Below are 125,095 nucleotides of genomic sequence, written 5' to 3'. Positions count from 1 at the left end.
TGCTTCACCCTGCGGTGACTTCGCTCGTTGGCAGAGCACAGGCTCCGGGGCCTGCAGGCCTTTCGTCGTTGTGGCATGTGGGCTCCAGAGCCCAGCTCAGTAGTTGCTGCGCATGGGCTTATCTGCCTCATGGCATGTGGGATCTTCCAAGACCAGGGATTGAGCCCAAGTCGCCTGCATTGGCAGGTGGATTCTTAACCACTGGACCACCGGGGAAGCCCACCTGGAGAGTTGTAAGCAGGGAAGTAACATTGGTTTGGGTACCAGAAACGTGGAAAAGCTAAAAATGTGCATACTGTCATGCCAATGGATTAATTCACATTGGAGGCAAGATGTTCCTTCCTCACTAGTGATGGGACTCCTGTCCTTCTCCCATGACAACTAGGGATGGACTGGGCTTGAATGTGAGCTCAGGGCACAGTGAGATGGAGAGTCTTAGGGAAACATTTTCCTTGGCCCCACTACTGGCAGATTTTAATGTATAATATATGCTTTTGTACTAACAGCTCTGAGGGTTTCCCATGTGCCAGACATTGTACTAAGCACTGCGTAGTCACTGTCTCAGTTGAGGTGACATTTTTATCATTCTGATAACACAGATGAGGAAACTGATGCTCAGGTGGATGGAGTTATTATTAGGTCAAAGCCCGAAGCAAACAAACACCCAAGTCCATAGAAAATGGAACTATGATTGTCTAGACAATTGAGGGTTAAATATATGAGTAAATCCTTACAAGGGGACAATTTGTATTCATTATACGAGGAAGGTTACAATTAACAATGAGTTACAATGATATGTTACTATAAATTTTCTATTTATCTTAGATTACTATAAATGCAAAAAGAAAAGAAAAAGCAGGTTACCAAAAAAGTAAGTGGAATTCAATTTTAATTTTAAAAATATATGAATCATGGAAGGAGAGTCAATAAGAGTGGTTCTGTGGTTAGACTGGGGTGGGTGGAGACAGAGGCAAGAGGAAATGATGAGTGATTTTTTTCCTTCTTAATTGGATTTGCTGGTTTTCCTACCATTATTGTCTGAATTTTGCATCCCCACAAAATTCATATGTTGAAGCCCTAAGCCCCAGTGTGCCCGTATTTGGAGGTGGGGTGTTTATGGAAATAATCAAGATACCTAATAGGACTGGTGTCTTTTAAGAGGAAGAAACACCAGATCTCTCTCTCTCTCCTCTTTCGAGCACCACGGAAAGGCCATCTGGGGACACAGTGAGGAAGACCTTCGACAAGCCACAAGAGAGATCTCCCCAGAAACCAACCCTGGCAGGACTTTGATCTTGGACTTTCAGCTCCCAGAACTGTGAGAAAGTACATTTCTGTTTTTTAAGCCACCAATTTGTGATGCTTTGTTAAGGCAGTCAGAGCAGATTAATACACCTACAACAGAAATGCATAATTTAAATATTTCCAAAAGAATTCAAAGTTGATTTTTTAAAAAAGATACTGCTGGATTTCCCTTTACTCGTGGAAGCAAAGCTGGTTTTGGTTCCCACACTTACAGGCTTCAAAGAGGGAGGAATAAGCATGGTCTGTGTCTGACTCTTTGCAACCCTATGGACTGTAGCCTGCCAGGCTCCTCTGTCCATGTGATTTTTCTGGCAAAAATACTGGAGTGAGTTGGCATTTCACACTCCAGAGGATCCTGCCCACCCAGGGACTGAACCCAGGGATCAAACCCGCGTCTCCTGCATTGGCAGTCGGAGTCTGTACCACTGAGCCATCTGGAAGCCGCTCTGTGTCCTGTAGCCAGACCCTTTACAGAAATCCCACAAGAAGAGCACTAATGTCCACACTTGACAGAGGGGGAAACAGGCTCAGCAAATATGAAATGCCTGATCTCACATTACTATCTAGGGACCAGCCGAGCTCATGCTGGGCTCCAGGTCTACCTGATCCCCAGATACACCTGAGTTCTCCTCTCCTCCTACCACTGTCTGCATGGAGCAGGTGCTGAAATGGTCACAGACATGGGTGGGGTGGAGGTAGCCGACATCCTTCGGCCAGTAAGCAAAGCATCAGTCAGGAGATTTTCCTTCCAAGTTCTCGGCAGGATGAATGGTTCTCCTGAAAGTTATTAATAGACGTCACCTGAAGGAATTCACTGGGAAAAATCCTAACGGCAAATGCATCCAATGGCTACATTTATTACATCAGGAGACGCTGACTCGGGAAGCTACAGGGATCAGAGAAATGCTATAAATGCTGTAAATATGAGGTTAACCAGGTATGAACCCACAGGGCGGGGTGGAGGCTGTGGCAAGTCATAGACCACAAGTCCCACCCTATGGGGCCAGATGCTTCCTATACTTGCTTTACGGGAATGCAAACCCAGTTGCCAGTTATTCTGGGTTTTCAAGAACTTGGAAATTCAGAGGTTTGTGGGAAAATTGTTCAATTAAAAGTTTTTTTGTAGATTAAAAAAAAGCCACAGGGCAAGCATAACAAAACGACTTGTGAGTCAGAGGCAAACTCTCTTACAGTTAGTTTGAAGCCTCTATTTTTGATACTTTAATTTTTGCCACAATCCTGGAGGCAGTGTATTAGTTAATGTAGCATCACTGCTGCTGCTGCTAAGTCGCTTCGGCCGTGTCCGACTCTGTGCGACCCCATAGACGGTAGCCCACTAGGGCTCCTCTGTCTCTGGGATTCTCCAGGCAAGAACACTGGAGTGGGTTGCCATTTCCTTCTCCAGTGCATGAAAGTGAAAAGCGAAAGTGAAGTTGCTCAGTCGCGCCTGACTCTTCGTGACCCCGTGGACTGCAGCCCACCAGGATCCTCCATCCATGGGCTTTTCCAGGCAAGAGTGCTGGAGTGGGGGGCCACTGCCTTCTCCAGTGTGGCACTAGCCAATGTAACAGCTAAACTGCCAAGTCATAGTGACTTTACGCAGTTGAAGTTTATTTTTCACTCATATTGGTCCAGTTAACAGCAGGTGAGGAGAGAGGCAGGGCGTGCAGTCAATCTGCCTTGTGGCTTCAAAGATCACCCAGGCATTGACATCCAGTGGGCACTGATCACTGACGGGTAGATAGTGAAGAGAGAACACTGAAGACCAGATGAGCGCTCCTTACTCTGCCCACCTTCTGTTGGACAGAACGCTGTGGCCACCTCGCTTGAACACAGACCAGAGCTGGGTATGTAAGTCCCTGGCCTGTGGCAGCCACTTTCCAACAACTCTAGGCTGCAGACTCATCCACAGATCTTATCTATCCCTGCCTCAGGCAGTTATCATCTCTGGTTTATCAGTGGAGATCCAAATCTCAGAGAGGCAAATTGACCCACGAGAAGTCACATAGCCAGGAGCACTGTCTTTCTGACCCCAACCGAGGGATCATTTTTCTATTTTCAGTTCAGTTCAGTTCAGTTCAGTTGCTCAGTCGTGTCCAGCTGTTTGTGACCCCATGAATTGCAGCATGCCAGGCCTCCCTGTCCATCACCAACTCCCGGAATTCACACAAACTCACGTCCATCGAGTCAGTGATACCATCCAGCCATCTCATCCTTGGTCGTCCCCTTCTCCTCCTGCCCCCAATCCCTCCCAGCATCAGAGTCTTTTCCAATGAGTCAACTCTTCACATGAGGTGGCCAAAGTACTGGAGTTTCAGCTTTAGCATCATTCCTTCCAAAGAAATCCCAGGGTTGATCTCCTTCAGAATGGACTGGTTGGATCTCCTTGCAGTCCAAGGGACTCTCAAGAGTCTTCTCCAACACCACAATTCAAAAGCATCAATTCTTTGGCGTTCAGGCTTCACAGTCCAACTCTCACATCCATACATGACCACTGGAAAAACCATAGCCTTGACTAGATGGACCTTAGTCGGCAAAGTAATGTCTCTGCTTTTGAATATACTATCTAGGTTGGTCATAACTTTCCTTCCAAGGAGTAAGTGTCTTAATTTCATGGCTGCAATCACCATCTGCAGTGATTTTGGAGCCCAAAAAATAAAGTCTGACATTGTTTCCACTGTTTCCCCATCTATTTCCCATGAAATGATGGGACCAGATGCCCTGATCTTCGTTTTCTGAATGTTGAGCTTTAAGCCAACTTTTTCACTCTCCTCTTTCACTTTCATCAAGAGGCTTTTTAGTTCCTCTTCACTTTCTGCCATAAGGGTGGTGTCATCTGCATATCTGAGGTTATTGATATTTCTCCCAGCAATCTTGATTCCAGCTTGTGCTTCTTTCAGCCCATGATGTACTCTGCATATAAGTCAAATAAGCAGGGTGACAATATACAGCCTTGACGTACTCCTTTTCCTATTTAGAACCAGTCTATTGTTCCATGTCCAGTTCTAACTGTTGCTTCCTGACCTGCATACAGGTTTCTCAAGAGGCAGGTCAGGTGGTCTGGTATTCCCATCTCTTTCAGAATTTTCCACAGTTTATTGTGATCCACATAGTCAAAGGCTTTGGTATAGTCAATAAAGCAGAAATAGATGTTTTTCTGGAACTCTCTTGCTTTTTCTATCTTAACCATTCCCAAACTTGCCATCTTGTGAGCATATACAGATTGTTAATGTACAGATTCCTAGCCCTCATCCCAGACCCTGAACTGAATGTTTCAGGGGAGAATGTGGTAACCTGTACTTTCACTGATAATCCCAGGATGCACCCTGGAATTACCTGCGGAACTTTGTGAAATGCTAATCTCTGGGTTCTAAGCCCTAGAAATTCTCATTCAGTTGGTCCAGAGGGAGGGTCCCTGGCATGGGCCTGTTGTCAAGCTCTCAGGTGACTGTGATGTGCAGCCAAGACTCAGATACACTGCCTCTGGTCCCCAATCTAATGGGGCTGGGGGAGATCTACAAACTAAAGCAGCAAGAGAGAGGAAGGAAGGAAGGGAAAAAATGAGGGAGGCAGAAAGGGAGGGATATCAGGTGATTCTCAGTCTTCAGAATCAGCATTAAAACAACAACAACAACAACAACAACAACAACTTCTGGCCGCACCGCATGTGAGATCTTAGTTCCCCAAACAGGGGATCGGACCCATGCCCTGAGGTGGAAACATGGAGTCTTAACCACTGGACCACCAGGGAAGTCCCAGAATCACCATTTTTTAAAAAACTCTTCAAATGATTCTAACATGCAATCCATGTTGAGACCTACTGAATAAATGGACCAGAAGATTCTGATTCAGTAGGTTTGGGGTGAGCCAAACTTTCTGTATTTTTAAAGTGGAGACTGTGATTCCACTGCCCTAGGGCTTTGCTACTCAAAGTCCGAGCTGAAGTATCAGTGCATCACTGGGAACTTGTAAGCAGACTCTCAGGCCCTATCCTCGACCTGCTAAATTGAAACCCGCAATTCAACAAGACCCCGAGGAGATGAGCACATACATGAACGGGAGAGGCACTGCTCTCAGGCTCATGAGCTTTTTCCCGGGAGGACAGCAGTTTAGTCCTTCAATCAGGGCCGGTCCAGCGTCTCTCCCATCTCCACTCACCACCTTTTGAGGCTGCAGAACCTTTTCTAGTGTCACCAGCATAGTCTATCCTCAAAAGGTAGACTATTCTCGAAGGTCTGGGCCTTGCTGTCCCCATACCGTGGGCATCTGTTCATGGATACTTTGTTAGAAGGTCTGGATATGCACACTGGTTGATGACTTAAGAGGGGGCTTGCAGATCCCTCCTGCCAGGGCAAGACGTCACAGATATGAGACATTGACTTGAGGACCAGATTGTGGTTGCTTCACAGGAAGATCTCTTTATGGACTCCCCTGGTCGTCCAGGGGCTAAGAGTCCATATTTCCAATGCAGGAAGCCTGAAGTTCAATCCCTGGTCAGGGAACTAGACCCCACCTGCCGAAACTAACAGTTCATATGCCACGGCTAAAGATCCTGAGTGCTGAAACTAAGACCTGGTGCATATAAATTAATTAAATAAATATTTCTTAGAAAGAGGAAGATGATCTCTTTAGATATGCAGGTTGGAGAATGCAGACTTGTTTTGTGAGGTTCTGGGGCCAATCAGAGGAAGTCATAGGGACCGAGGTTAGAATTCAATAGAAGGAAAAGTTTCAAACGAGCAAGAAGGGACTGAGTCAGGCAGAGAGAGCTTCTTTTTCCTGGAAGTTGAATGGCCTTCATTCAGAGGCATCTGGATGCAACTTCTGGATTGGATGTGAGCTTGGGGGAGACCCCTGCTTGAGGCTGAAACATATAGTGCCCCGGAAGGCAGGGAGGCTCGGTCAGGAAGTGAGAGGACTAAGATAATTCAGTGTTCCACTGTGCCCGTCAATCATGAAGGCCGTTTGGCTAAATACAAACTATTGTTGGTGCATGAAATAATTTCCCTGTGGGTCTCCACTGGTTTGAAAGCTCAGTGAGGACAGTGGCTGGGCTGCTGGTGGGGCCCACGGCACCTGACATAGAGTCTGGCATACGAGAGCATCTGCCCAGTAAATGTTTGTTGATGTAAATGTAAATGGCTGAAAGTGAAAAGTGAAAATGTTAAAATGGCTGAAAATAAGATTCAATCTTTTCTGTCTGCGAATGGTAATTTATGTGCACTCCTTTTGTGTCCTTTTAAGCATTTTTTGTCAGGTGTTCAGATTGAGTTTTTCTTGTTTTCTCATTAAGTTCTAATTTTTTTTTTCATCTAGCCTCTTTCTACATGGTATTCACTGTAATGGTAAAACAACTGAAATATCCTAAATGGCCCATGAGAGGGAGTTTGCTAAATCATTGATGGGGGGCAGGGATTGGGGAGGGAACTTCCTTATTGGTCCCAGGGTTAAAACTCCACACTGCTAATGCAGGAGGATCTTGGGATTGATCCCTGGTCAGAGAACTAGATCCCATATACTGAAAGTAAATATCTGGCATGCTACAAAGAAGACTGAAGATCTCACATGCTACAACTAAGACCCAGCACAGCTAAATAAATAAATATTAAAAGATATATATTCCTGAACTCTCTTCCCCCAAAGGCTATTCACCAATACACATTAGAAACTTCCTAGCTGGAAGGATCCCAACAAGATGTCAACAGCATGGTCTCTGGATGTATGGTAGTATGTTCTCTAGGAATTCTGTATATGCTAGTTTTTGGTTGGCTCTATCTTCTGACTTTCTCTCTTCTGAGCATCTATTACTTTTGAGTAGGAAAAAATAGCCAACAGGAGCTGGACCTGTTCTAAACTTGTTTTTCAACCTCTTATTTATTTTTGCCAGCTTTATCTAATTGACTGTATATTGTCACCTTGCTTATTTAACTTATATGCAGAGTACATCGTGAGCAATGCTGAACTGGATGAAGCACAAGCTGAAATCAAGATTGCCAGGAGAAAGATCAATAACCTCAGACATGCAGATGACACCACCCTTATGGCAGGAGGCAAACAAGAACTAAAGAACCTCTTGATGAAAGTAAAAAAGGAGACCGAAAAAGTTGGCTTAAAGCTCAACATTCAGAAAATGAAGATCAGGGCATCTGGTCCCATCACTTCATGCAAATAGATGGGGAAACAGTGGAAACAGTGACAGACTTTATTTTTTGGACTCCAAAATCACTGCAGATGGTACTACAGCCATGAAATTAAAAGATGCTTGCTCCTTGGGAGAAAAGCTATGACCAACCTAGACAGCATATTAAAAAGCAGAGACATTACTTTGCCAACAAAAGTCCGTCTAGTCAAAGCTATGGTTTTTCCAGTGTCATGTATGGATGTGAGAGTTGGACTGTGAAGAAGGCTGAGCACCGAAGAACTGATGCTTTTGAACTGTGGTGTTGGAGAAGACTCTTGAGAGTCCCTTAGACTGCAAGGAGATCCAACCAGTCCTAAGGGAAATCAGTCCTGAATATTCATTGGAAGCTGAAACTCCAATACTTTGGCCACTTGGTGCGCAGAACTGACTCATTTGAAAAGACCCTGATGCTGGGAAAGATTGAAGGCAGGGGGAAGCCTGGCATGGTGCAGTATATGGGGTCCCAAAGAGTCTGACACGACTGAGTGACTGAACTGAACTGATCTAATTGACAATGTTTTTATTTGTGAAAATTGCACATTGGAAAAAATAAAAAAGTTAACGTTACCAATAACCAATGAGCAAGGAAGCTGATAGCCAAAGAAGTAAAGGGCTTTCTGTGTCCCAGAGAAACAGCCGGTCAGGGGCAGAATGTAGGCCCTGCCTTGCTGATGGGCACCCTTTCCCTCACCGTGCTCCTTTCCCTGTCCTCTGGGAGCCTCTGACAGCACTCTCTCTCCTCTTGTCTTCCTCCTTCTCTCTTTCATTAAGTCACAATTCAGGGGTGCTTCAGACATCCATCATCCATGGCTTCACAGGCTGGCCATTCTGCTGTGTAGGGTCTGTGTGGATTCCAGAGGCCAGACAGTCATTAGCCCAGGCAGCCTCTTTCGCCTGCCCTTTGCTGTGCTGTGCTTAGTTGCTCAGTCGTGTCCGACTCTTTGTGACCCCATGGACTGTAGCCTGCCAGGCTCCTCTGTCCATGGGGATTCTCTAGGCGAGAATACTGTAATGGGTTGCCATGCTTTCCTCCAGGGGATCTTCCCAACCCAGGGACTGAACCGAGGTCCCCCACATAGCAGGCAAATTCTTTACCATCTGAGCCACTAGGGAAGCCCAAGAATACTTGGAATAAGTTGCCTATCCCTTATCTGGGGCATCTCCCCAACCCAGAAATTCAACCAGGTTTCCTGCATTGCAGGCAGACTCTTCACCAGCCGAGCTACTGGGGAAGCCCTCATCTGCCCTTACTTCCTGTAAAACCACAGCAGGCTGCAGAGCAAATGCACCGAACTGCTGACGGAAGTCCTGCCCACCCATCCAGCCCCAGGACAGGAGCTGTCTGCCCACTTCATAAAGCTTTTTAAAAATGTGTTTATTTCGGCCACTGTGCACAGCATGCAGGATCTCAGTTCCCAGACGAGGGATGGAACTGGAGTCCCTGCCTGGGAAGCCAGATTCTTAACCACTGGACCACCTGTCTGCCCATGTTGAAAGTCTGCTTTTGGGAGATCTGCGAAGGCTGATGGCAGGCCTATGTATTTCTGCCATCTGGGACGTTACCTGGGAGGATCCAGGTAATACTGATAAGTCCTCCACAGGCCTTTCCTCTAGGCTGGCTGTGACTTGCTCTGAGCCAAGTAAAAGGAGTGGGCCTCTTCTGTAAGTGTCCTTGGCATTTTGGGTTGGGCTTGGGTTGGGCTTGGGATGGGGCTCTAGCCCTTTTTTTATTTGGATAAGGCCCAGTGGAGGTCAAAGCTAGTCAAAGCTATGATTTTTCCAGTAGTCATGTATGGATGTGAGAGTAGGACCGTAAGGAGATCAAATCATTCAATCCTAAAGGAGATCAACCCTGAATATTCATTGGAAGGACTGATACTGAAGCAGAAGGTCCAATACCTGATGTGAAGAGCTAACTTACTGGAAAAGACCCTGATGCTGGGAAAGATTGAAGGCAAAAGGAAAAGGGGGTGACAGAGGATGAGATGGTTAGATAGCATCACTGATTCAATGGACATGAGTTTGAGCAAGTCCATGCCAAGTCTATGCCCCAACCAGTAACGCTGAAGAAGCTGAAGTTGAACGGTTTTATGAAGACCTACAAGACCTTTTAGAACTAACACCCCAAAAAGATGTCCTTTTCATTATAGGGGACTGGAATGCAAAAGTAGGAAGTCAAGAAACACTTGGAGTAACAGGAAAATTTGGCCTTGGAATGCGGAATGAAGCAGGGCAAAGACTAATAGAGTTTTGCCAAGAAAATGCACTGGTCATAGCAAACACCCTCTTACAACAACACAAGAGAAGACTCTACACATGGACATCACCAGATGGTCAACAGTAAAATCAGATTGATTATATTCTATGCAGCCAAAGATGGAGAAGCTCTATACAGTCAACAAAAACAAGACCGGGAGCTGACTGTGGCTCAGATCATGAACTCCTTATTGCCAAATTCAGACTTAAATTGAAGAAAGTAGGGAAAACCGCTAGACCATTCAGGTATGACCTAAATCAAATCCCTTATGATTATACAGTGGAAATGAGAAATAGATTTAAGGGACTAGATTTGATGGACAGAGTGCCTGATGAACTATGGACAGAGGTTCATCACATTGTACAAGAGACAGGGATCAAGACCATCCCCATGGAAAAGAAATGCAAAAAAGCAAAATGGCTGTCTGAGGAGGCCTTACAAATAGCTGTGGAAATAAGGGAAGCGAAAAGCAAAGGAGAAAAGGAAGGATATACCCATTTGAATACAGAGTTCCAAAGAATAGCAAGGAGAGATAAGAAAGCCTTCCTCAGAGATCAGTGCAAAGAAATAGAGGAAAAGAACAGAATGGGAAAGACTAGAGATCTCTTCAAGAAAATTAGAGATACCAAGGGAATATTTCATGCAAAGATGAGCTCTATAAGGGACAGAAATGGACCTAACAGAAGCAGAAGATATTAAGAAGAGGTGGCAAGAATACACAGAAGAACTGTACAAAAAAGATCTTCATGACCCAGATAATCACGATGGTGTGATCACTCGCCTAAAGCCAGACATCCTGGAATGTGAAGTCAAGTGGGCCTTAGAAAGCATCACTATGAACAAAGCTAGTGGAGGTGATGGAATTCCAGTTGAGCTATTTCAAATCATCAAAGATGATGCTGTGAAAGTATTGCACTCAATATGCCAGCAACTTGGGAAAACTCAGCAGTGGCCACAGGACTGGAAAAGGTCAGTTTTCATTCCAATCCCAAAGAAAGGCAATGACAAAGAATGCTCAAACTACCGCACAATTGCACTCATCTCACACGCTAGTAAAGTAATGCTCAAAATTCTCCAAGCCAGGCTTCAGCAATACGTGAACCATGAACTCCCTGGTGTTCAAGCTGGTTTTAGAAAAGGCAGAGGAACCAGAGATCAAATTGCCAACATCTGCTGGATCATGGAAAAAGCAAGAGAGTTCCAGAAAAACATCTATTTCTGCTTCATTGACTATGCCAAAGCCTTTGACTGTGTGGATCACAATAAACTGTGGAAAATTCTGAAAGAGATGGGAATACCAGACCACCTAACCTGCCTCTTGAGAAATCTGTATGTAGGTCAGGAAGCAACAGTTAGACCTGGACATGGAACAACAGACTGGCTCCAAATAGGAAAAGGAGTACATCAAAGCTATATATTGTCACCCTGCTTATTTAACTTATACGCAGAGTACATCATGAGAAATGCTGGACTGGAAGAAGCACAAGCTGGAATCAAGATTGCTGGGAGAAATATCAATAACCTCAGATATGCAGATGACACCACCCTTATGGCAGAAAGTGAAGAGGAGCTAAAAAGCCTCTTGATGAAAGTGAAAGAGGAGAGTGAAAAAGTTGGCTTAAAGCTCAACATTCAGAAAATGAAGATCAGGGCATCTGGTCCCATCACTTCATGGGAAATAGATGGGGAAACAGTGGAAACAGAGTCAGACTATTTTTTTGGGCTCCAAAATCACTGCAGATGGTGATTGCAGCCATGAAATTAAAAGACACTTACTCCTTGGAAGGGAAGTTATGACCAACCTAGATAGTGTATTCAAAAGCAGAGACATTACTTTGCTGACTAAGGTCCATCTAGTCAAGGCTATGGTTTTTCCTGTGGTCATGTATGGATGTGAGAGTTGGACTGTGAAGAAGGCTGAGTGCCGAAGAATTGATGCTTCTGAACTGTGGTGTTGGAGAAGACTCTTGAGAGTCCCTTGGACTGCAAGGAGATCCAACCAGTCCATTCTGAAGGAGATCAACCCTGGGATTTCTTTGGAAGGAAAGATGCTAAAGCTGAAACTCCAGTACTCTGGCCACCTCGTGTGAAGAGTTGACTCATTGGAAAAGACTCTGATGCTGGGAGGGATTGGGGGCAGGAGGAGAAGGCGACGACAGAGGATGAAATGGCTGGATGGCATCATGGATTCGATGGACGTGAGTCTGAGTGAACTCCGGGAGATCGTGTGAACAGGGAGGCCTGGCATGTTGCGATTCATGGGGTCGCAAAGAGTCGGACACGACTGAGCGACTGAACTGAACTGAACTGAACTGGGAGTTAGTGAAGGACAGGGAAGCCTAGTGTGCTGCAGCCCATGGGATCACAAATAGTCAGATATTACCTAGCAACTGGAAAACAACGACAGTGGAGGGGACGTGAGAGTGTCCCTGCTGCACCAGAGCCCATGCCAGCAGCCCCAGGCTCTGCAGAAGCCCAGTAAAGGCTGACCATGCTGCCTGGGAGATACATGGGTGAGTGGATCTCAGGTTTCACAGCTGAGAAAGGAGCCTGAGGATTTTCCTGGCTTCTGGGCAGACGAGTGCATGGCAGGTGTTCCGGGGGCCCTAAGGTCAGCCTGGGATACATTTTGTCCTGGAGCCCTGGTCTGTAGTGAGGCATGTCTCTGGGCTAAAATTGATTCTCGGAGGCAGCTCCTGGGCTTGGGTGTCTGGTGGGAGAAGGTGCTTTGGAAGAGCAATCAAGAAATTCTGAAGGCAGAGGATGGGGGACTTGAACCTGAAATACTGGCAGCTTTTCTGTTCTGAGCATCTATCACTTTTGAATAAGAAAAACTAACCAATAGGCACTGGACCTGTTCTAAACTCGATTTTCAATTTCTCATTTGTTTTAGCCAGCCTTATCTAATTGACCATGTTTTTATTTGAGAAAATTGTACCCATGGGAAAATGGACCAGGCAGGAAGCAAGTTAACACAGACATACAAACCCTATCTAGGGTTTGTGGGACACCTCAGTTAATTTATTAACGTTATAAAAGGTAATGTATGCGGAAGCACCTTGGGCAGGAAACCATCTCCCACCAACTCAGAGAAACGTGTTAAATAAAAGTGACCTTATAAAAGGAAGGGCAGCCACAACAGCCAGACTTAAACACACTCATCTCACTGATGGAGAGGGTGTAGGGAGGTGGGCCTGAGTGTGTAAATGGGCGATAACCTTTCATTCAGGCAACTTATCAGTGTGTTACTGGGGACTTTAACAGTTCATACCTTCTCACGCAAGTGTTCCAGGTATAAAATTCTAAACAAATAGTCATTCTTACATACTTACCCACACACACACACATTTTTATGTGCATGCATGGGTGTGTGCCAAGTTTCTTCAGTCGTGACCAACTCTGCGCAACCCCGTGGACTGTAGCCCACTGGGCTCCTCCGTCCATAGGATTCTCTAGGCAAGAATACTGGAGTGGGTTGCCATGCCCTCATCCAGGGGATCTTCCCAACCCAGGGACTGAACCCATGACTCTTATGTCTCCTGCAGTGCCATCTGGGAAGCTCTTTGATGTCTGTGTGTGTTTGTTAGTAGCTCAGTCGTATCTGACTCTGCAACTGCATGGACCGTAGCCCACCAGGCTCCTCCATCCAAGGAATTCTCCAGGCAAGAATACTGGAGAGGGCTGCCATTTCCTTTTCTAGGGGATCTTCCCAAACCAGGGATTGAACCCAGGTCTCCTGCATTGCAGGCAGACTCTTTACCATCTGAGTTACCAGGGAAGCCCCCTTTTATGTGTATATGCACACAAACAAAGGTTTTTCAGCTCAAAGTTCTTCTCATTTTTATTGTTGTTTTTATCGAAGTATAATATACATTAAAAAATGCACATGTCCTAAGAGCACAGTTTGATGAATTTTCACAACTAGGAGGACCCATGGACCCAGCACCCAGATCGAGCAACTGTATGTTATGAGCATCCCAGACGGCCCCTCTACTCCACTCTTCCAATCACTTCTGCCCCCCACCCCCACCATGTAACCTTGACCCTGACTTTATTTTTCTGACTTTTAAGAGCATTGATTAGTTCTATTTTTTTTGCATTTTATATAAACGGAATATAAATAGTATGTGCTCTTTTTCAGAGTTCTTTGTTATGAAAACTCACACACATACAACTCACACACACAACTGTCCAAAAAATAAAGCAATGGTTAACTACAGAAGAAATTATATTTAAGTAATGGACTAGAATTCAGTCATTAAAATTACGTTTTGGGGGATTATTTTGTGCCTTGGAAGATGCTTCCAATAGTTAACAGGAAAAAAAAAGCAGAATATAAAACTGTATATAAGTTTATTGGCAATTAAAATATATATACTACTACTAATAATAATAACACCAGCTGACATTTGTTGGACACTCCCCAGGAACCAGGCAGTGTCCTATTACATCACTCACTCTGTTCTCTCCAAGCCCTCTGAGGTGGAGCTGCTATCATTTGCCCCATTTTTCAGAGCAGTAAATGGAGGTACCAGGCTTGGCAGCATGCCAAGGCCACACAGAGGGGTGGATGTGGTGAAGTCAGACTTCTAACAGGGCCAGCCTGGCTCTTAGGCACGTCACAACGCTACAACAAATGCAGATGGGGGTCATCCCTGGGTGCCGGCACTGGGGGAGAAAGTCTGCCGACAGCCACAGAGCCTCCCAGAGCTTCTCTCCTCAGAACCCGAATCCTGTGCAGAGGGGCACGGGGAGAGGGTGTCGCAAATGCGTGGCATCTGATGACCGTGCCCCAGAGAGGCTGCCTGCAAATTCCTGGCACCTGGGAAAGGCTCTGTCCCCAGCCTGATGAGGTCTGGCCGATTCAGCGTTTTCTTCTGTTGAGTGAGCTGACCACCTTGCAGTCAATTCCTTTTCCACTCAAGCAAATCAGAGTGGATGCCTCTATGCTCTGACACAGGTTCATCGGGGGGGGGGGGGGGGGCGGTGAAGGGGAGGTAAGAAGCGTGGTGTGGGGAGGCCCCGGCACGGCAGAAGGGTGGAAGAGGAGCCTGGGGAGGAGACAGAACAGGAGAAGCAGAGAGGATGGCCCTGGGTGCAGGGACCGCGGAAGCAGGGAGGGGAGCGAGTTAAGGAGGCCACGTCCAGTGCCGGATGGTGCACAGAACAACGTTGAGAACTGCGAAAGGGGCCGCTGGATTCAGCAGCAAGGAAGCCTCTCCTGCCCTTGGCCACAAGCACTTCAGTGCGGATGGAAGTCTGGTTGAAGAATGAGAATCAAAGAGGAAGAGACATTGACTGTAGTTCTAAAGGAGAGATAAGGACAGGTGTTTAAGGGAAATCCAGGTAGAAAGGGGCTTCGTGGGTTTGGATTTTGTGTTTTGTTTTTTTTTTTAATATGGGAGAAGACACATGGTGTGTTTACACGTACAAAAAAAATACTGTGAGTTTCCCGAGAAGGTACGAGAGGCTGGCACCACAGTGACACTATGCTGTGGGCTGGTCTCGGAGGGAAGACCCTCTGAGGGGGAGGAAGGGGAAGAGAATGGCTGCAGAGACAGGCAAAGACGAAAGGATGAAGGACAAGATCTCCAGCAGCGTCTGAGGACACACCAAAACAAAAGGTGCACTTGTTTTTGTGTGAAACCTTTCCCTTTTCCCTCAAGCAGAGTAAGATGCTCATGAATTATAGGTAAATGTCAACACTTGAGAGGGCAGACTGGGTTAGAGCACAGGCAGGGCAAGGAAAGAATTCTCAGGAGTCAAGGCTGAGCCAGGAAACCTTGACGCAGCAGCTCAAATGTATCAACAGAGGAAGCTGAAGACTCTTTATCGAGACACAGCTTCACTCAAATTAAAAAAAAAAAAAAACAAACCTGCCATTGTGAGGTTGGTAGCTAAGTATGACAGCCTCGAGGCTTTAGCTCAACAGCTTCAGAGCAGGACTTTTTAAATCTGCTGCTCTTGTTTTGCGTAGGTAAGACAGGGACAGGATTAAAAATTCAGAACACAAGGTCCAAGCAAAGAAGTCTGGCTGCCCCCACAGCCCCCTTCTCTGACCTGCTTCTCTTGCTGTCCTGCACGTATTTTCACTCTTCATTCAGACATGAGTAGCACAAATAAATATTCTTAGCTTGCATCTTTTTCCCTTCCTTCCTCCCTCTTTCTCCATTTCTTTTTTTCCTTTCCTTCCTTCCTTTCCCTTTTTCTTTTTACTGCCTGTATCTCGGAGGGCTCTCCTAAGTCCACAGAGAGCTTCCCATTTCCAGCTACCTACACTCCTGCACGCGGCTGCACCACAGTTTGGGTGTCTAGTCTGTACAGATGGACACCTGGGTTGTTTCCATACTTTTGCTCTTACAACCAATGTAACCTTCACACAAGTCATCACATGGACGTACAGATGTCATCTGCAGGGTGGGGTTGCTAAACTTGTCACTTTAAACCTGTCATCGTGCAATCCCTCCAGCAATATCTGAGAGAGCCTTTGCTTACTGCCCCTGTGGCCTACCTCCAACCCCACCCGATGTGCAGTCAAACTTTGGGACTGCTGCCAACCAGAGGTTAAAACTGGTGTCTCTGTGCACTTTTAATAAGCATTCATCTTTCGCAAATTAAAACTGAGCATCTTTTGATTTTTGTCATTTGAATTTCTTTTTCTGTGACCTATCTGTTTTCATCCTTGGCTCCTTTTCTCTGTTTTGCTGCTGCAGAAGTTCTTAACCAGGGGTCTTTTTCAGAGGGTCTTGTGACTCAGATAAGGTTAAGAACTAAGGGATAAAAAGAACAGTCACCCTAATCCAATACATATCTTGTGTTAAACATAAGAGGATTTTTTTAAGTCTTAAAAACAATTATTGAAATTTAATACATATACAGAAAATATAAACTGAACACACTCCTATAATCGATATGAGATCAAGAAACAGAATTACCAGCACACCAGGAAATAAGTAATCTTTCTCAATAAATAATCCCTCTGGTCCTCACCATTTATAGACTCTTTTTTTCTGTAGTTTCATTGCTTGATTCTATTTCTTGACTATAATACCTTCCTGATGTCATCATTCAGTTTCCATGACAAAGCTGAATGAAATTTGAGCAAGAAGGCAAGTGATTCACAACTCTCAGTCTTCAACAGCTTTGAAAACCCACCCTTCAGTTCAGTTCAGTTGCTCAGTCGTGTCCGACTCTTTGCGACCCCATGAATTGCAGCACGCCAGGCCTCCCTGTTCTCACCATCTCCCAGAGTTCACTCAGACTCACGTCCATTGAATCCGTGATGCCATCCAGCCATCTCATCCTCTGTTGTCCCCTTCTCCTCCTTCCCCCAATCCCTCCCAGCATCAGAGTCTTTTCCAATGAGTCAACTCTTCACATGAGGTGGCCAAAGTACTGGAGTTTCAGCTTTAGCATCATTCCTTCCAAAGAAATCCCAGGGTTGATCTCCTTCAGAATGGACTGGTTGGATCTCCTTGCAGTCTAAGGGATTCTCAAGAGTCTTCTCTGTAAAATCTCTGTAAAAATGTTTTACCACAATTTGACAGAAGGGATGATCTTAGGGCTCCCCCTGCTGGTGACCAGTTCAGTTCAGTTCAGTTCAGTCGCTCAGTCGTGTCCGACTGTTCGTGACCCCATGAATCACAGCATGCCAGGCCTCCCTGTCCATCACCAACTCCCAGAGTTCACCCAAACTCATGTGCGTTGAGTCGGTGATGCCATCCAGCCATCTCATCCTCTGTCGTCCCCTTCTCCTTCTGCCTCAGTCCCTCCCAGCATCAGGGTCTTTTCCAATGAGTCAGCTCTTCGCATGAGATGACCAAAGTATTGGAGTTTCAGCTTCAGCACCAGTCCTTCCAGTGAACACCCAGGACCGGTCTCCTTTAGGATGGACTGGTTGGATCTCCTTGCAGTCCAAGGGACTCTCAAGAGTCTTCTCCAACACCACAGTTCAAAAGTATCGATTCTTCGGCGCTCAGCTTTCTTCACAGTCCAACTCTCATATCCATACATGACCACTGGAAAAACCATAGCTTTGACTAGACGGACCTTTGTTGACAAAGTAATATCTTGGCTTTTCAATATGCTATCTCGGTTGGTCATAACTTTCCTTCCAAGGAGTAAGCATCTTTTAATTCCACGGCTGCAATCACCATCTGCAGTGATTTTGGAGGCCCCAAAAATAAAGTTTGACACTGTTTCCACTGTTTCCCCATCTATTTCCCATGAAGTGATGGGACCAGATTCCATGATCTTCGTTTTCTGAATGTTGAGCTTTAAGCCAACTTTTTCACTCTCCTCTTTCACTTTCATCAAGAGGCTTTTTAGCTCCTCTTCACTTTCTGCCATAAAGGTGGTGTCATCTGCATATCTGAGGTTATTAATATTTCTCCCGGCAATCTTGATTCCAGCTTGTGCTTCTTTCAGCCCATGATGTACTCTGCATATAAGTTAAATAAGCAGGGTGACAATATACAGCCTTGATGTACTCCTTTTCCTATTTGGAACCAGTCTGTTGTTCCATGTCCACTTCTAACTGTTGCTTCCTGACCTGCATATAGGTTTCTCAAGAGGCAGGTCAGGTGGTCTGGTATTCCCATCTCTTTCAGAATTTTCCACAGTTTATTGTGATCCACACAGTCAAAGGCTTTGGCATAGTCAATAAAGCAGAAATAGATGTTTTTCTGGAACTCTCATGCTTTTTCAAAGATCCAGCTGGTGACCAGTAGTTACCAGGAAAACCTTCCCATCTTCTCTCCAGGCTCTTGAGGATGGAGTTTGGGACTCAAGTCACTGTAGACTTACTGTGAACCAGTGCACAGAGGTGTCAAGTACAAATTGCCACTTACCTCTACAAGGATTAAATCGTCTGCTGTTGCTCCTGCTGATTTTCAACACTCCCTGAAAGGAGTTCAGGATGGAGAGCAGAAATGAGGCACTCTTCTCTAGGAAAAACTGGCACAACAGGTCTTCAGATAGTTGGACACTTTGAGGAGCCCACTTTATGAGCCCAATTCCTGTATCTCTTCAAATCTAGAATAGTACTAAAATCCTTCATGGTGACAACTACTCCTCATGATTAGCAGAATTTCTGCAAAAAGTATGTGCTCGATTGCACGTATACCAAAATCACATACATACTAACCTTCCCCTTGCCTCTTTGAGCCCTTTCTCAGAGCTGTCTGAAATGCTGTCTCCTGGGCTGCAGTCCTCATTTTGCTCCAAATAAAACCTAACTCACAGCTCTCCTGTTGTGCATTTTCTAAGTCAGCAGAGGGATGCAGTGAGGTCACTTAGCAAGGCAACCAGAAGTCCCCTTTCCCTTCCCATTCCCTCAGTCAACATCTGAGGAAGGCAACTATCAACTAATGGACCATAACAGCTTTGGGGGCTAAGAATAGAATGACAGGAAAGCGCAGTTAATCTTTGCTTCCCCACCTCTTGCTTCAGCTCAGTTCAGTTCAGTCACTCAGTTGTGTCCGACTCTTTGTGACCCCATGAACTGCAGCACGCCAGGCCTGCTTGTCCATCAACAACTCCTGGAGTCCACCCAAACCCATGTCCATTGAGTCGATGATGCCATCCAACCATCTCATCCTCTGTTGCCCCCTTCTCCTCCTGTCCTCAATCTTTCCCAGCATCAGGGTCTTTTTCAATGAGTCAGCTCTTTGCATCAGGTGGCCAAAGTTATTGGAGTTTCAGCTTCAACATGAACACCCAGGACTGATCTCCCTTAGGATGGACTGGTTGGATCTCCTTGCAGTCCAAGGGACTCTCAAGAGTCTTCTCCAACACCACAGTTCAAAAGCATCGATTCTTCAGCGCTCAGCTTCCTTTACAGTTCAACTCTCACATCCATACATGACCACAGGAAAAACCATAGCCTGGACTAGATGGACCTTAGTCGGCAAAGTAATGTCTCTGCTTTTTAATATGCTATCTAGGTTGCTTATAACTTTCCTTCCAAGGAGTAAGCGTCTTCTAATTTCATGGCTGCAGTCACCATCTGCAGTGATTTTGGAGCCCCCCAAAATAAAGTCTGACACTGCTTCCACTGTTTCCCTATCTCTCTGCTATGAAGTGATGGTACCAGATGCCATGATCTTCGTTTTCTGAATGTTGAGCTTTAAGCCAGCTTTTCCACTCGCCTCTTCCACTTTCATCAAGAGGCTCTTTAGTTCTTCTTCACTTTCTGCCATAAGAGTGGTGTCATCTGCATATCTGAGGTTATTGATATTTCTCCCAGCAATCTTGATTCCAGCTTGTGCTTCCTCCAGCCCAGCATTTCTCAAGATGTACTCTACATATAAGTTAAATTAGCAGGGTGACCTCTTGCTTATTCTTCCCCAAACAAGGGACTGTTGTGAAGGGCCCTGCTGACTAATATTAACTTGTCAAAGGAGCCAACAGCCCCAGTTACAGGTCTCAAAAGGCAGCAGGCAAATAATTATTTACTGAGCAAGATCATGGATTGATCAATTGGCAGGCTCTCACTCAGCAGATTCTGTAGCATACTCTGTGCCAGGTACCCTGGTCACATGAGGCAATCCCACCGATGATGGGGAAGCGTGAGGGCCAGGGGAGGAGCACTGGGTATAGGGACATTTAACCCACGCGCCTGCAGGGGAAATAGACACTGTGTGTGGGGGGCGGGGGGTGGGGAATGGGGGAAAGCTGGAGGAGGAACTATGCTTCTTGGTCTCTGGAAGCTTAGAATCTAGTTAGAGACACAAGAAATGTATGAATAAAAGGCTAAAAAACACTAACTTGAGGTGGTGCCTGGAGTTGAGAAATGTCACTTGGGACTCCAGGCACCTCATTTTGGAGCCCTGGAGATGGAGAGGGGCCCTGGGCTGACAAAGCTGAGAGGGGGTAGACAGAAGAGCTGGAAGCCCTTCAGTTGCTGTGAAGAACCAAAAAAAAAAAAAAAAGTCTAGGAAGTCAACAGGCCACTAAGTGGGATCTCAGGGAGGAAAGAGCTGGGAGGGTCATCACCACCTGGGATGTCCTTAGGGTTGTGGGTCCAAGAATTCTGCCATGTCAGGGGCCCCAGAGCTGAACAAATTCAAGGACATGGACTCAACGAATATTGGCTGGTGACCTAGAGATCTGATGCCAGTTTATTCACGTACAAAGGAAAGATACCTCCCCCACAACTGGAATGCTTACTGCTTGCCTCCCAGGGTTCCCCCTACCTTTTTTAAAAAAAATATTTGGCTATGAATGGCAACCCACTCCAGTGTTCTTGCCTGGAGAATCCCATGGACAAGGGAGCCTGGTGGGCTGCCGTCCACGGGTCATAAGAGTAGGACACGACTTGGCGTCTAAACCAGCACCACCATGAAGTCTTAGCCACTGAAACTCCAAGTAACCCCCTGCGCCACTTGTTTCTTTCCTCCTGATAGCTCCCACCTCTCCAGTGGGGGGTGGGGGAGTGGGCTTGCCCTCCCTATGGCTCCATGGCCACCTGCGTGCTGACTCCGTAATCTCTTTCCAGTCCAAATCTCTCACTTGAACTCCATACCCGTTTCTCTTTCTGTTCCTTGGACACCTCCATGTGGCTGCCCCTAAAATCTCTCAAGGTCAATGTGTCTAAACTGAGCTCATCATTTAGAAGTATTCTATCACAGGAAGGCACAGAGCATGTGAGAGCAGACTCTAGCCTGAGCGCCTCCGTTCAAATTCCAAATCCACCACTCACCAGCTATGTGACCTCAGGCACACAAGTTACATAGCTTCTTTTGGCTTCAGTTTCCTCATCTGGAAAATGAAGATAAGGATAATCACATGGGACCATTGTGAGCAATTAAAATGAGTCTTCTGACACATAGGAAAAGCTAAAAAAGCATTAGCTTTTATTGTGATCTTCCACTTAATTGTGGTTCTTCATCTGTCCTCTGTCAACTGGATTCGACAGTGACATTAGAAACAGGCAACAGGAACTTTCCAGGCAGTACAGTGGTTAAGACATCACACTTCCAATGCAGAGATGAGGGGATGTGGACTTGATCCCTGGTCACGGAACTAAGATCCCATATTCTATGCTGTGTGGTGTGTCCAAAAAAAAAGAAAAAAAAGATAGAGAGAAATAGGCAACAATACCCATTCAGTCGCTCAAACTAGAAAGCAAATTATTGTTGACGTCCTCTCCCTGCCCCTACTATTCACACGAAACTTCTGATTTTTTGAAAATCAAAAGCTTTGATTTTAAAATTAAAAAAAATTTATTTTAAATCAAAAGTTATCTTCCTATATAAAGTATTTCTGCAGTATAATTTGGTGGAGTTAAGTCTCCTCTATTCAATCACTTTCCTGGAGAAGGAAATGGCAACCCACTCTATATACATGCCAGGATAATCCCATGGACAGAGGAGCCTGGTTGGCTACAGTCCATGTGGTTGCCAAGAGTTGGACACACTGAGCAACTGAGCACACACGTATGCATTCAATCACTTATAAGATTCATGTAACAAGGAAATAAACACTGCTGAAGGAATTTTACAGCTACCTTAGCTTTCTGATGGGCTTGCCTAGTGGCTCAAACAGTGAAGAATCTGCCCACAATGCAGGAGACATGGGTTCAATCCCTGGGTTGAGAAGATGCCCTGGAGAAGGAAATGGCTACCCAGCCCAGTACTCTTGCCTGAAGAATCCCATGGACAGAGGAGCCAGGCACGATGCACAGTCCACGGGGTTGCAGAGTTGGACACGACTGAGTGAATAACTTTCATTTCATAGATTCTGGTGAGACGGCATTACTATGTGCGTTAATACCAAGTCAATTTCCTGAACAGAAAGTCTCCACGTAAGTTCAGGGCCTTCTCTATGGCTAGAAAGATCCTGTGTTGCTGATGTAAGCAGCACACTGGGATTCTGGTTCCCTCAGGTCACGTGGCTTGTGGCTTCTCCCTCATTCTAGGTCAGGAGGTACCAGTGAGTCAGGGCTGTATCTAATGATGTGAAGTTTCAGGAGACATCAATGAGGTATGAGTTAACAGACTTTATTTCCTAGAGGCTCTCATCTTTTGAATACTCCCCAAGAAGTGAGCTACGTTCTCAGAAGGCATCCAACTTTATGCTGGAGACATGCTTACCTAAAACAAAGCATTTAAAACCATTTTTGTCTTAGTATTTTAATACCATGTGGGTATAAATAAGGTAAAATGAAGAATTCATCAAAACTGTATGGAGCACCTACTAACCTCCAGGATCTGTCTTAGGCTTTGGGAATTCAACTCATCTAGATACAGTCCTTGCCCTCAAGAATGTGTGGTTTTATCTGAAGCAGTATTTTCAAATAGCTTAAGAACACATCTTTGGTCATGATGAAATTCACTTGGGAAATTCACTGAGGGAAAAAAATGCATCGTATTTTCCTGTTTCTTTTTTTAAAAATAATTTTGGCCACGTGAGGCAACTAGAGGGATTACAGTTTCCTGACCAAGGACTAAACCCTAGCCATAGCAGTAAAAGTGCCAAATCCCAACCACTAGACCACCAGGGGGAGAAGGCAATGGCACCCACTCCAGTACTCTGGAATCCCATGGACGGAGGAGCCTGGTGGGCTGCCGTCTATGGGGTCGCATAGAGTCGGACACGACTGAAATGACTTAGCAGCAGCAGCAGCAGACCACCAGGGATACTTTCCTGTTTCTTAATCTTTTCTAAGAGATGTTGAGAGATGGGCAGCAGTGGATGGCCAGGCTTCTGAGACTGTTTCAATCCTTATTTTGTCACTTTCTAGCACTGTATGACACAGGAAAATGGGCGACAGAACAAGTTATCTGAGTCCCAGTTATCCTCTCTGTAAAATGTGCAAAAACCACAGGAATATTAAATGTGCAAACATGTGCATGGCTGTTGCATAGTGGAGGACAACCATTATTAGCATTATTAGGCTTGATGTTGGAAGTTCGCAATTAACACGTTTTTTTCATCCGTTGTCAGTTACTGAGCCTCTCCTACTAACAAGGAGATTTAGAATCTTTTACCCAGCGCCCATGGCATGCTTTAACAACCATGTCCAGTGACCTGTACATGGGTCAGGCCTTCCAAGATCTAGCTGTAGGTAGGTTAAATATACATTTTCAGCAGCCTATCTAGCTAGGTGATTATAGCTAACGTACTGGGGAGTGGGAGGGTCCTGTTTTGGTTCCGGTGACAACTTCACATAAAGGCTGGGCCAGGACCAACTTTAGCCCATTCTATTGAGGAAAGCCATCTTTTCCCATATAGCCCTGATAGCTGACCTGAGGGCTGCAGACGGGAGCTTGGGTGCGGTGAGTGAGGAGAGAGGTACTGCGAACTCCGCAGAACCACTCCTCTTGTTGGAGGGAGTGGCAGCTGAAGGGAAGCCCACTCCTTCTCAGCCTGTCATGAGTCATACAAACAGACAAGATACCTAAAAATCACCTACTTAGGTGACCTGCTCAAACCTTTTCGCAAAATTTAGTATGCATGTGCGTCTCCCTGTCGAGATGGTCTACAGTTCTCCCCAGATTCTCAATTCCCATGCCTGGGAAAAAAAAAACAAAAAACGAGATTCGCTGAAATAGTCCGAATGGAGAAACTGAGGCCCGGAGACGAAAAAGCGAGTTGCCTCAAGTCAAACAACAGGGATATACTAAAGGCATTTCAGTTCCGACTCCGGTGTCACGTTCACGGTTCTGACCGTGTTGAATACCTCCTTGATTTCTCTGCAGCCCTGGAAGATCCTTGGGAGGGGAGGGCTCTCGTCGGAGCTCTGGAGATGTCGCAGCAAGTCCAATTCGGGCGTCGAGGGGGCTCTCGCCAATCGCTCAGACGGGGTCCACTGCCGTGAAGATTCCCCCATCATGGCCTCACCCCGAGGAATCCCGCAGCCTCGTCAATTCCAGGTACGGCACCAAACACCAGGAGACCCGCAGAAGTGGAGGCGGCTGGCTGGTGAAGCACGCCCACTCACTCACCTGACCAAGAAGAAGCGCGCAAGCCCCAAAATCCCATCCCCAGCGAACCCTTCGCGGAGGGAGGAGCCAGTGAAGAGAATAACAGGAAATGACGCCAGGCGCACGTGTTTCGCGAGGGGCTGGCGCCAGGCTTTTGAGACGCGCGGCTACGGCCTCGCGCCTGCGCAGCCGCTGCCCTCCCGCGTCGCCAAGTCCCCAAGATGGGAGGAGAATGAGAAGGGGGCGGGGCGCGTGCCTGGGTGACGCAGGCGCAGTGCGACTTCGGAGACGCTGGTCGTCCCTCCGCGGGTTTGGATCCGGGTCAGTCAGGCGCTGTGATCGGGGAGAGCCGTTCTAAACTGACCGAACTGGCTTACCGGAGCGCCCCTGCTGCGAGGAGGTGAGTACCCTGACGTGATGCGGACGCGCCGCGTCACCGCGTCTGGGCCTCCTGGCCCGGCCTGGCCACCGGCGGCTTCCTTTGGCCCTCCCGCCTCACGTCGAGCCGCGTCGCCCGCCGGCGCTGGCCGCCTGCGCCTTTCCGCGCCCCCTCGGCCACTGCGGCCTGGCCCTGCCAGAGGCTCTTTTCTCTCGCCCCTTCCCGCCTCCGCGGCCCCCGCGCCGTGCCTCCGCCCTCTCCCTCCGGTCCACAGCTTCCCCTTTTCGCCCTCCTCGGCCGCCCTTTGCCCCTTCCCGCCCTTTCCCGCTGGTTCTCGAGCCCCAGTCTCGTTGGCTGCCTCTTCGGCTCTGTTCCCGCCTCCTTCTGGATCCCTCACTCCTTTGGCCCGACGCAGGCCTCTCATCCTGGCCGGGGGAGTATTCTTAAGGGGAAACTTTGCAGCGGGAGAGCTCGGGCGGGTTCGGGCGCCGGACACATCCCCACTTCCCGAACCCCCCCCAGGCCCTGACCTTTCCCCACCCCATCGTGTTTAATCACGACCGACCCAGTTTCTGGGTGAAAAGAATTGACATTGTGCTGTATCTGGCACCGAGGGTGTAGAAGTTGAGTGGGTAGAGAGACGTGAACGTGTTTTGTCTCCGGGACCGATTGTTGCAACTTCGTCTTGTTTGCGTCTTCCAGAGTTGCTGGACAGGATTTTCTTTTCCCGGACTCCATGCTTCCTGCTGGGCTGGGAAATTTTCTAAAAGCTTTATTTAACATTGTGATGACACGCTTACGCGCGGATCCTTTATTGATCGTTCTCAGGTCTTTTCAGGGTCCGGGAAATTTGGACCTAGGCTTGTGGTTGTTAAGTGGGCTTGGTTAAAATTGCAAGATAAAAATAATATTGGGAGACTTACTCTTCGTTTAAAGTCAGAGAAAAGTCAGGAATTTGCCCTTTTGATGGAGGACCTTAGAAGAATTTTGTGGTTTTGTTTTGTTTTTTGAAAGGTTAGGGGAAACTCCAAATCCCCGTGTGATTTGACTTAAAGTATCTTTAAAAGTTTGACCTTTGCGAGGATTGTTCAATTTCAAGAAGATAGTGCAGTAAGAATCGGCAAGAACGTCTCCCACAAACTTAATGAAGATAAATCAAGTGTAAGATCCCCGGAGTTGGTTGTGCAGCTCTTGATTTGAGTGAATGGGAAGAGGGAGGAGCATGGTAAAGCCTTTTAAAGTTACAAACACGCTACTATTTAGCTGTTAAGGTCATACCTGAGATTTCACCTTTGCTCTGGGTTAATTTAACTGAGGGAAAAGATGAGTAATCAAAATGCTCGAAGTCTGAAAATAGTTTAGATGGAACTTTATTCCTAGAGTTTTAGTTGGTAGCCAGTCTTATTCTGGTCTGTTTTGGTTTGTAAATGATGGATCTTTTGGTGTGTCAGTAAGAATGTTAGTGGAGTTTGTATTAACATCTGGAGGTCATTTACAGTATATTAAATTAGCCCTGTATAATGAAAAGTTCTATATCTGAGTGCGAAACATTTTAGCACAGTGTTAGGGCAGGAATGGGGTTCATAGACTGGGTTCACACTTATATGCCTAAGCATCCAGACTAGTGCTAAAAGCACATTGTAGGGATTCTGTCAATATTTGTGTAAGGAATGGATTTCTGCCTGTAGAATTCACCAATGCATATGTAGATGTGATGTGTGCTGATTTCTAGAGAGGCCCGAAGAGAGATTGTGTGGGGTCCAGAGGAGTGGGGAGACTGGCTCAGATGATGTTCCTCTGTGAGGGCCAGCGTTTGACTGGTCATTAAGTAATTGAGGAAAACTAATAAAAACTTTATTTTAGTTCTGCCAGCAGGAGGAATTTGTTTACAGCCTATGGATAGCACCGTTTTAGATGCTGTGGAGCTTCAAAAATAAGAGAATATCTGATCTTTGGTCACCCCTCTCCCCAGGTATAAATATACATATATATAGGATGTTATTGTGTATCTGGGAGAGGATCCTCCTGTAAATCTAGAACTGAATTAGTAGCTGGTGAAATACGGAATTGATACCATTTCTTCACAGTGACGTACTCGTTAAATAAACCAGCAAAATATATGTGGGGAGTGTATTTCAATATTTTGTTGTAAGAAGTTGAGGTGAAAACTGGATAAATTCTTTTGAGACTGTTTTCAGTGTTCTCAGAGAAGTCTGCCTAAAATACCTTCTACACATAAATAAAACTATTGATTCCTTGCTTCCTAATTCTGTCTCTGGTACTGTGTAGTTACATTATCAAACATATTATGACACTCTGACCTTTAGAATATTAGAGGTCTCACAATAACATAAAACCCACCCCTGAGAAATGAGCAGATATAGAATCAAAGAGGCTCCAAGGATCCAGGCACTGTTCACTGGGAGAGTGCCCAAGGCGAGGTGGGGGTGGGGGGTGGGGTAGCGGAGTAGAAATAGAGAAGGTGAAGTGAATGCTTTAAAAATTCCTCATTTTATTATTTTTTTGTTTTACTTTTTTCTTTCTGATTTCCAGTAATATGTTTATAGAAACTTTTTTCATTCTGGATTTGGTATCAGGAAATTTTTTACCCTAAAAGTAAAAAAAATGGAGTGATTAGAGTCACTGAATTGATTAACTTCTCTATTGTATCTCTTGTTGTTTTGGTTGGTCTGCCCCCCCCCTTTTGGTTTAAATATAAAAATCAGGGTGGGGGAAATGGAGAACTTTGGTTAATCAAGCTAGTTGATTAGGTAGAGATCATTTAAAGGTGTATCTGTAGAACAATTTCAGTTTTTTCCTTTACTTCCTATCTCTTTAGCTACATTTAAGATTTTGAGTTACAAATATAGTTCATCTATCTTTGTGAGAAAGTATTAGAAGCTAAAGAAAGCAAAGGTGTCAACCTTATAGATAGTGTGTGGAGTAGTCAGTATCATTGAAACATGTTCGTAATCCTGCCTTGACAGTGGTAACAGCATGATATCTATCTGTGTGATTATTAATACAAGTATAAATATTGATATCTGCGTCAGGATTGCTTTAGAGAAACACTGTTGTGTCATGTAGTTATTCTTATCTGAAATATTTAGCATTAGATGAGACAAATACTCAACAGCGGGTTTTTTTGTTGTTTAAAAATTTTTGCTGAAGTATATATAGTTGATTTACAATATTAGTTTCAAGTACACAGGAAAGTGAATGTTTGCATATACATATATACACTTTTTAAGAGTAGCGTTTTAAAGATCAGAGTCTTGGAGGCTAAGCTTTTCCCTTTTATTTCCAATGCAATGATCATCTTTTCTGTAGGTTTCTAGACTTCTACAACTGGAGGGATTTCCCTTCCTGTCAAAAAGTATACTGAAACACAGATTTTAGGTAATGTGATCTAATTTCCAAAACTGAAACAGGATGTTGGGATCAAGTATTTGGACGGTTTAAATACCATCATAATAAACACATGTTTTCTGTGTAATTTCATTTGTCTCCTCTTAAGAAATAATACCTGCGGTTTCCTAATCATTGAAACTTCCTTTTAGAAATAGAAATTTGCACTTTATCCCACTAAGAAGCAATGGTAGGATCAGGAATACAGATTTTAACCTGTTTTCACTTTGCTCATTTAATTTTTCTTTTCTTTTTTTTAGTATTAACCGGAACATCCATAGTAGTGTAAAAAGTTTCACAATGAAATCGGAAGCCAAGGATGGAGAGGAGGAGAGTCTACAAACTGCTTTCAAGAAACTAAGAGTGGATGCATCAGGGTAATTAAATATGAAGTATATTATTGGGGAATTGTTTACTAGATTTAAATAGACATTTCCTCAAGGGAGCTCTTTCTGTTCTAAAGTTTCTTTTTATTTGTAGGAAGTATAAGTGTTAATAGTGTGATATTTTACCAAATTCTGTATAACATTGTTATAAAAGAAACTCTTCTGTTAAATTTTGAGAAGTAGCTGCTCATTTGTATTCCAAGGTTGGGAATTAACTTTGGTAGAGTACCGCTTTCCCTGTCCCCTGCCTCTTTTTAATCACACATTAGCAGTCAGTGTCCCATCAGAGAGTTCCTCCTACACCTCTAGGGAATCACAGTATTTTTCACTGAAAGTGAGTTGGTTCAATAGGAATCTCTGCAGACATTGTCAATTTCATGGGCTCTGATCACTGAGCCTATCACTATGGAAACCTCTATTCATTAGGGTTCTGTCACTGAGATCAATAGTCTTGGACCCTTTGGCCAAACTAATTAGAGCACCTGCAGACCAGCTGCTGTCTGAATGTTAATATTTCACCCTTTGCAAAATGTTCTATGCAGGACTCTTTTCATCCCCATTCTTTGCCTCAGGCCAGAAGATAATCTTAAATTTTAATGGATATAACAATATTTCATTTCATGAACGGAAACCCAACACTCAGCAAGGAGCAATAATGACTGTTAAAATTTATTACTCATTTTACTGTGCCCTCAATACTGACTGAAGTACTCTGTACATATCATCTAATCCTCACTACCAACTTAGAATATAGACAGTAGAGAGTATACTATATAGTTTACAGAGGAGCTACAGATGAATTGTCTTGTAAAAGGTCACATTGGTAAGATGTGGTAGAGCCAGAATCTGAACCCAGATAATTTTTCTCCAGAACTTCTGCTCTTAACCATTCCTTTTTATGGTACCTTGAAGACAACATGAAGAAACACATTTAGTACCTGGCACATAGTAAAATTAAATAGATGTTAGTTGTTACAGCTGTCTGCCTATTGCTAATACTGTTTTTGGCCTACCAAATGAGAAAATTTATACTCATAGATTTGCACAGTAGCTGTTACAGGTGCTGACATTGTTTCCATGATACAGCAAATAAGTATCTTCTAGTGATTCTGCCAATATGGTCATCTTGCCATTAGAATTGATTAGTACTTGCTATTTTGGGAAGCAGAAACAAAGCAGAGAAACACATAGTTCCAGACTCTAGTCATAGTGTAATTTTCTGTGATTTCTGGTATAGACATGCAATTTTTAAATCAGGAAAATACTTACAAATGCACAGGTATATGTAAATCCCTTAGTGTATAAATTTACTTAACTCTTGATACACAGACTTCTTTCCTGGTATTTTTGTTGGAACTTAAAATTAAGCTATTTCTGTGCCCCTAAAAATTACTTGGAACATAAAATCTTTCAAGATACTCTGTACAGTTTATGGTCCGATATTATGTATTTGTAGCTTGCAATCTACTGTGTGTAAAATTGTAAAGAGAAGGAGCAGTGGAGAACATTTCAGAAAACCAAGTAAGAGTACAAGGAGTGAGTCATTACTGTGACTAAGCAGAATAAGACTTGTATAGTGTATCATACAATTCTAGTTGGTGGTTTCGAATCGTTGCTGATTTACAAATGGAGCATGTGAGGTAGTGACTCATAAACTAACCAAGCCTTGCCAAGGAATTTAGCATGATCCTGTTGAACGGGTTTTGGTTCCTAATGGTATTTGTTTTATCAGGACAGACTATATATTTAATTGCAAAACAATATAGTTCTTTTTTTCAGACTATATATGTATATAGCATAATACATGCTTATTTATAAATCATAAAATGGATAAAAAAGTAAAAATCACAACTTACCATTACCACTGTTAGTATCTAAATCATCTGTAATATCACTGTTTTTACACAGTTGAAATCATAATATATGTACAGGTATTCATCCATGCTGTTTTCCCTTAATATTATAAGCATTCTCCTATGTCATTAAAAGTTCTTTGTACACTTAATTTTTAATAAATTCCTAATATCCCATTGTGTACCGAACAACACTAATTTTATATAGTATGGTATTTTCTGTTATTCGACATTTAGTTATTGCCAGCTTTTAAGTTATATTTCAGTGAGTGAGCATCTTGTCACTTAGTAGACTGTCTCTTTCTATAGGTTAGTACAGTGCTACAGCGTGTATAGTAGGAGCCCTGTGTAAGTGTGTGTGTATATTGAAAAGGTCCAGAAGAATTTGATGTTAAATGTTAATGTTGGTCTCTGGATTGTGAAATTAGAGTTGATTCTTTTCTCTTTTAAATTTTTTCATCTTCTTTACTGAGAACCCACATTACTTGTGTAGTTTTAAACTGCAGAGATTTAACTGAGTAATATTTCAGGTTTATTGGTTGTAAAAATCAGAATATTTTTGTGTAAGTTGTATACTATTTGAAAAAGGATTCATTTAGCTTGAGTCTCCCAAAGTTAGATTTTGTCTCCTGAAGTTCATCCTCCTGCACTTGGTTTCCACAGTTCTGGTTTGCCCACATAAAACAAGTGCTCAGTGCCATTAGCACTCTCCCTGGACATAAGGCCTGATCTGCCCCAGATAAACAGTCTATTTATATCCCACTGCTGGTTATACTTAAGAATCATTCTTTAGCTTACGATTCTGGAACTGTGAGCTCTTAGGGATCCTCCAAATTTGGTTTTGGAGGACAGTTTACAGTAAAAGCTCAGCAATTCTTGAGAAAAGCAAACTGAAAAGGCAATAAAGGTATTAACACAAGTTGCATTTGGGTTGGTGAGAGCAGTGTGTTCTTGCATGGTTTTCTAAGCAGTAAACTCTGTTCTTGTCTTCAGGTCCATAGCCTCTCTGTCTGTTGGAGAAGGCACAAGTGTCAGAGCGTCAGTCAGAGCAGCAGCAGAGGATACCAAACCTAAGACCGCATGTGCATCTAAAGACAGTTGGCATGGGTAAGAACTTCTCACTGCAGGTGGTTTTTATCCCAACACCTCAACGTATTACTGGATTTTCTTTCCTGAGAATTCAAAAGAGAATGTCTTATGATACAGAGCCCAAGATGCACCAGTGAAAGAAGAGCCTTTCTTCTTGTTGTGAATTTGCTGAGACTTGCTGTCTGGCCTGGTTCGTTGTCAGTTTTTATGAATGTTCTATGTGTGTTTGAGAAGAATGGCTCTCCTCTAATCATTCTTAGGTTTTATAAATGTCCCTTAAAGTAAGCTTTTAAATGTCTTATTTATAGGATCTTTTTTCAAATAATTTTGTTGTTAGCTTGGGCTATTAATAATTGAGGGGTTTGTTGAAGTCTCCCCCAGTAGAGTACATTTGTTTATTTTCTCTGTAAGTTCTATATTTTTGCTTTATCGTTTTGAAGCTGTTTTGTTTATAGTCTAGGTTCATGCCAGTTTAGAATGTTTTCTTCCTGTTAAATTGAGACTTTTGCTGTATTTAGTGACCTTCTTAATCCCCCATAATGGCTTTGTCATAAAGTCTGTTTTGTCTGGAATTAATAAAACTAATACAGTTGTCTTTTAGTATTTGCCTAGTGTATCTTTTTCTATTATATTTTCAACCATTTTGTGTTTCACAATTTTTGGTGTGTCTGATATAAATATGTATGGCTTATTTCATTTTACTCAGTCAGTCTTTTTTTTAAACTTACATTTATTTTGATTATTGATATATTTGGATTTGTTCTGCTCTTTTATGCTGTTTGTCCTGCTTTTTCTTTTTTATTTCTTTCATTCCCACCTTGTCTTTCCTCCCCATTTAAAAAATTGTTTGGAATATGTTTGTTTTTCTCCATACAAGTTTTCCTTTCATTGGTTTGGAAATTCCATACCTTGTTTCTCTTCGCCTTCCTCCTCAGAACTGGTTTGCTCCAGTCTCCTTCCACGATGTGGTGGCCCATCCTTCAGTTCTGTCACTTATTTTTTGTCTCACCAGTTCAGTTTTATTGACCCTACTTCATTTTATTTAAATTAGAGAGTGTGTGTTTAGATTCATCTCATGTATACTTTCTTTACTCTCACCATTGTAGCATCAGAGCTTCCATATAGGGTCACTCTCTTCCTAAAGAAGTCTGTTATTTGGTTTAAAAGCGGGGGGCGGTGTGGGGAGGCTCTCTGTTAGTTGTCCATATAGAATGTTTCTCTGAAAATGTCTTTATTTCATCCTTTTTCTTGAAAGGTATACCTGATTTAGTATACCTGAAATCATGGTCCTCGTTAACAGTTATTTTCTCTTAGCGCTTGAAGGTATTGTCTTCTGGCTTCCATGTTGTTGAAAAGCCTCCTTTCAGACTTAATTTTTCTTCTTTCGGCAATAATCCATCTAGTCTCTAGCTGCTTTTAAGATGTTCCTGTTGTTTTTGGTATTCTCCAATTAGTTGTCCTGCTCGTTTGCTGGTTTGTAGATTCTCTGCATCAATTCAGAAAATTGCTCGGCCATTATCTCTTTGAAATTTGCTTGGCAATTTTGAACCTTTTTCTCTTTGCACAATTCTTATTAAAGAGTTTTTATAAAAATTACATACTGTGCCTGATAATTCCCACTATCTGAAAACTTGAGAGTGTCTAAATCTATTTTTCAGCTGTTTCCAGTGATAGAAATGAATTCTAAATCTATCATTCTGTTGAACGAGTGACTATTTATAGCATTAGCACCCCCTGCGGTGATACTGAAACTGCCTTGTTTAGAGCATGGAGCCCAGCATTGAGGTTTTTCTAAGTTGTCTGTGCAGGGTGCTTCCCCAAACCACTGGTCAGAAGTTCCTAAGCCAACAGTTGGGACAGGGCAGACAGGTCTACTGCACCAAATGTTTGGTCTGAGAAACATGACTTAAAACTACCTTTAACCTCTCCTGTAGTAAGGGGGTGTTGGAGTTTTTGAGATGCACAGACTCAGGCAGCTTGACAGTGGAGGTGGGCACACGTCTTTGGGGAGAACTTATTTCCACTCATTCACCAGAGAAGTGGCAATTTCCCAACCATTTTAAAAGATCTCTTTAGAAGAACTCTGTATCCCAACATCCTCTTGTGTGTTTTTTCCTCTTAGGTCTACAAGGAAATCTTCACGAGGAGCAGTGAGAACCCAACGTCGCCGCCGTTCCAAGTCTCCTGTCCTTCATCCTCCAAAGTTCATACATTGCAGTACAATAGCTTCTTCCAGCAGCCAGCTCAAGCACAAAAGCCAGACTGACTCCCCTGATGGCAGCAGTGGGCTGGGAATTTCAACCCCTAAAGAGTTCAATGCAGGAGAATGCTCATCTTCTCTCGATACTAATCACACAGGGGCGGTTGCTGAGCCTTTGAGAACTTCGGTTCCAAGGCTCCCATCAGAGAGTAAGGAGGAAGATTCCTCTGATGCTCCCCAAGTCTCCCAAGCAAGTCTCCAGGCCAGTGATCTCTCTGACTTTCAATCGGTCTCCAAGCTAAACCTGGGCAAGCCATGTGCATGCATAGGCAAGGAGTGCCAGTGTAAGAGGTGGCATGACATGGAGGTATATTCCTTTTCAGGCCTGCAGAATGTCCCTCCCTTGGCCCCAGAACGAAGATCCACACTTGAGGACTACTCTCAGTCGCTTCACACGAGAACTCTGTCTGGCTCTCCCCGTTCCTGTTCTGAGCAGGCTCGCGTCTACGTGGATGACGTGACCATTGAGGACCTGTCGGGCTACATGGAGTATTACTTGTATATCCCCAAGAAAATGTCCCACATGGCAGAAATGATGTACACCTGAGAGCAAGAAGCTCCTTACTATGCTTTAACCAATGAAGGGTTGTCAGAGAGTTAGTTAACAGCAGACCTTGCAGCTACTTTGTGTGAGAAGACATCTCCTCCTGCTCACTGTGCTTGCAATAAAAACTTTTCTTGGCATCTCAGTCAGTTAATGTTCGTTCTTTAAACTTAACTTTCTGAGTTCTTACATACCCACCAAGGTGAGCAGATCATTTAGAAATGTCCCTGGGGGATGAACAAATGGTCATTGCTTGACTGGTAGCAGAGGGTTTATGGTGAAAGCCTTTGAAAAAACAGTGCGTTTTTCAGATGTGTGTTAAGATTTGGGTGCCAAGGAAGATGAAATGTGGTTTTTTAACTGGACCGAACGTTTGTCATGCTGTAGTTGCCAGCCCAGCGGTATTGGAAGTTGCATGACAGGTTTAAGCCATCTCTGATTTACGTAAGATTTATGGTGTCTTTAAAGGTTTCCTATGTTATTGTTAAGCCAGCGATCTAAGGTTTAGATTCAATATAAATAAACTGGCTGGCCTGCCCTATATTGTTTGAGAGAATCATTAACCATCACCAAGCAAACCCCTGCTGGTGCTCTTCGCCCTGAGACACGTCACATAAGGTTTCTTACGTGAGAAGCAGCTTGGAGTGGGCTGCTTTGTTGCGGGAAAGGGGTGTGATGTTGGACACTGCTGTGTATCTGCTCCATCTCTGGCATTCTGGTATATATGGCATGTTCAGTCACTTGCAGTATAGATCTCATACCTCAGTTTCAAATGTTCTGAATGGATAATATCTCTACTGCCCTCCCACCCCAGCAGGCCCCAAAGATAATTTTATCCATGCTGTGTCCTGTAATAAAGGCCAACCAGGCCACAGCTCCCTCCAAAGTGTTGTACAAAAGTCTGTCCACAGTTTCCACTGGAGGAAGAACTCTCTCTTTTCCAGGTGGTTCCAAAGTGAATTTGACATGCTGCCATGTAAGGCAAGAACACTGGTTTGCTGTTCTCTAATTGAATATATCCAATGAATATACTCTAGTATTCATTGGAAGGACTGATGCTGAAGCTGAAACTCCAATACTTTGGCTACCTGATAACAACTGACTCATTGGAAAAGACTCTGATGCTGGGAAAGATCAAAGGCAGGAGGAGAGAAGGGGACAATAGAGGATGACATGGTTGGATGGCATCACCAACTCGGTGGACATAGTTTGAGCAAGCCCCAGGAGTTGGTGATGGGACAGGGAAGCCTGGCGTGCTGCAGTCCATGGGGTCGCAAACAGTTGGACACGATTGAGCGACTAAACTGAACTGAACCTGGGCCACTAGCGCTTACGGTTATGAAGGCACCTATGGCCCCTCCCCCACCCACTCCCCAACTTACACAGTGTTTTGCTTTTCCTTTTTTACTAGAAAGAAGAGCAAATTGAGCTGAACATGTTACTTGAATTAAAATAATTTCTAAGTCTGTTAAGTCTTTTAAGGTTTTAGTTTGCTTTTCAAAGCAGCAGTCCAATTATTAACTCAATTCTGTATATTAACAGAACAGTCACAGGAGAAGGGTAAGTGATGCCCGCTTTTTACTCAAGAGTTGTTAAGAGGAGCATCAGAACTGAAAAGGACCAAGTTCCAATGGCTGAGTAACCTGTTGGAGAAATCCACACTTAGACAAAAGCTTGGGAACTCCGGATTTGCAGGAATGAGTTGTAAGATTTACATCTTAGTCAGAATCTTCCTTTAAACCTGAATCTTGGAAGCCCAAGATCACGCCACCAAACCCAGTTGGGCCAGCTTTAATATGTGTCCCTAATTGGAACAGTCGACCATTTGTGAGTCCAACTTGTGGGACCAATGTTTGTCAGATGCATCCTGGAAAACAGATTCAAATTGTGGTTTGAGGGATTTTTACTCTGATGTTTTGAAAAGTAGCATCCTGACGTGTAACTTCATTGAACATTCATTCAACAAATCTTCACTAAGTGCTGTTAACACAGTCATGCTCTACCAGGTGCTGGGAATAGGGCATCATCATATCCTTGGAGAAAATGCTATGGAGAGAGGAGGATTAGGAGACAGCAAGGGCTAGGGCAGGGGGAGGAGTTGCTGCTTCATTTGTGGTAGAGAAGTGTCTGTGAGGAGGTGGCATTTGAGCTGAGACCTGAAGATAACGAGAGTGAGCCATGTGGATATTTGGGGGAAGAGCATTCCTGGCAGCATTCCTTGAAGCAGGCGAGGTCACAGAAGCATGGGTCACGGGCAGATCATGGAGACCCTCCTGGGCCGTTTTAAAGGCATTGGTTTGTGAGGAGACAGGGAGCCTTTGAGGGGGTCTGGAGGACAGGAGAGACATCAGACTTGTCTTTTATAAAGAGCACTGGCTGCTCTGTAGACTAAGAGGGGAGCTAGGAAAAGGAAAGGAAGGAGGCAGGCAGGAGGCTACTGCAGTGAATCAGACAGTGGTTTCAAGTGGCTCAGACCCTTAGCAGTGCAGCAGAGAAGACCTATTCTAGAATTATCTTGAAGGTCGAGCTAAAGGGATTTGCTGATGGATATAAGGTGTGATGGATATAAGGATATGGGCTTCTCGGGGGTGCTCGTGGTAAAGAGTGAGTGAGTGAAAGTCGCTCAGTCATGTCCGACTCTTTACGACCCCCTAGTCTGTAGCCCGCCAGGCTCCTCTGTCCATGGGGGTTCTCCAGGCAAGAATACTGGAGTGGGTTGCCATTGCCTTCTCCAGGGGATCTTCCTAACCCAGAATCTAACTCAGGTCTCCCGCACTGCAGGCGGATCCTTTACCATCTGAGCCACCAGGGAAGTTCAGTGGTAAGGAACCCACCTGCCAATGTAGGAGACATAAGAGACATGGGTTTGATCCCTGAGTCAGGAAGATCCCCTGGAGGAGGGCATGGCAACCCATTCCAGTATTCTTGTCTGGAGAGTTCCATGGACAGAAGCGCCTGGCAGACTTCAGTCCATAGGGCTTCAAAGAGTCAGACATGACTGAAGCAATTTAGCATGTGTACACATAAGGTGTGAGAGAAGGATTGAAATTAAGGATGATTCCCAAGGTTTAATACAGTGGGAGTTGGCTGGAGGAGCAAATTTGGGAGGAGACTTTGGGAGTTTGGTTTTGATATCATGTAGAGATGCTGAGTCGGTGGTTGGATATGCAACTGAAGATCAGGAGCGGGACAGGCTGGAGATCCAAAGTTAGGAGCCATCAGGGTGTGGGTGTTACTGAAAACTCTGCTGCCAAAGGAGATCACCTAGAGAGTAAATGTAGATACTCGGTAAGAGGACCAAGCTCTGGGTCATTTCCAAAGTCTAGAGCTCAGGGCAATGAGGAGGAACCTGCAGGAGACTTGTGTGGAAGCAGCTAATGAGGCAGGACAGAACCGAGAGACAAGCCTTAGGAGTAGAGTGAAAAAGCATTTCAAGACAGGAGTTGTCAGCTGCCAAATAGGAAGGAAAGATGAGGGCACGTAGTTTGTGAGGGTGCTGGGCACAGAAAGATGAGCTGAAGGGCCAGGCGGGCACTTCGGAGGTATTCAGGCCTTTTTTTTTTTTTGGAAGGAAGATAATCTTTGCTTCAGACAGCTCATAGGTGGGGGAAGGAGTCAGCGTGTCGGAAGGCATATAACCCAGCCAGGTAACTTATCTGGGGAGGTGAGGCTTCTTTAACCAAGTCTTCGGTGCTGAGAAGGAACGTGAGCCCTGAGTAGACTTCTGTGTGCGTTCCCCTCTGTTCTGGATTTTCAGTCCCTTCCTCCCCTCCCTCCCTTGGAAGCAGTCACTCTAGAGAAATTGAAGAGACAAGGGAAGCAAGTGACTGCACCTTCTGACCGAAGAACAACACTGTGGAGTGAGAAAAAACCTGCGAAAAAGAGAGAATGGGATAGCTACCTTTAAAAGCAATTTAAAATTCGTTCCAAGTTTCAAATGTAGAACTTGGTTTTTCTAAGAAAAATCTGTTGTAATGCACATGTGGCCACAAGGGGTCTCCCTTTCCCTGAAAGTCACTGGTTTAAAGGGCGAGGCAAAGAAGTGAAGGCTGGTCAGGTAAGGCCAGTACCAAATTTGGCAAAAAAATTGACCGAAACTTCTGGCTGTGCTGCACGGCCTGTGGGATCTTAGTTTCCCGACCAGGGATTGATCTCGTGCCCGCTGCATTGGAAGCGCAGCATCTTAACTACTGGACCGCCAGAGAAATCCTCACTTAAACTGTCAAGAAATCGGTGTCCCTTTGCCAATAATATAACTTATCAGTTTGAAAAGGGGAAAATCACAGAGTAATGTTGAGTAAATACACATTGGGAAGAGTAAGGAGTGCTTCAGTGTTAAGGTACTTAATATTTAAGGGGTGATTCTTCCCTTAGGCTTCCCTGGTGGCTCAGAGGTTAAAGCATCTGCCTGGAATGTGAGAAACCCAGGTTCGATCCCCAGGTCAGGAAGATCCCCTGAAGAAGGAAATGGCAACCCACTCCAGTACTCTTGCTTGGAGAATCCCATGGAGGGAGGAGCCTGGTGGGCTACAGTCCATGGGGTCACAAAGAGTTGGACATGACTGAGTGACTTCACTTTCACTTTCTTCCCTTTGGTAATAACTTTATTAAGCATTATAGTATGAAAAGCAACTTATTTTTTTTAATTTATTTTATTTTATTCAAGTATAGTTGATTTACAACAGTGTGTTAATTTCTGCCATACAGCGCAGTGATTCAGTTATACGTACACATGCATTCTTTTTCATATTCTTTTCCATTATGGTCCATCACAGAATATTGAATATAGTTCCCTGTGCTACAGTAGGACCTTGTTGTTTATCCACTCTATATATAATAGTTTGCATCTGCTAATCTCAGACTCCCACCACATCCCTCCCTCATCCTGCCTGCTACCTTAACAACCATGAGTTCATTCTCTATGTCCATGAGTCTGTTTCTGTTTCGTAGATAACTTTATTTTTTGCCATATTTTAGATTCCACACATAAGTGATATCATATGGTATTTGTCTCTCTCTTTCTGACTTACTTCAGCTCAGTTCAGTACAGTTCAGTCGCTCAGTTGTGTCCGACTCTTCGCGACATCGTGAATCGTAGCATGCCAGGCCTCCCTGTCCATCACCAACTCCCGGAGTTCACTCAGACTCATGTCTATCGAGTCGGTGATGCCATCCAGCCATCTCATCCTCTGTCGTCCCCTTCTCCTCCTGCCCCCAATCCCTCCCAGCATCAGGGTCTTTTCCAGTGAGAGTTGTCTGAGAGGTGGCCAAAGTATTGGAGTTTCAGCTTTAGCATCAGTCCTTCCAATGAACACTCAGGACTGATCTCCTTTAGAAAGGACTGGTTGGATCTCCTTGCAGTCCAAGGGACTCTCAAGAGTCTTCTCCAACACCACACTTCAAAAGCATCAATCCTACGGCAATCAGCTTTCTTCACAGTCCAACTCTCACATCTATACATTACTACTGGAAAAACCATAGCTTTGACTAGACGGACCTTTGTTGGCAAAGTAATGTCTCTGATTTTGAATATGCTATCTAGGTTGGTCATAACTTTCCTTCCAAGGAGTAAGTGTCTTTTAATTTCCTGGCTGCAATCACCATCTACAGTGATTTTGGAGCCCCCCAAAATAAAGTCTGACCCTGTTTCCACTGTTTCCCCATCTATTTCCCATGAAGTGATGGGACCAGATGCCACTTACTAAGTGATAATTTCTAGGGTTCATCAATGTTGCCTCAAATGACATTTGATTCTTTTTATGGCTGAGTAGTAGTCCCTCGTCGGAGAAGGCAATGGCACCCCACTCCAATACTCTTGCCTGGAGAATCTCAGGGACGGGGGAGCCTGGTGGGCTGCCGTCTATGGGGCCATACAGAGTCGGACACGGCTGCAGTGACTCAGCAGCAGCAGCAGCAGTGTTCCCTCGTGCACATGTACCTCATCTTCTTGATCCATTCACTTGTCAATGGATATTTAGGTTGTGAAGAGCAATCTATCGTGTGAGGATAATATTAATAACAGCAAACATTTATTAGGTATTTAGTGTCTTCTGAGCCATTTTACAGGCTTCCCCAGGTGGCGCTAGTGGTTAAGAACATGCTTGCCAATGCACGTAGAGGTAACAGACCCAATGCAGACTTACTTCCCTGGGTTGAGAAGATCCCCTGGAGGAGGACATGGCAACCTGCTCCAGTGTTCTTGCCTGGAGAATCCCATGGACAGAGGAGGCTGGGTGGGCTATTGTCCATAGGGTCACAAAGAGTCAGGCATGACTGAAGTGACTTAGCGTGCATGCACAAGTGTTTTTACACCATTAACCCACTTAATCCTCATCCAGCCATATAAAGTAGATACTATTATCCTTGCAACTGAGAATTCTTGAGAGGGATATTCAAGAGGGAGGGGACATATGTATACCTATGACTGACCCATGTTGATATTTGGCAGAAAACAACAAAATTCTGTAAATTATCCTTCAATTAAAAAATAAATAAATTAGAAAAAAAAAACCCTAAGAATCCGTTGAGATAGGTGCTTTTACAGACAAAGAATTTGTGACTTAGAGAAATTAACAGTTAGTCTAAAGCCACACAGCTTGTGAGGGCCAGAACTAGGATCTGAACACAAATCTAATTCCATAACTATCTACCCTACACAGTGAAGGCATGGATCTGTACATTATTAAGAAACTGTTTCTTAATTTGAAAACCGACAGTAGTTCTTTACTGGGAATGAGAGTCAGATTTGTCCGAGGAGATTTTAAAAAGAATGCAAGTGCTGGAGCCTCCTCCCAGGACAATCTGGTAGGTTGGGGAGGGGGTGGGATTCCGGAATCTGTTCCCATTTTTAAGTTCCACAGGTGACTTTTACGTGTACTAGCCGTTGGGAGGAACCACTGTAGGGAGGCGTATGGATGAACAGTTGCTACACTTGGAACAGCCAGGACACAGCAGCCAGCCGCCCAGCCTTAGGACAGGATTATGCCGATTTGCCGGGCATTTAAACTACAAAGGGTATTGAACTCAGAGTCCTCTGGCTTCCAGTTGGAGATGCTCTTTCCTGTCCCCTGGAGAGCAGAGGTGGAAAGAAATGCGTGGTTTTCCAGGGTTGGTCAGAAGTGGCAACAGCAGAGTTCTACAGGGGCAGCACTGAGATGGCCTCAGCAGTGAACTGGGCAACCAGGCTGTCAGGCAACCTGCGGGGCAGGGGGCTGGGGTGAGTCAAAACCCAGACGAGACAGTCTTTATCTGCTGCTTTTTGCTGCGTCTCTGCTTGGCAAAGAGCTCCGGGGCTGGGTGTTTCTATCTGGGGGTAAAATGTGGGCAGAGAAGGGTTCTTCAAGGCAGGGGACTGTGAAGAAGGAAGGAACCAAGTGGTAATAAGAACCAGGATCAGCTAAGGGTGAAGGGAGAGAGGCTTGTCTATCCATTTCTTAAACAAGGACACATCTTTGGTGGTGACTTGAAATGGCCTAAGTCATCATGGGTTTCAGAGTATGACAGATATGTTTGAAGTGAGATAATAATAGTTGCATGTTCTCAAGTGCCTTCTGGGCTTTTTTTTTTTTGGTGATTTCTATCCTCCTCACTGCCACACACCCCCCCCCCCCCCCGCAACACACACAGAGACACACAGACACACACAGACACACACACACACGCTTGCACAGCTTCCTGTGCTTGCTGGCTCCTCTCTTTCACAGAATTACTGTGCTCCTATTAACCCTGGGTTCAGTTGGGATTTCCATTTTTACAAATGAAACCCTAAATCTGTTATTTGTTTATTAGTTTTGGCTGCACCGGGTCTTCGTCGCCGCCCGAGGGCTTTTCTCTAGTTGCGGTGAGCGGGCTTCTCATTGCGGTGGCTTCTCTTGTTGTGCAGCACCGGCTCCAGGCGCTCAGGCTCAGTAGCTGTGGCGCACGGGCTTAGCTGCTCCAGGGTATGTAGGATCTTCCAGAACCAGGGATCAAACCTGTATCTTCTGCACTGGCAGGCGGATTCTTAACCACTGGACCACCAGGGAAGTCTGAAATTTCCACCCCTAGGTCTTGGTCACCGCCTCTCATCATGGAGATTTATTTGTCCCTTTTCCTGGAGTTCGGTGGGAACCTGAGGGCTGGTCAGCCTCTTTGCTGTTGACCTTGCCCTGGGAGCTTTCTGAAATCTGGCCTCCCAGGCTCTTAGGAGAGCACAGCAAAAGAGAGCTTGGAAAGAGAATTTTAAAAAAACAAAAAACATGATCCTTGAGTATTTCTATGACGATCTCCTGGCGGTACAGGAGATCGTCTTGGAACTAGAGAGCAGAGGGTGGGCTCCTCGCCCTTGAGAAGAGAGAAAGGGAGTGATCCAGATGATGCTTCTTGCACGGGGCTCTTCCCGGGGTTTTCCCAGGGGGCGGGGGCGGGGCGGGAATTGGGTTGTCAGACTTAGATTCACTTTATCTAACCGCACTGTTTCTAGAACTTCACCTTTCTTCCCGAGTTTCCTCCTCCGCTTTCAAAAGCATATGTGACCCCATGCCCATTCCTTTCTCTTTAAGTCACCAGATTCCTTTATGGGGTTGGCAGCGATGCTCTGATAGCCCCGGGTCCTGTCGGGGCATATGAGTGGCACGGGTGCTGAGGTTCGCCAGCTTCTACACTCAGGGGGATTTCAAAGTGTTTCAGGACTGGGTCTTCCTCTCCCCTCCCTGCCGGACACTCAAGGGACCGGGGAGGTGGAACGGAGCTCTTCTTTACCCAAGAGAAGAAAAGCCGCCTATCGCCTGCCCCGACTACCCACACTTGCTCTCAGCTTCCCTTCCTCATCCCTCCAGCCACTCCCCGAGTCTGAAGCACTAGCCCAGTTTGAAACACCCCTCCCGCTTTGAAGGAGGCTGGGCCGGCCGGGGGGTTATTTTGGGAGCAGCCTCTGAGATCCAATGGCCTTGTTAGGGCAACACTGACCTTTCCATCCCAGGAGGAGGGTAGGATTGGAGGGGGGCGGGGCAGGGCGCGGAATCACAGCCCGGCACACCCGGGGGGGTGGAGGAGAAGGGGGCCAGCAGGCTGCCGGGAATTCAGCCTCTGAGCTGGGGGCTGTCACCGAGGAAAAGTTCTCCTTTTTGAAGACAGACTGGGGACCCCTCCACCCCACCCCTCCCATTGCACTTCTTAAAGGGATCACAGCACTTTTTCCTTTGACTCCATGGAAGCCAGGTTGGGGACACTCTGTGGAGACTTCGAACCTTTCCTTCCCACTTCCTCCTCGGTTGGCAGCCTTCCTCTGGCCGACTGAGTGGGGGCCTCCCAGGCATGGCACTGACCGCCCGACTCAGTGCTGACTTGGCTCCTAAGTTCCTGCAGCCTCGGGTGGCATCTCGCTTCCCTCCTCCCGGGGCGCGGTGAGTCAGGGGGCCGCCCAGCCCTGAGCTGCTTGGAGAGAGTTGCTGGCACCCCCTCTCCCCATCACCTTCTCCCCCAAAGCTGGAGAACGGTGAAGAGGTCGGGGGCTACGATGAGATGAGCGGGGGTTGCTTTGACTTTGATGATGGTGGGGCGTACTGCGGGGGCTGGGAGGGGGGCAAGGCCCATGGGCACGGCCTGTGCACGGGCCCTAAGGGCCAGGGGGAATACTCGGGCTCCTGGAACTTTGGCTTTGAAGTGGCGGGTGTCTACACCTGGCCCAGCGGAAACACCTTCGAGGGATACTGGAGCCAGGGCAAACGGCACGGGCTGGGCATAGAGACCAAGGGACGCTGGCTCTACAAGGGCGAGTGGACACACGGCTTCAAGGGCCGCTACGGGACCCGGCAGAGCAGCAGCAGCGGTGCCAAGTATGAGGGCACTTGGAACAACGGCCTGCAGGACGGCTATGGCACCGAGACCTACGCGGATGGAGGTGAGCCCGGCCTGCAGCCTGCAGACCTGGGGAGGGGCCAGATGGGGTGAGGAAGGTGGCGGAGGGTGGGGCAGGAGGGGCCAGGATATGATTTGCTGTGTGGCATCGGGCAAGCAGCTCCACCTCTCTCTGCATCCATTTCATTGTCAGGAAAAGTGAGGCCAATAACAGAGCTGCCGAGAGAATTGGCAGACATGCTTGGTACAAGGCCTGTCATAAAAACACACATTCAAGACACATTCAATAAGACACCACTGCCACTGTGGCAGGCTAGGTGTACAAAGAGCTCTGGAATATACTCCAGAAGAACTGATGTCTAATGTCAATTTTGCCATGAAAATTATTTTCAGCCAGTAGATCATGAAGTGTTCATTCATTCATTCATCTATCCACCCCCCATCCACTCATCCATTTACCCATCCATCCATCCAACCACTCATCCATCCATCCACCCACTCATCCATCCATCCATCTATCCACCCAAGCATACTTTTGTTCAGTGAATATTTCTGTAGTACCACTTATTCACCAGGCACTGTAAAAAGGGTTAGAGGTAGAGAGAAATAGGATAGAGTCCATGGGTTCAAAGATATGCTGGCAGACAAACAATTATATACAAGTATTTACAGTGTGCTGTGGCAGAAAAGGAAAGTTAGGTCTGAGGAGGTCAGGGGAGGCTTTAGAGGAGGTGACATCGGAACTGCATCTTGATGGGAAGATTGTGTTTGTGAGGCTTGTAGACAGTGGTCTCAGGTATAGGATGGGCTTCTGACTGGGTTACCTACTGCTGGCTATCTGGTGAGGGCTCAACCTCCAACGCACCTGGATGTTAACAGGTTGTTAACAGAGTTTTCGTGGCGCAATGGCTGGCTGGAATTGGACTAAATCTGGCTCCACATTTTCTAATTGGGTGACCTTGAGCTGTTTGCGGAACCTCTGCAATTCAGTGCAGTTCAGGTGTTTATACTAGTCACTGCGCAGAGTACTGGGGATGAGCAGAGAGCAAACCTCACATGTTCCAGTTACCAAGTGGAGTTAGTCCCTGCAGGCTTGCTGGGCATCAGTGAACCAGGCAAAGTGGTGCAAATATGCATGTGCAGAAAGTTCCTTCCCTTCCTTACACTATTGCTCCTCCCCACACAGTGTGTGTGTGTGTGTGTGTGTGTGTGTGAGCATGAATGTGAGTCACAGGGATACAGCAATATTTCTGGGAAACTACAGGCTGATGTCCCAATATGTCTAAAACAGGAAAAACCCATTCATTCCTTCATAGAGCACAAATGATGTGTCAGGCACCCTCCCAAAGCAAGTCCCAGGGTCCGAGGCAGTGAGCAAGCAAAGTCCTCAGGAAGCTCCCTGTCTAGTGAAGAAAACAGAAATAAACAGGAAAACAAACACAGATGCAATTTCCAAAAGTTACCTGTGTTACAGAAAAACTAGCAGAGAGGGAAGAGGGAAATTTTTTTTTGGAGGGCGGGTGTCTGAGTACCTAAGTGGGGAGGACGGGAGAAGGAAGGAAGAGCCCAGGCAGAGGGAAAGGTGACTGCAGAGGCTCTGAGATGGGACTGGGCTTGGCACATATGTATGTACGTACGAGGAACAGCAAGAACGCCTGGGGGCGGGGAGGAGTGGGAGAGGCGTGAACGAGGGGTGCAGGCTGGGCTGCTGGGGCTGCCGCTGGAGATGTGGGCGTGGGCTGGGGCACAAAGGTTTGCAGGGCCCTGGGTTTTAGCCTAGGCATGTCCAGGAGCTCTTCAGGCCAGGTCATTGGGAGGTCTGCCCCTCTGGTTTGTCAGAAGCCCAGATTCTCCTCTCGGATGAGACAGCTCCACATCCAGGGGGTCTGGAAACCTCAGAGATCCTCTCCCCCAAACACAACCCTCCAAAATTAGATGTGGCCACTGCTTCGGAAAATCTCTTTAATCAACCTGTCATCAGTTTTCCCAGGGGTTGTTAAGGACCTGCCCTTTGCCCCATCCTGGGTAGCACTGAGGGGAATGTGGACAAATAAGATCCTGGGATTAGGGACGGCTGGGAGCCGGGCAGCCTTGGATCACCACTCTGCCCCTATCGTATTCTCTTGTCTCTTGGAGCTTCAGTTTCCTCATCCCTAAAATGGATTTATACTAACCTCTCCTAAGCTTTCTCATGGGATGAATGTGCAGTTGCCATTATTACTATTAACTATCACTAATTCATTCAGTAAATATTTATTGAGTGACTATTAGGAAGCCAGCACTGGGTGGGTGGGGTGGGGGATGGGGAGAGTGTAGAACTGAACAGGATGGGAGAGGTCACCCTGCCTTCCAGGGAATGTAACAAAAAATTGTATTGGGTGCCAAGCAGGGATATGCTGGGGGCTAAGTGAGCAAGAAGCGGGTGGCTAACCAGACTGAGGCAATCAGGGAGGCTTCCTGGAGGAAGTGACAAGTGGGGCTCTGAAGTACGGAGTGAGCCAGGTGACAACCTGGAGGATGCTTGCTCCGGGTGGTGAGAACAGCGTACAAAGACTGAAGTCCAAAGCTTGCTGTCCAGCGGAGATCAAGCTGAGATTTGCGTCTTATTCTGTTTTGAGAAGCCTTGATCCAAGTGATAACACATCTGCTTTCCTCCATTCCCTGGCTTACCTTGCAGTCTGATGTTACAGGTGTCTGCCTGCTCCAAACCAAAGAATAGCTTTCCAAACTGGAGGTGTCGACCCATTGGCCAAATCAACTTAGTGGGTCATGACTTCCATTTTGAAAGCAATGAAGAATAGAACAGAACAGAATAGAAAATATCAGAGTGTTTCATAGAGAATGAGATTAAAGTATTGATTCCTGAAATGTTTGTTCAGTTGGAAATTATATATCTATATTTTGTGTATCGAAACATCTGTTTATGTGTGTATCATGATTCAGATGTATTTTTTGTTGCAGATCACAGTCAAAAAATAGGAATATTACTGTTGTAAAGTGACTTGACCTGACATCTTCATGGCTGCCCCAGTCATCCCTAAACCCACAGACCTTCCCTCTCCCCCTCTGCTTGTCGCTTTGGCTGGAAGTTCCAATTCTCTGGTCGGAAGGGGAAGATAGTCCAGGCGGAGGAGTCTTCCAAACCCTGCCCTAAGCCTCCTGGCACCCCTCCCCCATCTATAGCCCCACATTCCTCCCCTGGCCATATATAGCAAAGCTAAAAATAGCTGCTGACTTAAAGCCCAAAGCCAGCACACCCGGCCCTTAAGTAGTAATCCACAGCTGCATGGCTGCCTGGCGGTTCCCACCCGAGACCCAGAGACTAGAACCGCCACTAGTTTTCCTCTGATCTTGACCTGGGCCTGAGCCTAGGATTCCAAGGCCCACGAATAGCCTGAAACTGCAGGACTCTCTGTGTTTTTTCTGGGAGGTATTTCCTGCAAGAGCCATCAAATTCTATAAGGAATCTGGTGCTCAAATAAATTCCAGGACGATGGATCTAATTCAATAATCCCCTCCCCAAAATGTGCAGCAGGAAAAAGCAAGCCCAAGGTTGACTTTTTTTCCCCCTAAAGCTAATAATAGTTAACATTTTTGGAGTATGAACGATGTGCTTGGTGCTGATCTGGGCACATGGCGAGCATTGTGTTACTTAAACTTTCACTCTAACCCTTACCAGGAAGTACTATTATTACCCCTATTTTATAGATGAGGACACTGAGATCGACAGTCCTCTAATTGATAAGAGGCCGAGATGGAATTTGATCATCATAAGTGACAATTAAATATTTTATACTATAAATCAGCATTTTAATAAATGATAAACAACTACACAAAATAATCAAGACTGGCTACATACTTTAGGGACATGGTGCAGAACAAAAATGCGGGGCCCGTTCTTCAAAATTAAGAATTTCAAGATGGTGACATCAGAGCCTTAAACCCAATTCAGGGCCCTTCTGAGCTCAGAGTCTTGTGTGACTGTACAGGTTGAATGCCCATGAAGTTGGCCATATCAAGACCAAGTAGTAACAACTGTCTTCTCCACCATTTGTTGAACCTTCACCAGTTTTTATTTTTTTGGCTCCACTGGATCTTAGTTGTGGCACGCGGGCTTAGTTGCCGCAAGGCTTGTGGGTTCATAGTTCCCCAACCAGGGGTAGAACCTGCGTCTCCTGCATTGGGAGGTGGATTCGTAACCACTGGACCACCAGGGAAGTCCCGAATCTTTATTAGTTTTTACCAGACTCTGTGACGGTAGTAATAACCATCTCTACCATTTACGGAGTCTTTACTAGTCTTTATCAGACTCTGTGCTAAGAATCATACATGCATTATATTATTGAGGCTTCTTAATTCTCTCTTCTACTACACTAGTGACTTTCAAATTTTAATGATTATAATCCACTTTAACATATGTATTTTCTATTATAGTTCTATGCATACATATAAAAATGTAAAGCTGAAACAAGTCATTGTGAAGTAATATTTCTCTCCCTATATGTTATACTTGCTATTTTCTTTTATGTGATCTCATTGATAGAATTGGGCTTCCCTGGTGACTCAGCTGGTAAAGAATCTGCCTGTGGATTCCTGGGTTCGAATCCCTGGGTTGGGAAGATCCCCTGGAGAAGGGAAAGGGTACCCACTTAATATTCTGGCCTGGAGAATTCCATGGACTGTATAGTCCATGGGGTCACAAAGAGGTGGACACGACTGAGCAAATTTCAATTGATAGAATTGTTATTTTCTCTTTCTGAGAGAATTAAATGAAGTATTGTTATACATTAAATACTTAGAATTAGGCATGTGGTTAGTGCTTTATTATTATTATTATTACATGCTGAAATGATGGTATTTTTATGTGTAAGTATGACAATTGGGTCAAAAATGGAAACTTCTATGCTCTGGGTACAGATTTCTTTGTTTTTCCCCACACTGATGGCTTCAGCTCATTTTAGCCTAACTGAACATGGGAGTTAAATGAATTTTCCAAGCTAGAGCCCTAAGTAGCTCAGCTGGTAAAGAAACGTCCTGCAATGCGGGAAACCTAGCTTCAATCCCTGGGGGGAGAAGATCCCCTGGAGGAGGGCATGCAACCCGCTCCAGTATTCCTGCCTGTAGAATCCCCGTGGACAGAGCAACCTGGTGGGTTACAGTCCATGGGGCACAGAGTCAGACACGGCTGAATGACTAAGCACAGCACAGAGCCCTGAGTAATATCTGCTGTCACATGACCTGGGTCTGTGCCATGTATTCCTTGAAGAAACTTAACTTTCATATTTCTTTCTATATTCGCTCCCCAAAGGAATATCATTTCTATTGATTTATGTGTCTATCTTTGTGCCAATATCATGATGTCTTGGTTACTGAACTTTAAAGTAAGTTTTTATTTATTTATGTTGTAAATTTTTATTGGGGTATAGTTGATTTACAATGTTGTGTTAATTTCAGGTGTACAGCAAAGTGAATCTGTTATACACCCACTCTCTTCTAGATTCTTTTCCCACACAGGCATTACAGAGTATTGAGCAGAGTTCCCTGTGCAATGCAGTAGGTCTTTCTTAGTTATCTGTTTTATATACAGTAGTACGTATGTGTCAATCCCAATCTTCCATAAAACAAGTTTTTCAATCAGAGTAAATCCTCCAACTTTTTTTGTTCAAGACTTTTCAGGTTATTCTAGATTATTTCCATTTCTGTATACATTATAAAATCAGCTTGTCAATTTCTACCAAAAAGGCCTGATGGAAATTTGATTAAAAACGCATTTGATGGATCGTGAGGAAGTATATTCAGCACAACTTCACAAGAACCAAAGGCAGTTTGGAAAGAAGTGATTATGTTAACTCTTCACTAGCGAATTTGAGAGACTCATCCATACAGATCTGTGCAAACTGTTGATCTTGTTGCTTTTTTTAAAAAATATTTAATGTATTATTTTTGGCTATGCTGGGTTTTCGTTGCCGCGCATAGGCTTTCTCTAGTTGTGGCAAGTGGCGGATACTCTTTGTTGCAGTGCCCTGGATTCTCAGGGCTTCTCATTGTGGTGGCTTCTCTTGCTGCGTAGCATGGGCTTTGACGTGCAGGCTTCAGTAGTTGCAGCTCATGAGCCCTAAAGCATTGGCTCAGTAGTTGTGGCACCTGGGCTTAGTTACTCCAAGGCAGCTGGGATCTTCCTGGACCAGGGATCACACCTGTGTTCCCTGCATTGGCAGGCAGACTCATAACCACTGGATCACCAGGGAAGCCTTTTGTTGCTTTTAAATTCTTTTTTTCTAGTTTTTGGATCCTAGTTAGTTTTCTAACAATTGGATGCATTGTTCATACTGATGCATTCATTACATTCCTTTTATTCTGTCAGTTCAGTTCAGTTTATTCCCTCAGTTGTGTCTGAGTCTTTGCGACCCTGTGGACTGCAGCAAGCCAGGCCTCCCTGTCCATCACCAACTCCTGGAGTTTACTCACTCATGTCCGTTGAGTTGGTGATGCCATCCAACCATCTCATTCTCTGTCGGCCCCTTCTCCTCCCACCTTCAATCTTTACCAGCATCAGGGTGTTTGCAAACGAGTCAGCTCTTCGTATCAGGTGGCCAAAGTATTGGAATTTCAGCTTCAACATCAGTCCTTCCAATGAACACCCAGGACTGATCTCTTTTAGGATGGACTGGTTGGATCTCCTTGCAGTCCAAGGGACTCTCGAGAGTTATTATGAGTAAAATAGTTAAAAGAAAAATGCGTTTGATTTTTACATCAATTTGGAGGGAATGGACATCTAAACAGCAGTGAGCCTTCCAATCCATGGACATGGTATATATCCTTTCTTACTTACATCTTCTTTAATTTCACTCAGCAATGTTTTAGCATTTTTAGTGTTTTGCACTTTTTAAAAAAGTAATATTAACAAGTATTTTATTTCTTATGATATTATAAATGGCATTTAAAATTTCCTTTTTCCTATTGTTCATTGCTAGGTTATAGGCATATAGTTATTTTTGTACATTAGCCTTCAGTCCTTTTATGTTACTAAATTAATTTCTTAGTTTTGGTGGGGTTTTTTGGGGCGGGGGTTTCTTCAGGTTTAAAAGGAACGTCTTTTAGTTTAAAAATTCTAGATCACTATTAAAGCTTAAGTGTAAAAGGCCTAAGAGAATCTAATGGGACTAAAGACGTGTTACTTAAGCACTTGGGACTTCAAGTGGCCAGATCTGAGTCCAAGTCCAGGTGGAGCCACCTCTTCATTTTACAAACATGGGCATATCATGTGGCCTCTTTTATCTTCCATTTCCTTTTTTTCCACTAAGGCTGTCAAAATCTCCCTCAAAATATGACTGAAACCATGAAATGAGATAATCCATGAAAAGGGCTTAGCGTGATGCCTGGCTCAGAGGAATGGCTGAAATGTACCCCTTCTTTTCCATGTTTCCTTCGCAGACCAAAGGGCGAACTAATTCAGGATGGTCTGAACTACAGCTGCCTCTGTTTGGGGAAAAATATTTCAGTACAAAACCTAGCTTTTGATTTGGGAGCACCTAAGAAGCCAAGCATTTGATTTGCTTAGTACTGTGTTGGGTCCTGCCAGTGCAGGCGGAAGCCACGTCAGGTGGATTCCATTGCGAATGTAGAATCAGCATAATTGAACCTCATCTTGAAAATCTCACATCCCAGTTCACGGCCAGGGGTCAGCATGACAGGCAGCTGGGCTACTGTGAAGGCAGCTTCTTGGCATTTATCTGGACCCCCAGGGGAGCAGAGTGGACCCTGAGTAAGACAGGGAAGTGGACGTCATTCGTCCTCCTCTCTGCGGCTTTGTTCTCTGGGATGCATGTGTCCAGCTGGCCAAATCTCCCCAGACGTGCCCCTGTCCAAGGCCAGGCCCTTGGCATTCATCAACCTGGCATGTTTCCAGCGCCTGCTAATTCCGTGTCCCCAGCAGCTGTTCCCTGGACCAGCCCTGGGTGCCGCACCTTTGTGGGGAATGTCCAGTCTCATTTTTTAAGGGCCCTGGTTGAGGGCAGAATGTGGGGTGAGGGAGACAGGCTTGCTTCCTGCCCTAGACCTAGTTCTCTCCTATCCCTTCCCAAGCTAGAGCCACAGAGTAGGTGGGTGTTAGGTCTGGTCATGACTGATTCCCCTACTTACTCCTGCATAGCTGAGAGTCGAATGGCCCAGACTTCCCTGGCAGAATCCACAGGGCGACCCAGGGACATAGGAACTCCAGAAGCCCCTCCCCTCTAGCAAGGAGTGAGCACCTCGTGCCTGGAAGCATTCAAGCATGTGATGTGCTGCTGACAACTGTTTGAACTGTGTAGAATGGGGGCGACACCCCAAGGCCGGAAGGTGGCCCAGTTCTGTGTTTCATGCACCATGCTTTTCTTCCTTTTATTTATAATACAACTTGAATCCTTTATGTATATCATCTTAACAAAGTGATCAAATTTCACATTGCTGACGACAGGACAACTTGGCAACAGGGGCCCTTGGTGGGATGTACAGAGAAGGCTGTCACTTCCCCTGTGTAATATTCCTGTGGGACAAGTGTGGAGAGAGGGCTGTTCATGCAGAGCCTAGGAGGCCGTGGTAAGAATCTGGCTGTGATCCTGAGGAAAATGGGGGCTATAAAAGTGACACAGTTTGGGATGGACTGGTACACACTGCTATATTTAAAATAGATAACCAGTAAGGTCTTACTGTATAGCAGAGAGAACTCTGCTTAATGTTATGTGGCAGCCTGGATGGGAGAAGAGTTTGGGGTAGAAGGGATAATTGTACATGTATGGCCAAGTCCTTCTGCTGTCCACTGAAAACTATCAGCACATGCTTAATTGGCTATGCTCCAATATAATATAAAAAGTTAAAAAAAATTTTTTTTAAGTAATATGAGGGAATTTCCTGGTGGTCTAAAGGTTAGGACTCTGCAATTCCACTGCAGGGGGCACTGGTTCCATCTCTGATCAGGGAACTAAGATTCCTGCATGCCTCATGACCAAAAAATAAAACAAAAGACTTGCTCTGACTTTGTTTAAAGGGATTGCTTTGTGTTGGGAGACTGGGGGAGGAGACGGTGCAGAAAGGTAGAAGCGCGGAGATCGGTTAGAATCAGTTATTGCAATGATACAGCTCAGAGGCCACGATGCTTTGGATCAGCCTCCTGGGGCAGCAGAGGTGGGGAAAAGTAGTTGAACTCCGTGTCCATTTTGAAGGTGGAGCCGATAGATTGGCCTCATGGGTTGTAGAGCAGGTGTGTGGAGAGAAAGAGGAGTCAGGGAAGGTTTCAAGGCCTGAGCTGCAAAGGATGGCGTTGCCCTGAGTTGAGATAGGATGAGGATTCAAAGAGGTAAGATCAGGAGCTCAGTGTTGGATACTGAGGGTGAGGGATGCCTGTTACACAAGCCACGTGGACGTAAGGGTCGTGAGCAGGCCTGCACACAGACAGGGGCCTCGGAGCAGCCAGTGGGGCGTCTGAACCCAGACCCTATCCCCTTGATCCCTTTGCGCCCTCCACCCTCAATTATTCCTGGCTTCCTAGGCCTTCAGCATGGCCGAACTGACCCAGGACCTGGCAAAGTTGCTTTCCCCCAGGCTCCAGGATTGTCAGCATCCAGGCAATGTCACTCGATTAATCCCCTGCCTCCAATGCAAGCTAGGAGAGCAGCCTCTGTGTGTGTGGGTGGAACCCTGCAGGCTACCGGGGCTTGTTATATACCCACTGCAAACCAACCCTGATCCCAGGAGCTGGTCGCCCATGCTGTTAGCCCCTCCACTTTGGGTGCCCTGGTGGTAATCCTGGAAAGTGAAAGACCATGGAGCTTTGATGGGAGGGAGCATTTGGGGGCCATGGGAAGAGACATTGGTGCCACCTTGCAGGCGAGCCAGAGAGCAAGGCCTTGGGATGGTTACAGCAGAAACAGAATATCGTCTATACAGTCACCCAAAGGGACTGTTCAGTGAATCCATGAGACCACGCCAGGAAGGACTGAACCCGTTAAAAAGACAGAGGTCCAGGGGTTAAGACTCCATGCTTCCACTGCAGGGGGTGTAGGTTTGATCCCTGGTCCAGGGAACATAATCGCACATGCCAAGTGGTGTAACCCTCTGAAAAAAATAGAAGTGAAACTATACTTCAATAAAAACATTTTTTTTTAAGAGAGAGGGGAGGAAAAAAGAGACAGATTCACCTATACTCATACAGAAAGGAATCTAAAGCATTTTAATCAAACAAGAGCAACTGGATGAATATTTATTGAGTGCCTACTGTATGGGCGGCTGTGTTCTCATTGAGAGGGAGAGTGGTAGCGTGGGGAACAGCTAATCTCTTAGTCCACTTGTGCTATGCACAGGCTTGTAAATAAGCAGAAGAAATCCTGGAAGGACCAAAATTGTTAACAGTGATTACTCCTAGGGAGACAGTACAGAGATTTTTTTTTTTTAATAATTAAAGAATATATATTTATCTATTTGGCGGTGCCAGGTCTTAGTTGCAGCATTTGAGATCTAGTTCCCTGACCAGGGACCGAACCTGGACCCTCTACATTGCGAGTGCAGAGTCTTAGCCACTGGACCACTCGGGAAACCAGTACACGATTTTTTAGTTCAAACACTCCTCGATTGTTTGAATTTTATGCAGTGAGCCTGTGCAACTTTGTGTTTTTTTTCAGAAGTGCCTTCCCTTAAACAGATGAGCAACACTTATGTGCCGACACGCTAAGAAGCCTTCAGGTACAAAAAGACTTTGGGAGCTCTAAGCAGAGCCCCCCCAAATCTAGGCTCAGATCCTAGATAGTTTCCCTTTGTTCCACCCCACTCTGGGGTAGGCTGCTCTTCAAGGCAAGGCAGGAGTGAAAGGGCAAGCCAGGCAGGTGATCTGTTCTTTAGTCCCAGCTGAGCCACTGCCTGGCTGTGTGACCTTGGGCAGGTCCCTCTACCTCCCTGTGCCTGAGTTTCCTCTCCTGTATAATGAGGGGCTGAACCACACTTACTCCTAGAGGTAAGTCAATGTCTCTTATGTGCAGCATCAGCTACTTGACTGTGGCTGCTTGGAGACGCGGTGAAGGGAGCTGCATGGCCGTGTTAGGAGTCAGCGTCATGATCGATTAGCAGCGTCTGCTGTGGACACAGGATGGATGGGAAAGAGGTAGCCCACATGATAGGTGACTTGTTACCTTGGACTAGATGCTCTTCAAGGTCCACTCAAGCTGTGCCCTTCTTGGAGCTGAAATAATGCCACTTACCCCTGCATTGAGGTCATGTATGCCCACACTGTGCATGTGCAGATAGCAGGAATACGACAGTTAGTAGTGGCTACAGGGCTGCCACTAGCTCCTACTGATGCGTGACAGCCATTGTTAACTTTTCAGGAATGTTGCAAACTGGTTGTTCAACTGTTGGTAGCTTGATTGGCCATGGGGAGGAATATTTAGATGATAGAAATTAGTCAACACTGGAAATGAGGGTAGGGCTTCCCAGGTGGAGCTAGCGGTAAAGAAACTGCCTGGCAGTGCAGGAGACGTAAAAGATGCAGGTTCGATCCCTGGGTTGGGAAGATGGAGCCTGGTGGGCTACAGTCCATAGGGTTGCAAAGAGTTGGACATGACCAAAGTGACTTAGCATGCGTGCACACACGTGAATCAGAGTTGTTTTTCCAAGGAGCTGTTTTACCAGCATGCCATGAACACTGTACTAATTAATATGAAATGCCCTTGTCTCCTTCTCACCCAGATTTAGGTGACCAACCCTTCTGATCTGCCTGGGAACTGTCCTGTCCTGGCTTTAGTACTGAAAGTAATAAAGTTTCTTGGGAAACTCCTCAATCTCAGGCAAATGGGGAAGACTGGTCACCCTGCAATCTTTTCCTAAAAAGTGAAGGGAGCCAATGTTTGTTGAGAGTCTGAGGTCTCCCCTAGATAACTCACACTTTACTTGTCCAAGGCCAAGTACTCATGCACTCAACTGACAGTATCTGCTGAATGCCTTCTATGCCTCATCACACTGAGGGTTGGAGATGCTGTGATGAGCAAGGCAGTCTTGGTCCCTGCCCTCAGAGCATGCATTCTAACAGCAGAGACCAGCATCAGACAGTTATTTAATTACAACATGGTATTTATAATTTGAAGGGTAAGAAGAAAGGTTTATGAGCTGATGATGGGTGAACCTAATCTGGTTGGGTAATCAGAGAAGGCTTCCTGGAGGAAGTGATATCAGCCTTGAGGCTAAGATCTGAAGGATGGGTGGCCGGAGGACCACACTGCTGTGCCAGGCAAAAGGAATATCGAGGACTTCCCTGGTGGTCCAGCGGTTAAGAATCCACCTGTCAATGCAGGGGACACGGGTTTGACTCCTGGTCTGGGAAGATTCCACGTGCCCTGGGGCAGCTAAGCCCAAGAGCCAAAACTACCAGGGCCCACGCTCTAGAGCCTGCATGCTACAGCTATTAAAGCCCACGTGCCCAGAGCAGCCACTGCAAGGAGAAGGCTGCACACCGCAACTGGAGAATGGCGGCCCCTGCCGCAACTAGAGAAAGCCCACACAACAGCAAAGACCCAGCTCAGCCAAAAAGGAATGCTGTTTTTATAAGAAAAGGAATATTGAGTGTAAAGTTTGGAGGTGGGAGCAGAGCATTTGTGTTCAAGAAAAGTGGGAGCACAGAGACTCAGAGGAAGAATGGCATATATGAGACAAGGGTTGGCAGGACCCAGGCCATGAGGGTTTGTTTCCAGGGTCACAATGAGAAGTTTGAATGTCATTCTTACAGGGGAGGCTGTGGGACACCATCAGACATCCCTCAGGACCAGGGCTCTTATTCCCCTATTTGCCAGGAGTGTGGGTTGCTGATGGCTCATAGCTGGACACTGCCTTCTGTCAAAAGGCCTCCCTCTGGGGGTGACCCATAGTTAATGAGTTGATGCCAGAGTACAAAGCCTCCTTGTTTCAATTTCAGACTACTCTGAAGGGTCATACCAGCTCCAGTGACCCCATGGGATCTGTTCAGCTTCTTCCACTTATGGAAACCTGCTTCCTTCCTTACGGGTGTTTGTCCTGAGAGTCCCCCTCCAGCCAAAATCACCCACATGCAGTCTCAGCCTCAGAATCTGTTTCCTAGGGGACAATCCTTCCTCAAGGCACTGGGAAGCTGTCACAAACCAGGTTTTATGTGATCAGGTCTGCATCTTAGAAGGGAGAGGACTCTGGTGGCAGCGAAGGGTGGATTGAAGTGGGTATCCGGGGAGGCAGAGACTAGGGAAGATGCTATTGTCTCTCCGGGAGAACTGGTGCAGCCAGACTAGGTGGATGGGGTGGAGATGAAGAGAAGGGTGTTTTGGGGTATTAAAGAAAGATTCAGAGTCAGGTTTGATTCTGAAGCCCAAGCAATTTCCATTATTTTTTGCTGCCCCTAGAGATGCCTCAGGGTTGCTTGACTTGCTCTCGCTGGGACACAGGGTCCGTGGTCATTACCAAGGTGGGTTAGAACTAAGCTGGGATGGGTCCCCTCTACTCAAGAGCATCTATGTGGGTGTCCATGGTGTGGGCACGTGTGTTTACCATAATGTGCATACCTGGTTTACCTGGTCTGATTTGGGGGTGCTTGGACAAAAGCTATGACCATTGGACTCCCTGGTCCTCACTCCCCTACCTGTCATGTACACGCATGCCAAGTTGCTTTAGTTGTGTCCGACTCTTTGCAACCCTAGGGACTGTAGACCCCTAGGCTCCTCTGTCCATGGAATTTCCCAGGCAAAAATACTGGAGTGGGTTGCCATTTCCTACTCCAGGGGATATTCACGACCCAGGGATTGAACCCGCATCTCTTATGTCTCCTGCATTGGCAGGCGGGTTCTTTACCACTTGCGCCATCTGGGAAGCTGCAAGAGTTGTCTTCCTTTGAGCCTTAAGAACTTGGGGGGTGTGTGCCAGGTCGCTTCCGTCATGTCTGCCCCCGGTCTGGATCTGTTGATGAGGCTTCCACGGTCCTGCCCAAGGATCTTGAGCTAACTCCTAAATAGAGGACCTGGGGAAAAGGATCAGGGAAGGCTGTTGGACGAAACAGACAAGATATTGACAAGATAGCAGCTCTTAGTGGTATGAAGTGATGAGTGTTTGGAGGAAGGAGGTGGCCTGGGTAGTTTTCTGAAGCAGGTGGCTTTGAAAGTGGGCTTTAGTGGATTTTGGAAGACAAAACTGAGAAAGTGAGCTGGGACCAGGTCATGCAGACACTGGACTGTCAGCTGAGGACTTCCATGGACAGTGGGGACCCCCGGAGAGGAGCCTGTCCTGATTCCTTCCTCTCCATCTCTCCTCAGTCCGTTAGGGACACTGACATTTGGATCTCAGACAGTTTCCTAGAAATAGGCAGGTGTCATTGGCCAGAGGGAATGGTTTTCTCAGTGTCTAGTCTGTATTTGAAGGCAGAATTCACGGTCTGATCCACATATCTCGTCTCTGTCTCAAAGTGGACTCTGTGTCTCCTAGACTCCCTGAGGGTTTCTCTCTCTCTCTTTTTTAAATCACACTTTTATTTCCTTTATATACTTTTAAAAAGTTAATTTATCTTTTATTGAGGGAAATTGCTTTACATCCCTGTGGGTTTCTGAATGGTTGCACTTCTTTAGGGCTGAGATTTGGGTGAAGACTTCTGAAACTTTAACTTGTAAAGGGTGTTCTCAGGTTCTTAGAGGTGCTGAGAAGGCACTGGTCTGGATGCTCAGCTGTGATCTCCAACAATTGCCACACTGGTATGATCATGAGCAAGTCATTTACATTTTTCATTTCAATTTTCCTGGCTGTAAAGTTAGAATGATTATACCTGTATCTCTTAGGATATTTTTTCTGTCTGTAAGTAACAGAAAGCCCTAACTTCCAAATGACCTCAACCTAACACTTCCCAACAGAAATATAATGTGGGTTCCAAATGTAATTTAAAATTTTCTAGTAGCCACATTTTAAAATGTGAAATCAATTTTAATCGCATCTTTTTAAAAAATTGGTGGAAAATTGCTTTACAATGTCACATCTTCTATTTAACTCATTATCCAAAAAAACTATCATTTCTACATGTAATCAATATTATTTATTAGTGGGATATTTTACATTCTTTTCTGTACTGAATATTTTCAATCCAGTACTCAATAACCACATGCAGCTAGTAGCTACCATTATTGAACAGCACAGATCTTTTTTAATAAGGATATTTCTAATTGCACATAACAACAATCCAGAGGCAGGGGAGTCTCAGGATCAGTTAATTTGGAGGTGCAACAGCATCAGCAAGAACCCAGACTCCTGCTATCTTTTTGCTCTGCCATCCACATAGTGTGAGTTTTGCTCTCAGCTAGTTACCCTCATGGTGCCAATATGGCTGCCACTGCTCCAGGAGTCATGTCCACATTCAACAACATCCAGCAGAAAAAGAGGGTATGTTTCTCCACATGTATCTCTTTATTAGGGCTATGAAACCTCTCTTGTCTCCCTTGCTCCAACCCGCTAGCCAACTTACCCTCGAGTCTTAAGGTCAGATTTCATCACATGTCTAATCCAATCACTGGCAAGCTAGATAGACTTTAATGCTTGACTTAGAGCAATCAGGATTTGCCCCTGGATTAAGAACCTTTCTCAGAGTCACATGGGAGGAGTACTGGACACTTGGGCAAAAATTGAGGCTCTGTCACGCAAAATGTTGGGTCAGCAATTGTAATGTCATTTCCCAAAATGGGTTCCATGGAACCCATTACTAATCCTGATAGATATTCTTCAGGATGGCCTTCTGAACAAATAGCAATACCACTTGGAGACTCATGGTCCCCAGGAGCACTTAAAGTGTAAATCAGGATTTACCCCTGAATTGAGAATCTTTCTCAGAGTCACATGGGAGGAATAGTGAAGAATTAAGAAAAATTCTTGAAGAATAATTCTGGGGACTTCCCTGGTGGTCCAGTTGCTAAGACTCTGCGTTCCCAATGCAGTGGCCCAGTTTGATTCCTGGTCAGGGTGCTAGAGGAGGAGGCAATGGCACCCCACTCCAGTACTCTTGCTTGGAAAATCTCATGCACAGAGGAGCCTGGTAGACTGCAGTCCATGGGGTCGTGAAGAGTCGGACACAACTGAGCAACTTCACTTTCACGTTTCACTTTCATGCATTGGCGAAGGAAATGGCAACCCACTCCAGTGTTCTTGCCTGGAGGACCCCAGGGATGGGGGAGCCTGGTGGGCTGCCATCTGTGGGGTCGCACAGAGTCAGACATGACTGAAGCGACTTAGCAGCAGCAGCAGGGCACTAGATCCCACATGTCCCAATTAAGACCCAGAGACCCAAGCACTGCTATTTTATACTATTTTATAATATATATAGTTTATATAAAATATATAAAACAATATATAAAATAATTCTTCTGGCATAGTCTCACAGTCAGAAAAACTCATTTCATTTAACCTCCTCAAGTTGTCTTGACGTCAGAATTTTTTCATGACAAACTATTAACACCAGTTTTGAGAAACACATTTTTTGAGAGCCTGCCTCAGTAGATCATTTGGTTGTATAGCTGGGAGAATCTTCTAGGCAACACATCTTTAGTTTGGCCTCTTGTGGTCTGAACAGAATGACCTGCACCTACCACGTTGGGAAAATTCCAATGGACCAGGTAGAAGACAGAATCCCCAGTGACTCAGGTCAGAAGCATCCTTTACTTGAGAAAGAAAAACAAAAGTGCAGTGTTGCCCTAAATAAACTCATCCAAACCTTGCATTCACATCCTATGGGAAAGTCACACATCAGGGTACTGGCATACACAGACTTTTATTCTCCTTGTCTTAGTTTCAATTACCCATCTGGTATCTTCTTTCCTGAGATGGACCCATCTCTTTGTCACAGCAGATGTATTCACACTGATGTTTAAAACCGAAGTAGAAGCCCTCTAATCTGCTGTCATCAATGCCAAATGCAACTTGGTTAATTGAATGTTAGTGAGAGCAGAGAAAGATTTTTAAATGATTTATAAACCTTAAGATATTCATTTTTTATTTATTTTCTCACTGAACCATGTGACCATCGGATTTTAGTTTTCCAACCAGGGATCGAACCTGTATACACTGCATTGGGAGCTCAAAATCTTAACAATTGTACCGCCAGGGGAAGTCTCTTGTGATATTTAATTTTTATCACATTTAGGTATGTGCTGTGTTGATTCTGTGACCCCATGGACTGTGATTCCCCCTCCAGGGGATCTTGCCAACCCAGGGATCCAACCCAGGTCTCCTGCATTGCAGGCAGATTCTTCACCATGTGAGCCATGAGGGAAGCCCAAGAATACTGGAGTAGGTAGCCTATCCCTTCTCCAGGGATCTTCCTGACCCAGGAATTGAATCAGGGTCTCCCGCACTGCAGGCAGATTCTGTACCAGCTGAGCTACCAGGGAAGCCCTGTCACATTTATGTACAGAGTGTAGATATTCAGTGGAGTTTCTCATTTTCTGCCTTCCATTCCTGTAATGTATCATTTACAATTTCTGGTTTCTGTTGGTTTCTTTAAAATGGAGCAAAAAATTAAATTTAATTTATAAATTAAAAATTTATATTTTTTTCCAAGTCTTTTATAGTTAGCCCATTCATGCCAAATTTGAGAGCAATTCTTAAGGAACTCTCTCCCTTGCTGCTGCAGCTGCTGCTAAGTCGTTTCAGTCGTGTCTGTCTCTATGCAACCCCATAGACGGCAGTCCACCAGGCTCCCCCGTCCCTGGGATTCTCCAGGCAAGAACACTGGAGTGGGTTGCCATTTCCTCCTCCAATGCATTAAAGTGAAAAGTGAAAGTAAAGTCTCTCAGTCATGCCTGACTCTTAGCGACCCCATGGACTGCAGCCTACTAGGCTCCTCTGTCCATGGGATTTTCCAGGCAAGAGTACTGGAGTGGGGTGCCATCGCCTTCTCCTCTCTTATGAACACCCAAAAACATTCAGCTTGTTTTTGGAGAAGTTAGACTCTCTTCTTCTGTACACTAATCAGTCAGTCAGTCAGTTCAGTTGCTCAGTCGTGTCCAGCTGTTTGCGACCCCATGAATCGCAGCACACCAGGCTTCCCTGTCCATCACCAATTCCTGGAGTTCACTCAAACTCACATCCATCGAGTTGGTGATGCCATCCAGCCATCTCATCCTCTGTCGTCCCCTTCTCCTCCTGCCCCCAATCCCTCCCAGCATCAGAGTCTTTTCCAATGAGTCAACTCTTTACATGAGGTGGCCAAAGTAGAGTTTCAGCTTCAGCATCATTCCTTCCAATGAACACTCAGGACTGATCTCCTTTAGAATGGACTGGTTGGATCTCCTTGCAGTCCAAGGGACTCTCAACAGTCTTCTCCAACACCACAGTTCAAAACCATCAATTCTTCGGTGTTCAGCTTTCCTCACAGTCCAACTCTCACATCCATACATGACCACTGGAAAAACCATAGCCTTGACTAGACGGACCTTAGTCGGCAAAGTAATGTCTCTGCTTTTCAATATGCTATCTAGGTTGGTCATAACTTTCCTTCCAAGGAGTAAGTGTCTTTTAATTTCATGGCTGCAATCACCATCTGCAGTGATTTTGGAGCCCAAAAAGGTAAAGTCTGACCCTGTTTCCACTATTTCCCCATCTATCTGCTATGAAGTGATGGGACCAGATGCCATGATCTTCGTTTTCTGAATGTTGAGCTTTAAGCCAACTTTTTCACTCTCCTCTTTCACTTTCATCAAGAAGCTTTTTAGTTCCTCTTCACTTTCTGTCATAAGGGTGGTGTCGTCTGCATATCTGAGGTGATTGCTATTTCTCCCAGCAATCTTGATTCCAGCTTGTGCTTCTTCCAGCCCAGCATTTCTCATGGTGTACTCTGCATATAAGTTAAATAAGCACGGTGACAATATACAGCCTTGACATACTCCTTTTCCTATTTGGAACCAGTCTGTTGTTCCATGTCTAGTTCTAACTGTTGCTTCCTGACCTGCACATAGGTTTCTCAAGAGGCAGGTCAGGTGGTCTGGTATTCCCATCTCTTTCAGAATTTTCCACAGTTTATTGTGATCCACACAGTCAAAGGCTTTGGCATAGTCAATAAAGCAGAAATAGATGTTTTTCTGGAACTCTCTTGCTTTTTCCATGATCCAGCAGATGTTGGCAATTTGATCTCTGGTTCCTCTGTCTTTTCTAAAACCAGCTTGAACATCTGGAAGTTCACGGTTCACGTATTGCTGAAGCCTGGTTTGGAAAATTTTGAGCATTACTTTACTAGCGTGTGAGATGAGTGCAATTGTGCAGTAGTTTGAGCATTCTTTGGCATTGCTTTTCTTTGGGATTGGAATGAAAACTGACCTTTTCCAGTCCTGTGGCCACTGCTGAGTTTTCCAAATTTGCTGGCATATTGAGTGCAGCACTTTCACAGCATCATCTTTCAGGATTTGAAATAGCTCAACTGGAATTTCATCACCTCCACTAGCTTTGCTCATAGTGATGCTTTCTAAGGCCCACTTGATTTCACATTCCAGGATGTCTGGCTCTAGATGTGTGATCACACCATCGTGATTATCTTGGTCGTGAAGCTCTTTTTTGTACAGTTCTTCTTTGTATTCTTGCCACCTCTTCTTAATATCTTCTGCTTCTGTTAGGTCCATACCATTTCTGTCCTTTATCGAGCCCATCTTTGCATGAAATGTTCCCTTGGTATCTCTAATTTTCTTGAAGAGATCTCTAGTCTTTCCCATTCTGTCGTTTTCCTCTATTTCTTAGTCCACTGGTTTAGAGAACAAATGTTAATAAAAAACAATATTTCAATAATGGGTCCAGGGCTTCCCTATTGATCCAGTGGTTAAGAAGCTACTTTGCAATGCAGGGGGATGTGGTTTTGATCCCTGCACTGGGAAGATTCCACATGCCTTGGGGCAACTAAGCCCGTGGACTGCAACTTGAAGCCTGCACACCCAGAGCCTATGTTCTGCAATAAGAGAAACCACCTCAGTGAGAGGCTTACCCACTACAGCTAAAGACTAGCCTTGCTCACCACAGCTCGAGAAAGCCTGCACACAACAGCAAAGACCGTGTAGCCAAAGATAATTAAGACAAACAAATAAGTAATGCATACAGTAGAAGTGAATAGATTTAGGAACAGTTAAATAGACAGACAACTCCACATGTGGGAACGGGGGCATGGATCTGCTAGAGCACAGGCTGCCAAATGGGTACATCAAGGTGCTAAGGGTCTCAGTTAGCAGGCTTTACAACAGAGGGACAGAGCATGCTGGCTGATTGGAGGTCAGTGGAGAACGTTGACAGAATGCATATTACAATCATCTGATATGCTTTCTAGTATCCAGGTCAATTAAGCCATAAACTCTGGTCCAAGGGGGGTGGATCTTATACGACAGATGTGGCTTCCAGAAACTCCTCCATTCTGTGTGTAGGGGACAAGTCTCACTGATGAACAGATCCCCGAAATGTTCTTCCTCCCAAGGACAGAAGCTCTGAGGCCTCCTTGACTCAGGAGTGTCCCCAAACAAGCAAAAGCTGGGCATCCCAGGACATAAGCCCGCCTTCTTACAATCACGCAGACCTAGGCAGAAAACCAGAGCTGGTCTCATTCTCTCCTCCCTGGCTCCTCTTCATCTTCCCAGTTAATCCTTTCTGGGCCAGCTTTTCTGAGCAAAGACTTTGACCTGCCAAAAAGCTAGCCTTTATTGAGCACTTGCTGTGTGCTAGCTGCCTCACATAGAGTTCACTTAATCTTTGGTCAACCAACCCTCCCCATCCCGCTGCCAACCAAGAACTGGACGGTTGTCTCTCTGGATCACACTGCTGGGGCTGCCTAACGTTTATTCCTATGATGATTAAATAAATCCAATCTATTGCTGGCACTAGACTCCAAGCCCCTTGAGGGCAGGGACCACATCTACTTATTTGCACTGCATCCCCAGCACCTAGACCAGTTCATTGCAAACACTTGATTCACAGGAATGAGTGAAAAGCCACAGGAAGGAGGTATCATTACCTCTGTGTCATAGTTATAGACATAACTGAGACTTAACTGGCTTCAATAACTTATGCATGTTTTAGAACTACCCAGTGTCAAGAGTTATGATTAAAACTCAAGTTATTCTTTTTGATATAATTTTATGCATCTATTTAGTTTTGGCTGGGCTGGGTCTTCGTTGCTGTACAGGCTTTTCTCCAGTTTTAGAGAGTGGGGGCTACTCTCTAGTTGCAGGTCTCACGCTTCTCGTTGCAGTGGTTTCTCTCGTTGCGGAGCAGGCTCTGGGTCACGTGGGCTTCAGTAGTTGTGGTGAGCAGGCTCTAGAGAACAGGCTCAATAGTTGTGGTGCATGCACATGGGCTTTGTTGCCCCGTGGTCTGTGGGATCTTCCTTGATCAGGGATCGAACCCGTGTCTCCTGCACTGGTAGGCAGAGTCTTTACCACTGGGCCACCAGGGAAGCCCAGCCCAGATTATTCCATACTAAACCTGAATGAGAATTGCAAGGAAAAGGCACTATGTCAGTTTTATTAAACTGAGGAGTCTGGTCTGTATATTAGGATGGCATTTACTGTGGTTACAGCCATCATCAGTATTTTACAAATATCCTAGTAACTCCCAGAGTTAGTCGTGAATATTCTTGGCAGCCACTGCCAGGCCCAACTGAGCACTTACTATGCGCTGAGTTGTGAGGAAAAAGACATGATACAGTTCCTGACCGTGAAAGAACAGTGAGGTTCACTCAGGAGATGCTCCCAGGTTCCCCAGCTGTTCACTCAGGGCTTCCTTATGCCTGGGTACTGTGTAGATGCCGCTGCTGCTGCTAAGTCACTTCAGTCATGTCCGATTCTGTGTGACGCCATAGACGGCAGCCCACCAGGCTCCCCCGTCCCTGGGATGCTCCAGGCAAGAACACTGGAGTGGGTTGCCATTTCCTTCTCCAATGTATGAAAGTGAAAAGTGAAAGTGAAATTGTGTCCGACTCTTTGCGACCGCATGGACTGCCTACCAGGCTCCTCTGTCCATGGGATTTTCCAGGCAAGAGTACTGGACCCATTATTGAAATATTGTTTTTTATTAACATTTGTTCTCTAAACCAATGGACTAAGAAATAGAGGAAAACGACAGAATGGGAAAGACTAGAGATCTCTTCAAGAAAATTAGAGGTACCAAGGGAACATTTCATGCAAGATTAAGTGAACATTGCCTTCTCTGGTGTAGATGCTGAGATCATGGCAAATAAGCTAGATAGGATCCCATCCTTCTTGGAAGCCACAGTCTGGTAGCAAAGGCTTCAGGTGAATAAACGGTCATAATCATTGTTTGGCTGTGACTGCACACAATGCCCAGAAGTACTGACATCATGTGGCAGTATCTGGTGGGGGGTAGGGTAGGGCTCAAGAAATCATCCTAGGTAAAGTCAGATTTAAGCTGAAGCTTGAAATGTCACTAGAAGTTGACTAGGGGAGGAAAGAGGAGAAAAGCACACCAAGAAAAAGAGGGGAGGCATGTGCCAAGGCCCTGAGGTAGGAAAGCAAGTATTCTTGGAGAGCCATTCAGGATGAATCCGGAGAGGTGGGCAGGGGCAGCCCACATCAGGCCTTGCAGGCTGCTGAGAATTTTGGTCCTTACCCTGCAGGCAAGCCCTGTAATGTCTACAAGTTCAAGTGAGGGGCCATCCCAAAGGGTATGAGGAAGCACTTCCTTACACAGAGGGCCCTTCTCAGCCAGATGGCTGTGGGTGGGTTCCCCTCTCCCTCTTTGGATGCATTCTTCTTGTCCCCAGAGAGAACTGTCCTGTCTTAGAGAGAGTCAGGCAGGGAATGACCCCAGCACTTGGCTCTTCCCCTTCCCAGGGCCCCGTCACTCCCAACCTCCCCTGGGTGTCTGCGCTTCTTGTTACTTGCTTGTAAGTTTCCTAATATAGCCTGGCCGTTTCCTCCCCAACTGGAGGCCAAGAGCCACTCTCCTATTGCAGTCTCAGTTTTTCTTGGGCTTAAAGGGGCCACGTCAGCCCATCTCATGCCAAATTTAAGCTAAAGGTAGATTGGTTGATTTGATTTCACAAACTTATTCAATCCAGAGATTAGCTTTTTTTCTTTCCATCTTCTCTGTCCTGTTCTTGTCTCATTGTCTGTCCAAAATGTCCTGTCTCTTGTCCACTTCTCTGTCTCATTTTTTTTCTTTTTTCTTCTGCGACTTTTGGAAGGAGCACAGTCAGATATGGATGTGAGTTGTGACACTCTGCATTTATTAACTGTGTCATGTTGGGTGAGTCTTATAGGAGCCATTATAAACATCTCTCTGGTCATTTTTGCAGATCCATTTTCAGCTGGCTAGAGCAGAAAGAAGAGAAAATAGTTATAAAATGCGTGCTATTCACTCACTCATTCCTTCAACAAATATGTATCGAATATTGTTATTCAACAATATTTATTGAATGATGTTATCATTTTAGGTCCTAAGGATACAACAGTGAACAAAAAAGAATGGAAATCCTGCATTTATGGAACTTACATTCTGCAAGGGAGACGTGCTGTGTATCTGTGTGTGTGTGTGCGCGCTCAGTCATGTCCAACTCTCTGCAACCCCATGTAGCCTGCCAGACTCCTGTCCATGGGATTTTTTAGGCGAAGAATACTGGAGTGGGTTGCCATTTCCTTCTCCAGGGAATATTCCTGATCCAGGAATCAAACTCGCATCTTCCATGTCAGCAGGTGGATTCTTTACCACTGATCCACCAAGAAAACCCAGGGAAGATAGTCAAAAAACAAAAGAGAAAGCAAAATATATGTAATATTAGATATGCTATCAAGGAACAAAAAGCAAGGAAGGAAGGTGAAAGAAACCTGGGTGGGGGGTAGCATTTTACTTATTTTTACAAACATTTATTTAATAGTTAGTTGCATCGGGTCTTGATTGCAGCATGCGGACTTCTGTTGTGTCGCACTGGAGCTTTTGTTTTGGCGCAAGGATTCTCTAGTTGTGGTCACAGGCTTTGTTGCTCTGCAGCATGTGGGATTTTAGTTCCCTGACCAGGACTCGAACCTGTGTCCCCTGCATTGCAAGGTGGATTCTTAACCACTGGACCACCAGGGAAGTCCCAGGCAGATTGTAATTTTAAATAGGGTGGTCAGGTAAGCCTCACCGAGCAAACACTTCAAGGACATTGAGAGGGAAAAGAGTTCCAAGCAGAGGGAACAACCAGTGCGAAGGTCTGAATGGGAGCATGCCTGTTGGATTGACCTTAGGGGTCCCTTAGCAGCCATCCTGGGTATTTGTTGGGAAGCCATTTGGTTGTTTGGTTAACCAGGGCTGCATATCAGCTTGTGTTTAAAACAAAGGCTCTGAATTGCCCCCACACTTCAGCAAACATGATGTGTCAGGCACTGTTCTGTCTATTCCAGGCACAAAGATGGAGGCAGAGAAATGGTTTTCAGGGGTGCTGCTGCGGGCAGGAAGATCAAGAAGGCAGAACAGGTGTTGGGGAGCTGCGAGGGGAAGTGACGAGTTGGAGATGTGTGTCACATCTGGGGGCACCTGTCTTCAAGGTGGAAACTGCAGAGGGGAAGAGGTCGGGGATATAGTCAGGATAACCAGCAGGAGATAGGTGGCAGTTATAAAAGCACCAGATGATGCAATCCTCCAGGGAGGACAGGGGAGGGGGGGGCGGTCTTGGATGGAGCCCAGGGAGCACAGCCTGTTAGGTTGGGAGTGTAATTCATATGAAGCTATTTTGTAGCTTTGTATCAGCTTGTTCATGCAGCTAGGTGACCACACACACTAGCACAACTTTGCAGAATCACAAAATCACAGGCATATCTTTTCCTTCATAGTTCATCAGCAATATTAACTCATTTAAACCTCCAACAACCCTATGAGGTAAGAGGCAACTGTTAATCTGTTCTAACGGGTGAGACAGCTGAGACACAGAGAGGTTAAGTCATTTGCCCAAGGTTACACAGCTAGCAAGGGCCAAGGCAGGATTCAGACCCAGCAGCCTGGCTCAGGAGTCTGCGCTTCTAACCACTACTCTCTTCTGCCCCTCTATGCATGTCACAGTCACACGCACAGATTCTAGTTCCCAGGAGCTCATGTGTTCACACCCACGGACACTCAAGGCCGTCTGGCTACTAGCTCCCTGTACACGCCACGCCCTGCACACATGTAGTGTCACACGGTCTCAGTTTCGTGAATGCGCCCAGCTTCACACCCTCACTCGGCATCGGGTGTCTCAATCTCAGATTACGTTGCACTTTAACACTCAGATGGCCTTGCGTACTCAGACCTCACACATACCCGTAATGTCACCTGCGCTAGGCACTCACGCCATGTGTACACACTGCATCACACACATGAGCCTATACAGTCAAAAGACCGTGCCAAACAGAATGAGGTCTTCTCTACACATGGCCTTGCACAAATACACACTTGCCCATGCCCTCCAACATTCATACCACCATGAAAACACCACCTTAGCCATTCATGACCTTGGACCTTCACTTCACCTTGAACACCAGGATAACCATGCACAAACATTTAACCTCACATACAGAACCTTGCCTGCTCACCAGTTTGCACTTTTTGATCCTCTAACAGTCTTGCACCTTCACTCAACTTTACCTGTCCTTGCACACTGAAGACCGCAAATGCTCTCATAACCTTACATACATCTCATGACGACCCGCTGGTGATCTCGGTCACCCTCTGTGCACACACTGCCTTGCACACTCATGCTTCCACATGCTCCCCTACCTTGCACACTCACACAAATGCAATTTTCACACTACTGCACAAACTCACTGTCTTACCCACTCTAGTTCTGGCACTTTTCATTTCTCTTGTGTGATTCCATTTCTATACAAGCTCAGTTAACTTTACACTCACAGAGCCTCACCTGCTCACTCTTCACTCTTCACTTAAAAAGGCTCTCTCAACCTCACTCTGTTCGGCGCACTAAAGACTCTAGTTCGTTCCCACCAGCAGAAATATACACATTGTCTGCTCATGTCCTGGCACACTCGTGTAACTCCATGCATTCGAGGGGCCTGGCCTGCTGGCACAGCTTCACACACTGATGCTCTGCGTCACTCCACCTCACTCCGTCTGGCATGCTCGTGACCTTGCCAGGTTCCCACCAACGGGACTATTCACACCACTGCATCAACGCCTGGCTTTCAGGCATGTGTTCTCACACAGGCAATCTCAATCCTCGGAGGCCTGCTGGCTCCGGTCACTCCAAATCCCCTGCCCCTCGACGGCCTGGCCCGGGGCATGGCCGGGCTCCCTGGCAGCCCTGGGGGCCCCACTGACCGTCTTCTCCTCGCCCGCAGGGACGTACCAAGGCCAGTTCACCAACGGCATGCGCCACGGCTACGGCGTGCGCCAGAGCGTGCCCTACGGGATGGCCGTGGTGGTGCGCTCGCCGCTGCGCACGTCGCTCTCGTCCCTGCGCAGCGAGCACAGCAACGGCACGCTGGCCCCGGACTCGCCCTCCTCGCCGGCCGCCGACGGCCCCGCGCTGCCCGGGCCGGCCATCCCGCGCGGCGGCTTCGCGCTCAGCCTCCTGGCCAACGCCGAGGCGGTGGCGCGGGCGGCCAAGGGCGGCGGCCTGTTCCAGCGGGGCGCGCTGCTGGGGAAGCTGCGCCGCGCCGAGTCGCGCACGTCCCTGGGCAGCCAGCGCAGCCGCGTCAGCTTCCTCAAGAGCGACCTCAGCTCGGGCGCCAGCGACGCCGCGTCCACCGGCAGCCTGGGCGAGGGCGCCGACGAGGCCGCGCCCTTCGAGGCCGACATCGACGCCACCACCACCGAGACCTACATGGGCGAGTGGAAGAACGACAAGCGCTCGGGCTTCGGCGTGAGCGAGCGCTCCAGCGGCCTCCGCTACGAGGGCGAGTGGCTGGACAACCTGCGCCACGGCTACGGCTGCACCACGCTGCCCGACGGCCGCCGCGAGGAGGGCAAGTACCGCCACAACGTGCTGGTCAAGGGCACCAAGCGCCGGGTGCTGCCGCTCAAGAGCAGCAAGGTCCGCCAGAAGGTGGACCACAGCGTGGAGGGCGCCCAGCGCGCCGCCGCCATCGCGCGCCAGAAGGCCGAGATCGCCGCCTCCAGGTAGGACCCCCGGGCCGGGCGCGGATGGGCAGCGTCCCACCCCGGGAAGGGGTCCCGGGCCAGCGCAACCTCGGAGGCCCTGTTCCTGCTTCTTTCACCATCAGGGGGTTCCCCCCAAGCCTTCATATAGAGGGTTTATTGGTGGTGCTTTGGGATCTCATGTGTCCTGTTCACCCATCCATTCACTGTCCATCCATCATCCATCCATTTACATACTCTATTCTTCCCCCCCACCCAACCCCTCCCTTCACTTAAACCTTACGTTCACCCAACTTTTATAATATTGACCTAAACAACCATCTCTCTACCAACTGTCCATCCCACCCACCCAGCCACTTAATTTTCTGTTTACTCATACCACCCAGTTACCCATCCAACCACCCAACAGCCTATTCAACCACCTAGTCGCCCATCAACCACCCTGCCATTTATCCATTCATCCAACCCCTTCGCTCACCTAACTTCTCTACTACCCACCCTAACAATCCCTCCATTCACCCAACTCCTCTATCCATCCATCCACTCAGCCCCTGTATAATATCCACCTTCTCCACCCAACCATTGCTTCATCTATCCATTCAGCTTTCCATCTTTATACCCACTCAACCAAGCACTCACCCCCCCCATCCATCCACAACCATTCTTCCAACCACCCAGACACCCGTTCAACCACCCACCCATCCATCCCTTCATCCCCAGCACCCACATTCACTCAGCTTCTCCCAGCCATCCCATTTACCCCACCACCTTCATTCATCTGATTTCCTCCATTTATTCAGTCACCCCTTTACCCAATCATGCTTCCTTCCACTGAAACAACATCCGCTTCTACCACCTGCCCAGTCATCCAGCCATCCACCCGTTATCCATCCATCCAACCACCTTCATCACCCAAACAGACCCAGCAACCTATCCCCCTGTTCGTTCTCTCAGCCACCTCCACTGACCTGTCCGCTAGCCCTTCATCCATCCACTCTCCATCCCTTCAGTACCTACGCTTTCCTCCATATTCGAGCCCCTCTATGTCTTCTCACTGTATTTCAGAAAAAGTTCCAATATTACCTTCAAACGTTTATAATACCTGCTGTGTGCATGGCATTATTTTAAGTGGTTTACAAATATCGACTCATTCAGTCTCCTTAATGACTTTGTACTATTTTTATCTCCATTTTACAGATTATATAAATGAGGCTCTGAAAGATAAAGTTGCAAATCACCCAGGTAGTGAGTGGCCAGGTAGTAAGTGGTTCCTACCTTCCTATCCAGCCTCATTTTCTACCACCGTGTCCTAGGACCTGGATTTTTGGCTCTGTGCTAGTCATACTGGCCTTTCATCATCCTTCTCTAGTTCTTTCTATCCGAAGGCTTTTGTTCCTGCTGATTCTTCTGCCTGGCCTACTCTTCCTTCCTCTTACTGCCCCTTAATTTCTATTCCTCCTTCAGAGATCAGGTCAAGTCTGACCCCCATATAGAGCTGATGAAGCCTCACCCCCTGTCACAGCCTGACTCTCACTCAGCTGCATAGAGGTCTTCTTACAACATTCGCAGTTGCAACTTTATGCTGCTTATATGATTTGTTTATATTCTAACTCTTAAAATGGGCTTCCTGTGAGCCAGTCACCATTCTGATGTCTTCATGTATGTGTATTAGTTGCTGAGTCGTGTCTGACTCTTTGTGACCCCATGGACTGTAGCTCACCAGTCTCCTCTGTCCATGGGATTCTCCAGGCAAGAATACTGGAGTGGGTTGCCAGTCCCTTCTCCAAGAGATCTTCCCGACTCAGGGATCAAACCCAGGTCTCCTGCATTGCAGGTGGATTGTTTACCATCTGAGCACCAGGGAAACCATCAGGGATGTATAGTAACTCACTTAATTTTTACAAGGTCATGAGGAGGTAGTACTGCTGTTAATCCCATTTTGCAGGTGTTGATGAACTGCGGGGGCAACAGAGGGTGTGGTAGGACAGTGGTGAGAGGTACCAGCCTGTCCTCTTGCCGAGAACCCTCCTGCTGGCGGCTTGAAATGGCTTGGGATGGAGGGTTTCACACTGTAGTCTTTAGGGTTAAGCAGGTGAAGGGCCGAGTCTTAGCTCTTTCATCTTTCAGCTCAGACCTGGGCAACTCAGTTTGCCCATCTGAACTTCCGTTCCCAGTCTGCGATGCCACCATTTCTTAGTTGTATGTTCTTGGCTAAATCAACCTCAGTTGTCTCATCTATAAAAATGGGGTGGGTCTGAGGGTTAAGAAACATAGTGCACGTCCAATGGTTCACAGTTCTGTTATGGGATAAGTTCTCTTGGAAGCCAACTTTGAGATGGAGATTAATATGCAGGAGGTTTACAGGCACATTCTGAGGATCAATATCTGGGGAAGGAAAGGAGACAGGATTGGGCAGAGGGTCATGCGGGGCTGCAATGCAATCTCCACAATGCCTCAGCAGACCCCAAGGGGCACCCTGCAGTGGAGAGGACCTTCAAAGTTCTCCCAAGTTGAACTGAGGGAGCTGGATCTTTGGAGCCTCTGCATTGAATCCAAGCTGACCTCCAGAAGGCGCATGACCTGGGGCTGTTCGGCTCTCTCTAGCTAGTGGCAGTCCCTGGACAGGACTGACAGTAGGCTGCACTCTGAGCAGCTGGATTGAGGGCAGGAGGAGGGGAGAAATAAGTCCTGGGTTCTGAAGGGGAAAGTGGGTGGCCCATCAGAGTACCCACCACCATGCTGGACACCTAGCCTAGGGCTCCACAGATACTGCTAGTCATCGTGTCCTTTCGTGAATCCGTTTTACAGATGTGGAAACTGAGACCCAGAGAAGGAAGACAGTATGCTTCAGGCCACGTGGCAAGCAAGTGAGAGAACCAGGGCTTCAGCTCCTAGATTTCTGGTTCCAAAGCTTTAACGGGCACATTTGCCCACTCTAAACATTGTAAACTTTCAGTCACTAGGAATGTGTGAATAGTTACTGTCATTAAGGCAGAAAGAAAGTGTGGGTAATTTTCTTAAGATTTCTTGGTTAGGGGCAGAGCCAAATAGTCATATGATTTATTGGATGCTTTTATGAGCACTTTATAATATTTATTTGGCTGCGCAGAGTCTTAGTTTGCATCACACGGGATCTTCAGTCTTCACAGCATGTGGAATGTAGTTCCCTGACTGGGGACTGAACCCAGGCCCCTTGCCTTAGGAGCTCTGAGTCTTACCCAGTAGATCACCAGTGAAGTCCCAAGGGGTCACTTTTTAAAAATAGTACTTTGATGTTGGAATCACTGTAGACTTACTGAAGAGCTGCAAGGGTAGTACAGAGAGTTCCCATATGCTCTTAACCCCGATTCCTCCAATGTCAACTTCTTTCATTACAGTGACACATTCATCAAAGCCAACATTCATACCTTACTGTTAACTAAACTTCAGACTTTAAGGTGGTGTCTGCTGGGTTTCTCTGCTGTCAAATTACCATTTCCTCCTTCCCCTAATTTAATCTTTGGATCTCAGACATCCAGTTCAGCCCACACTCAGAAAGGGTCTGGGATTAACCTCTACCTTTTGGAGGGGAAAGTAATCCATATTCGTAACTAGAAATTCTTCTGTATGGAAGATTTGTCTCTTCTCTCCAAAGGAACATTTAAAGTCATTATGCCAAGTGTATATAGTTACGACAGGCATAAGCCAAGACTGTCCTGTGCCAGCCTGGGGCTCAAAAGAGCTTAAATGAGGTAAGAGCTTAAACTCTTGATTTAGAAGTCCACGAGTTGGAATTCTGGCTCTTGTATTGAATTGCTGTGTGACCTTGCCCAAGTTGCCTCACCACTCTGAATCCTGCTCTTCTTTCTTTCCTGGGTTTGTTTTGGGGAGTAGATGAGATAATACCTGAAAAAATGCCTGGCACAGAGCAGCCAACAGTCAAAGCAGTCTTTGCCATTTTTTAACATGTTTGATTTTAAAGGTGATAAAATGGAAGCTTGCAGAGAAGGAAGGATTTCCCCAAGGTCTTCCCCTGCTGGGGACAAAAGCTTGCCCCTCTCTGCCCCCTTGCTTTCCCTACCTTCCCTGTCCTTCCTGCCAAGGCTGTGCCCTTGAACATGAAGACACTGAGCTCCCTCCAAGAAAGCTCCCAGACCCATGGCTGGGCACTGAATCTCAGGAGTGAGAAGGTGGTGCCAGCTTCCTCCACGCGGTGCCACCGGGAGGGGAGGTTAGGATTCCTTATCCTGGATGCCCACAGGGCTGGTGGTGCTGGGGTGGGGGAGGTAGCGTGGATAGCTGCTTGACTTGGTTTTAAGCTCAGATTGAATTTCCAATTAAGGGAATCTTTGGGTTAGGAGGAGCCTTGCTCCCGGGGGCCTTGTTGAGTAATCAGGCTGCAGAGAACAGAGAGCCTTCCTACCAGCCTCCTTGGCCCAGGCAGCCTGGGGTTTCTCTCCATTGTGGCCTCAGATTGTCTGCTCTGAGCTTGAAAGAACTTCTCAGCTCAAAGTCTAGGACCAGGACCGCTTTCCCAGGGAGAAGGGAGAGAGCTGAGATGTCTCACTCCCTAAAATGGGCTCTAAATGAAGGCGACTCTAGCTCTGTGCTGTCCAATATGGTGGCCCCCGGCCATGTGCATCTGTTGAGGTCTTATAAGTGTGGCTGATATGAATTGAGATACACTGTAAGTGTGAAGCAGACCCTGGCTCTCGAAGACTTCGTAAGAAAAATATGTAAAGGAACCTCGTAATAAATTTTTATATTGATTACAGTTTGAAATGTTTATATTTTTGGGCGGGGGGGATGTGGACCATTTTTAAAGGCTTTGTTGAATTCACTACAATATTGCTTCTGTTGTTTATGTTCTGGGTTTTTTTGGGCCATGAGGCACGTGGGATCTTAACTCCCCAACCAGGGGTTGAACCTGCAATCACCTACGTTGGAAGGCGATGTCTCAACCTCTGGACCGCCAGGGAAGTCCTGAAATGATTATATGTTAGATATAATGGGTTAGAGAAAGCATATTATTGTAATAAATTTCACTTGTTTCTTTCAACATTTTTGAATGTGGCAACTAGAAAAGTAAAAAAAAAAAATTTGCATGTGTGTCTCATGTTATACTTTTCTTGGGCAGTGTTGCTCCTAGACCCATTCAGGGCCCTAAGGAGATGGTCCAGCTCCTTCACTGACCAGATAAGGAAACTGAGGTATGGAAAGGGACAAAAAAAGGCTCATAGCCACTAGGTGATCAAGGGGGAATTCTCTTCAGGGTTTCTGATCTTGTGGCTACTCTCGCTTTTTGTAATGCCTTTTAAGGTCATGGATGCTGGGCCGTGGAGGGAAGCTGGGATGTTTGAGGAGGCATCTAAACCCTTCTGGTTGTCATGCCAACACCCTGATAAATGGCTCCCTTCTGGAAGGAGCACAGGGGGAGGTTCTGAGTGGAGCTTGCCCTCTGCTGCTGCTGGCCATGTCTTGTCTTCTCTCCAGACTGCAATGCTCTGATGTCTAAAAGGAGATGAATGTTTGCCTCGAAATGTTTTCACAAAAGTTAAACCAGATACTATATACGCAGCATTCAGGACAAGGGCCAGAAGTGGGACGCACTCAATAAATATTAGGTGCTGTTGTCATTGTCTAGGATTCTTGTTGTTATTGTTGTCATTGTGCCTCCGCGGCAGAGGCAGGGGCTGGTCTGCGGGAGTTCTCAGCCTCCCCAGGGTGTAAGGTTTGCAACATCTCAGGTTCTGGACCACGGTGGCATCGGTGTGACCCTGAAGATAGGGTCCCCTGAATACATGTGTCCTCCACGTCCCCACCCCGATTCTCACCCACTCCCTGACTGACCCTGGAAGTTCCCAGGTTGAATGCAGGGTTAGAGATGGTATTGTGAGTTTCTGGGAGGTGAATTTCTCAGATGAGCAGAAGCTAGGAGCTTGGCAAGCTTAGAGCCAAGAGCCTGGCTATGACATTGGACAGATCCCGGTTTGAATCTGGGTTCAGCTTCTTACAAACCGTGCGACCTTAAGCAAGTTCTCTATGCCTCACTTTCCATTTCAGTCAACTGGGAATCACATTAACTCTCTTTCAAAGTATTATTGCAGAGGATAAAAGAGATAGCCCATGTAAAGGGCCTTTGCTTTGAAGGTGTGGCAAGGAGGTGTACACTGTTAACAATGAATTGTGTTGTAACAAGTCATTCTGTACTGATCTGAGTCTCCCTTGAGAGTGATATTAATATCAGCTGGAGGGAAGCCTGTCATCTCTCACAGTCCCAAAAACAGTTTCCCAGGCTTGTATCTTCTGCAGGCCACAGTCCCAATTTTTGCTACATCCACATATTACCTCTGTTTTCCAACCTCAGTCATTTCAGTCACTCAGTCATGTCTGACTCTTTGCGACCCCATGAACCGCAGCATGCCAGGCCTCCCTGTCCATCACCAACTCCTGGAGTCCACTCAAACCCATGTCCATCGAGTCGGTGATACCATCCAACCCGTCTCACCCTCTGTCGTCCCCGTCTCTCGTCTTCAATCTTTCCCAGCATCAGGGTCTTTTCTAATGAGTCAGTTCTTCGTATCAGGTCGCCAAAGTATTGGAGCTTCTGCATCAGCATCAGTCCTTCCAATGAATATTCAGAATTGATTTCTTTTAGGATTGACTGGTTTGATCTCCTTACAGTCCGAGGGACTCTCAAGAGTCTCCTTCAACACCACAGTTCCAAAGCATCAATTCTTCGATTCTCAGTTTGCTTTATGGTCCAACTCTCATATCCATACATGACTATTGGAAAAACCATGCTTTGACTATATGGACCTTTCCGATTTAATCTCTATCTTTAAATCAACTTGCTTTATGTACACTTGCTGAAAAGGAAGACTTTGGAACACTGTTAAAAATAAGAGACCCATATCACGGGACGTTCTGAAAACAGAATGCTATTCAAGTCTGAGGTCAACCTGAGATCAACCTTAAGGCCAAAGATGCTAAGCCTTTTTGCTGAAAAGAGACATTGGCTAGAGATCGACAGATGTGAGAGACCTGTACACCTGACCAGGGTTGGTCCTTGACTAACAAAAAGAACGGGTCTGGTGCTATTTCTTCCCTTTTTTTTTTATGAAGAGTTTTTATTTATTGGTTTAGTTTTGGCTGCACTGGGTCATTGTTGCTGCTCACAGGCTTTCTCTAGTTGCAGTGAGTGGGCTTGATGTGGTGGTTTCTCTTGTTGCAGAGTGTGGGCTCAGTAGTTCTGGCTAACGGGCCTAGTTGTCTGGTGGCATGTAGGGTCTTCCCAGGCCAGGGATGGAACCCATGTGCCCTGCCTTGGCTGGGGGATTCCTAACCACTGGACCCCCAGGGAAGTCCTGGTGCTGTTTCAGGCTGTGATTTCACATCTGCCAGCGCTCATTTTCGGAGAAGGCACTGGCACCCCACTCCAGTACTCTTGCCTGGAAAATCCCATGGGCGGAGGAGCCTGGTAGGCTGCAGTCCATGGGGTTGCTAAGATTCGGACACAACTGAGCGACTTCACTTTCATGCATTGGAGAAGGAAATGGCAACCCACTCCAGTGTTCTTGCCTGGAGAATCCCAGGGATGGGGGAGCCTGGTGGGCTGCCGTCTATGGGGTCGCACAGAGTCAGACATGACTGAAGTGACTTTGCAGCAGCAGCACTCATTTCCAGCACCTCCTGGTTTTGCAGACCATCCTGGGAAGAGGGGCTGGCCTTGGGCTAAGTTTTCCCATGTTTGTGCCTGATTATTTAATTTTTATTTAACAAGAATCTATGTAGTTTTTAGGAGTCAGAAGGATTCTAAGTACCTTAGTTATATTAACTCAATCCTCAGAAAAACCCTATGAAGAAGGTACTATTATTCCCATTTTATGGATGAGGAAGCTGAGGCACAGACAGATTGAGTATCTCAAACAAGATTATTCCTCTGAGTAATGGCAGAGCTGGGAGTTGAGACCCCAGAGCCAAGAGATCTGGTTCTAGAATGGCCTTAACCGTGACCTAACCTTTATCTGGTTTTCTTTCAGAACTGTTGATTAGCACTTACTCTGGGCCAAGCTTGTACTGGGACACTGGACACCCAAGGGATCAGCATGGCTAGCAACTTCTGGGGACTCACAGCCTAGTGAGCAAGACAGGCTGGAATTTGACACGATCAGTGGTGTGTTAGAGGAGCAAAGAGTAACTATTTGCCCCAGAGGTGGTCTGGGAGATTCCCTGCAGGTTGTGGGTAAGTCTGCTTAGGAGTTTGCCAGGTGGAGAAGTGGGAGAGGAAGGTCATTCCAGGTAAAGCCACGGAGGTAGGAGTGTGTGTGGTTTATTTTGGGAGCCATGAGTCATTGGCTGGGGTGCCATGGGTGGGGAAAGTGATTAGAGACGAGGCTGGGAAGGCAGCTGAGGGCCAGGTGAGGACGGCTTTGAACGCCAGGTTAAGGAGTTTGGAACTAACTATGCAGCAGGCACTGTTCTAAATGCTTAGCTAAATCCACTCATCTAATTCTAACTGTGGCACATAGAGACTGTTAGAACGTACTCCAAGTCACATAGGTAGTAAGTGATAGATCTATAATTCTGGCCTCAGAGTCTGTGATCTTACCTGGGACAGTTTCTGCCACTTCAGATCGGTAATTTCTCTCTTTTCTCTTTTTCTTTTTTTACATTGTTCAGAACAGCATACTTGCTGAAATGTAAGGAAATTCAGAATGATAGAAGATAAAAACTAATAAAACCTCATTTCTACTTCCATTTTGATTGTACCTTTAAAGTAGCCATTGTTAACACTTTACTCATAGCATCATTCCGTTTACCTATTCTGGTTTGTGATTTTTTGTTTTTATTTTCCACAACTGAACTGCCTACATAATGTTCTTCATTTTGCTTTTAAACTCAATATGTTTTGAGATCTCTTCATCTTATGTACATACGGCCTTCGTCTTTTTCACAACTGCATAATATTCCGCAGTTTGGATGCAGCATGGTTTATTTAACCAGATCTCTCTTGACGGAGATTGAAAGCATTTCATGTTTTCACAATTACAAACAAGGCTGCAGTGAACATCCTCGGACCCATGTTCTTGCTCATGGATCTGGTTAAAGGGATGGCTCAGCCAGGTACCCTATCCTATCAGGGCTACTCAGGCATCATTTGAATGCATTGGAAATATAAGGCCATTAGCCCAGGTCTCTGCAAGGGACTGACTCTTGACATTCATGGTCAAAATGTAAATTCAGTGGTCTCTCCCCTGAAAAGGTCTATGGTACCCTTGAGTGGATTAACACAAACAAGAAAAAATCCAAATCCCCCCTATCTAAGGTCCCACTGCTCCCTCCCCATATATGTTCAATAGATATTTCAGAGTATTCATTGCAGGGCAGGCCAAGTTGTTAGCCTGCTGGGATGCTCCCATGTCTCTGCCTGTCATCCTTGCTTGCGCAGATGTACTTTTATGGGTTAAATTCCTAGAAGTGGAATTGCTGAGTCAAAAAGAATGTGTGTTTTAATTATTATCAGAATCCCAGTTCATCTCCAAAAAGGGTTGCACCAAATTTATAACCCACCCCAACAATGTATAAGAGGGTATTTTCCTCACACCATCATCAACACCATGATTATTAGTCTTTTGCATCTTTGCCAAATTGTTTGAGGACAGTCGGGTGTTCCATGAACCCAGTGGTCCCTGTTAACTTGCCCAGGCCCACAGAAGCAGAAATTCTCCCTTGTTCTATTTCCAGCTGACCTCCAGAGATTCCTGGATATGGGGTTCCATCAGGGAGGATTAAATGCCCAGGGGGTGGCCTCGACATGTTGGAAGTGCCCCAAACCCCGGATTCCTGCCCCCCTATCCTGTCCCTCTTCTGAGAAGTGCCAGATGGACAAAATCCCCTTGCTCCCAGAGACCGAAGCCCAGGATGAATGGAATTTCCTGAGTTGTCAGAGCTGGATTCTCATGATATACACGAGGCAGCTGTGACTCTAAGGCCTCTGAGCCCAGTGGTCTAGGGAGAGAGAAGAGATTGCCTGGGTCCCTGGCAGCAGGGAGATGTTCAGACTGTAGGGCAGAGTGGGGGAGCCAGGCCTTCGGAGCTCGGAGAGTGGAGGTGCAGAGAAAACACTCAACATCACTCCTCAGTCCTCAGACAAAGCTGGTCAGAGAATGCCGCCCAATGTGTTCATTTAGCAGATGGAGAAACTGAGGCCTCAAAAGGGGCAGTGACCCAAAGAGAGGAGCATGGCCAGAGGACAGAGTGTGGGGGGCTCTTGTGAAACCTCACTTGGTTTCTGGGTCACGTTTAATAGATCGACCAGGAAGAGGACAGGGATCTGGGAGGTGGAAAAGAGCATTTTATCTTCCCCATTCCTGGCCCTATAAACTGTGGCTCAGTCTGGCTCTGGAACTTTCCAGCTTGATATTTCAGCCTAAATAGCAGTCAGAGAACAGACAGGCCAATAGCCTGCACTTTGGGGAGAAAGATCATCTTTTTGTTCCAACGCCAGGATTTCCCCATGTCCCAGTAGAAGGTCCAACCCTGCGAAGCCAGTGCTTGGCCCTGATCGTGGCACCTGAGCTGGGCCTCAGTGCAGCAGCTCCAGGGACTCAGGGGGCATCACTGGAAGGGCCTGGACACAGGGTGTTGGAATAACAGTAACGGTGGGAATAATAGAGGTGGCCATACGACCAAGTGCTCGAGGGCTCAGACTCAGGGCCAGGCTGCCTGGGTTCTAGTCCTGGACACTTGATAGCCTTATGGGCAAGTACCTTCCCTCTAAAGTTTGTCTCTCCATTTCTGTTGTTTTTTTTTTTTTTAAGTTTTACAGTTATAGTTTATTTTATTCATTTGGCCACAGCAGATCTTTAGTTGCAGCATGGAAGATCTTTAGTTGCAGCAGGGGGAATCTAGTTCCCTGACCAAGGATTGAGCCCAGGCCCCCTGCATTGGGAGTGTGGAGTCTTAGCCACTGGACCATCAGGGAAGTCCCTCTGTCCCTCCATTTCCTCATCTCTAAGATGGGAATCATGAGAGGACCAGCCTTGGGCACATGAGAGGATCAAGCCCTTAGGATGGGGCCAGGCACAGGTCAGGGCCACGTTCTGACCACTGGGTACCGGACTCTGTGCTAATTCCCTTTTATACGCATCATTTCATTTAATCCTCATGAATGTGTTAGTTGCTCAGTCGTGTCCGACTCTTTGTGGCCCCATGGACTATAGCTGCCCCCCCAAGGTTCCTCTGTCCATGGAATTCTCTAGGCAAGAATACTGGAGTGGGTTGCCATTTCCTTCTTCTGGAGATCTTCCCTACCCAGGGACTGAACCTGGGTCTCCCGCATTGCAGGCAGATTCTTTACTGTCTGAGTCACCAGGATGGAGCCAAATCCTCATTGAGGGGAGTGCTATTTATTATAGTAACCCATTTCACAGATGAGGAAACTAGCCCAAGGTCCCCAAGTAACTGATACTACAAGGCTTCAGATTTTCTGATCCAGACTCTACCCTCCTAAGCACTGTTGGAAGAAAAAGTCTTTTAGTGCTAACATTTCAGGTTACTATCCTGCCAGTCTGATATTCCGTGCCTTGACCTTGGTGCCTGGCCAGCCATCCTTCTGCATGGCAGAGCAGTTGAAAGCCTGGGGGAGGTGAAGAAATTGGGGTTCAAATCCCGCTCTGTTTCTTTTTTGTGGCTGTGCTGGGTCTTCATTGTGGTACAAGGGCTTAGTTGCCCCACAGCATGTGGCTTCTTAATTCCCCGATGTGGGATCTTAGTTCCCTGACCAAGGATCAAACCAGCGTCCCCTGCATTGCAAGGCAGATTCTTAACCACTGGACCACCAGGGAAGTCCCCTACTCTGTTTCTTGCAGACATTATGTCCTTTGTCCTTCCTGAGCCTCACTTTCCTCATCTGCAGCATGGGAACAGTTAACAGCCTGGCCTCCCACGTTGTGATGAGGACTAAATGAGATGATGTGTGTAGAGGACTTTATGCAGTCTTGGTGTTTGGTAAGGAAAGGCCCCGGCCAGCTTTATCATCATCCTTCTTACCCAGAGAGTCAGGCGAGTGGAACTCAGAGAGGCAAGCTGGCATTTCCTCTAAGCTTCATCCTTCCCCAAGCGCAGGCTGTTTCACTCCCCTGGGTTTCCAAAGCCCAGTCCAACTTCCACTTAACTTCCTAAGTCCACACCAGTGGGTCCCTGCCATTGGGAGAGTAGTTAAAAATAAAACCCAGTCTTCAAATCCTTCAAGTAAACACCCAGCTCTCTAAAAATAGCATCTTTTTGCCACAGGTCTCCAGAGCCAGGGCGGGCTTGCAGGATGGAAATTGGCGAGCCTGGTTCTCACAGATAGGCAGGCTGGGGTCAAGTGTCCATCACCCTGCCTTGCTGCTGAGCTTCTCGGCCTGAGGGGCAGCCAAGGGCCCCTTGGAGTCTACAGCCTCAAACTGGCCACGAGCGCCTCTCACTGCGCCACTGTAAGGGCCCTTCATCAGCTCTTCAGTCTTCCTGCCCTAGGCTCTGCTCAGTAGCTGGAGTGAGATTTTAAAATGTAGACCTGAGGACTTCCCTGCTGGTCCAGTGGTTAAAAACTCCAGGCTGCCACCGCAAGGGGTGCAGGTTCGATCCCTGTTTGGGGAACTAAGATCTGGCATGCACCGTGGTGCCGCCAAAAAGTAAAAAAATAAATAAAATGTAAGCCTGACCATACGTATCACTCTCATGAGCAAAACTTTCATGGAGTCTTCAGTTTGGTTTCCCCTGAAAGCAGAGCCTGAAACTGGATTTGGGTGCAGGAAGTGGATTTGGGAAGTGATGCTAGGAAGGGGGAGGTGAGAGGAAGTGGGTGGGTAGAGAAAGACAGAGAAGAAGGAAAAGCGAATATAAATGTGTATCATGGAGGCATGGTGGCAGCCACAGGAACTGGGTTGGATGGGGACTTCAGACTGTGCCCCTGGAGAATGGGGGGGAGGGTAAGTGGGCAAAGCCTTATCATCTGCCTCCAGTCTCCATTCGTGGCAGATTTCTCTGGGGCATAAATCCCCTGTCCTTTTCAGGTGTGCTTGCATTTGGGGTGGGTTGAACGGGCCTCCCTCCTGCAGCATCAAGAGCAGGCTCTGGGCAGAAAGCCTGGATGGGACCCTGGTCATGCCAGAGGCTTCCTCCTGTGTGTGGAGCTGTCCCGAAAAGCTGTCAATGAAACTGGGAATTAGACTGAGGGGGTGTGATGTGGGCATCATGGGTGTCTGCCCTTTGGAGAAATTTCAGATTCCTTGCTTTGGCCCCCAAGACCCTTCCTGTCTGGCTCAAGCTCACCCCCACCAGCCTCATCTCACACCGCTCTCCCCATCACTCACCTCCAGCCTCAGTTCCTCCAAAGGGCCATGCTCTTTCCTGCCCTTGGTCCTTTGCACATTCTGTTCCATGTACCTAAAATGCTTTTCCTTTACTCTTGGTCTTGCTAACACCTTCTCATGTATCAGACCTCACCCAGCTCAATTGTTTCTTCCTCAGGGGAGCCCTGAGCTCTTTGCTAGTCTGGGTTCCCTGTTAACATGTTTCCTGTGCGCTCCGGCCTCAGCTGCCACCCCGCCATTGTCCCAACTCATTCTGTCTTCCCTGCTGCTTTGTCCATTCCCAGAGCATGGGGACCCTCGTTGGCTGTGTTCACTGCCAGGTCCCAGCAAACGGCACAACACCCAGCACTTAGTGAGGCTCAGGAAGCCTTGTTGACTGACTGATAGGTGGGTCTCCAACAGCTCGTAAATGGAGGCATCCTCCATTTGACTCAGTTAAGCTTTCTATCAAATCCAACAAATCTGTATTGAAAAGCAGAGATATCAGTTTGCCAACAAAGGTCTGTATAGTCAAGCTATATATGGTTTTTCAAGTAGTCTTGTACAGATGTGAGAGTAGGACCTTAAAAAAGGCTGGGCACTGAAGAATTGATGCTTTTGAACTGTGGTGCTTGGGAAGACTCTTAAGAGTCCCTTGGACTTCAAGGAGATCAAGCCAGTCCATCCTAAAGGAAATCAGTTCTGAATATTCATTGGAAGGACTGATGCTGAAGCTGCAGCTCCAATACTTTGCCCACCTGATGCAAAGATCTGACTCACTGGAAGAGACCGTGATGCTAGGAAGCACTGAGGGGCGACAGAGGATGAGGTGGTTGGATGGCCTCACTGACTCAATGGATATGAGTTTGAGCAAACTCAGTGAGTTGGTGAAGAACAGGGAAGCCTGGTGTGCTGCAGTCCACAGGGTCTCAAAGAGTCGGATGTGACTTAGTGACTGAACAACAACAACCTACTGTGTACTAGGGAGTGTTGTAGATGCTTAGGGAGGAAAACCTCAAGATCCTGACCTGCGTGGAGTTACATTCTAGCTGGGGAGACAGCACAGCAGACAATAAATAAATTTTAGAGCGTGTGGGAGGGGGCAAGTTACCTTTCTAAATATGTGACATGAAGGAGTTGAACCAGTTAGCCAATGGAGTACCTGAGGGGAGAGCATCCCGGCAGAGGACAGAGCTAGGAGGTGCCTGGAATGTTCTAAAAGCAGCAAGGAGACCAGCATGACTGATGTGGAGCGAGAGAAAACCATACATAGTATAAGAGGCTGGGGAGAGTGCAGGGGTGAGGTGGGGACAGGTCACTCTGCCAATGTGGGGGCCGCTAGCTGCGTGTGGCAATTTACTCGTTTATTTTTAATTTGAGGATAATTGCTTTACAGTGTTGTGTTAGTTTCTGCTGTGCGACAGCATGAATCAGCTATGTGCTAAGTCACATCAGTTGTGTCTGACTCTTTGTGACCCTATGGACCCACCAGTCTCCTCTGTCCATGGGATTCTCCAGGCAAGAATACTGGAGTGGGTAGACATTCCCTTCTCCAGGGGATCCTCTTGACCCAGGGATTGAACCCATGTTTCTTATGTCTCCTGTATTGGCAGGCAGGTTCTTTACCACTTGCACCATCTGGGAAGCCTTGGATCAGCTATGCAGTGCTGTGCTTAGTCGCTCAGTCCTGTCTGACTCTTTGTGACCCCGTGGACTGCAGCCCGCCAGGCTCCTCTGTCCATGGGATTCTCCAGGCAAGAATACTGGAGTGGATGGCCATGCTGTCCTTCAGGAGATCTTCCCAAACCAGGGATCCGATCCAGGTGTCCCGCATTGCAGGCAAATTCTTTACTCTCTGAGCCACCACGGAAGCCCAAGAATACTGGAGTGGGTAGCCTATCCCTTCACCAAGGGAATCTCCCCAACCCAGGAATTGAACCAGGGTCTCCTGCATTGCAGGCGGATTCTTTACCAGCTGAGCTACCAGGGATCAGCTATACATGCATGCTGATCTTGTATACATACATGCCCTCCCTCACACAATACACACACACACCCGCTCCCTCTTGAGCCTCTCTTCCACCACCACCCGCATCCCGTCCCTCTAAGTCATCACAGAGCATGAAGCTGAGCTCCCTGTGTTATACAGCAACTTCCCACTAGCTCTCTATCTTACACATGCTAATGTGTATATATATATATATGGACTTCCCTGGTGGCTCAGAGGGTAAAGAATCTGCCTGCAATGCAGGAGACCTGGGTTCGATCCCTGGGTTGGGAAGATCCCCTGGAGAAGGAAATGGCAACCCACTCCAGTGTTCTTGCCTGGAGAACCCCATGGACAGAGGAGCCTGGCGGGCTGCAGACCGTGGTCGCAGAGAGTCAGACGTGACTGAGCACAGCAGTGTGTGTACGTCACTGCTGCTCTCCCAGTTTGTGCTCCGCCTCCTCCCCCGCTGTGTCCACAAGCCCGTTCTCGATGTCTGTGTCCCTGTTCTTGCATGTGTGGCAATTCAAATGGCAATACATTGAAATTAAAGTGCCATTCCTCAGTCTCAGTAGCCGCATGTCAAGGGCCCCCTGGCTACTGGGCAGGACAGCACAGATGTAGACGGTTGCCCTCATTGTTGAGAGTGTAGACACAGCCTGGGTGGGGCCTTTCAGGTCATCGCAGGGCAGCAGCCTGGCCCACACATGGCTGGGCACACATCCTGGGGTCCTTTCTTCACCTCTCAAAGTGGGTATGATTAAAGCATGCAAGGCCATTTGGTCCAGCCCCAGGCAATGTCAGAATGCCTTGCCCATCATCCTTGCCAAACAGCCCTTCGGTCACTGCCTCTGTGTCTCCAGGTGGAGGAAACTCACTCCTCTTGAGCCGATCCAGACCAACTTTGGACAGCCTTGGCTTTAAGATTGGCTCAAACCAGGAGAATGCTCTGCTTCTCTGTCACTTCAGTTCATGGGTCCCAGTCCTGCCCTTGGGGACTGTGTGGGTTAGAAACGTGTTCAGCTGCGGGTAGCAGTACTTGTCTTAAGCACTCGACTTATCTTCTCCCAGAAGACCAGAAAGACAGTGCAAGGCTGACGTGGCCTCTCCAAGACGCCCTGGGGGCCCACCTCCCTCTGTCTTTCCTTCCTGCTCTCCTTAGAAAGTGGTTTCTGGCCTTGTACTCAGAGGTGGCCACGGCACCCCTAGCTTCACCTTCGTATCCAGGGGCAGAATGCACCAGTGTCCCTTGATGGAGAAAGAAGCCCTCTGGGGACTCACATCTTCTTCTGCAGAGTGGGTCACGTGGCCTTCCCTGAATGCAAGGGATCTGGGAAGGTGAATATTTTTAGCTGGACACATTGCTTCCCTGAGTAAGGTGACACTTCTGTTAGGAGGCAAGAAGGGGAAGAATGGATATTTGGTGAGCGATTAGCAGTGCCTTCCCCGGACATCCCTGGGGAGATGGAAAGATTGTTATCTTAACATCTTTTCAAGAGTCTTCTCTGGTCTAAACATCTCCAGCCCCTTTCCTCAGCCCCTGTTTACAAGCCTTGTTGTTTTTTTCCACTTTTCCAGGTGGAGAAACAGGCACAAGACATCCTTTAGTGATCAGGAGCACGGATTTTGGGGTCAGATGACACTGCTTCATTCAACAGGTCACTCTTCTTGAGCTTCAGTTTCCCCAGCCTTGTAGTATGGTGGCAACTTCCCAATGAGGGCGTTGTGAGGCTAAAATGAGATGGTTGATGTCAAGTACTAGCCACTAGTGGTAAAGAACCTGCCTGCCAGTGCAGGAGACATAAGAGATGCAGGTTGGATCCCTGCACTGGGAAGATCCCGTGGAGGAGGGCACAGCAACCCACTCTAGTATTCTTGCCTGGAGAATCCCCATGGACCGAGGAGCCTAGCAGGCCACAGTCCATGGGGTCGCAAAGAGCTGGGCACGGCTGAGGAGACTGAGCACGCATGCACCCTGCCCCAGTGCCTGGCACACAGGTGTCACTCAGCAGCAGCACTTGTCATTATTATTATAACTATGCTTCTTCTTCAGTGATTCCTTTGGGTGTTGTTGAATGAGGAACCAGAGAGCAGCCCAGACTGGGGACAGCCGTTCTCCTCCCGTCTCCAGGAGGGGTGTGGAGTGGGACCACAGTCTGGGGAGGAGCTGCGTTGGGGACCCATCTCTCTAAAGCCATGTTTGGCTAAGCCACATCCCTGGTAAGGGCGATCGCGTGACCGCCCCAGCGCTCTTCCCATCAGCCCTCGCTCCGTGCAACCCTATCTGGGAAGGGGGTATCACCCCAAGGTCACGGCAGCCTGCTGCCAACCCCGTGACCCTACAGGACTGGCGGCAGCCTTGCCAGAAGCCTGGCCAAGGCTGGGGGCCCCTGAGCTCTGACCCAGCAGGTAGGCTCAGAAATGTCACCGAGCAAGTCCTGTAGGTGGGAATTTGTCAGAGGCTCCCCTGGGACAGCCCCCACCCCCACTGGGTGTCAGATGTACATAGTTCTTCCCTGAGCATCCTCTCTGGCATGGATATAGACACAAGCACTCCGTGCCAGAAAAGTTGGCTCTGGAGCCCTAATTATTCATTCTTTTATATTTTTAATTGGTTATACATTCACGTGGTTCAAAACCTCATGTTTAGACAAAAATGTAAAGTCTATCTTCTTCCTTTGTCGTCCTCTGGTTCCTTGCTCCACACTCCCTGGTCAACTGTTATTTGCTGTTTTTTTCTTTTCCTTCCAGGGTTTCTCTATTAAGGTGGAACATCGTTTGACTTGCAAAATGGCAGTGTCCCGTTGTGCCATCTAATATGAGCAAACCCGTAGGTTTCTGTTTTGCTCTCTCTGCCCCCAAAGGCAGCATATTATACATACTTGTCTGAACCTTTTCTTCTGTTTAATATAATTTTATTTATTTATTCCTTTATTTATTTTTGGTTGTGCTCGGTCCTCGATGTCGCTTGGGTTTTTCTGTAGTTATGGCAAGGAGGCTACACTCTGGTTGCGGGCACAGGCTTCTCATCGAGGTGGCTTCTCCATTGCGGAGCACAGGCTTCAGGGTGTGGGGTTTCAGCAGTTGCAGCTCATGAGCTCAGTAGTTGCAGTTCCCGGGGCTCTAGAGCACAGGCTTGTTGGTTGCAGGTCACAGGCCCATGCTCCGTGGCATGTGGGATCTTCTTGGATCGGAGGTCGAACCCGTGTCTCCTGCATGGGCAGGTAGATTCTTTACCACTGAGCCACCAGGGAAGCCCTGAACCTTGCTTTTTCCTCTTTGCTGTGTTTATATATCAGAGAGCTTTCCTGATCTTTCTAAATAAAGAACTTTATCCGCTTTAATTCCTGCATAGTATTTCATTGAATAGCTGAATCATCGTTTGTTGAATCAAGCCCCTGTTGTTGCAGGGATTGTTTAGAGAATTTCCAGAATTGTGCTCTGCGAGATAAAGCCGGACATTCATCATTTCACTCGTGGATCAGTATATGCCTAGAATAAATTTCTCCAAGTACAGTTACCGGCCAAAGTCTCTATAGTGGTGGTGCTATTCTGTCCTCCCATCCATATTGTGTGAGGGTGAGACGGCCTCTGCCCCAGCCTGCTGAATGACCCTGGGCAACTCCCTTCTCCCCACTGGTCTCCGTGTCCTAGGTTGCTGAACTGTCCTTTCTTTGTTTTGGGGAAAAACAGCCGCCCAGATTTGCCTGTTTGGCTTGGCCTTTCCCATGCCCTGCCACGTGCACGTTGTTACCATAGCTTCTTTGGGAGATGACTTCAGCCCGGACCAAGGCCGCGGGAGCCTAGCGAGGTCCGCATGGAAGAGCAGGCAGCGGGACCAGCGTGAGCAAAGGCCCAGAGGCGTGACCCTGGCGGGTAAGCCGGAGTTTCCCAAATGTCGCTCACTGATGTACCTTCCCAAGCCGAACCATGGCCATATATACCCTTCGGGTTGCTATTTCTTTACTATTAAAAAAAAAAAAACACTTAGCTTTCCTAAGCCTAAATTTATTTATTTTTAATATTTTTGGACATGTGCACACTACTATTTATTTATCTATCTTCGGTTGGGCTGGATCTTTGTAGCCTCACGTGGGCTTTCTCTGGTTGTGACTCCTGGAGACTGTTCTTCACTATCATGTGTGGGCTTCTCATTTCGGTGGCTTCTCTTGCTGTGGAGCACAAGGCTCTAGGTGAATGGGCTTCGGTAGTTGCGGCACAGGGGCTCCTTAGCTGTGGCTCGTGGACCCTAGAGCGTGCGGTTTCAGTAATTGCATCATGTGGCTCAGTAGTTGTGGCCCGCAGGCTCTAGAGCACGGGCTCAGTTGCTCGGTAGCTTGCGGAATCTTTCTGGACCAGGCATCGAACCCATGCCCCCTGCATTGCCAGATGGATTCTTATCCACTGCACCACCAGGGAAGTCTGAAACTTATTTTTATAAAGGATCTTTAGATCATTACCATAAATAGAAATCCAGTGTTACATAAAGAGGAGTTAGTGGGAAAAAACAAAAACAAATAATACCACAAGAATGCCAGAACAACACACAACACAAGAAAAAGAAAAAAATACAGTGAAGCAAAGCATCATTCAACTGTCCCCAGTACTGTCCCCAGTGGGGTTGCCTACTAAGAGTTCAGATCAAGGCTACTTGCTGCTCTGGTCTCTCTCTGTTAAAAAATGGAATATAAGACTCATTAAGAATATATAAGGGACTTCCCTGTGGTCCAGTGGCTAAGACTCCATGACCCAATGCAGGGGACCTGGGTTTGATCCCTAAGGGAACTTGATCCCACATGCTGTAACTAAAAAAAAGATCCTGTGTGCTACAACGAAAGATGGAAGATTCAGCAAATAAGATCTGGTGCCTCCAAATAAATAAATATTTAGCAAGGGGAAGAAAAAGATATATAAGCATGAAATGAGACTTTCTTATTGAAGAAGTCAGAATGGTTGACTTTGAATTTTAAAGGACCAGTATTATCCGATGAATGTCCTGGTACCGCCTATCATTTTTGGTCCTATCAGTAGTAAGCTTTTGAGTCATTGGCCTGAAAGGGTTTTCCTCTCCCTCTTTCCAGAGCCGGAAAGGGAGGGAAAGCCGGTCTTTAGAAGGGCAACTGGGCTCTGGAGTTGTGGACGGGAAGAGCCCAAGCTTAGGCATTATACACGGTAGACGTTCATTAAATGCTCGGCAGTGACCGACTCATTAATGAGCCTGTGGGGCTCTTTTAAAAGAAGGATGGACATTCATACTAACGGTGCGTTCCTGAATCTTGTCCAAGAAGAGGAGGTGTCCTGCTCTCACTCTGGCCTCCAGTGGCGAACAGTTTACCTCCTGGCTGAGACTCGCTGCGGGAGCCCTGGAACAGAAGTCCCCTCTCCCCCAGGCTGGAGACAAGATGCACAGGAGTCCCTTTGTTGTCTTTCTTCATCTGCTTCTATCCCTCCGTTTGTAGGGAACCAGCAAACACACAGACACAGAACACATCCAGCACAAGTTTATTTTTCACTCATGTAAAATCCAAAATGGGTACTCTTAACACTGGGCAACTGTGTTCCACGCAATGATTCAAAAACCCGGTCTCCTCCCATCTTGTGGCTCTGTTGTCTTCCACACGTGGCTTTCAAGATCATCAGGCTCTCTGCGTCAAGCCAATGAAAAGGAAAAACGCATTGAAAGAGGCAGTGGAAGGTTCTTATTGGCCAGGAAGTAGGGCGCATCATGTCTTCTCACATTCCATTGGCCAGCTTCTGGTCCGTGGCCACACTTCCCTGCAAGGGAGGCTGGGAAATAGTCCAGGCTTGTGCTTAGGAAGCAGACAGAGGAAAGCACTTTAGTGAAATGACTTTGTCAGGTTACTACTTTTCTCAGTTTCATGAAAACTATGTATGTGTTTTAAACACACCCTTCTTTGCCTTGACTCCTGCACGTCCCTCTATTTAGACCACCCTTTCTTCCCTTCTTTCTTTTCCATCTGACCAGCTCACATGGACATGGAAACAGACTCAGAATTGAAAATAAGACTTTGTTATTTTCCCAGGACTACACGCAGGGAGAAGAAAGGATGCCTATATACAGCCTGGAGGGATCCCCTTCGCTTCCCCAGCTCACTCACAGAGTAAATTGCAGGTTTTATACGCTGACACCGCCTGAGACCCACTCAGAAACTGTCCTGTGATAAGTAGGGAGGGGAGATTTTGTGCTTGGAGATGGCAAATTTAAGTGCTTTTTGTCAAGAGAGCTAATAACGTGTTTTTCAAAAGGATGGGGGGCGGGGGATTGTCCAGGTAGAAGGTAAGACATAATTTGAGTCTGCTGAGACTGTTAACTTTTTTCTAGTTCATGTCTATTCTGAGAAGTAGTGTGCTGATTAAGTAGCTCTTGGAGGGGCTGGTGGGTGGGGGTCGGAGTAGGAGAACTCTGCTTCTTAGAGTTTGCCAGTTTCCATGGTGTAAAGATGGCTATGGCTGAACTCAGGCTACCAGTGTCCTGTCCAGAGCTTGCCTAGGTCACCTGCAGTACATGCTTAGTACCAGGCTTGATTTCTCCATCTCTTCTCTGTTTCAGGCTGTAGCCCAGAGCTCTCATCTGCAGGCAAGTTTACCATGTCTCTTCCTCTTCTGGGCTCCCTGTTTTCAAAAGCCTGAACTTGGAAGACTTTGCCTTTCAATACAGGGAGTGCAGGTTCCATCCCTGGTCAGGGAGCTAAATATCCTACATGCCTGGCAGCCAGAAAACCAAACATGAAACAAAAGCCATAATGTAACAATTCAATAAAGACTTAAAAGAGTCCATATTTTTTTAAAAAAACTTAAAGAAAAAAAAAACCCTGAATTTTCTCAACTGGATTATTTTCCTGTAGATTTTCTTTACAGGTCTGTAAGATCCTTAAGGCCAGAATTCTGGTTTTAAGTTTCTTTTTATCCCCGTTATGTTGTCAGATGCCTGCACTTAGTAGGCACCTAGGGAATGCTTATAGAAGGCAGGAGAAAAATAGGCAGGCAAGGAGGACAGAGGAGTTGGGGTTGAAGACCCTGGCCGGGAACCCAGATCCTGCCATGTGACTTACTAGGAGTATAACTTCAGGCAAATCCTTTCACCTGTCTCAGCCTGTTTCCTCATCTGTGAAAAAGCTCCTTTGTTTTCATCTGCTCCAGCTCAGCCAGGCCTATTACTGCATAATAATTATAATAATATTTACAATGGCTGCTGTTTATTCAGTCAACAGATTTTTATTAAGCACCCACTGTGGGCCAGGTCCTGTTTTTGGTGCTGGGGATTCATCAGTGAACAAAACAGACAAAACCCCTTCCTTGTAGAGCACGTGTTCTCCGTTTGCAGCCAGCCTGTGAAGTGAACGGAATTTCACAGGCATCATCTCATTTGGTATTCGGGCAACCCTGAAGGGCAAAGGTATTGTTTGCTCCATTTTATTGCTGTGGAAAGTGAGGCGATGTAGATTGTGTGAGTTGTCAGGGGTGAGCCAGTGCGTTAGGGGTGGAGATGAAACTTGGACCCTCAATTTTGGTCCAAGACCTGGTTCTTAGCCATCACAACACGCCCTTCCCAAGCCTGAGGTCCCCTTCCTGCCCACCTCTCTGCCTTTGCTCTGCATTTGATCTGTTCCCATGGTTACATCCTTGGCCCACCCTTGACCTGACCCCTCCCTGATGGTGTCTTTTCTGTCTTGAATCCTGTCCCCAAATCCTCTCTTATTATCTGACCAACTATGGCTGGTCACTGGGAATGGAATCCTTTACTTCTTTATTTTTCTTCTTCTGACACTTCTTTCTCCTCCTCCTTCACCCCAGAGCCCAGGCATGGACCCACATAAAAAGCTCAATAGATATCTGTTAACTAATGCATTGAAACCTTTATGTTTTTCTTTGACTCTAGCTCAAATTTTGGTTTTACGTGTCTTCCTCCTGGGAAATCTGAAGGTCAGATCAGTGTGCTGGGTATGCTGTTCACCTCTTGCAGGGCTGGCTTACAGAGATGACATATAGTCGCTGTCGGTGACAGCTGGCACCTTAGTTGTGGTCAAGTCTGGGATGACCACACGGCCTCGTGTGCCCGAGATTGCCTTGGATCATGCAGGGTATACTTATAAACAGCTCCCGCTTTCACCCTCAGGCACCCTGGTTTAAATGGTAGGCTCTCCGGTCGGTCATCCTGAACAGATCCTGAGGATATGACCTCCTCCTTGCTGCTCTGAGCAGTTTGCAAAACCAGTGTGCTTAGTCCTCCCAACTCTGAGGTGGCTGCTGTTATTCTCCCATTTCACAGATGGGGAAATGAAAGCCTAGAGTGGTTAGGTAACTTGTTCAAGGTCACACAGCTAGGTAGAAGCAGGGCTCGTATGGGAACTCCAGTCATCTGGTGCCAGAGTTCCCGTGATCAACCCCTGCCTCAGCAAGAACTTCTCGAAGACGTAGTCCCTGGCCCCATGCTCTGGACTAGCTGTGTCTGCCTTCCCCCACCCCACCAGGAGCAGGTGCGAGTGCTGGGGCCTGGTGTGGGGACGGGGAGACAGCAGTGTGGTCAGAATCTCCGCTGGAGCCCTCACACCTGACACAGTGCCCGAGGCCAAAGAATATCTCTGGAAATGCTTTTCGAACCAAGGGATGCAATTTTCCAGGGTTGGGGCTGGGTTGGCCCCTCCCTGCAGTTTCTTCTTCTCCGTGTGGCAGCCGGGATGCCAGCCCCCAGGAGCAGATGGAGCTGCCTGGAATTCCTCCGGAAGGCTCCTTAGCAGTTATCAGAGAGGCCTGGGCCAGGGGAGGGGGTGTTGGGGACTTCGGGGGCTGCTCTGGGAAAAACTGGAATGCCACACCTGGGGAGGGGCCGGAGGCGGGGGAGGGTGCCGGGCGGGCGGGCTCAGCTGTCACATTCCTCCGCTCGCAGAGAGCTCTCCTGGGCGCCTTGTCCTTATTTAGGCAGGAGATGTCTGCTGACTGGAGCCTTGTGGGATGCTATTGCTGGCTGGGTCACCGGGGTTGGGGGTGGTGGTGGTGGGGGTGGGGGTGAGCCGAGGCGGTGCGGGGGGGGCGAGTGAGGGACGCAGAACACACCCAGACCCAGGTCACCAGTAGACCCAGGTGGGAAGACCAACCCTGGGGAAGAAGAATCACTCTGATAGTAGCAGCTACCATTTATGGGGTTCCACTGTGCGCATGCTGGGCTAGTCTGTAAGTCCTAGGAGGTAAATTTCTTCTGTTCATTGTTGTGCCCCTAGATCTAGCCCAGGACATGGCATGCAGTAGGCGCTTAGTAAATGCTTGTCATGATCAAATGAATACACACTTCGCATGGCACAGTTCACTTGATCCTCAGGGTAGAGTTCTAGTGACAGCTAAGCGCAATTACTAACCTGAGTTGTTGTCCTTGTTCACTTGTTGTGTTTGACTCTTTGCCCCCCCGTGGACTGCATGCAGCGCATGAGGCTCTCTGTCCTTTACCATCTCATAGAGTTAAATGGCAACCCACTCCAGTGTTCTTGCCTGGAGAATCCCAGGGACAGGGGAGCCTGGTGGGCTGCCGTCTATGGGGTCGCATTGAGTCAGACACAACTGAAGCGACTTAGCAGCAGCAGCAGCAGAGTTTGCTCGGATTCTTGTCCACTGAGTCGGTGATGCTGTCTTACCATCTCATCCTCTGTCTCCCCCTTCTCCTACGGCCCTCAGTCTTTCCCAGGGGTCTTTTCCAGTGAGTTGGCTCTTCTCATCAGGTGGCCAGAGTACTGGAACTTCAGCTTCAGCATCAGTCCTTCCAATGAATATTCAGGGTTGTTTTCCTTTAGGATTGATTGATTTATCTCCTTACAGTCCAAGGGACTCTCAAGATTCTTCTCTAGCAGCACAGTTCAAAAGCATCAATTCTTTGGCACTCAGCCTTCTTTATGGTCCAACTCTCATATCTGTACATGTCTACTGGGAAAACCATAGCTTTGACTATAAAGACTCTTGTCAGCAAAGTGATTAACTTGAGTTACAGATGGCGAAACTGAGACTTGGAGAGGTTCCATGACTTGGCAAAAGTCATACAGTTTGGATGTGAAGGAGCTCGGGTTTGAAACCAGGTTGTCTGACTCCAACACTAACACATGCTTTGTCTTATTTTGCCTTGTCCACTGAGTCGGTGATGCTGTCTTACCATCTCATCCTCTGTCTCCCCCTTCTCCTACGGCCCTCAGTCTTTCCCAGGGGTCTTTTCCAGTGAGTTGGCTCTTCTCATCAGGTGGCCAGAGTACTGGAACTTCAGCTTCAGCATCAGTCCTTCCAATGAATATTCAGGGTTGTTTTCCTTTAGGATTGATTGATTTATCTCCTTACAGTCCAAGGGACTCTCAAGATTCTTCTCTAGCAGCACAGTTCAAAAGCATCAATTCTTTGGCACTCAGCCTTCTTTATGGTCCAACTCTCATATCTGTACATGTCTACTGGGAAAACCATAGCTTTGACTATAAAGACTCTTGTCAGCAAAGTGATTAACTTGAGTTACAGATGGCGAAACTGAGACTTGGAGAGGTTCCATGACTTGGCAAAAGTCATACAGTTTGGATGTGAAGGAGCTCGGGTTTGAAACCAGGTTGTCTGACTCCAACACTAACACATGCTTTGTCTTATTTTGGTGTTAAACACACTGGAATTCTTGGCTTTCCTCCTTTATTGACTGTGTGAGTTGGACAGGTTACCTAACCCTGTCATCCTTAGTTTTCTTGCTTGTAAAATGGGAATTGATAGTGATGTCTACTTTAGAGAATATTATGAGGATTAAATGAAATAATACATGCAAACATCTAAGCACAGTATTGACACGTAGTAGGTACTCAACAACATTGATTATACCTTAATGTAATCAACTAGTTCCCCCTTCTTGCTTTGGCTTCATTTCCAGTGTTTTGTTATTACAAACAGGATTGCAGTAAATACCCTTGTATGGGTGTCATTTTGCACAGTTTGAGTATGTCAGTTGGTCGGATTCCCAGAAGAGGAATCACTAGCACAAAAATACATGGATGTTGGGACTTCCCTGGTGGTCCAGTGGCTAAGGCTCTGTGCTGCCAATGCAGATTGGTGTCAGGTTCAACACCTGGTCAGGGGACTAGATCCTGCATGCTGCAACTAAGACCCAGTGCAGCCAAATGCTTAAGTAAATACATATTTTAAAAATAGGTAGATGTTAAATTTCAAAAGAAGAAAGGTTAAGGGGTCTGAAATGATAAACATGAATGTGTGGAAACATGAAAAATTATGTAAGAAATGTATAATAGTGAAAACTAACACCTTCATACTAGTATAATATAACACTACTATAGTAAACACTGTATGCAAGGCACTGTTCTAAGCCCTTTCTGTATATTCAGTTCAGTTCAGTCACTCAGTCGTGTCCGACTCTTTGCGACCCCATGAATCACAGCACACCAGGCCTCCCTGTCCATCACCAACTCCCGGAGTTCACTCGGATTCACTTCCATCGAGTCAGTGATGCCATCTAGCCATCTCATCCTCTGTCGTCCCCTTCTCCTCCTGCCCCCAATCCCTCCCAGCATCAAAATCTTTTCCAATGAGTCAACTCTTTGCATGAGGTGGCCAAAGTACTGGAGTTTCAGCTTTAGCATCATTCCTTCCAAAGAAATCCCAGGGCTGGTCTCCTTTGGAATGAAAACTGACCTTTTCCAGTCCTGTGGCCATTGCTGAGTTTTCCAAATTTGTTGGCATATTGAGTGCAGCACTTTCACAGCATCATCTTTCAGGATTTGAACTAGCTCAACTGGAATTCCATCACCTCCACTAGCTTTGTTCGTAGTGATGCTTTCTAAGGCCCACTTGACTTCACATTCCAGGATGTCTGGCTCTAGATGAGTGATCACACCATTGTGATTATCTGGGTCATGAAGATCTTTTTGTACAGTTCTTCTGTGTATTCTTGCCACCTTTTCTTAATATCTTCTGCTTCTGTTAGGTCCATACCATTTCTGTCCTTTATTGAGCCCATCTTTGCATGAAATGTTCCCTTGGTATCCCTAATTTTCTTGAAGAGATCTCTAGTCTTTCCCATTCTGTTGTTTTCCTCTATTTCTTTGCAAATTTTCATAACAACCCAATGAAGTAGGTATTATGATCCCAATTGTATTAGTTGTCTATCGCTGGATAATAACTTATGCCCAAACATAGCAGCATGAAACAGCACACATTTCTTATCTCACAGTTTCTGTGGGTTTGGTATCAGGCTCAGCTGGGCCCTTTGGCTCAGGGTCTCCCACGAGGCTGCTGTTGGTCAGGGCTGTAGTCCCATCTGAAGGCCCCAGTGGGGATGGATCCACTCCACCCTCATGCACTTGTTTGTAGGATGATGCAGTTTCTGGTGGGCATTTGAACTGAGGCCCTTGGCTTCTCACTGATGTTGGTGGGAGGCTGTCTTCAGTTCCTTGCTATGAAAGCTTCCCCAGCATGGCAGCTTGCTTCATCAAGGCCAGCAAGAGTCTGTTATCAAAAGCAAAGTCGCCGTCTTTTGTAAACTAGTCATGGAAGTGATATCACCGTTGTCATGGTCTTTTATTTAGAAGCCTGTCACTGAGTTCAGCCCATCCTCCGTGGCGGGAGGGGTGGGAGCTGAATCCCATAAAGGTGTGAACACCAGGAGCCATCTGAAAAATCTTCTTGCCATGTTCACTTTTCAGAAGAAGAAATGGATGCACAGAGAGGTTAAGTGATTCGCCCAGGCCACACAGCTAATGTCTGACTCAGGGATTCAGACCTCAGTAGCGTGATTTCAGATTCCATGCTCTTAAATTGTGGGCTTTACAATTAACAGTTGTTCATAAAAGGCTCAAAAGAAGGCTCAAAAGCTAACACAGCCATTGTTTTAGCACAGTGGGTTCACAGTGCCGTTTGCTTCGATATTACTGTTCTCATAATTCATAAAATGTGATTTTAAAATCTGGCATAGGCTTTTCATTTTTAAAATATTTGTTTATTTATTTGGCTGCCCAGGGTCGTAGTTGTGGCCCATGGGATTTTCGATCTTTGTTGCGGCGTGTGAACTTAGCTGCAGCATGTGGGGTCTAGTTCCCTGACCAGGGAGTGAACCTGGGCCCCCTGCATTGGGAGTGCAGGGTCTTAGCCACTGGACCACCAGGGAAGTCCCCAGCACAGAATTTTTAAAAAGGAAGCTTCTCTGTACAGCCAGCTCATGCAGAAAAGGCCTCACTGCTGAGAGCTGGGCTTCAGATTGGACTGTAGAGCCCAGTCCCATGTGGGGAGGGGGAGCAAGGCCTCATGTCCCCTCTCTGTCCATTCACTGGCTGCCATAGCAAAACCAGACCTCAGTCATATGTAGTCAGCCAGGCGATCCCAGTTTCCAATGGACTAGCCTTTCACTGGGGAACTTGATGGTGTCCCTGCTGGTAACCACTAGCTCTGGATTCTCAGGCAGGCAGGATGCATGCTAGGGATGCCCAGGCCCCTGGGGGAAGCAGCATAGTTTTGGCCAGTTCCAGCTGCTGGTCTCTTCTGGCTTAACTGCAGTGTGCAGCAGATGCGTGGGTCAGCAAAGGCTCTGGTGCCAGACAGACCTGGAATCGTGTTCCAGCCGGCTCTGGATCTCACTAGCTATGTGTGAGTGATTGTGCTAGGTTGCTTCAGTCATGTCTGACTCTTTGTGGACCCTGTAGACTGTAGCCTACCAGGCTCCCTCTGTCCATGGGATTCTCCAGGCAAGAATACTGGAGTGGGTTGCCATGCCCTCTTCCAGGGGATCTTCCCGACCCAGGGATCAAAGCCATGTCTCTTACGTCTCCTGCATTGGCAGGCCAGTTCTTTACCACTAGTGCCACCTGGCAGCGAGCCATGGGCAAATAATTTCCTGAGCTTTCCTTTCTTCTGCACAGTGAGTTGCCTTGAGGATGGCATGAGATCACACAGGTTGCTGCAGTTTCCGTTGCTTCTGTAGCAAATTACTATTAACTTGGGGGCTTAAAACAGCACAGACTTACTCTCTTACTGTTCTGGAAGTCAGAAGTCTGAGATCGGTCTCACTGGGCTAAAGCCAAGGTGATGACAGGGCTGGTTCCTTTTGAGGGAGGGCTGGTTCTGGCAGGAGAATCCAATTCCTTGATTTTTTAGCTTCTTAGTGGCCACTGCCATTCCTTGGCTTGTGGCCCCATCCTGCATCTTCAACGGGCATCACTCTCATCTCAGTTTCCATCATCATATCATCTTATCCTCCTCCTGTGGTCACATCTGCTCCTGCCTCCCTCTTATAAGGACATGCATGGTTACATCTACAGCCTGCTTGTCTAACCCAGGATAATTCTTGCATCTCAGGATCTTCCATTTAATCACATCTGCAAAGCTCCTTTTGCCGTATAAGGTAACATTCACTGGTTCCAGGGATTTAGGACCTGGATATCCCTGGGGCCATTATTCAGCTGACCACATAGGTCAAGGGTCTGGCACATAGTTAGCACTTAGTAAACAGCAGCTTGTCACCCTGCCTCCTGCATAGAGACTGGAGGATGGGAAGGGGTGTCATGTACCCACTCACACATGGTGAAGATTTCCCAGCTGGGCTGGTGATTCTTTTTCAAGAAGAGGAGAAATGTCTTTTAAAACATAATCTGGAAGAGTTCACCTCCACAGCCTGGGGATTTCAGTCTGGGCTTCCAAGGTGGGGAGGTTCTGCTTAAGCTATTGGGGGGTGGCACAGCCCCCCAGACTCAAAAGCCATGCCCCTCCACTTCAACTAAAACAAATCAACTTTTTCAAATTTTAAAACACTTGCATAGAGGTTTCTATGTGCCAGATTCTATTCTAAATACTTTATGTACGGTAATTCTACAACTCTGTGAGGCAGGGGCTATTCATATCCCCACTTTACAGATGGAAAAAAAATCAAAGTACAGAGAATTTATGTCACCCACTGTGGAAAACTGCTCTTAACCACCTCAAATACCAAAATATTTAAAAAATCTGTTTATTTTTCATATTTTGTTGTGCTGATTAAGCCATATTATACTACATCTTTAAAATAATTATTTATTTGGCTACATCAGGTCTTCACTGAGGCATGTGGGATCCAGTTCCCTGACTGGAGATCGAACCCCAGGCCCCCTGCATTGGGAGCTCAGAGTTTTAGCTACTGGACCACCAGGGAAGGGAAGCCCTCTACTACATCTTTTTTATGTTTATAATAAATAAATATAAAATATAAAAATAAGAAAATGCACGTTATGAACACGCAGCTCACCACATGGGCTTTCTCCTGCCCTGTAACCTTCTGTTTATGTTTGTTCTCAAAACTTTTCACCTTGTCTTGTCTTTCCTACCAGACTCTAGATCCTTCCAGAGCAGGGGCCACTTCTGGCATAATGTTCACAATAAAAATAATGGCCAAGTGACTTAACCTCACTGTGTCTCAGTTTCTTCATCTGTAAAATGGTTGTAGTGCCTGTCTCCTAGGACAGTATGAACCCTTAGTTTATTTCCCATTTTTTTTCTAATTAGAAGTAGTCTTCCTAGATCTAAGTGTAAAAACTGAACTATAAAACTCTGAGAGGAAAATATGGTAGTAAGTTTTTGTGACCTTGAGTTAGGCAAAAGCTTCTTAGATGTGATAGCATCAGTATATGCAACAAAAGGAAAAATAGATAAATTGGAAATCATTAAGTTTGAGAGCTTCTCGGCTTCAAAGGACACCATCAAGGAATTGAAAAGACAAAAGAATGGGAAAAATGTTTGCAAATCCTATATTTGATAAGGGACTTGTATCTAGAATATATTGAGAACTTTTACAACTTAAAAAAATTGAAAACAGGCAAAGAATCTATATAAACATTTTTTTTCCAATGAAGATAACATAAATGGTCATTAAACATTTAAAAACACGCTCAACATCATTAGCTACCAGGGAAGTGCAGATCAAAACTACAATGAAATGAACCTCACAAACCATTATGTGACTAAAATTTAAAAATGGATAATAATAAGTGTTGACAAGGATGTGGAGAGATTGGAACCCTCGTGTTACTAGAAGAAAGTACAATGGTGCACTCAGTTCAGAAGTTCCTCAGCCTGGAAGTTCCTCAAAAGCTTAAAAAGAGTTACCACATGACCCAGCAATTCCATGCCTTAAGGTGTACACTCAGGAGAAATGAAAACCTACATCCATCCCCAAACTTGTACAGGAATATCCATAGTAGCATTATACGTAGTAACCAGACAGTGGAAACACTCCAAATGTCCTTCCTCTGAGGAACAGATAAACTAAATATGGTTTATCCACACACACAGTGGACCATTGTTGGCAATGGAAAGGGATGAAGTACTATAGATGCTACAACATGGGTGAACTTTGAAACGAAGTTTACATGACATGTCCTGCTACAAGAATACCTATTTAAACACCAATTTGTTGGCTGCTGCTGCTGCTAAATCGCTTCAGTCGTGTCCAACTCTGTGCGACCCCATAGACGGCAGCCTACCAGGCTCCCCCATCCCTGGGATTCTCCAGGCAAGAACTCTGGAGTGGGTTGCCATGTCCTTCTCCAATGCATGAAAGTGAAAAGTGAAAGTGAAGTCACTCAGTCGTGTCCGACTCTTTGCGACCCTATGGACTGCAGCCTACCAGGCTCCTCCGCCCATGGGATTTCCCAGGCAAGAGTACTGGAGTGGGGTGCCATTGCCTTCTCCGAATTTGTTGGCAGTCCTTAGATTTTTGGAAGGGAATGGCTGGTAAACTTTGTTACGTGCCCAGTCACTTCAGTCGTGTCCGACTCCTTGTAGACTGTAGCCCGCTAGGCTCCTCTGTCCATGGGGATTCTCCAGGCAAGAATGTTGGAGTGGGTTGCCATGCCCTCCTCCAGCGGATCTTCCCCATCCAGGGATCAAACCTGAGTCTCCTATGTATCCTGCATTGGCAGGCAAATTCTTTATCACTGAGCCACCTGGGGATCCCCAAACATTGTTATAACAATAACCAAAACGGTAACAATAATGAAAGCTAATATTTGTTAAGTGCTCGGTTTATGCTAAGCACTCTTGTGCGATCTCATTTCAGACCCCCAGTAATTTTGTGAGGTAAATGTTATTAACCGCATTTCACAGTTGAGGAAACTGTGACCAGAGAGCAAAAGTCAGAATGTGATGGACTGGAGCTTGTGCCCTTAACCCTTCTGATGAGTGTGTATTCATTTATACTCCTTATACCATTTCTCCAGGATAAGTGCTGTTATTATCCCCATTCTACAGATGAGGAGACTGGGGCTCAGGGGGCTCAGGCTTACCTGAGAGTATAAGGAGCAGAGCCAAGACCTACCAGAGCTGTCCCCTCTTAGCTGCACCGCCATGTGGCTTAGCGGCTTTGCTCTGCCCCCGCCCCATCATCCGCTGCTTTTCAGAGATGCTGCACAGTTGACTTGGTGGGGCTGCATTAGGCTGGGAGCTCTTCAGGTGCCTGCTGGATCTAATTCATCCCCATCCCTAGTACCAGCATGTGGAGGACCTGGTCCAGTTAGTACCAGGAAAGCACCAGCTCAGTGTAATGGGGAAGAGCTTGGGCAGATACACTTTCTAGCTGTGTGACCTTGAGAAAGTGACTTCACCTCTCTGAAGTCATGTGTGTAAAGGTGACCACAGCACAGAGCTGGGTACAAAGAGCTCAACTAATAGTAGACTAATATTATTAGTTAGAATAGTAGGAGAGACCATTGTTGAGTGGATGCATTAGAACAGAGGTGGGCAAACTTCTCCTGTAAAGCACCAGATGGTAAATATTTCTGGCCTTGCAGGTCATGGACTTCTATGGCAACCGCTTAGCTCTAGACAATAGTAAACAAATACGTGTGACTCTGTTCCAATAAAACTTTATTTATATGGACACACATTTAAATTCTGTATAATTTTCATGTGTCATAAAATTACTATTTAGGTTTTTTTTTTTCATAGCTTTAAAAAATATATAAAGCATTCTTAGCTCACAGGTGATAGAGAAACAGGCTGGATATGACCTGTTGCCCTAATTTGCTGACCCCTACAACAGAATGTGAGTTCTACAAGGGATTTTTAAAAAAATCTTTATTTATGTTCTTTGGGCTTCCCTAGAGGCTCAGTTGGTAAAGAATCCGCCTGCAATGTGGGAGACCTGGGTTCCATCCCTGGGTTGGGAAGATCCCCTGGAGAAGGGAAAGGCTACCCATTCCAGTATTCTGGCCTGGAGAATTCCATGGACTGTATAGTCCACGGGGTCGAAAAGAGTCAGACCCCTGCTGACTGAGTGACTTTCACTTAATTACTTATCTACTTTGGCTGTGCCGGGTCTCAGTTGTGGCAGACAGGATCTTAGTTCCGGGACCAGGGATCAAACCCGGGCCCCCTGTATTGGGAGCATGGAGTTTTAGTCCTTGGACCACCAGGGAAGTCCCCCTACAAGGGATTTTTAGATACTTGGCTTGCTATCATAGCCACAGCACCCAGAAAAGTCCTAACATATAGCAGGCATTCCATAAAGTTGCATGAGCTGAATAAATCTGGAAGTCAAAGTGGGTCTGAAGCTGGCCCTTTAAGGCTGGGAGGTGGAAGGAGGGAAAGGAACATTCCAGATAGGGGAACAGCCAGAGCAGAGGAGTCAGGGGTACCTCCTGTGTGCCCCCGCTTTGGCACAGTAAAGCCATCAGAGCTTGATGGAGACACCTGTGCAACGAGGCCAGCTATTCTGGGGTGGTAAGGGGTCCAAGGTGGGGAAGGGAGGCAGGAGTGAGGGTCAACACTCTCAGGATTGCTCCCACTGGGTTATGGCCCTGCCGCATCCCTGAGCCACCACCAGCCTTATTTTTAACCTGCTGACGAAAGAAAATCTGATGAAATCAAGAAGGGTGACTGATCCCTGCCCCACCCCCTGCCCCAGTTACTGCTCCTTCCCTTCTCTACAGAAGGGGCAGAGCCCTCCTTGGGACACCCTTCCCAAGAGCCCCTCCCCAAGTGGTTATAGGAAAAGAAATGGTGCCTGCATTTCCCTAGCAGGCCCTGGATTCAGGGAGGGAGCCTGGTGCTTGAAGGGAGACCCTCAAGGCTCCTAGATGGTTGAGCAGGCTGGGAACTGCCCAAGAGAGAGCTGGATGTTTCTATCTGTCCAGCACACGCTTCTCAAATTTTAATGAGCAGTGGAAGCAGCTGGAAGGCTTATAAAACACAGATTCCTGGGCTCCTCCTGAGAAATTCTGATTCAGTGGATCTGGGGTGGAGTCCCCCCAGTCTACATTTGCAACAAGTGCCCAGATGATGAGGGGCTGGGGTCTGCATGGACCACACTGTGAGTGCCACTGGACTAGAAGATAGCCTCTGGACCGCAGCAGTTCAGCCTGCCCTTTACCTGGTAAGCTGCCAGCTACACCCCATCAGGGCCGCTTCAGGCTGAGAATCTGGGTAGCCTTGAAGGCCGTGCTAAGCACTTTGGACTTTACTTTCAGCAAGATAGGAAGCCTTGCAGAGACTGTCAGCAAGAGGTGAGGCAAGCAGGCTGCCTGTGACCAGTTGCAGGGAGTGAGTCTGGAAGCAGGGAGGTTACAGAGGGCAGTGGGGGACCTGGCAGGAGAAGCCACGGAAAGATGAAGAATAGGCAGATCAAGAGCCTCAGGGGAGCAGGAGAGACAGGAGTTGGTGGTGCATGTTTGTGAATATTGAAAGATGAGGAAGGAGGGTGTGGGAGATACTGGGATTCCTGGCTTGAGGGCTAGGGAGCTGAGGGGCCATTTCTGAGATCAGAGGCATTGGAGCGAGGGGCTGGTAAGGTGTTCAATCAGTCATGCGTGCCTCCTTCAAACCCAGCAGCCTTTATTACCTTGGGCTGTGTGGCCATTCCCCTCTGACCCCTGTTCTGGTTGCCCTGGAGGGTCCATTGTTGATTCTCTAGAACCTTCCAGGGCTCAGTGTGAAGACTGCCATTCTGGCCTGAGGAGTCCGTGCTGCAACACAGCTTCCCAGGAAACAAGCCTCATCCAGCTCACACAACCAAAAAAGGACATTTTCTCAGTTTGAAGGTTTGCCCAGTCTTTTCCCTCCTCCCCCACCCAACCTGGGGTTTCAGGTTTCCCGGGAAGTGTCTCTGAAAATTTAGGTCTTTGAATCACACATACCCATGTGCAGGCAAACGTGTGTCTGGGGTTGTGCATGTACTATTTTTTTTTTCTTTTTTTTCAAGTTTTTAATTGTATAGTTGATTTGCAATATCATGCACATTTCAGATGTGCAGCCCAGTGATTTGATTATACATATATGTGTGAGTGTGTGCACACTCTTTTTCAGATTCTTTCCACTTATAGGTTATTGCATAACATTGAGTATAGTTTCCTGTGATATACAGTAGGCCCTTGGTGGTTCCACACTTGGTTTCCATGTAACAAATGTTATCTTTCTCCTTCTTTTTCTCCTCCTCCTTCTTCTCTGCCACTGCCAACACCCTCATCAACACCATCACCATCACCATCACCACCACCACCATCACCATCCCTCAGCTCCATCCCGGGCTAAACATTTTCCTATGTTGCTTCTCAGCCATTCACAGCAACTCTAAAAGGGGAGAATTATCCTACAGACGTAGAAAGGAGGCACGGAGAGGCAAAGCCATTTACCCAAGGTCCTAGGGTTCTTGTAGGGTTGGGACGGGGGGAGGTAAGTGAGGTGAGTCGTACAAGTACAGGATCTGGATCTGGACTTTATTGACATTTTTTTCATAGGTTGTTCATCAAGGATTATTGCTGCATTAATTTTGACTTTAAAAAATACTGCATTCAAGTACTATTTATCTGGATTACTGAGTTGTTGTTGTTTTTTTTTTTTGGTCAGCCCCCTAAATTTTGAGCCTGAGATGAATGCCTCATTTGCACACTAGCCCCAGCCATGGCCGAGCCAAAATTAGAATGCAGGGCTGCTTATTCCAAAAGCATGCTCTTTATTCTCTGTGCTGCCCCCTTGCCCGTACAGATGTTCATGTACGTATGCGTGCATTCTTTTATGTATTCTTTCACTCAGTATAATCTTATTTTCTTCAGTAAACATTACTGTGGCAGTGGAGAGGGCAGGGGCTTAGAAACCAGACAGTTCTGGGTGTGAACTCCACCACTTCGTATTATTTTGGCTGTGCTGGGTCTCTAGCTGTGGTGCACGGGCTTCGCCTTGAGGTGAGTGGGGCTTCTCTTGTAGACTACAGGCTCTAGAGCCCGCGGGGCTCAGTAGTTCCTGTGTGTGGGCTTAGTTGCCCAGCAGCATGTGGAATCTTAGTCCCCCAACCAGGGATAGAACCCATGTCCCCTGCACTGGGAGGCAGATTCCCAATCACTGGACCACCAGGGAAGTCCCCCACTACTTATTATTGAGTGGATGGACAAACCTGTGACAAAAGGCACAGACTCTAGACTCAAGAAAGCCTTTGTTTGAAGCCTTGCTTTCACTTGCTGGTTGGATAAGTTGTAGGTGGGCTCCTTAAACCTTCTTGTGCCTTTGATTTCTCCTCTGGAAAGAGGGATGATGGTGATAACGCGGGCCACAAAGAGTACCTGGGGAAATTAAATGGATTAATTTCTATAAAGCTTTTGGCATGTTGTAAATGCTTTGTAAATGTCAGTTGTTACTTGGCATCCTTGAGCAAGGTATTGCTCTGAGACTCAGTTTCCCCACCTGTGGAGTAGAGACAGTAAAAGCTACCTCCCAGGCAGTTTTGAGGATTGTAAGGCGTAATGTAGGCAAAAGGCTTGGCACCTGGAGGGAGCTTAGTAAACTTCGTCTCGGGGCTCAGTTCTGTGCTGGAGGCACACGCAGATCAAATCCCCGAGGAAGTAACTCATCTGCCCATGGGGACACTGATTGGACCTTTCAGTTCCCCAAAGACATGACGCTTGTACCCCTTTTCAGGACCTTTGCACGTGCTCTTTCCTGCCTGGCTCACTGTTCCCGCCTCTCTGCTGATGAGCCAATGGATGTGTCAGTTTCAGGTCTCAACTGGCACATCCTCGAGGAAACCTTGCCTGATCCCTGCCTCCACCACCGATCTACATCAAGCCTTCCTGCTGGACATCCTCATCACATTCTATACTCTTCCTTTGTGGCACTTCTCACAATTGCACTTAATTGTGCTGTGCTTAATCGCTCAGCCATGTTCCACTTTGCGACCCCACGGACTGTAGCCCTGCAGGCTCCTCTGTCGGTGGGATTCTTTAGGCAAGAATATTACCATGCCCTCCTTCAGGGCATCTTCCCAACCCAGGGATCAAACCTAGGTCTCTTGCATTGCAGGCAGATTCTTTACCGTCTGAGCCACTACGGAAGCCCAAGAATACTGCAGTGGGTGGTCCATCCTTTCTCCAGGGAACTTTGTGACCCAGGAAGTGAACAGGGGTCTCTTGCATTGCAGGCAGATTCTTTACCATCTGAGCCACTACAGAAGCCCAAGAATACTGCAGTGGGTGGCCCATCCTTTCTCCAGGGGGACTTCGTGACCCAGGAAGTGAACAGGGGTCTCTTGCATTGCATGCAGATTCTTTACCAGCTGAACTACCAGGGAAGCCCTTTTATTTGATTATATTATATTAAATAATTTTGGTTGTTTGCATCCAGCCCATCTCCTTCTTTTGAAAGGCACTTGTCTTGCCCCTGGCCCTGGAGTCTCGGCTCCTGACCAACCACGGCACACTCCAGAGTAGCACAGGGTCTGGAATCATCTTGCCTGGGTTCAAAATCCCAGTTCCTGCACGTAGGGACTCTGTGACCTTGGGCAAGTTACCTACCCTGCCTATGCCTCAGTGTCCTTTTCTGTAAAATAGACAGATAAAATAGAATAAATAGAATATTTATTTAGATATTTTATTTAATATTTAAATAAAATAGAATATTTCTGTAAAATAATGTAATAATAAGAGCATCAGCTTCCTAAGGCATCATGATGATTACATGAGATAATCTTTAATTTCTTTACATTGAAGCCCTTTGGTTAGTGGGGCTGTTAATATTTTCGTAGGTGCTTTTCCTAGTTAGGTTAGATTAACAGCTGAAATAAACATCCCCCAAATCTTAGGCGCTTAACACAGTAGACATTTAAGGCTTGCTGAGTGTAATGTTTCAATTTAATACTCAAATATTGCATGTTTAATATGAAACTGTTGGGGAGGTGGGCTTTGCTCTATGCAATAATCATTTGTGGACCCAAGTTCCTCCCACCATGTTTCTTGACCGTGGGGACCACAGGGGGTTCTGTGGATAGAATTCAGCGAGTCTGTGAATCTGGAAGCTGCCTTAGGTTAGATTCCCTAGAAGCTGAGTCTGAGATGAGGATTCTTGCACTGGCAATTTATGGAGCAAGTGCTCTCAGAAGCAAGGGGGAGTGAGAGAGGCAGGATGGGACACAGAAGTAGCTAGGCAGGGATGTGTTCTGGAGTCCTGCTTCAACCTCATCCCACGCTGGGGCTTTGGGGCCTGAGTGGTACCTCAAGAGTTGCTTCCTCTTGGGGCAAAAAGGGGCTGGCTGGTGTCAGTAGTCATTGGTTATAGGCTCCTTGGATTGGGGAGGGGTATGGACCTTTGGAACAAGGTGGCTTCTTATTGGTTGCAATTCTCTGAGACAGCAGTGAGCCATCAGCAGTCAATTCAGCAGGCAAGGGTGGGTGCATTTGCCCAGTGAAGGGATCCGGACAGGAAAACCACATCTCTATTTTTACTGATGTGTAACTGAAATTTAGTATTTTCTTCAATTATAGAAGTCGGCAATAAATCACAGTAATATTAGCAGTATCTCTGACTTTGTCACTCATAGGAATCACATATATTTTCATGCCACATTCCTGTTGTTGCATGTATCCTTAAAATATCCTTTATGCTAATCTGTGCTTTTAAATTATGGTGGTCAATAGGCCTGCTGAATATTTTGTTTAATGTATTAATAAAGAAGAATATACATTATTATATTACAGATTTGTCCCTTTAAATATTCTGGTAACAGTGTGTCAGTGTAATTGCATCTCTTTGTAATCCTGTGTAATTTATGCGTTTTAAAACAGTATACCAAGAAAGGGTCCAGAGGTGTCACCAGATTGAAAAGAGCTGTGACACAAATGAGGTTAAGTCCCTTGTTCTGGGGGCTTGGCTTCTGCATTTTATCAGCAACAGGGGAGAAGAGAGAGGACACTGTGGATTACAGGACAGGTTTTTGTGGACCATGCCTGGAAATGGCATCATCCTGTCTTCCCACAATGCTTTAGCCAGTCATCTGACCACACCTAACCCCAGGGAGGCTAGAAAATGTTGTCCATCTGTGTGCCCTGAGAGAAGAGGAAATGGTCTGGGGAACGCACAACAGCCTGGACCACAGGGCTTAATAAATATTCACTGACAGCCCAAGTGAACAAAAGTGTCGTCCAGGGTGTCTCTTTGTGGGTGGGGAGAAAGGGCAGAGAGGGTTGGTTCTCTGGAGGGATCCTGAGACTCCACCATGTCATCTCCTTAGGACAAGCCACGCCAAGGCCAAAGCTGAGGCAGCAGAACAGGCTGCCCTGGCTGCCAACCAGGAATCCAACATTGCCCGCACTTTGGCCAGGGAGCTGGCTCCAGACTTCTACCAGCCAGGTAGGGCCAGCCAGGGAGGGGACTGGCCTGGATGGGGTGGGGGAAGTCCGCAAGGTGGGGGTGGGAGGTGGGCACCTTTTTCTTTGCTTGGTGGAAAGCTGAGATGCTCCAGTGGGTCCACACATGCCTGTGAGCATCTGTGGGGCGTGATGCCGGCATGGGATGGGATGAGTCAAGGGGACTCAGGCTGAGATTGTGGTGGTAATAACAGAGGCTCCCCCAACTGGAGCCTGTCTCCTCTCTCTGGGAAATGAGGCTGCAGAGTGAGGAGGACCTCCTAGCTCTGATCCAGACTTTGCCCTTGAATACAGTGGTGGCAGTCCATCAGGGTGGGCGACTGATGCTCTCCACGTTGAAGGGTTTTTAAGGAGACCTAAGGGAGAAGGAAATGGCAACCCACTCCAGTGTTCTTGCCCGGAGAATCCCAGGGACGGGGGAGCCTGGTGGGCTGCCGTCTATGGGGTCGCACAGAGTCAGACACGATTGAAGCGACTTAGCAGCAGCAAGGGAAGCTAGATGGAAGACCTCAGATGCAGATCTCTGCCCAGCAGGAGGAGTCGCGCGTCCCATCACAGTGCGCCCCCTGCTGGTCCCAGGAAGAGCGACGCTGGCTGGTAGCCTCCACCTTGGGTAGTCATAGCAACAGCTGTCACCACGTACCAGGTTCTGCGCTCAGCATTTCACAGGATTCCCCCCCCCCCACCTCGATTTCAGTTAGTATTTATGAAATAGATATCATTAGGCCTGTTTTTCAGATAAGAGAATGGAAATAGGCCGGTGTGACCATAAAGAGCATAAACTCTGCAGCCAGACTTAGCCTGTGTGCTAGCCCCGGCTCCGCTCTTGGTCAGCTGGGTGACTTTGGGTAAGGCATTTTACCTCTCTGAGCCTCCTTTTCTTCTTATGTGCAGTGGAGGCTAAATAATAGCATCCACCTCATAGGGTTATTCAAAGGAGTAAATGAATTGGTATTGGGGATGGCTTAAAAACAGTGTTCTTGGCGCCTGGTGGCTGCAGGTCAGTGCTGGCTGAGTAAGTTGACTAGACAGCGGAGTTGGAGCGGCTTGCCCAGGGTCACCCGGTGCGGGGACCCGGCCTCGAATCCCGCCTCCCCTTGTGGTCCCCCCGCAGGTCCGGAGTATCAGAAGCGCCGGCTGCTCCAGGAGATCCTGGAGAACTCGGAGAGCCTGCTGGATTCCCCCGACCGGGGCCCCGGCGCCGCGGGCCTCCCGGAGCGGCTCCGCGAGAGCCCGGAGCTGCACGAGCGGGAGACCCCGGCGCCCGAGGGTGGCCCCCCGTCGCCGGCCGGGACGCCCCCGCAGCCCAAGCGGCCCCGTCCGGCCGCGGCGTCCAAAGACGGCCTGCTGAGCCCGGGCGCCTGGAACGGTGAACCCGGCGGCGGCGGCGGCGAGGGCAGCCGACCGGTCACGCCGTCCGACGGCGCGGGCCGCCGCAGCCCCGCCCGGCCGGCCAGCGAACGCATGGCCATCGAGGCGCTGCAGGCGCCGCCCGCGCGGCCGGAGGAGCCGGAGGTGGCGCTGTACCAGGGCTACCACAGCTACGCCGTGCGCACCGCGCCGCCCGCGCCGCCGCCCTTCGAGGACGAGCCCGAGGCCCCAGCCGCCGACTCCGCGCCCCCCTCCCCGGCCGCCGCTGCCGCTCCCGGGACGGCGCCCCCGCCCCGAAGCCCCGCGCCGGCGCCAGAGAGCCCCGCCAAGCTGGAACCCAAACCCATCGTGCCCAAAGCCGAACCCAAGGTCAAGGCCCGCAAGACGGAGGCCCGAGGGCTGACCAAGGCTGGGGCCAAGAAGAAGGCTCGGAAGGAGGCCGCGGCGGCGGCAGAGGTCGAGGTGGAGGAGGTGAGGCTGCTGGTGGAAGTGTGGTGGTGGGGGGAGAGGGGCGGGGAGCTGGAGGTGGGATTCTGGGGGCAGATGACGGGGGCGGGGGGGGGGCGGGGGGGGAGGCGGGGGGGGGCGGGGGAGCCCAGGGTGATGGCACAGGACAGGGCAGGGGGGAAACCCCTGCCGGGATGTGGGCTTAGTTAGCCCTGACCCAGGGTTACAGGGCAGAATGCCCCCACCTTGGGCAGGGGCTGGCCTCTGTACAGTTGTCTGGGCGCTCCTCTGGAGGAGGTGACTAGGAGTCCCAAGCAGCTAGGCTGTGGGCTGCTCCTGTTTATGAGAATTCTAAGCTGGGCTCCAATAGCCTCCAGTATGCGGTGTAGCAGGGAGAGCTTGGGGGGATGAACCCATTAAGGGGGTGGGTCCTGGCCCTCTGGCCTTGTTAGGGGAGCAGGAAGCTACAGTGCCAAAGACTGGAGCTGGGCCCAGAGGGACTGAGAGATGCAGCCCCAGAGGAACTAGCAGTGGGCACGGCCATGCTCTTGGATTCCAGTCCCAGCTCTACCCGCTGTGTGCCCTGGGATACGTTCTCGACCCTCTCTGGACCCTGAGCAGTTTGGTTGATTATTTCCTCTAAGAATCCTTCCAACTCGGATGGTCTGTCCAGGCGCTGGACACTGTGGAGGGTCGGGATGGGGGAGTGTGCTCTCCTGGGGACTCAGGCAGCCTGTCTCTGCCGTTCCCAGGTCCCCAACACCGTCCTCATCTGCATGGTGATCCTGCTGAACATCGGTCTGGCCATCCTCTTCGTTCACCTCCTGACCTGACCTCGTCCCCCAGGTGCGGCCAGGAAGAGCATGGCAGTCTCTGGGGAGGAGAGGCCCTGCTGGGCCCTGCTGGGCTGCCATCCTGTGGTTAACTGAGGCCCATCCCCCAGCTGGGGCAGGGACCTAGAGTGTGGATTTGAGAGATCATCTCTCCCCAGTGCGCACGCCCACACACACACACACACACACACACACACACACGCACCCTTGTTGGCTCAACATGCACAGAACACTGCCTGTCTGTCAGGTGAACCCTGGGGGCTTCATTCATTCACTCACTAACACATCATTCATTTGTTGTGGTTGTTATTTAGTCCCTAAGTCGTGTCCAACTCTTTTGCGACACCACAGACTGTAGCCCTCCAGGCTCCTCTGTCCATGGGATTCTCCAGGCAAGAATACTGAAGTGGGTTGCCATTTCCTTCTCCAGGGGATCTTCCCCACCCAGGGATTGAACCCGCGTCTCCTGCATTGGCAGTTGGATTCTTTACCCCTGAACCACGAGGGAAGCCCACTTAACCACCCTTTACTGAGTGCCTGCTCTGCTGGGAATAGGGAGACAGCAGGGACACATTCCTGCCCTAAGAAATGAGGCGAACGTGAGAGTAAACCTTTAACTTATGGCTCATTATGTAAAAGTCTTGCAGTTTAAACATTAACCAAAATAGTTCCTGACCTCCTCCCCACAGGCCCCCAAAAATCTAGACTGAGGTCGCCGGGGATGGCCGGATCCTCTTTCCCTGTCCTCCGGTTCTCTCTTGCTTGCACTCTCCACCCCCCTCCCTCAGTCCTCTTCCTGAACCCTGCTGTCAGTCGGTTCCATCAGTTGGTTTTCTCCCCACGATAGAGCTCAGGAGCTGGGTAAGGTCCAGTGAAAAGGAAGTGGGCAGGGCTGGGGTGAAGGAAAGTGGCCCTTGCTGGTCTCAGGGTGAAGTAGCAGCCACGTGCATGCATCCTAAGTCGCTTCAGTCGTGTCTGACTCTTTGTGACCCTGTGGACCAAACCCCACCAGGCTCCTCTGTTCATGGGATTCTCCAGGCAAGAATACTGGAGTGGGGTACCGTGCCCTCCTCCAGGGCATCTTCCCGAGCCAGGGATCCAACCCATGGTCTCTTAGGTCTCCTGCATTGGCGGGCAGGTTCTCTACCATCACCACCTGGGAAGCCCAAAGTAGCCACAAGGCAAATCAAATCTTTCTCCCACTAGGACCAGCCTTTACACTGTAAATCCTGTGTTTGGTGCTGCTAACAAGAGTTGCTGCCTCTTGCCTTGCTCCCCTCAAAGATCCCCTCCCTTGACTAGCTTAGTGTGGGCTGGAGGTTCCTACTCAGTCCCAGAGGAGAAGGAGAAGGGTAAATAGCCAGTGACAGGATTAGCCTGGTAGGTGCTGCCCTGAGAGTGGATGCTGGCCCCAGCGGGGTCTGTGTTTCCTGGGGGATATGGGAATGGTTGCAGCAGGGACTGCCGACTTCCTGACCTGAAGGATGGCGAGGGGTGAGGCAGGTGGCAGTGAGGGAGGGGAGGAGAGGAGGGCAGCGTGTACCAGACAAAGGGAACAGGCAGAGGCAGCCTCCAGCAGGGCCTTGCATGGGCGAAGGAGGGGCCTCTGGGACTTGTTTCTGGTCCCACTGAGTCAGAGCCAGGGCCAAGGCTGCTCTGGGGGCTTGCAGAGGCAGGGATGGTGCTGGTGATAGAGATCTTGCCCCAGAGAGGATCAGGCCTGCTTCTTGAATCCTGCCTGGAGCCTGGCTCAGCCTTGCCCCCACCCCCCGCCCCTGCCTTCCTCCCTCCTCCATCCTTCCCTCACCTAAACCTCTTTTCTTCTCTTTGCAGAGCCAGGAGTTCCTGCTGAGGACGCATGGAGCCATCTTTTGCAGTGCCAGGCAGGGCGGCTGAGGAGGACTGGACCTGGATGCTGGGGGTCCACTCGCATCCACACCACGAACGTTTAAGGAGGCTTCCCGTGGCATCTGTGCCCAGATGAAGGCGGTGCCAAGAGGAAGAGAAAGCTCTCTGCCCAGCAGCAGGGAAAGCCCTGAAAGAAGAGCCCTGGTCTTGAACTTCCCGATCTGCTTCATCCCCCATCCCGTCCACTCCCCCGCCTCCACCCCTACCCTAGGTCACCCCCTCCCCAGGCTTTTTGTGTTTTGGGAGAAGTCACCAAACCAGGATGTTAAATCCCAGCCCCCTCCTTCCTACCCTCCTTGGCTTTATTTTAAACTTCTGAGGCCTCCCAGGAAGCGGAGGAAGTGACGAGATCCCTGTGGTGGGTCATGGAGGGTGATGCTGTCAGCCCACCAGCCCTTCTTGTCTCAGTCCTGACCCCTCCCACACTCTGTCCCTTGCTTCCAGATGCTCAGGATGACAATAGAGGAAATGGACGTCTTCTGTTTGAATATCCCAGAATACAGTGCTTCCGTCTCCTCCCACCGGTCCAGTTAGCTTCCCTCTGGACCAGCAGGAGAGGGGGAGACGTGAGGGTTTGGGACCTTTGGCTGGGAAGCCGCTGACCAGGTGGCCAGGGGGTGGGGGGGTGTGGGGAGAAGGGCTGAGGGGCAGTTAGGATGGCTCTGTTTCTGAGGGCGCCTGAGCCTGGGGCTGGCATTACACATGGGGGCTTCGAGGATGCTGAGGGTGAGGAGAGGTCGCCCTGCAGGAGCTGTGGGGCCTGTGAGGTAAGGCCCCAGGGATGCCCCATGAACTGGTTTGTCCGCTTCCGCTCCCAGGGGCCACAGCAGGCTTGGTTGGAGGTAGAGGTGTGCTGAGCGTGGAAGCCCAGGCAGCTTTCGCTGGGGCAGACACTCAGGCCGATGCTGAAGACAGGCTGCTTGTCAGCCAGCGTGTCCCAGGGAGAGGGGAGCAGGTGTGGGGTTCCCGCTGGGCGCCGTCTGTGATAAGCTCCTCGGCTTGCTTGGCAGGAGCCGGTCTTTGCATGTAGCCCCTTTCCGATGTGCTGTGTACCATGCTGGTTTCTCCTGTCCTTGGTGCTGGCTGGGGGTGGGTGGGGGCTGAGGGCTGTGGCCTCGGCCCTGGGGAAGGATGGAGGGCCAGTGGCCCAGGCCCCTTTGAGCCGGGGAAGGACGTGACCAGGACATTTAAACTGAGTTGGAGGGAGCAGCTGCTTTCCTGTCTTTGTTTCTCTGCTCCTTGGGGGCTGGGGTGGGGGTAGTCTGGCCTCCCCACCGGGGTTGCTCTTTGACCTGAAGTTTGTTTCTGACAGGGTCAGCTTTCCCTTCCTCCCTCAATACTTGAGAACCTTCCCTCCAGCTCCACACTTACTGTTTCAAGCACCGCTGGGGCCTCGAGGTTGTTGGATTGCATTTCTGCGGAGAGGAGCCTGTGGGTTCTGCTGTCCTCCAGGGGCTCCTCCATCGTGTGTGGGCTTTTCTGGACAAGTAGGGCAAGAGGAGGGTGGGCTGGGGTTGCTGCTCAGGGGAGACAGGCTCCAGGCCTGGGCTCTGAGGTCACTGTCCGGGGTTTTTGGTCTGGCTCAAGGTTGGGGATAAGCCTGTGGCTGCCAGGGCTCCTGGGTGGGGCCTTGTTTGGGGGTTGGTATTTGGGGTGAAGGTTCAGGAAGCTGCCGTCTATGCAATAATAAACTTGCATCTGCTCACAGGCTCTGCCTGGGCTGCGGGGTCTGCTTGTGGGTTCAGGACGGGGGACTGGTCTGAGGAGGAGGAGGGAAGCTGAGGACACTGGGTCATGCTGGGTTAGGCCCTGCCTCTCTTACAGTTTCCATAATACCGCCCGTGTGGGCACCTGCTCAGTCGTGTCTGACTCTCCGCAACCCCGTGGACTGTAGGCCACTAGCCTCCTCTGTCCATGGGATCAGCTCAGCAGGAATACTGGAGTGGTTTGCCATTTCCTCCTCCAGGGGATCTTCATAACCCAGGGATCGAACCCATGTCTCCTGCAGCTCCTGCATTGGCAGGCAGATTCTTTACCATTGCGCCACCTGGGAATACCTCCTGAGGGGTGGCTGAAAGGCTTCAGTTCTGACAGGGGCTCCCCAAAGGCCACAGACCTTCTAGGGAAGACCCTGGGTTTGTAAGGCCAACTTCTAAAAGATTCCCTGAGCAGCATATAGCAAAAGAAAGAGCCTGCCTTTAGGAAAAAAATCTTTGGCCACCCACCCCGCAGGATCTTAGTTGCCCAGTCAGGGATGGAACTTGTGCCCCCTGCTTCGAGAGTCTTAACCACTGGACCTCCAGGGAAGTCCCGAAAGAGCCTGCCTTTTGAGATTGGCCTCCCTGGGCTCTTGTCCTGCTTAGGATACTTATTTCACTTCTCTGAGCCTCAATTTCTCATCTATAAAACAGAGAAAATACTACTACTACCTCCTGGGGTTGTAGTGAGGAGAACTTTAAACGTTAAAGCTCATATAAAGCCCAGCGGTTGAGGGCAGTAAGTGCAGACTTCCCATTTTGGGGTCAGTACTGCTGTTGCCTGAAGTACAGCCATTAGCCCTCTCACAAGCCGTTAGCATTTTAATTGAAACCCCAGAAACCTCGAGGGGATGGAGATGATTCGGGCTCCTGTCAGAAAGTCACAGAGCGTCTCAGTCAAAGGAAGGACCTAGAGGCCATCATCATAGCTTCCAGAGGCTTAGATGGGAGAAGAGACTTGCCCAAGGTCACACAACAAGCCAGGGGTGGGAAAGCAGTTATCGTGACTTGTTTCTGTGGCTAAGTCAAGCCAGCAGCCTCCATGAGATAGTTGGAGGGGAAGGTCCCTCACCAGTCAGTAGGCTTGAGTTCAGGCAGGTTCCAGAGTGCTTCGGTGCTCAGGAGTCCTGGCTGTCTGCCCAGCGTCATCACTGACCTGCTGCATGCCAGACACCCCCTCTTTCTGGGCCTCAGTTTCAAAGAGGTCTTTTGCCAAAGAGACCATCATCCCTGCCCCGTTGCCTTCTTTACAGGTATCATGGTTGTGAGCATCCGATGAGGTAGCTCATGAGTGGTAAAGAGGTTGTTGGCAAAACCCTGGAATAATCCAGGGGTCCCAAAGAAGAAGGATGGGCTTGGAGGGACCACAGGAGGGACGGAGGGGCTGGGAGTGAGGAGGGAGGAGTTGCACTCTGCAGAGGACTGAACAAAGTGCACCAAGAGAAGGGGAGGTGGGCAGCCAGCCCACTGGGGGGATTTGCAGACTGGCCCTGTGTGTGTGTATATGTGTGTGTGTGTAAAGTGGGAGTGTGGGGTGAGGGGGCAGACAGACAGCCTTCGAATCCCCTTGAATGGTTTGGGGGGAAAAAGCTCATTCCAGAGCCGGCTGGAACACTGGAGTCAGGTAAGGTTGGTTGGAGTCCGGCGCCCCCTGGGGGCTGAAGCGCAGCACACAGCCTGGCTGGTCCCCTTTTCAGCCTTGGCCACTGACACCTCTTAGAAGTTTGTCCTCCGCTGCCAGGTCCAAGGTCCTTTGAAGGTGTCTTGTGCCCTAGGGGAATTTAAAACCACCTCAAGGACGTTAACTAGGGCCTGTGATTACTACCACTGCCTTGGAATCTTGGCAGGACTCTTCCAGGGCAGAAAAAAAGATGAGGGGCCTGGGAGCTGTGGGATCCAGATGAGGGATTTGTGACAAGATGAAATTTTTCATAATTTCTGAGGAACCAACAAAGGATCTGACTGTGCTGGGAGAGATGAAGGCCCAGATGATGACTTTTGGCGGCCTCAAGCCTGAAAAAGTTCTATGGTGCACCCTCAAATATGTAGCTCAAAATACAATAGCAAAACTGTAAAACACAAAACTAGCATGTATGCTGAAATTCAAGTAGCTCATTTTTCCTTTGTCCAAAAGGCTGTCTCTGGAGGTGAAACTTCTCCCTCATTAGTGCTTCTTGGCCATATGGCACCTCTCTGAAAGTGAGCAGATTACTTCCGTCAAGGTCAGCTTCATCAACGTGAGCTGTTACCCTATTCTTTCTTCTCACTTGGCAGTGGGACAGGATGCCCAGGGAGCAAGTAGAGGCTCCTCTTCCGCATTTTCCAGTTGGAAGGGGCTTCTGTTTGCCAGAAAAAGAGCCCAGGACCTTGTAATAGGATATGGGAAGAGAAGCAAGGCTGACGGGAGGAACTGTTTCAGAGGGGGCTGAAGGGGGCAGACCCTGTGGTCTGAGCCCCGGTCTTGCCTCGGGCTCTGCAGTGGGGGGGTGTGGAGAGTGGAGGGGGGACTCTCTCACCCTAGGTTCCTCCTGATTTCTGGTCACCTTTGCCCAGAGCGGCTTGTAGTGGGGCTCCCAGCCAGAGACTGAGGTGAGGCCACAGCCGTGAAGACACCACATACTGGCCGTTGGACCAGTGATCGGGCTTCCCCAGTGGATCAGATGGTAAAGAATCTGCCTGCAATGAAGGAGACCTGGGTTCGATCCCCGAGTCAGGAAGATCCCCTGGAGAAGGAAATGGCAACCCACTCCAGTGTTCTTGCCTGGAAAATCCCATGGACAAGAGAAGCCTAGTGGGCTGCAGTCCACCAGGTCACAAAGAGTTGGACATGGCTGAGTGGCTGAATACACATAGAGACTAGTGATGATTGACAAGGCCCTGGCCCTTTGACTTTGCTGAAAAATAATTCTAACAAAGATGGAAGATGATGAAACAAGTGAAGTATTTATTAGAAGGGAAAAAAAGAGTACTGTATATGTGGATAGACACACAGGCAGACTCAGTTGCAGGGTTGCACCCTCATGGCAGTTTAAATCACTTACATGGAGCATTTCTTCCAGTTTTCCTTTGGCTAATCATTTTGATTTGCCTGGTTCCTATTTGGTGTATCTCAGGGCCCTCCCATGTGCACGCATGCATCTCTTCGCCAAGATGGATTCTGCTGAAGAAGCCTGTGGGTAGCTTGGCATCAGCATCACTCCCCCTTTGACCTCAAAGAACCCTTTCTGCGCATGTGTAGTCAGGGAGGTCTCTTGACATTGAGAGTGAGAAATAAGTGATCTGTTATCTTCTGTCTGGGCAGGGCCCAGCCTCCTCTCTCAATTGTCCTGCCATTCTCATCTTGAAGTATCGGTCCACAGGGGACGAATCTCCAGTTGCTTTCCCCTGGGTGCAGGGGCATGTACCTCCTGCTTCACTGCTTGCCTCTGGACTCTGAGAAGGAAGGAAGTCCTCTCTCCAGGCAGAACAGCAAGTGGGGTGGAGGGTGTGTGTGGAGCGAGCGGGACGGGGTAATGACACACAAAGTGTCTCCCAGCCCCCTCTGATCTGGGAGGCAAGAAGCTGGTTCATTCATCCTCGCCTGGGCATTTGACACAAGGATATTAGTTATCCTTCCAGGGGAGTTTTCACTTGAGAAGTCTGGAGAGAGCAATGCATTATCCAAAGGAATATTTTACTCTAGAAAAATTTCAGATATCCACAGAGTATCTTTTTTGGCCAGGTGCTCCGAGCCAAAGAAACAGCTCCTCACCCCTACCCAAAAGAAGAAAAGGTAAATAATCACCCACCCATTTCCCTTCTCACATGAGGGAGGGATGTTAGCAGTCTGTGGCCCGTGGTGTTCTGGGTGCTAGGATCGTAGCCAGCACTTATTAAGAGCTAGTAATACCACTTGCATGCCAAGTGATATTATATTGTCTCATTAAATTGTCAGAGCCATGGGCTTGCTTAGTGGTCTTGTGGCTAAAACTCCACACTCCCAATACAGGGGGACTGGGTTCGATCTCTGGTCAGGGAACTAGGTCCCACCTGCTGCAACTGAGTTCACATGCCACAACTAAGACCCGGTGCAGTCAAATAAATAAATAAATAAAAAAATAGAGCCACTCCATGGAATCATAACTGTTGGGAGCAGGGAATGGAGGATAAGGGTGAAGGTAAATGACCTGTGTTACCTACTTGTATCTGGCAGAACTGGATGCAAACTCCTCATCTATTTGACCCTAAAGACCAACTTGGCTCCTAGTTACAGTTAGGCTGGCTGCATTGCCTTGCAGTTCTTAATTATGACCACCAGAGGCGCCACTGCTCCACACATGAATGCTTTCATAAACGGGCTCAAGAAAATGCTGCTGCTGCTGCTAAGTCACTTCAGTCGTGTCTCTGTGCAACCCCATAGACGGCAGCCCACCAGGCTCCCCCGTCCCTGGGATTCTCCAGGCAAGAACACTGGAGTGGGTTGCCATTTCCTTCTCCAATGCATGAAAGTGAAGTCGCTCAGTCGTGTCCGACTCTTAGCGACCGATGGACTGCATCCTACCAGGCTCCTCCCTCCATGCGATTTTCCAGGCAAGAGTACTGGAGTGGGGTGCCATTGCCTTCTCCCCAAAGAGCGCTGCTTTTATTCAACAACAACAACAACAACAACAAACCATCACCATTGCCGTTCTGTGATTCACTTTAATAATAAAAGCTACTATAAATTAAATACTTACTATGTGCCAGGCTTTGCCCAAGCGCTTTACATGCATTATTTCATATATTCCTCACAACTGCTCTGTGATTTCAAATGCCACTGTGTTCCACAGATTAGAAACTAAGATTTAAACCCAGGACTGTCTCCATCTTCAAAGCCCATACGCTTAACCATACCCTCAATGGAAGGCACAAACTAAATGCTTGGATGGTACATTCGGTACCTTAAAACACATTAAATGCTTTGGGGCAGGGCATCAGTCTAGACTTGTGGGCTTCCCAGTGGCTCAGTGGTAAAGAATCCACCTGCAGTGTAGAAGATGTAGGGGACCCAGGTTTGATCCCTGGGTCAGGACATTCTCCTGGAGGAGGAAATGGCAACCCACTCTTAGTATTCTTGCTTGGGAAATCCCGTGGACAGAGGAGCCTGGGAGGCTACAGTCTATGGGGTGGCGAAGAGTCAGACACCACTGAGCGACTGAGCACGCACACATCGGTCTCGGCTTAGCCACAGTCCTCACCACGCCCTGTTGCCTCTCTCTTGTTTATCTTACCTGCCCAACTCTGACACCATTTGAATTTGCAACCCCATTTATGCCAATGACAGTGCTGACTCCATTTATACTAATAATATTTGGTGGACTGGGAAAAAAAACTGGGTGGAATCTTGGAGTTTTAGGAAGACAGCCGGGAAAGGTGACAAATGGTCCTGGCCCAATGTCATTCCAGAGATGTGGGAGGCAGCACGTCCTTCAGTGCTGTCCCGGATGTGTCAGTAAACGAGTTAGCTGCAGTGTGCATGGCACACAGATGTGTGGGTTTCCTGGGACAGACGAAGTGAGCTGGAAGTGGATGTGCGTCACAGCATCCTCCCAAGCAGGGTGATCAGGGTGCCTGGCTACTTCATGGACCCATGCAGAATCTTGCCCAATTTGTGTGTCTTTTTCGATTTCCATTTGCTTGGCCCCTGACCCAGTGGTGGGACTTCATCAGCATTGTGGGGTTTCTAATGAATATCAATCACTCCATCTGTTAAGGAGTGAATTGTGTCTCCCCTAAAATTTGTGTGTTGAAGCCCTACCCTCCATACATAAGAATGTGATTGTATTTAGAGACAGGGCCTTTGGAGAGGCGATTAAGTGCAAACGTTAGGCCATCAGAGTGGACCCTCAACCAGTTTGACTGGTGTCCTTGCAAGAGGAGGAAATCTGGGCAGAGTTGAGGGAAGCAAAGGTGGAGACGGATGAGCCCTAAATCCTCTCTTTTTCTACTAAAAGAGGTAACTAAATTCTTCAAAGTGAGGTGCCGAATGTGTGACCTATGACCACATCCCCCACCAGCTACACCGGCAGCCAGGGGCCAGCTCTGAGGTTTGCAGGTTAAGATGAGATGCAAATGGAGGGCCCTCCCCCCCACACCCACCAGTTTGTCCTTCCCAGCTCGGAGAAGCAGCCTGCAGTGGAGGGGCCTGGAATTTGTGTCCAGACCACCTAGTACACCTGTTCAAATGTCCAGCTCTGCGCACCTCCCTCCAGCCTCAGCAACACCCTGGGCCACCTCTCAGGGGTAGAAGGACATTCTCCAGTAGCCAGGAGAACTGGCCGCAAGCCCAGGCAGGCCGTGGGAAACAGAATGCTGTTCAGAAAGGTGGAAGCTCTAGGTAGGCGTGTTTCCTTGGCTCCATGGACTTCTCACACCATAGGGAAAGCAGTGGCCAGAGGGGGGCCCTCAAGAGGCCAAGCCTGGCTCGCCACCTAAGGCAGCACCAGTCTACAGCAACAGGAAGTCCAGCCCAAGCTTCTGATACATCGGTGGTTCTCAACTGGGGGTGGTTTGGCCTCCCAGGGGTCATTGGCAGCGTCGGGAGGTATTTTGGGTTGTCATAAGTCAGGAAGAGGGATGTTACTGGCATCTAGTGGTACCAGCCAGCAAAGCTACCTAACATCCTGTGATGCTCAGAATAGTGCTCCACCCCCTCCCCCAACTCCCATCCAGCAAAGAATTATCCAGCCCCAAGTGTCCGTGACACAGTGGAGCAACCCTATGACACGTGAGTAAGTATGAAGGCTACAGGCTTGGGGTTCAGACCTGACTCTGCCACTGACTTGCTCTGGGATCAATTATTTTTTTCATCTCTCTTTGCATCTGCTTTTTTCATCTGAGAAATGGGGTTAATGGCAACTATTTTACAGGGTTGCGTGAGAAATAAAACAGACTTTATACAGAAAATGCCTGGCACAGAGTAGGTCCTCAAAAAGTATTGTTGTTACCGACCGGGGTTCTTGGCCTCCTTGTTTGATAGAAATTGATCAGTGGCCAAATTCAGGCTCGGCTTTACTGGGGCTCCTAAAGCATCAGGGTTTCCCTGGCTTGCTTCCCGAGGGGGTCAAGCTGGTTCCTTATGTGGGGTGAGGGTGAGGGTGTGCTTTGGGTGCTTTGCACCCCCTCCCTTAGGTGGTGGTGTGTGCAGGGGATATGCACAGTACCCTGCTTTTGTTCCAGGCTCTTCAAAAGCGGCAGTTGGGATTTTTTTGGTCTCTTTGTATCTTTCATCCAGCTTTGCCCCAACTCCACATATACGCAGTTATTTTCAGTCCCATGTAGTTTCTTTGTATTTTGGTGCTCAAGGAGGAGCGATGTATTCAGGTGCA

At 47.5% G+C, this 125,095-nt stretch overlaps 2 protein-coding genes, 1 long non-coding RNA gene and 1 other non-coding gene across 5 annotated transcripts; 2 read left to right on the top strand and 2 right to left on the bottom strand.

Moving 5' to 3' along the window:
• Positions 1-21,575: 21,575 nt before the first annotated feature.
• On the bottom strand, positions 21,576-25,338 carry LOC138417193 (uncharacterized). Its single transcript, XR_011248023.1, has 3 exons — positions 23,993-25,338; positions 22,252-22,837; positions 21,576-21,787 (listed from the first exon to the last, which is right to left on the bottom strand). It is a non-coding gene; the product is annotated as an uncharacterized lncRNA (long non-coding RNA).
• On the top strand, positions 24,840-34,734 carry OSER1 (oxidative stress responsive serine rich 1). Of its 2 annotated transcripts, none has more exons than XM_069546984.1 (4): positions 24,840-25,070; positions 28,718-28,834; positions 31,690-31,803; positions 33,908-34,734. In XM_069546984.1, the coding sequence occupies exons 2-4, from the start codon at positions 28,758-28,760 to the stop codon at positions 34,590-34,592; spliced, it is 876 nt and encodes a 291-aa protein (XP_069403085.1). In that variant the 5' UTR covers positions 24,840-25,070; positions 28,718-28,757; the 3' UTR covers positions 34,593-34,734. The 2 variants fall into 2 exon arrangements, with proteins under 2 accessions (XP_069403085.1, XP_069403086.1); XM_069546985.1 differs by lacking the exon at positions 24,840-25,070 and adding an exon at positions 26,350-27,021.
• Positions 34,735-43,583: 8,849 nt separating this feature from the next.
• On the top strand, positions 43,584-117,700 carry JPH2 (junctophilin 2). Its single transcript, XM_069548608.1, has 6 exons — positions 43,584-44,469; positions 70,739-71,519; positions 111,298-111,416; positions 112,548-113,275; positions 114,004-114,097; positions 115,918-117,700. Exons 1-5 carry the CDS (start codon positions 44,091-44,093, stop codon positions 114,082-114,084), a joined length of 2,088 nt encoding a protein of 695 aa, XP_069404709.1. The 5' UTR covers positions 43,584-44,090; the 3' UTR covers positions 114,085-114,097; positions 115,918-117,700.
• On the bottom strand, positions 99,879-99,951 carry TRNAG-CCC (transfer RNA glycine (anticodon CCC)). Its single transcript has one exon. It is a non-coding gene; the product is annotated as a tRNA-Gly (tRNA).
• Positions 117,701-125,095: the final 7,395 nt, after the last annotated feature.

Source organism: Ovis canadensis, chromosome 13 (assembly GCF_042477335.2).
Source record: "Ovis canadensis isolate MfBH-ARS-UI-01 breed Bighorn chromosome 13, ARS-UI_OviCan_v2, whole genome shotgun sequence".
NCBI lineage: Eukaryota > Metazoa > Chordata > Mammalia > Artiodactyla > Bovidae > Ovis > Ovis canadensis.
This window is presented reverse-complemented; position numbering and strand designations above follow the sequence as displayed.

Excerpts from the sequence above, each read along its gene's own strand:
- OSER1 (XM_069546984.1), top strand. The coding sequence starts at position 28,758 with ATGAAATCGGAAGCCAAGGATGGAGAGGAGGAGAGTCTACAAACTGCT. Across the intron at positions 28,835-31,689 it reads CTAAGAGTGGATGCATCAGG|GTCCATAGCCTCTCTGTCTG; the intron begins GTAATTAAATAT and ends TCTTGTCTTCAG. Across the intron at positions 31,804-33,907 it reads TCTAAAGACAGTTGGCATGG|GTCTACAAGGAAATCTTCAC; the intron begins GTAAGAACTTCT and ends TTTTCCTCTTAG.
- JPH2 (XM_069548608.1), top strand. The coding sequence starts at position 44,091 with ATGAGCGGGGGTTGCTTTGACTTTGATGATGGTGGGGCGTACTGCGGG. Across the intron at positions 111,417-112,547 it reads TCCAGACTTCTACCAGCCAG|GTCCGGAGTATCAGAAGCGC; the intron begins GTAGGGCCAGCC and ends GTCCCCCCGCAG. Across the intron at positions 113,276-114,003 it reads CAGAGGTCGAGGTGGAGGAG|GTCCCCAACACCGTCCTCAT; the intron begins GTGAGGCTGCTG and ends TGCCGTTCCCAG.